At 38.9% G+C, this 138,669-nt stretch overlaps 13 protein-coding genes and 1 pseudogene across 16 annotated transcripts; 6 read left to right on the top strand and 8 right to left on the bottom strand.

Moving 5' to 3' along the window:
* Positions 1-11,356: 11,356 nt before the first annotated feature.
* On the bottom strand, positions 11,357-13,356 carry LOC131302289 (UDP-glycosyltransferase 83A1-like; annotated as a pseudogene).
* A 9,449-nt stretch (positions 13,357-22,805) lies between these two features.
* LOC131302293 (uncharacterized) lies at positions 22,806-27,041 on the top strand. The gene is made up of 6 exons (XM_058328847.1): positions 22,806-23,241; positions 23,787-23,864; positions 24,772-24,870; positions 25,240-25,429; positions 25,841-26,268; positions 26,510-27,041. Exons 1-6 carry the CDS (start codon positions 23,002-23,004, stop codon positions 26,726-26,728), a joined length of 1,254 nt encoding a protein of 417 aa, XP_058184830.1. The 5' UTR covers positions 22,806-23,001; the 3' UTR covers positions 26,729-27,041.
* Positions 27,042-28,364: 1,323 nt separating this feature from the next.
* On the bottom strand, positions 28,365-34,249 carry LOC131302260 (eukaryotic translation initiation factor 3 subunit C-like). Its single transcript, XM_058328798.1, has 4 exons — positions 34,166-34,249; positions 33,206-33,274; positions 31,281-33,080; positions 28,365-29,578 (listed from the first exon to the last, which is right to left on the bottom strand). Exons 2-4 carry the CDS (start codon positions 33,227-33,229, stop codon positions 28,568-28,570), a joined length of 2,835 nt encoding a protein of 944 aa, XP_058184781.1. The 5' UTR covers positions 33,230-33,274; positions 34,166-34,249; the 3' UTR covers positions 28,365-28,567.
* Positions 34,250-41,716: 7,467 nt separating this feature from the next.
* Positions 41,717-64,773, top strand: LOC131302251 (sister chromatid cohesion protein SCC2). Of its 2 annotated transcripts, none has more exons than XM_058328781.1 (28): positions 41,717-42,166; positions 45,363-45,472; positions 47,528-47,664; positions 47,796-47,889; positions 47,967-48,223; positions 48,559-48,666; positions 48,797-48,908; positions 49,012-49,105; positions 49,207-49,393; positions 49,496-49,927; positions 50,008-50,540; positions 50,625-50,835; positions 50,908-50,958; positions 51,080-51,238; positions 51,328-51,495; positions 52,183-52,482; positions 52,567-52,719; positions 54,506-54,675; positions 58,168-58,276; positions 60,059-60,226; positions 60,364-60,468; positions 60,539-60,769; positions 61,147-61,280; positions 61,383-61,673; positions 62,470-62,836; positions 63,147-63,239; positions 63,340-63,465; positions 64,193-64,773. In XM_058328781.1, the coding sequence occupies exons 1-28, from the start codon at positions 41,934-41,936 to the stop codon at positions 64,409-64,411; spliced, it is 5,352 nt and encodes a 1,783-aa protein (XP_058184764.1). In that variant the 5' UTR covers positions 41,717-41,933; the 3' UTR covers positions 64,412-64,773. The 2 variants fall into 2 exon arrangements, with proteins under 2 accessions (XP_058184764.1, XP_058184765.1); XM_058328782.1 differs by having other exon boundaries at positions 42,127-42,166; positions 47,520-47,664.
* A 1,953-nt stretch (positions 64,774-66,726) lies between these two features.
* On the bottom strand, positions 66,727-74,008 carry LOC131302273 (probable mitochondrial-processing peptidase subunit beta, mitochondrial). Its single transcript, XM_058328823.1, has 11 exons — positions 73,322-74,008; positions 73,160-73,217; positions 70,404-70,568; positions 70,104-70,241; positions 69,848-69,999; positions 69,634-69,742; positions 68,296-68,394; positions 67,913-67,978; positions 67,623-67,730; positions 67,213-67,299; positions 66,727-66,971 (listed from the first exon to the last, which is right to left on the bottom strand). Exons 1-10 carry the CDS (start codon positions 73,912-73,914, stop codon positions 67,213-67,215), a joined length of 1,575 nt encoding a protein of 524 aa, XP_058184806.1. The 5' UTR covers positions 73,915-74,008; the 3' UTR covers positions 66,727-66,971.
* A 768-nt stretch (positions 74,009-74,776) lies between these two features.
* LOC131302773 (uncharacterized) lies at positions 74,777-77,578 on the top strand. The gene is made up of 5 exons (XM_058329574.1): positions 74,777-74,926; positions 74,994-75,098; positions 76,485-76,575; positions 76,843-76,998; positions 77,270-77,578. The coding sequence occupies exons 1-5, from the start codon at positions 74,777-74,779 to the stop codon at positions 77,380-77,382; spliced, it is 615 nt and encodes a 204-aa protein (XP_058185557.1). The 3' UTR covers positions 77,383-77,578.
* A 537-nt stretch (positions 77,579-78,115) lies between these two features.
* On the bottom strand, positions 78,116-84,012 carry LOC131302271 (microtubule-destabilizing protein 60). The gene is made up of 8 exons (XM_058328819.1): positions 82,874-84,012; positions 82,711-82,762; positions 82,542-82,634; positions 80,876-80,995; positions 80,337-80,435; positions 79,273-79,332; positions 79,086-79,180; positions 78,116-78,557 (listed from the first exon to the last, which is right to left on the bottom strand). Exons 1-8 carry the CDS (start codon positions 83,980-83,982, stop codon positions 78,443-78,445), a joined length of 1,743 nt encoding a protein of 580 aa, XP_058184802.1. The 5' UTR covers positions 83,983-84,012; the 3' UTR covers positions 78,116-78,442.
* Positions 84,013-92,347: 8,335 nt separating this feature from the next.
* Positions 92,348-93,200, bottom strand: LOC131302772 (uncharacterized). Its single transcript, XM_058329573.1, has 2 exons — positions 92,485-93,200; positions 92,348-92,351 (listed from the first exon to the last, which is right to left on the bottom strand). Exons 1-2 carry the CDS (start codon positions 93,198-93,200, stop codon positions 92,348-92,350), a joined length of 720 nt encoding a protein of 239 aa, XP_058185556.1.
* A 71-nt stretch (positions 93,201-93,271) lies between these two features.
* LOC131302771 (uncharacterized) lies at positions 93,272-94,396 on the bottom strand. Its single transcript, XM_058329572.1, has one exon. It carries the CDS (start codon positions 94,394-94,396, stop codon positions 93,272-93,274), a length of 1,125 nt encoding a protein of 374 aa, XP_058185555.1.
* A 5,223-nt stretch (positions 94,397-99,619) lies between these two features.
* Positions 99,620-102,935, top strand: LOC131302276 (UDP-glucose 6-dehydrogenase 2). Its single transcript, XM_058328826.1, has 2 exons — positions 99,620-99,750; positions 101,207-102,935. Exon 2 carries the CDS (start codon positions 101,228-101,230, stop codon positions 102,668-102,670), a length of 1,443 nt encoding a protein of 480 aa, XP_058184809.1. The 5' UTR covers positions 99,620-99,750; positions 101,207-101,227; the 3' UTR covers positions 102,671-102,935.
* Positions 102,936-109,290: 6,355 nt separating this feature from the next.
* On the top strand, positions 109,291-120,935 carry LOC131302257 (alpha-1,4 glucan phosphorylase L isozyme, chloroplastic/amyloplastic). Of its 2 annotated transcripts, none has more exons than XM_058328795.1 (15): positions 109,291-109,620; positions 111,962-112,200; positions 112,355-112,456; positions 112,913-113,089; positions 113,169-113,444; positions 113,876-114,147; positions 114,660-114,777; positions 114,856-115,296; positions 115,421-115,573; positions 116,550-116,678; positions 117,211-117,447; positions 117,776-117,852; positions 119,467-119,653; positions 119,807-120,007; positions 120,489-120,935. In XM_058328795.1, the coding sequence occupies exons 1-15, from the start codon at positions 109,395-109,397 to the stop codon at positions 120,603-120,605; spliced, it is 2,952 nt and encodes a 983-aa protein (XP_058184778.1). In that variant the 5' UTR covers positions 109,291-109,394; the 3' UTR covers positions 120,606-120,935. The 2 variants fall into 2 exon arrangements, with proteins under 2 accessions (XP_058184778.1, XP_058184779.1); XM_058328796.1 differs by having other exon boundaries at positions 109,329-109,620; positions 112,058-112,200.
* Positions 120,936-121,650: 715 nt separating this feature from the next.
* Positions 121,651-126,100, bottom strand: LOC131302304 (uncharacterized). Its single transcript, XM_058328863.1, has 2 exons — positions 125,618-126,100; positions 121,651-122,428 (listed from the first exon to the last, which is right to left on the bottom strand). Exons 1-2 carry the CDS (start codon positions 126,005-126,007, stop codon positions 121,922-121,924), a joined length of 897 nt encoding a protein of 298 aa, XP_058184846.1. The 5' UTR covers positions 126,008-126,100; the 3' UTR covers positions 121,651-121,921.
* A 2,998-nt stretch (positions 126,101-129,098) lies between these two features.
* On the bottom strand, positions 129,099-131,592 carry LOC131302282 (uncharacterized). Of its 2 annotated transcripts, none has more exons than XM_058328835.1 (2): positions 131,012-131,592; positions 129,099-130,622 (listed from the first exon to the last, which is right to left on the bottom strand). In XM_058328835.1, the coding sequence occupies exons 1-2, from the start codon at positions 131,056-131,058 to the stop codon at positions 129,272-129,274; spliced, it is 1,398 nt and encodes a 465-aa protein (XP_058184818.1). In that variant the 5' UTR covers positions 131,059-131,592; the 3' UTR covers positions 129,099-129,271. The 2 variants fall into 2 exon arrangements, with proteins under 2 accessions (XP_058184818.1, XP_058184819.1); XM_058328836.1 differs by having other exon boundaries at positions 129,099-130,874; positions 131,012-131,551.
* Positions 131,593-132,922: 1,330 nt separating this feature from the next.
* Positions 132,923-135,783, top strand: LOC131302266 (pentatricopeptide repeat-containing protein At5g39350). Its single transcript, XM_058328813.1, has one exon. The coding sequence runs from the start codon at positions 133,021-133,023 to the stop codon at positions 135,058-135,060; it is 2,040 nt and encodes a 679-aa protein (XP_058184796.1). The 5' UTR covers positions 132,923-133,020; the 3' UTR covers positions 135,061-135,783.
* The last annotated feature ends 2,886 nt before the right edge of the window (positions 135,784-138,669 follow it).

Raw genomic sequence — 138,669 nt, 5'->3', positions numbered from 1 at the left:
ATTTTTCAGTGTTGGGTGAGGATACGGCTATCGGCTATCGTGGTGTCCACTCGGCGCATCCGGACCTTCTAAAAGTATTTTGACGATCTGGATTAAAAACAATCTATTAACGATAATAGACCTGACACTGAAAAACTCCTCCATCTTGAGGGATCCATACTTACCTCCAAAATACACGTTAAATCATTGAAAGTATATTCGGTTGATGCCGCATTCTGGTGCCTCAGCGGTTTTAAGGCTTGGACCAGCACTTGAGAGGTGGAAAGTTGTCTTTCTTTCTGAGGACTAGGATTAACCTTGAAAGTTTTTTTTTTTGGTAACTTGAAAGTTGGTAATGTCTACGTTCCGTTTGTGTATATTTAGAGGTGCCAAATGGATTGTGCCGTGCGGACTTGGGGTCCAAGGCACTACAACCCCGTAGTGCCCTCGATTGTGGGTTCTCTATACTCTCTATTTGTGATCTAAATCGTTTATTTTGTCGGGAATGTTTTTTTTGAATGGTGAAGAAAAAAAATTTTAATAAAAAGAAAAAGAGAACAAAGAAGTCCAAAGAAGGAGGCAAGAGAAAATAGCTTCACAACGCAAGAGTAACATCTCAACTATGTTGGCACCCTACCCTGTGACATTCATCCGCTATTCAACCCCCAAGTTGGTAAGGAATTGTCAGAATGTTAAGTAGGAGTAGATCATCCGTGCAAAAAATCAAATTGATTAGATATTTGTAGCTTTGTGGTCAGATATCATTTGTTTTGCAGAAATGAATGACCAATATAATTTAGAGAATGAACTGCAAGACAAATGGGTCAAAATTATGTGTGAAGCAATGTCTCAATTATGTGATGAGTCTCGAACAATTCACGAACAACTCGGTTCATTTGCAACACTATGCGAATCAGAAGCTACACTCCACCAAACAATATTACCCATTCAACTCTAATAACAGGGAAATCTCAAAACCGTTTTCGTAAATGCCAAATCTTTAGTGTATAAATTTTGTATCTTGCACATGGTAAAGTCTTTTATGCACTACATTTTTTGACATTAACAAAAATAATTTCCGCATTAGCAACACCTTTTTAAAATTGACTAAATGTTCTTGACCAATTTAAAAAAGAGGAAAAAATGAACAGTTTCTCTTTCATTCTAGTGAGCGCAGAATAAGGCAAAAAAGCACACAATCATCCAATGGCTTTCTATTCAACCCAATCATCAAAGTTGGGCCGGTCCTTGGGGAAGCCCAAGACACATCTTGTTCAGACTTCAGGCCTTGTAATTTTGGAGAAATTTTACTGTGTTGGGTGGGTACCACGTGGTGCCCGTTTGGGGTATTTGGGCCGTCCATTTCAGTTTTGGACGGTTCGAATTTGGAGATAGAAAGAAGAGAGGGGTGTGGTGAGAGGAGAGAAATGATTTCAATCTGGGCCATCCAACACACTTTTGAACGGCCTAGATGAGATGCTCGGGCACCACGTGGGAACAGCCACGTGGTACCCATCCGGTACTGAAAAATTTCTCGTAATTTTGACCCAAAAAATATAGGACTCCACTTGGAAAAATTCCAGCAGCAATTCAAAATTCAACACCCTACGATAGTGAAGAATATGAGTACATCAAAGTTTCCTTCATAAGTTAAAAGACACTTGTGTTGTTACCTTTCCCCAAGACATTTGAGATCCGTACCTCAATGAACTCGTTTGATTGTCGGACTAGAAAGGTGATGTTAAGATTAGAGGAACATAAGGGCTCACATATTTTTCTTTACTCGCACGGTACTCTTGTGTTTGTGTACTTTTTGGATTCACCACTAGACTGGATAAGGTGAGACTATTTGACCGTATGAGGAGATTATCTAATACCATAGGGAGGGTGCTATTAGCTGGTTCCCCTTCTCTGGATTATCTTTCTCCTCATCTAACGGTCAAAAAAAATCTTCATGGCCTTAACTTATCTCATCTTTAATCCCAGTCTAACCAAATACAACACAAACTAATCCTAATATTCATATAATCTCATTTTTTTATTCCTTGTACTTCACTTGCCCCTCTATCGTCCTCCTTAATCCCATCTTTTTCATTCCTTCTTAAAAGTAATCTGATGATTTATAATGTTTGTGCACTGTAGGGGGCCGAAATATCCGAAGGATCAACGGGTTCACAAAGTTCAAAAGGGGGAATGAAGGTTCACACACTGTTTGACCCGTCATCTAAGCTGTCTCAGTTCACCTGTAAATAAGTTTGCGATTCGGCCCGGTATGCCAATATTTATCCGAAGGATAGACGGAACCACGAGTACTTCACCAAACGTCATAGCTGTATCCGAACGTACGTACACTTGAGTTCGCTCGGGGACCTCACCAAACGCACGGGTGAGAACATCCATTTGTTCGGATAAGTTTCTCTTCGGTAAGGACACCAAACGCTCGGATAATTTCGTATGGCAAAAGTGGGTCCCGCCGAGTACAGGCGATTATGAACCTTCCTTAAATATCTACTGATAAGTAGGTTGTCTTTTCTGATATTCGAAGTGACATCTCTGAACGATGTGACCTTTCTGACATCGACCCATGTAGCTCTGTAAGACTTGGGAAGTGGTGTTCATTAAATGGCCTTGCTACAAGGCGCCAACCGAGCAGAACGTAACACGTGGAAAGTATGACCAACTTGCTCAGCACTCCATCCCCTTTGCCTATAAATAGAAGAGCAACACCACTAAAAAGGGGACTCTGGATTCTTGAACAACAGCATTCTTCCCTCTACCAGCATTTTTTTTCACTAAACTTCTTCTTCTTTTCTCCACCTACTGACTAGTTCGTCGGAGCTTCTTTCCGGAGGAACAACCCCCTCCGGTTCTGCAGGTACATCAAGATCGGTGTTAGCTCTCACCGCTCCACACACGAAGATAGCTACACAGGAAGGTTCACGAAGAAATCACGCTCCCACATGCACTGCTTGATGAATTCCGAGTCCTAAAATACTGGGTTGCCCCAAGCGTAGGGCTGAAATCAACGTAGCACAATATCCGATTCAAATCCAAAAAAACAGTGATGTGTGCTAACTTAAAAACTCGGGTTGTTATAATTTAAATAGGCTCTTAGGTAGCCACCCCTTATAATTTGATGTTGAGATTAACTAAAACTAAGAAATTGTTTGGTTTTTTTTCAAATAATTAAAGAGAAGGTACGGTTGTAGGGTTCATAGCACTCGCAACCAGTTCGGACTTGTCTACTCCATTCATTGTTCTTGAAAACGTTTGACTTTAGAAAGAAGAAGATACCTCAAAAGATGTGAACCATTACGGTCGCCGTTTACCCATGCGCAGCGGGGAATAAGTTTTGGACCCCCATTCCCCCGTTCACATGGGCTCCGACGATGCCCGGGTTCGTCCAACGGATGTTCTTCAGTAACCTAAAATTGCCTTTTCTATATTATTTGAAAACAAGAGCAGTGCCCGAACTAGTCACAGCGTGCTAATCACCCCGCGACCCTACCTATACGATTACTCACTCATTATCAAACTAGAAACGAAAGAAAACCTAGCGTGAAACATGCTTCTAATACTTAGAATTGAAAATAAACATGAAGTATCCACTACACGGATACCAATGAACAACTTTTATTAAGAACAGAAATTGAAACGTGTTACCAGAATATGACTTCTTGAACAAACCCTCAAAAACTTGAAGGGCAAAGCTCTAAAACAAAACAACGTAAAAGAAAGCTACAGAAAATAATGTTCCAACCCTAAAAACGAAATTCAGGGAGGTATTTATATTAATTCTCCGAAGTCTGAAATTGAAAATGAATTAACTAACCGACCATTTTTATGGGTTGTTAGGCCAGATATAACTAAAGAGGCCTCTGATGCTTACCTTACAGAGTTCAAAGAAAGAGTAGCAACTCGCGGCCGAATGGTAGGTTGGGCGCCTTAGGACAAGGTCCTCGGTCATCCATCTGTGGCTTGTTTCTTAAGCCATTGTGGCTGGAACTCCACCATTGAAGGCATAAGCAATGGAATTCCTTTCCTGTGCTGGCCTTATTTTGTTGACCAGTTTTTCAACCAGCGCTACATTTGTGATGTTTGGAAGGTTGGATTGGGTTTTAACAAAGACGAAGGAGGGATCATCAGACATGAAGAAATCAAGGATAAAGTGGAACAACTGCTAGCCGACGAGGCATTGAAATCAAGGGCTTTGCATCTAAAGGAAGTGACTGCAAAAACTGTCGAAAAAGAGGGCACTTCTAGCAAGAATCTCAATAATTTCATCAAGTGGATGAAGGAATAGAAAAACAGTATGCATATTGCTTCCGTTTTCTTCTTCCTGTACATTTCATAGCACAAAAATAAGAAAAGGAGGCTGATATTGAATAAGGAGAAGTATCTGCAAGGCTATCATCAGATTATAAAAACGTGTATCTTGTGCCTTCCAATATACAACACCGAAAAGACAACGATAACGTGTATCCTCAGTCGTTGCAGATTGATTTTGAGAAGGTGCTTATACATGGTATCAAAGATAGGTTTTCGAGCTTTTGACAAATCTCCTCTTGATTGGTTGTCCCGTTTTTGGTGCCTTAATTGAACTTTGTTTCAGTGTGACTTCTGTTATGGATCCTTACTTGCAAGTTAGGTGTCAAAACACATCCTGAGCCGTCATTTTCCCTTGTCTAAATTGAACCAGAAGAAGATCTCCAGTCATTACAAATAAGTTCTCTTTCATTCTCAAGGAGTAATAAATTGAGGAAATGTAAAACCAAGTGGAAAGACTGGATTCTTCAAATTTTATTCAATGCCAACCTCAAAAAATGTTTCATGACTAGGTGCCCAAACAAATTCAAAGCCCCTTATGAATTGACCTTAACACATGAATTGAAAGCAAGCAGGTGGGAAGGCCCCAGTAACCCATATTTCATCCCGAAACTATCACATGTAACACATGTGGTCAAATTGTTAACGCCATCCACCAATATGGATGGAAAATTGGTTAAGTGGGAACCACCTGAGTTTTCCCCCAATGCAAGGGCAAATAAGCCATTCCACACTTAAAACCCATCTGGCGCCAACCTATGATACACGGACACGGGTGCGTGAATCAGGTGCGGGTACATATTTAAGGATCAGACACCTCAAAGTTGAAAATAGAGGATTTGGGGATATGTATCCAAATTCGGATACAGGTGCAAGGATCCGCTGAATATTTATATATATTTATAATATTTATATAAATATATGTGAGTATATAATAATTTAGTATTGTGGTCAACTTGAAAAATCCAAAATAAAAACAAGTTTCTGATAGGAGGGACCCAACAGAGATATAATTGGCACAGTTGAGGTCAATTCCATATTTTTGAGTGTTTTAGGGATAAAGATGACATATTATAATGTTGTAGGGTTGAATTTGTAAATATCACCCCTAAATTTTTGCCCTTATCAAACACAGCTACAGATATTTATGCGCCCCCCCCCCCCCCCCCCCCCCCCCCCCCCCCCCTCTCTCTCTCTCTCTCTCTCTCATCAAGCGATTGTGAATATCTACAACCATCGCCGCCCATACCCAATCTCCGGTGACCATTGCCCAGTCACCGGCGACCCTCGACAGCGACCATCGTCGACTTTCACACATACGAAACAAGATACATCTCTTACCTTTTCTTCTCCTCCCTCATCTTCTTCTTCATGGGCGAACCAAATCTGCAACGTGTCCGATTATTTTTGTACGAATCCCGTACGGATCCTGCACCCACACCCATGTCGTGTCATGTCATGTCGACACAGGTACTTCACCCAAAATCAAGGATCCGTGTCTCATAGGCGCCAACTCCATTTGGTTTCCCTCAATGGCGTAGCTAGGAATCTATATAAACGGGGGCACCTTTTAAACAAATTCATTCAAAAAAAATTCGTACTAAGCAACATTAGAATAATAGAAAAACGTTCGTGGTAAAGATTAAAAAAAACTAACATACTAGTATTTATTAAGAAAGTAACTTAGGTAGAATACAAGACAAACGAATTACTTGGATTGTCTCAACGGATCAAGTTTAAGAGCAATTTACTACGCAATATTTACAACCTTGCTCCTATTGTTATTAGTAATCCTAAAGTATAAAACACATAGCCCATGGTTTAGACACTTTTGAATTTTGAGTAATATGCATTATATAATTTCAAATAGTAAGTGTCGGCTAATTTTCGCATTAGACATCTCATTTCACCAGTGTAATGACGTTGTTCTAATACGTGAAATGAAAAATTGAGAATGAAATGATATTCAAAATGTCTTAGAGTGATTAAAAATATATTTATAAACTACAATTAAAAAGACAAAATGCAAAATATAGATTTTTAAGTTTTTTAGTGGAGGCATGTGCCGCGCTCGTCCCCTACTACCTCTGCCACTGGTTTCCCTCCAATTTGTATGCACCCAGTGCCAGAAAAAAACAGAGTGTACTCCAAAAAAATCTCCTTTTTTCCATTCGGTTAATCAGCACTACATTGTGAGTCCATGAATTGGAAGCCTAGGTTTTAGTGCAATAACCCAAGTAAAATCACCTTTGCTGCACTAATTAAGGATGCAGTGGAGACAATTAGTTGCTTGTATGGTATGCAAAGATTTTACCTTTTGTCTTGCTCTTATGTAAATTTCACTAAATTCCGATTAAATTAGAACATAAAATTCTCAGCGGAAATTATGGTAATAGGCAAATAGTAAATTGTACGTAGTGTAGGGATTTTACCTTTAATCTTGGTGCCAATAGTATACGGACCATACTGTTGAGGCACAGAGAGAGAGAGAGAGAGAGAGAGAGAGAGAGAGAGAGAGAGAGAGAGAGAGAGGAGGAGGAGGAGGAGGAGGAGGAGTGTGGCTAAGGTCGAGAGAAAGGATGAGAAGGGGAAGGAAGCACGACGACGGCAGTGGAGGAACCCACCGGCCTCCTGAAAACCTGAGAGGAGAAGAGTCAGATATAAAACAGAGAGAGTGTGTGTCTGAGTGTGTAGGAAGAAGTATGTGTATGGAAGAAGTAACCCCTTAAAGCAAAAGGAGGTACTTTCCTTTATCAGAGTTAACTGCATATCTCTGTTTAGTTTTGTTGAAGCTAAGATTAGGCCTGAGAATATGGTTTGTACTACTGCTCGATGTTTTCCTGCTGGTTGGCAGTTCGCCCATAATTTGGTAAGCTTCCCAGTGGCTCGTATAATTGTGGGCTGGGACCGTTCTTTGCTTTTTGTTTCCGTTATTTCTTGCTCTGATCAGTTGATTACCTTGTCAGTAGAGGTCATTGCTGAACATAAGAGTTTCTTTGTCTCTGTGGTTTATGGTTTGAACCTAGCTAGAGAGAGGTTTAGTTTCTGGAATGATCTAAGAACCTTGTTCCCAGTGATTGGTTCCTCTGCCTGGACTCTTATGGGGGACTTCAATGTTGTTCGTAGCCCTACTGAGAGACTGGTGGGTTTTGACGAGTTTGCTGCTGCTGACTTTAATAGTTGCTTGGAGGATATTAACATGCAAGATATGTTTACTAAAGGGTACTGGTACACTTGGACAAATAAAAGGGGGGGTACTGGGACTAATAAAAGTCGGCTTGATAGGGTCTTGGTGAATGATATCTGGCTGGATTATTTTCGGGATGCTGAAGTGGTTGGACATTCCCCTGGGATTTCAGACCATTGTGCTCTTGTTCTCTCAGGTGTGCACAAGCGCTTTAAAGCTGTTCCGTTTCATTTTTATAATTTTTGGATGAACAATGGGGGTTTCAAGGATTTGCTTATTCAGTCTTGGAAGTCTGATGTTGTTGGGAATCCTATGGAAAGGCTTAGTCTTAAGCTCAAGGGTTTGAAGCCTTTGCTTAAAGCTTTCCACAAGGAACACTATAGCAACCTTAGTGGAAGGGTAAATGGGGCTGGAGAGAATTTGGCTAAAATTCAAGGCTTGTGTTTTAAATTTCCTGCTGATCTTTTCTTACATGATTTGGAGAAGGATTTAGTTCAACAGTTCTATTCTTTAAGCAATGCTGAGAAGTCTTATAAGCGGCAGAAATCAAGAGTTAACTGGCTAGCGTTAGGGGATAGGAACACGAAATTTTTTCACCAGAAGATGGTTGCCCATAGAATGCGGAATACTATTTTTAGTTTGGTTAATGGCCAAGGGATTAGATTGGAAGATCCTGTTGCTTTTGAAGGTGAGATCCTTGGATATTACCGGGGGTTGTTGGGGACAAAATTCTCTCAAAAAAGGGATGCCACTGGTGTCTTGTCTGAGGCTATTCGAAATAAAGTGCCTCTGGAGTTATATGAGGGCCTTAATGGGCTTGTTTCAGAAAATGAAATCTGGACAACTTTAAAGTCTATTCATAGGGATAAAGCCCCGGGTCCAGATGGCTTTAATCTACTTTTTTCCTTGATAACCGGGATATTGTGAAGGATGATTTTGTCACTAGTGTGATGGCTTTTTTTGCTTCTAGTACAATGCCTCGAGGTTGGAATTCTACTGCAGTAGCTTTGATTCCTAAGGTTCCTGCCCCAAACTCCATTAAGGATTTTATTCCTATAGCCTGCTGCAACATTGTCTATAAAGGCATAACCAAGATTTTGGCTAACAGATTGTGAATTGTTCTACCTATCGTCATTGGGACCTCTCAATTAGATTTCATAAAAGGAAGATCTATTATGGATAAATTTTACTCACGCAAGAACTTGTGAGGGGCTATCATAGGGATCAAAGGGCTCCAAGATGTGCAATTAAACTGGATGTCATGAAGGCTTACAATAGTGTGGATTGAGAATTTCTATTTGGTGTTATGCAGATTATGGAGTTCCCTGTCCAATTCACTAGTTGGGTTAAAGCTTGTGTCACTACCCTACGGTTCTCTATTCTCATCAATGGAGAGTTGAAAGGGTTATTTTTCTGGCAAAAGGGGATTGCGACAAGGGAACCCTATTTCCCCTTACTTGTTTTTGCTTATCATGGAAGCTTTCTCTGCTTTGTTACAATTTAGAATTTCCCAAGGAATTTTCTCTTTCCATCCTAAATGTGTTGCTTTGTCTCTATCTCATTTAGTGTTTGCTGATGATATGTTCATACTATGTGGGGCTAATTCTCCAACATTTGCTACTATTGATGGGTTGTTGAAGGACTTCCATTCATATTCTGCGCTGCAGCCTAATTTTAGTAAGAGTGCTTGTTTTTTTGCTGGTGCCAGCGCTTATTTGAAAGTAGAATTGAGGTCTATCCTGAACATTCCTGAGGACAGTCTCCCTATAAAATATTTAGGGGTTCCTCTAATTTCTTAAAAACTAAGACATTCTGATTGTGTGATTCTTAAGGAAAGATTGTTGAAGAGAATCCAATCCTGGTCCAATAAGCTCTAATTTCTTAAAAACTCTCATTTCTTAAAATATTTAGGGGTTCCTCTAATTTCTTAAAAACTCTCTTCTTTTTTTTCACGACCAAACTCTCTCATTAGTTGTATGGAATTTGGGAGAAAAATAAGTATTAAATTATATATATAACCTTGAAATTTTTTATATTTGCATATAGACCCTACAAAAATTTTAATTATATTTAACTATAGGTCTGCGAGCCTAATCGAGCCAAATACTACAAAGTTCAGGCTCGGCTTATTTATCAAATGAGCCTAACATTGATGTTCATGTTTGGTTCATTTAATCGAGCCAAATACTACAAGGTTCAGGCTCGGCTTATTTATCAAACGAGCCTAACATTGATGTTCAAGTTTGGTTCATTTAATAGACAAATCGAACTCGAACGAATCCTTACTGAGCTGAGCTGACCTGAGCTGAGCACAGTTCACACCTAATCCGAGATGGAGAGAGGAGGAGGGTTGGAACTCGTGTTTTGGTGATGCAAGCTACCATTAAATCGAAACGGTGTCTTTCCAAATAATGCGGCCACTAGCGCAAAGACTGAAGCCACACTCAAGTCTCAAATGTAAACGGGTTTGGGATTCACGCAACCGAACTCAAGACTCGGATATGAATTTATCGGAGTGACCTTTCCACCCAATGTAGAGGAATTCAAGGGTTTCCCCTATCACCGGAAATCCAGTTTTCCCAAGTGGAAGGTTTGCATTTCCGCTCGATTGGTGGTTGTAGAAGAGGTTGATGGCAGGAAGAAGAAGGAAGCCAAGGAGAGAGGCATAGAGAATTTCCATTGTCAATATTTCTTCTTCTGCCTATTGGCAATGTTGTAAGCGAATTGAGGTGTATTAATAGTGCAATATATAATTATAAAGGTCAAACAATGAGAAGAGTTTTGCAATGTATTCTTCAATACGAACGCTTTATTACTGATGTGTACCTGTTTAATTGATAAGTAACGTATACACTACTAGATAAAGCTTCTTCTTTTTTTTGTAATTTGTGCATGTATCGATGTGGGACTCAGTTATACGTTTTTCACACATGTTTCCTATCAGATCAGATCAGATCAGATCAGTCAGCACAACAAACACCTTCGATCATTCCTCATCCATCCAATCCAAAGTATTTCATTTCTCTCATTCAACTTCTTCAAACTATTTCCCTCATTTGTATGTATACACACACACACACGTTTTGCAGCATAATTCCACATGAATATCTGTAGATTTTACTCTGTCGATGAAGATGATTTAGCATTTTAACTACAAATTTATTGTGTTTGAGACCGGAATTATTTAGTGACTACTTGTATAGGAATGCCCGTCTTCAATCCGTTGCTAGGGGTGTTAACGAGCCGAGTTGAGCTTCGTAGTGTTTGAACTCGGCTCATTTACTAAACGACCCTAAAACTCAAGCTCGAGCTATAAACGGGCCGATCCCATAACGAGCCGAGCCTGACTAATTTCCTAAACGAGCCTTTTTAAATGAGCCGAGCCTATACGAACGAGCCAAGCTTTTGCAAGCCGAGCCATAACTCAAGCTCGAGCTCAGCTCGATTACTAAACTAGTCGAGCAGAGCCTTAACGAGCCAAGCCATGAGCTGCTCGTGAGCAACTCAGTTCTATCCATCTTGTACCATTATGAGTGCGCTCCCAAGACGAGAACTCGCTCCCCTCGATACTAGCTCGTAGGTTTTGGTTCAGTTCATTGTTTTGCCTGTTTCTACTGGTTCCATTATTGGGTGCATGGTTGGGGTCTTTTGACTTTGCACTACACAAGTCAGTTCTTGGTGAACCATATCTTGGTTTGTTCAGATATAGCTTCCACTCTACCTATTGGCTACTACGGTACTACCTGGTCTGGATAGCATTTGCTTGAATTATACTTCCTATTTCTGCATTGATGTATGCTTCTAGAACTCACTTGCCCGTCACTTGCACATGAAGAGGTAAGTAAAGGATCCATAACACAAAAATCACATGGAAACAAGGTGTAGTTAAGACACAATAATGAGACAATCAATCAAGAGAGACTTATCAAAAGCCTCCGAACATCCATCCTGTTGCTACATTGAACAACTTGTCTATTCCTTCATCCACCTGATGAAACTATTAAAATTATTGTTAGAACAGCCACCTTCTTTTACAGTTTCTGCAATCACTTCCTTCAGATGCAAAGCCCTTCCTTTCAATGCGTCATTGGCCAACAGTTCTTCCACTTTTTCCTTAATTTCTTTGTGTCTGATGATCCCACTTTCATCTTTGTTGAACCACAACCCAATTTTCCAAACATCACAAATGTAGGTCTGGTTAAAAAACTGATCAGCAAAGAAAGGCCAGCACAGGAAAGGAATCCCATTGCTTACGCCTTCAATGGTGGAGTTCCAACCACAATGGCTTAAGAAACAAGCCACAGATGGATGACCGAGGACCTTATCCTGAGGAGCCCAACCTACCATTCGCCCGCGAGTTGCTACTCTTTCTTTGAACCCTCTAGGGTAAGCATCAGTGACCTTTTCAGTTATATCTGGCCGCACCACCCATAAAAATGGTCGGTTGGTTATTTCAAGCCCCATAGCCAACTCTTGGAATTGGATTTGACTGAAAATTGTGAAGCTCCCAAATGCATGACTGATTGTGCTGGCTGTTGATCAAGCCATTCCAAGCAAGTTGAGTCCTCTGGCCAGAAGTGGCCGATAGACTTTCCCAGCCGGTTACTTGCCAAAAGTGGACCTATTGGTAGGAAATTTGGAAATAAGGCAAACGCTGCTGACTCTAGCTCATGACTTGAATTGGAGATCAGCCGGTCTTCAAATTTCATGGCCTTGTTGTTTCTAGTAAAAAGATCAAAAAAGGATTTATTTGTCTTCTCATCATGAAAGCATAGCCATGGGAAGTTTTCTGTGTTCATTGAAGGCATGGATGGTGAGAGCTGAATCATCTGATTATTCACCGGAGTTCCTGCTGAAGAAAAAGGGGTAATATTCTATCATAATGAATAAATATTGGAAGGATAAACAAATTATTTAACTTGCAACAGGATGCGAACCGCTTCTTTTTTGAAATATGGGATGTTCTTTCTAATGCTTTGTAGATTCTATGAGGCAGAAAACTTCTTCTTTTCCCTACATTTGATCCTTGTCACTATGCTGTTTTTGCATCTCTGTGCTGATTTATCCTGCTGGATTTATACTGATGAATTCTCCATACTTTCTTGTCAGTTATTTGGTGACATTACCTGCATCCATCCACAAGCCAGAGGCAAAGGATAACCACATGGCTACACTGGTGGGATTTATACTTTTCATTACCATTGCTATTTTCTTTGATATTGTTCTCCTTTGATAACAAGAATTCCACTGTATTTTCTCTATTGTCCTATATTTGAAATCAGTTGTAAAATTCTGCACTGTTCTTTTTGTTGTTGGAGACAGATCAAGAGTTAGACTAAAGGTCTTACCATAACTTTCTATAATCCCATCAGCAATTAGTTCCGGAATGCTTAATTGCAAAGCCCATTGGGCAGCTGCAGCAGGCCAGAAGGCTGCTCGCCTGATTCGCATCTTCTCTGCAACTTCCAAGGCCCATCCCTGGCACCCATCTGCTATAACACAAGTGATCTTGTTGTTGTCTGATCCATTAATCTTTTCAATAAGCTCTTCTAGCTTCCCTGGCATGACCTCTGAGGCGGATTCCGTTAGCTTTCCCAAGTCATTCCTGTCCTCCCACGGTTCCAACCCATCCGGAATCGAAACCAAATTTACAAGATTCCTTAGATTGTCGTTGGCTGACAATGTATTCATCACCCTTTTGTGATTGAACTCGGTGTTCACAAAAGTGACTCTGAAACCGTGGTGTACCAGGCATTGCGCAAGCTCTAGCAATGGAATTACATGGCCTTGTGCAGGATACGGTATGGCTAAAACATGTGTTTCCATCTTTGCTCTTTTACTCAATGTTCATACTACTTTTATAGGCTATGGCAGTTATGAAGGTTATAAGTTTGTAAGTAGCTACGTATGAAAAATAAAATAAAAAAGGTTTGTAAGTAGCTCAAAGTTCGGAATGGTTAAAGGATAGGACTGGGGCATTTATTTCGGCTTCAATGATCCCCGTTAGTAGACAGTGGGATTTGTCCGCATGATTTAGTTGAGGTGCGTGTAAACTGATCCAGTACGTCTTTTTCCCTGTTAGGAGAATCTATCTGTCGGCAATTTGTTTCATGTAAAGCAATTCTATTCGAATTTACAGCATGAAGGTAGCTGTCAATCACGTTTTGTTATTGTCGTATTTGGTTGGAAACAGCATCTTGAGGAGGAATTTTTCAGTGCCGGGTGGGGATACGGCTAACGTGGTGCCCGCTCGATGCATTCGGGCCGTCCAAAAAGTGTTTTGACGATCTGGATTATAAACACACGTTAAATCATTGAAAGTATATTCTGTTGATGCCGCATTCTGGTGCCTGAGCGGGGATGATAGTTTAAGGCTTGGGCCAGCACTTGAGAGGTGGAAAGTCGTCTTTCTTTCTGAGGCCTAGGATTAACCTTGAAAGGTTTTTTTTTTTTTTGGTAACTTGAAAGTTAGTAATATCTGCGTTGCGTTTGTGTATATTTAGCGGTGCCAAATGGGTTGTGCCGTGCGGAATTGAGGTCCAAGGCACTACAACCCTGTGGTGCCCTTGATTGTTGGCTCTCTATACTCTCTATTTGTGATCTAAATCGTTTATTTTGTTGGGAATGTTTTTTTGAATGGCGAAGAAAATTTTTATTAATAAAAAAAAGAGATAATAAAGAAGTACAAAGAAGGAGGCAAGAGAAAATAGCATCACAACGCAAGAGAAGCATCTCAACTATGTTGGCACCCTACCATGCGACATTCATCCGCTACTCAGCCTCCAAGTTGATAAGGATTTGTTGGAATGTTAAGTAGGAGTAGATCATCCGTGCAAAAAATCAAATTGATTGGATATTTGTAGCCTTGTGGTCAGATATCGTTTATTTTGTAGAAATGAATGACCAATATAATTTAGAGAATGAACTGCAAGACAAATGTGTCAAAATTATGTGTGAAGCAATGTATCAATTATATGATGAGCCTCGAACAATTTACGAATTGCTCGGTTCATTTGCAACACTGTGCGAATCGGAAGCTACACTCCAGCAAACAATATTACCCCCAATTCAACTCTAATAACAGGGAAATAACAGGAATAAGAGAAATAAAAATCTCAAAACCGTTTTCGTAAATGCCAAAACTTTAGTGTATAAATTTTGTATCTTGCACATGGTAAAATCTTTTATGCACTACATTTTTTGACATTAACAAAAATAATTTCCGAATTAATAACACCTTTTTAAAATTGACTAAATGTTCTTGACCAATTTAAAAAGGAGGAAAAAAATGAACAGTTTCTCTTTCATCCTAGTGAGCGCAGGAAAAGGCAAAAAGCACACAAATAGGCAATCAACATGGTCCAATCTCAAGAAGATCTTTGTTCAAAAAAAAAATCTCAAGAAGATCCCACTACCAAAAAAAATAAAAAAATTCTCTAGAAGATCCAATGGCTTTCTATTCAACCCAATCATCCAAGTTGGGCCGGTCCTTGGGGAAGCCCAGGACACATTTTGTTCAGACTTCAGGCCTTGTAATTTTGGAGAAATTTTACAGTGTCGGATGAGTACCACGTGGTTCCTCGCTCGGTGCATTCGGGCCGTTTATTTCGGTTTTGGATGATCGAATTTGGAGAGAGAAAAAGGAGAGAGAGTGAGAGAGATAGAGGGGAGAGAGTATTGTGGTGAGAGGAGAGAGTTTTAATCTGGGCCATCTAACATACTTTTGAACGGTTCGGATGGGTTGCTCGAGCACCACGTGGACACAGCCACGTGGTACCCATCCGGTACCTGAAAAATTTCTCATAATTTTGACCCAAAAAATATAGGACTCCACTTGGAAAAATTCCAGCAGCAATTCAACACCCTACGATAGTGAAGAATATGAGTAGATCAAAGTTTCCTTCATAAGTTAAAAGACATTTGTGTTGTTACCTTTCCCTGAGACATTTGAGATCTGTACCTCAATGGACTCGTTTGATTGTTGGACTAGAAAGGTGAGGTTAAGATTAGAGGAACATAAGGGCTCACATGTTTTTCTTTACTTACATGGTACCCTTGTGTTCGTGCGATTTTTGGATTCGTCACTGGATTGGATAATATAGGTGAGACTATTTGGCCGTATGAGGAGATTATCTAATACCATGGGGAGGGTGCTATTAGCTGGTTCCCCTTCTCTGGATTATCTTTCTCTTAGTCTAACAGTCAAAAAATAATCTTCATGGCCTCATCTTTAATCCCAGTCTAACCAAATACAACACAAACTAATCCTAAAATTCATATAATCTCATCTTTTTATTCCTTGTACTCCACTTGCCCTTCTATCATCATCCTTAATCCCATCTTTTTCATTCCTTCTTAAAAATAATCTGACGATCGAACGTGCTGACTAATGTTTTTGCACAAATCAAGGGCTTCATCTGTTTAGAAGAGAGAACTCCAATTTGGATCAAGTAAGAATACGACCTCTCGAGTGAAAGGCGGATACTGAGGCAATTGTGGACACAAGAATAGCTAGAAATTGGGCGCTAAGTTAGATAGGCCTTCCACCACCCCCAACAAGTGAAATTTATCATGGTAAATAAACGAAATCAAAATCTTAGAGGGATCTAATATTCTCATTCCTTAACGGATCTAAAAATTGTTGGCGATTATATAATTCTATATTTCCAATAGGAGATTAAGACGTTCCCTTGCCTCATGTTCAGTACTCTTTCGACAAAAATTTGTAAGTAAAAATGAAACCTCTTTTTTTTTCTTCTATAATTAATGTTTGTGCACAAACGAGGGGCTCCGTCAATTTAGGGGAGAGAACACCGATATGGACCAAGAATACGTCGACCTCTCGTGCAAAAGGTAGATCCCGAGGCAAGCATGGACACAAGAATAAGCTAGAAATCGCGTTCCAATTTAGATTAGCCTACATCTAGCTCGCGTTTGCAATTTTGAAGACTATGCTTCTCATACGATTATATAGCTAGCCTACGTATCACCTCTTCCTTTATTTCCTTAACCATGTCCTACCAACTTTTTGCTTTTTTTGATCAGGAAAAAAATTTAATAAATCTTTGAAAATGATTGCAAAAATTTAACGGATTAAGGGCACACCAGCGAAAATGTACGCCACCCAAGAACCAAACCCAAAGGAAAACAAGGAGTCAACCAAAACATCACAAAGAAAGACAAAACTGAAACAACTACTCAAACATGCAACCAGAACAACCTAAAACCAATAGGGAAAAAAAAAAACTTGAAACTCCAGAGAGCAAACCGAAAGGAAAAAACCGAGACCAAAAACACAACCCAAACCCGGCAAACCTAGATATTAAAATTTCAGAGAAAGAGAGGCGCACCACAATTAGGAGCATATATATAGTAGGCTTTCAGAGCTCCATTCCAAAAGGTGAAATTATTTTGGGGTTCAAGAATTAATAACCGTTGTTATATAGTATGGAGGATGGCGATAGTGCGCGCAGTTATGGAGGATGGTGCCTCTCTCTCATTGGAGTTTGTTATGGAGGATGCATGGCGATAGTGCGCTTAGTTATGGAGGATGGTGGTGTCTCTCTCTCGTAACGTTGGAGTTTTAAAATCGCTGTTGCTTGTTCTATAGTTTCGTCCACGGCTTAGAGGGGGTGTTTCAGTTTGTTTTTGGTGGTTGCTTGGTACTTCTGAGATGTTTTTGGCACTTTTTGCTGCTTAATTTGCTTCGCTTTGGTTTGGTTTTCTTTTCAATCCTTAGTCGCGTTTTTGGTAATTGGGTTCTGGTGTTTGTTGATGATTAGGTTTTAGGTTTGGGTGTTTTTTCTTCCTGTTTGTCTTCTTGGCCTATTGGGTCTTGGGTGACGCTTATCGTTTTGTCTATGGTTCGTTTAATTCTTGTTTTCTTCTTTCAAATATTAATAGTTCTTCTTATCAAACGTCCGCGTATAGTTATTAATTAATTGTAATTTTGTGCCTTGTTTTTTTATTCGTCACCTTTAATTTTTTGGTCGGCCATTTTGATACCTTTCAAAAAAAAAAACCCTTGCAATCACATCATTTCTGTTTGTTTACAAAGTATGGAGCTGTCTATTGCTTTGCTGTAATGTTATTTCTAAAAATGAACTCCAGGATCCCATATTAATTATAGGGTTCGATTGAGGACCATCCACAAATACTTTGTTTATACAAGCTAGAGTCTTAATACTAAATTAACACAAATCAAAATCTTAGAGGGATCATGCTGAGAAAAGAAAATAATTCTTTTTTACCAAAAATAATTAAATTTATTCTTCTTCTTTTTTTTTTATCAGGAGAAAATAATCTTATTCCTCCTCCACAAATTTTACTGTTGTTTTTCCCTTATCTTTTCTTTAGCAAATCCCGTCAACAAAAGACGGGAACTAAATTTTATGGGTCCAAGTGTTTGTACGTACCGAATAAAAAAAGAAATAACTACTAAAATACAATCGATGAAAACGCGCGACGTAAAAAGTACCGCATGCATATATAGCAAATACCAACGAAATAGGTCCTCTAGTGAGGAGAACTATGGCAGCGTCACGTCGTCGATGGATCTACCTTTTATTTAGGAAATGCTGATTTTTATATCTATCAACGCAAAAAGGTCCTTTAACTATTGATTAGGAGAACTATGAGAGCGGCACGTTGTTCACCTTTTATTTATGAGAGAAATGCTACAGTATATTCTATTAGCTAATCGTCCAATTACATACGTAATGTTCTATATATTTCGAACCATTCAAAATATTCTTATTCGCTAGCAGATCTATAAATCGTAAGGACCAATTCTATATATATATTACAATAGTATATAGGAGACACAAAGTCCCTTTACCTCATTGTTTTTTAACCCTAATCGATTGAGAGAGAGAGAGAGTAACAAACTGACTTGTTCTACGAAAATACGCGCGCAATGTATCCAACTCTACGTTATCAAAAGCATCTTTGATAACTTGGTGTACGTAACGTTGTTCTTCGGGTGCCTTCTAGTGATTTTCATAGAAAGAAAGAGCGTGCGAATGGCGGCTTGCATATTTTTTTATGTGTTTACAATGTGTTTGTAGATTTCGTAAGATCCACGTTCATTGAATATACTTTTGTCTGTACGTATTACGTGGCATTCATATATGTTTTTGAATCGTTCACATGAATCCCACCATGAAGTAAGAGGGGACCAGTAGAATACATATATGACTGTGTCTGTATCTGTGTGTGCACATAGTACTGTTCTTTCAGAGTCAACTAGGTAGTATATAGTGATATATGGATATCCATTTCACCTCCATTTGTAACCTACCCAGCTATTTCTCTTCTTCAATATATATACCCAAATTGCGCAACATTATTTTTTAATTAGTCTCAAACCTGAAAGGCTGAAACCCATTTTGCCCCATCCATCGCAAGAGCTCTCTCTTCGGCTGTTTGATCTTCGTCTCAGACTTCCTTTGGGTAATCTCTCTCTCTCTCTCTCTCTCTCTCTCTCTCTCTCTCTCTCTCTCTCTGTGACACACACACACACATGTGATCATATTTGTCTCTCTCTCTTTATCCCATGTCATAATTTTTGGATTACTTAGGGGGGGTTTGGCTTCATTGCATGTTTTAGACAGTGTGTTAATTTCAAGCCATGCATAAATCATCGTCTAAGTCATGGTAATTCCATCTGTCGCCAAAAAGAAGTGAAAGTTCTCTCTCTCACTTTACTTTTTCGTCTTTTTTTGCTTTAATTAAGTTTCTTTCTTTTAATGTTTCTCATGATCTAAAGTGGCTTTTAATTCTTACCCAGTTGGATTTTTTTTATTTTTTTTAATCTGCCCAATTGGATATTACTCCCTCCGTCCCTAAATGTTTGGCACTTTTGGGAGTTCTCACTTTTAAGGAAGAAATATTATTGTATTGTGCAAAAATCAAGTGTCCAATCTTACCCGTTTAGTGTACTTTGAATAGTACTTAAAAATTTGAATTTGAAATTTTGTACCCAAAAGAAAAGGGTAACATAGGAAGTTTACTATATTTTGCTTTTGACTTTTCAAAATGGACAAACTATATGAAACAATAAAAAGCATGAAAGTGCCAAACATTTAGGGACGGAGGGAGTACCTATTTTGAGTTTTGAGTCTCTTCCCATACTTACCTGACAAGTAGGAAGGAATTGATCTATCTTTTATGATCTTGCTACCTATGTGTGGGTGTTCTTGGCTTATATTTGTTAGAATTATTTCTCTTCTTGTATTTGTTGAAATTATTTCTCTCCTATGTATCCAACTTTTCATAGTGATCATAACCGGACTTGAAGTCCCTTTTAGGCTCCATTCTTTTTTAATTATTTTTTTGTGTGGTTAACTATCAAAAAAAGTTGTAGGATCCATGCACAATTTCAACTTTCCACTCGGAAACACTTTTCTGCAAAGTAGATCCTGTTGAAAGGAAAGAATTTAATTTTTCTAGCAAGATTCCTTATCAGAAGAGAAAAATAATTTTCATTTTCATTTACTTCACCTCACTTTACTTTTTTTAGGTATTCATTTTCCACGCAATATCCCCGACAACTAAGGTTCTTAGTGCTTCAATGCACTAACAGGATAGTACTGCACCTCGACTTCGTTCAGTTGTCGAGAATGTTATGTGAGAAATTGATTTCCAAGAAAAATAAAGTGAGCTAAGTGAAGCAAAGAAAAATAATTTGTGTGTTCTCTCTTGACAAAAAAATCTTGTAGAAAATTAAGAATTCCTTCCTTTGGCAAGACCTATTTTACAGAAAATGTGTTTTCTAATAAAAAAGTTAGAAGTTGTTGGTCCTATATACAACTTTTCTGGTAACTCATGAACACATATAAAGTAACAGATAAATTAAACGGGCCCCTCAAGATATTATCTTCACAATTCGAACCCTCTAGCCGTCGAGCACTTTATTTGTACAACAAATCAAGTTGATCAAATATCGATCCATAACACATGAGTGAACAACATATGTTGTTAAAAATGAATGGTTAGTATGATTTAGAGAAGAAAAAACCGTTAGACAAATCTACTCAGTCATGTGGTCATAAATTTCAATTAGCCTGATTTTAATTTGTACAAATAACCTGTTCGATCTGCCAACTTTATAAAATGGTTCGTTCAGGTCGCGGTGACGAAGAGACATCACGGAAGGCTTTATTGAGTCGCACTACACTCCCAAGTCTGATCATAACCAAGTCACCATGCTTTAATCGGATCATATATAACCAGCTTAAATGGATTTTGCACCCTCTTTTCCTCTTGTTTTTCTCAAATTTATCCATTTGGCCTACCTAGGTTAGTAAACTGACTGCATGGGTGACTAAAACTATTTACCTTCGTTGATTTTTTCCATGCATATGTATTAATATTGCTTCAATTGCATTCCATCTGAATTTTTTTACTTAAAAAACATTCATTTGCTTTGCTCAATCTTGATAAAAATATATATATATACTTTTTGCTCCTTGTTTGCAATTTGTTTTGTTTAAATACGTCACTTATCTATTTTTTAAAAAGAAAATTCAGATAGAATATTTTTTATGTACTCCAAGTTCAATGCTAGAATTAAAATATGCACAATATCCAACACTTCTAGTGACTTCCATAACTATAAAATATTAGAGTGCGCGAGTTTTTCATTTGTTTGCATTGCGTATATCAATATTGTAGGATCCATGTACATCGAATGTTTCCGAATATACCATTTTTTCCATATTACGTAGCAATATTCATTGCTCTACGTACGAAGATTATGCTGCAATGACCATATCAACGCCATTTGTGTCACATACCGGTCCAATTTTTTCTGTCCCGAAAACTTATGTCTCTATGTTGAGAGGGGTTTTTAGCCGTTGGATTGTGTGATTTTTTTTTTCATATTTTAAATTTAATGGCCAGAAAATCCCTCAGTATTGAAGCGCAGGAATTTTCGGCACAGAGAATCCTGCCTCCTACACATGTGCCATTTGTGTATATATATATTGCAATATTCATGTTTTTTTCCTTCTTTTGACAGTCCCTTCTGGGGCTTCTCTTTTCGATCTTAACTCTCATGATCTAAACCATACCCACTTCTGCTTCTTAAGTCACCTCTGAATCTCATCAATTTTCTTTCTTTCTTAATCTGATTTGAAAACCCATTTGGTCCAATTTGATCGTGATAGATAGCTATCTCTTTGGCTGTTGTATTTTCACAATTTTGATAACTCAGGTGTTCCGGCTAGCTTACACGCATCTCGACTAATTTTAGGGCCAAATCCCCCCACCCCTTGCGAGGAGTCCAATTAAAGAGCTCTGTATAGACAGGTCCTAAAAAAGTTGATTAGCACGTGAAAGGTGTCAAACCTGATACCTTAAGAGGGAGCAAACCCAAAGTCTTACGCCCTAAAAACCAGGCCAACCCCTTGGGGTTCATAAGATTTTATAATTGTCCTCACTTTTTATATTTTTTAGCCAAGTAAAGATTAAACTAGCACATTAATCGTCCACTGATTTTCCTTTTGAGGCAATTTCTGGCAAATTGGTTGGCAAGGATCTTTTTGGAGATACGCTCTTCATATTGCGTCACTATCAATATGACATGATTTTTCAAACGTAATCACGGATTCGAAAGAAGATTGTTCAAGTTAACAAGGCTTCGCTTTGAACAATCTTGAGTGACGTTGCCATCAACAAAAGTTTTCGTATAACGTGAATTTAGCAAACAGAGTTGACTTTTAAAATGAAATTTGTACACAATTTCCTAAACTAAACAAACAAAATAATAAAAGTAGTTAATGGTATGAATGTTGTATAACTGCATCACTATCCATCCCTGAGTGTGCAGTCGCCAGTGTAACTCCAGGTGTCCGTGGCTCTGAGCCAGCGTATGCATACCTCCTCAACTAACTCTTGGAACAAACCCGCCGTCCACTAACAAGGGGCCAGACGCGAGCCCCTCTTTTAGGAGATTCCTCCTTTTGCTCCTCAGCCTACGGTATTAGCAGCCGTTTCCAGCTCATTTGAATCGAGTATTGGAGTGCTTAACATGGTTCTAAAAGGGTCCATATTCCACTTGCTTTTTTTGTTCCACCTAAGCAGACAGCTAGTTTCCTTTTTGCACATAATTGTACCAAGTCTCTTTTTTTTCCATATTCCTATACCAAGACCGCAACTTTGTATGGGGCTAGTAAGTTCAACAGAAATACTAATGATTGCCCTTAGAATCGGTGAATAATGTGCGAAACGTATTGATATTCGTGAGATGTATTGAAGTGATGAAACGTATTGAAAGTCTAAGCTTTTTGGCATGACAAGACTATTATTGGAAGTGATTTGCAAAAGTGCAAAACTGTCGGTTCAAATGGATTTGCTATAGAACTGTAGATTCTATTTATTGAACAATTTTGATTGCTTACATAATGGTAATTTTCAGCTTATTTTTCCACTGAATTACATCATAGGTTTACTGTTGTAGTTTGGGGAAGTCGTCGCAAGAGGGACGAAGTTTCATCAGCCCTGGTGTGATGACAACGGATCTTGAGTCCAGTGGTGCTGATTCTTCTCTGAGAAGGCACTCAAATGCTATGACCCCAATGGATGATGATAGGCATGATGTAATGGAAAAGGGTAGTGTTTTGCCCATTCCTGTGGATGCTTTGGCCACTGCCTCCCCTGTATCGCCATCGACAGTGGATGTTGGGCCTCCTCTGAGTCCTCTTTTGACCAAGGATATCACTCTTTCTGTTGACAAAAACACAAAGCAAGTGAGTCCAGCTAGTATTTTCTTTTTAGTGTTTTCTACCATGATGCAGCTTCTCGCATGCAGTTTTACCTCTGTGGGCATACTCGGATCCCTCCTTTGCTGATCATATTGTAGGGCTCGTTGAATAGAATGTGCATGTGAAAAATTGAAGTTGACCAGACACCCACTACCACTTGATCGAAACACTTTTGTTTTGCAAAAAAAAGGGTCAGACCGTGTATTTTTTTCCTCATCATGTGTTCTGATCAAGTTGTTCCTCAAATTTGATGTGGAGTTCCTATGCGACGAGCTCTATAACATGAGCAGATTGGATCATAATCGACAGATCAGGATTTGCCAGCAGTGAGACTGCAGGGAAGCTGCCTCCTTTCTGTAACTCTTAGAGTGAGACATTGGTGCGGAGCTAACCTGCTAGATAAATGGTCTAATTCTATGGTTCTCAGCTTTGAGTGTAATGTTGCCTGATGATGTGAGATTACTTCTTCAGTGGCCAAATATGTGCTTGTGATCCATGTGGTGATCATGCCTTGCGTATTTCGCGTGCAGGAGAACAAGAAAGAGCTACCATGGCTATTGGATTACGGTTCACACCTTGTCCATCTTGCTGTTTTCGGAATTCTTGGGGTAACGTGTTAAACGTTTGCTTCTTACTTCTGACTGTAATAATATCACATTGTTATCTCATGGTCAAATTCCAATGCGAGTAACATATCACAAGTCCACTGTTGTGTTCTTAGTATCTTACTATCTTTGCGTAAAGAACTTGGTAGTTCCTGATACATACTCAACACAAGATCGCGCTTGGCCTTAAACACAGTAGCGCGTGCTATAGCTCTATGACCTTAAGCGATGACCCTTGCTCAACCTCCATCAAATCCAGTTGGGCCTTAACTCCTCCTCCTCCAGCCAGCCGATCTGTATCATTGACTTCGCCACCCGCGTATCTTGTGATTTCCACTGTGCCCTTCCAGTCTTCACCTGTCGCCGATCCCCTGCGAGTTACTGGCATCCATGGCCTTTGCTTCCACTGTTTGACCATCCGGTCTCCATCAACTTCAGCCCGGCCACTGTTGCCATGTTTTTGCTCTGTGCCTCCTGTCCGTACGATTAGTCATGTTTAATGTGACACATGCCTTTCAAAAAAAAAATTTATGTGACACATGCATTATATTGTAGGATCAAGATTGAGCTAAAGGGTAGAGAGGATGGAGAAGGTTCTGCTTAACTTTGGGTGATCCACTTAGGCAAGGCAGAAGGGAGGAAAATGACATTGTTTTAGCTGTTATCATGAGCCGCTAGCATGTTATAACATAAGTGTCCACTTGTGGGCAGAGACGTTCGGGTTTTCTTCTTTTTGGTCTGGGCCAGCTTACACGCAGAGAAATTTGTAGTATAAAGGGATTTCCCCCCTGCTTTTATTTGTCTACTACTTGCCTTCCCAATAAGTGATGGAAGTTCTTTGTAATCCCCTCTTTTCCTTAGAAGTTCTATGTCCATACAATAGTTTGACCTTTTTCGGCATCGTTCGCAGGTTTTGACAAGGTACGGTCTGGAGAACCTGTTTGGCCCCGGAGTAATTGGCCTGACAAGCGACCAAAGTGTTCTGTACCTTGAACTTGCTCCTAATATGGTCTCTCTCTCTCTCTCTCTCTCTCTCTCTCTCTCTCAGAGCTTAGGTCTACATTGTTTCCATCTGCACTGCACATTTCCAGAGTTGAGTTGTATTTCACAAAGTAAAGGTGATTCCATTTTTGACAACTTTTTTTTGTCTAGTTCATAGATATATATGTCCTTAATCTTGAGATTTGGCAAATCCAAGCCTTCTCAGTGTGTCAATTTTATTGTTGGTTCAAGGCCTTCAAGGTACATAACCCATTGGAGCTCAATAGCTAACTTAGTTTTAGAAACATATTTCTCACTTGTCACTTTCTTCATTGTCATCTCATCGTGTACTTTCATTTGGTTACTAGTCTAACAAAATGTATACTTCCATTCAAAGGTTGGCTCGTTCTTGATGGGGTGGTTAGGTGTTGTTTTCAAAGGAGATATATCCAGAGTTTCCGATCATCTAGCCGTTGGACTGACTACTGGTTACTTGGGAAGTCTCACAACTTTCAGTGGCTGGAACCAGCGAATGCTTGACCTCAGTGTTCAAGGCAAATGGGCTGTTGTGTTTGGGATTCCTTTAGGTAATGTAAGATGTTTTTCCTTATTTGTACCTGTAAATCTAACACTTAACCTGGCCTCGTGAGAAGAAAGACAGTTGAATTCTATTCCCTTCGCAGTCTTATTGGAAAGGGCAACGCGATCCAAAAGTATTTCCTATAAAAACTACATCGATTCTAGCTTTCGCCAGACAAAATACTAGAAAAACTGGTCATGATGCTTCTGCATATATGTCACCTGAATAATTAGACAAAAATACTCCATTATATTGGATGTTCATCTCTTCAAATCACTATAGTCTATACTGTAGTCCACAGATGTAGAAACGTTTTTAGATTGATCCAGAAGAGCTGTCATACAGACGGATGTGGCCATTTGTGCTCCTTCCGATCATTCGACCTAGTAAGATGACCAAGTCTCATTTTGGTATGCAGGCTTCATTCTTGCTGATTACTCCATCATCTATGGGATTAGGACAGCTAAGGTCTTCAAAGGGTTTCTGGAAACATCAAATGTACTCCCCTTAAGTGAGCCTTCGAGCTTTAAAAGCAATGGGAAGGTGGACCACTTCAAGCGCCAGTGTGCAGTCATGTTTGTGCTTCTATTGGCTCTAGGCTTGGTATGGGGTGCCGGTGGAGCTTTCGTGAAGAGAGAGTTTGGCCATGGTGGCAGTGGAGTGCAGCTACTGTTAGGCTGCATTGTTGGGCCTTTCGGTGTGTGGATCCGGTGGCTCTTAGCCCGCCAACTCAATGGACGTGGCTTTGGAAAATCCGGCCGGTGGAAATGGCTTCCCTTTGGTACTCTGATCGCCAATGTTTCTGCGGCTTGTCTCATGGCGGCACTTGCAACACTACAGGAAGCGGTAAGGAAAAACCTTCTTCAGATCTTTGCATTCGGATAGGATCGACATATTGCTTCTTGACTCTTTTATTGCTTCCAGTTCCAAACACAGCGTACATACTGTCGCTGTGTCGATTCACATTAGTATTGTAGAACTGTCGGTTGTTTTCTTCACTTAAATGGCCAGTTCATGCATAGTTACTTGCACGAATGAGCATCATTTGGAATCTTGAAAAAGTTTTTGATTTTTTTTTTTTTTTCAGGTTAAAACAAAGACTTGTGATACAATAGCAACAGGCATACAGTTTGGGCTGTTGGGTTGTCTCAGCACTGTTTCCACTTTCATTGCTGAGGTTCACTTGCTGAGAGAGAGCAACCAGCCTTGGAGAGGAGATGCTTATGCCATAGTCACCATTGGCGTGTCCTTTGGCCTGGGCACCTTGATCTACTCGGTACCTGTTTGGACACGGCGATACAATTAGGATACACTGAGTACAGTGCTTTGATTCTTTCTCGAGGCTGCGTTTGGATCGTAAATTTGTAGAGAGATTTATCTAGAGGAAAGGAAAATGAGGGGGAACCAAGCAATTATCTTTGGCAAACCCAATACAAGACAATAACAGAATAACCATTGCAGAAGACCCATGAGGGTAATTTGGACTAAATAATTCATTCTTTCCAGACAGTTACTATTATTCTTGGTGTTCAGTTAACCCTTTTGTAATGTCAAATTTGTTGTACACAATATTCACGTCTTCTGTATAATGAGAGTACAGTTGTTATTGTTGGTGTTTAGCGAACTCTTTTTCTGTTAAATTTGCTGTACAAATATTCAAGTATTTTGTACAATGGGCAGAAGGGAAGCTTTTTCTTTCTTTCTTTCTTCTTTTGGGAATGGGTTGGTGGGAAAGGTGTAAACGAGCCGAGCTTTTCAGTGTTCAAGCTCGGCTCGTTCACTAAATGAGCAAATAAAACTCGAGCTCAAGCTCAAGCTCAGCTTGTTTATAAATAAACGAGGGGAGTTTCTTTTTTTTTAGTCGAGCAGAGCTTTACAATGTTGAGGTCGGTTCATTTCCTACAGACGATCCTAAAACTCAAGCTCGAGCTCGAGTCAATTACTAAATGAGTTAAGCTGAGCCTCGAGCTGCTCGTGAGCAACCTCGATTTGTTTGCAGCCCTAGCTAGTTGGTGTGGGATGCACTCATTGAGTAAGACAGTCATAAATTGGTGCAGAATTCTAAAGTTGTAAGTTTTTTTTTTTTTTTATAATCGAAAGGGTGGGAGGGGGCGACCAGCGTAGTAACTCTCCCTTGGGCATGACCATAGGGACTCCCTACCTGCCAATGGAATGTCATGTTCAAGCCATAACTGCCGTCCGGGAGAATGGGCCATCACCACAGCACCACCTGGTGCACAGCAGCGAGAAATCCCCCTCTTCGGTCCACATACGAGTTCGAAATAAAGCCTATTAATGGCACCACCAGGTACCAGCCCAAATGTGCCTCCCGAGGCTCAAATCGGCATAGGTGTTAAAGAGAGGTGGTGACTCCCACCAACTAGACTACCACCTAGATGGTAAGTTGTAAGTTCTTTGGGCTTTTTTTTCATGAACAAGATCGGGCTTTTTTTTCATGAACAAGATCAACCTAGTTATGTTAATAGGAAAATAAAGTACAACGAAACACAATATTACTACCACCAAAAAGGTTATTGGGTTGACTACCATGGTAGTAATAGTGCCATTGAAGAAGGTTATTGGGTTTTTTTCTCTCTCTCCACTCATTACTCTAAAAAACCTCTCTCAAAACCCAAACCGAATAGGGTCTTCAAGACTGCCTCGGTCGGCAGTTAGTTTCACACAGTATTGCCAAAGGTGGTTTGCGGAGGCATGTGTAAGCTAATTTGTGATCAATGATATGTTAATGAGTCCCCAAAAAACAAAGAAAACTAGTTGAGTCGAGCATTGCTCAAACAACCGAGGTGAACCAATTCGAGCCACTGATGATCAGCCTGCTGAGATGTTGAATATCAGTATATGAGAGTGAAGCCTTCCGACAAAAGGAAAAGGGCACCAATTACCTAAAACCACGAGCGCGCCTTTGGGATCATTGACAACAATTACCAAAAACCAGTTTCTCATAATCATATAACTGAAATAAAAAACAAAGGAGAAAAACTGAATTCGCAAGAATCCGAAGAACAGTCTTAAATGAGAGTTCAATCAAATAAAACTTCAAAGAGCAACACGAAACAAATCAAATCTCAGTGATTCCTAAAGACAAAAATCTGAATAAACAGGTGACAACGCTTGCGTATCTTCACTAAGCACGAGTGCCCCTATTCAGACTAACCATGCGGGTTGTACCGTCCATCTGGGACCCCCTCCCGGAACCAGTCTGATAAGTTCTTCCACCTCCTCCGTACGCAGTATCCTGATATCGTGTGCTCTGATACCCAGAAGAGTACCCTCCCGTTCCTCCACGAGGCTGCCCCCGCTGGTCCCTACCGTACCCTCCCCCAGAATTCTGACCTCCGCCCAATTGCCTATACCCAGTTCGCCCACTGCTACCTCCTTGCCTTCCCTGTGAGAAAGACCAATTCTCTTGCCACTTATTGCCACCACCGGCAGCAGCAGCAGCATAATCTTGACCGTCCCTCCTCCTCAAAGGAAGGGTGTCCAATCCGCCGCCGCCCCCTGTCCTAGCTTCCATGGCCCTCTCGTTACTTTCTGCAAGGATCGATAGCTTCTCCGTCAGTTGGAATGCCAAAGCCTGCAATCTAGTGTGCTCAACATCATGGAAAACCATAGCCCGCGTGGGTTGGTCCCAACTCGCATGTAGTTCCTCAGTTATCATCATTTTGCTCACAATACTATGGGTTTGGGCGTCGGAAAGATCAAACATCTTCGCGAGTTGGTCAAGGCTTAACGACTCATAAGCAGATGCATAGGTGAAGAGATAGGTCCTAAGGGCCTCTTCCTTAATCCTTGCCCTAAGCATCTCTAGAACCCTCTCTCTGTTCCTTAGGAGCTTCCATGCTTCAAGGGAGTCAATTACATTGAATGCCGTCTCGAAATCTCCCTTGGTAAGGGCCCTGGTAGCCGCCATTACGTGGTCCCGGACGTTTTCAGGTGGGCCTGTGAACGTTTGCCTCTCATTCACCTCAAGCAACCGCCGGAAGTTCTTGCTTATGACCCTGCGCTTGGCGTCATGGACATTGGCGGCCATGTTGGGGACCTCCAGCAGCATGGCACATATCAGGTGGACCGCCTCCAGCAGCTCTAGGTTTATGTGCATGTGGTATGGCATCTGCCGTCTCCTTTCCAACCGTTCCTGACAAAATTCAAACCCCAAAGTCAGACCTACCCATGAACGAAGGGATTAAAAAATCATTCACAATATCAACAGAAATCCTAGCCGTACCGACCCATTCCATACCGAAACCATACCAACGGCCGCGCCAGGCCGTCTTCAGCCACCGGACGGCAGCCGTCCAAAAATTCTATAAAAAAAAAAAACCGAGGGGGCTCCCGCGGGAATCAACGGCATCCGATGTGTGTAGGGTGGTTGGATCGAGTACCCTATTTTTCATGTATACTCATGTTTATATGTATACACGAAAAATAGGATACTCAATCCAACCACCCTGCACACATCGGATGCCGTTGATTCCCGCGCGGACCCCTTCGTTTTTTTTTTTTCAGAATTTTTGGACGGCTTGGATCGGCCTTCTGGTGGCCCGAGGCGGCCCGGTGCCGCCGTCGGTACGGTTTCGGTATGAAATGGGTCGGTACGGCTAGCAGGACTCCAATATCAATGGAAGAAGAAACAGTGTCATACAACACATCTAGGGAAACTCAGGAAATTTTCCTTGTCCACAAATGACATGCCCAAAAATACTAATCTTCTGAGAAAGGAAGGGGAAATATGTGGTAAATGGTAATATGTGAAATTTCATCCGGAAAAGTGTTTCACAATGGATATTGCATTTTCCCTCGTAGTCCATAGGAATTTTTCTGCAGACACTACCATGAAAGATGCTGGACATAAAGATAATTCCTAGCAAGGACCAATGATATTATGATCATCAATTTAATCCCTTGATCTATTCCTAAATGCAACTGTCCTATTCCCTACCATGGGCATATTATAACCAGCATTCCACAACTTTGTTACTATTAGCTTTGTCTCTCCTCAACAAAAACAAGGTTAAAAGTCATCATCCAAGCATCTACGTCACAAAGAACTATCTACTCAGAACAGAGAGAGACCTACTCTAAGACTCCGCATGATGGGTTTCTGAAGAAAGTTATCACTAAATAAAATACTCCAATGTACAATTTTCCACTGATATCAACACGTAATATTTGGACAAAAGGAGATGCTTGCAACAGTTGGATGGACATGTACTCGTTGCAGTTCAGAAAAACCAGAATAAAAGCAACAAATGCTGCTCCAGAAGTAATGTCAACACAATAAGCATGCAACTCCAAATGAAGTAGCATGCATAAGTTATAACATAATCGTAAGTCTAACTCCTCCCACGAGACCCCTGATCATCATAAGAATACAAAAAAAATCAGCCATTACAACTATGTATTAACACATCATTTTACACGATGGAAGGCTATCATGGCCAAACAGCACAACCAATTCCCCATGTTGGACTTCGCGAGAACACGACCATTTCCAAATCGGAATGGACACATTTCCCCATAAGATGCACTCAAACAAAAGCTAATTTGGAGAAAATAAAGCCTTCCAAACTAATGAAGCAAGTGTATGTTACTTCACTATGCACGAAAATTGTGACCATCCTGGCAAGATTATGCATATGTACTAAAAAACTCCATAGGCAGCATCTATTAACTACCATTTAGCCCCAAAATTAAACAAATGAAGTATCCATCTACCCCCGATTCTGGCAGAGACATCCATCAACTCCAAGTATTGCAACCAGAAGAGGAAAAAGTTAGGTGATCATAATTTTGAAATGCAATGTAAATGTAAATAACATCAAACAAGAGATCAAGACCTGTTCAGGAGTCTTCTCATGATAACGGTTTTGGGAGACACCTTGTGCAAGTAATTCCTTCACCCTGCCACCCGAATACAGTTCAGAAAGGCAACTGTGTCCCTCTGCAATGAGTCCCACCCTAAATGCACACAAACCAAGCTGTGCCATGGCTCTGTTATAGAGTATCTGGGTGGAAATATCCATGTGCTGAATATTATCCTGCAAGTGGCTCATCAACAACAAATCGCGTGATATTGAAAATTCATCTAGTATAGCATGGTGGTAGATATCACAAAGCATTGCTCGAGCCTTGGTCCGCTCATCACCAGACTTGTAAATGAGGGAAACTAGGATATCCATCATTGCCCTGCTGCTCTCTGAAAACGTGGGTTTGCGTGGGACAATTTCAGGAGTAACAACAAATGCAGGTGGGCCCCTAATCTCTTCGGCCGCTTTGGGTTCATCACCTGCCTCTGTTTCTCCGTTCTCTCCAGCTTCTGTCATCTCAGCCAATTTCCTCATAGCATCGTAGACTTCCTGTGGCTTATAATAAATAAGTTCAACCCGCTTTAGTGCCACCTTTGCAGCAGCCTTGTAATCCCCAACACGTTCCAGATATTCCTGGACATTCTGGGCAAGAACCAAGAATATCGGTTCATCCCTTAGCCTCTCAACATACTCACGAGTATGAGGATCAATACACTGCAAACTCTTAAAGAACTCAACATCTATTTTCTCAAGAAAGGCCACCAAGTTTCCCCAAACATGAATTGTCCCCTTGAAATCCGTTCCTTTTCGGGTTTCATCCTCTTCAGGCTCCACAGCATCATGAACTACAATGTTTGGATGGTGGACGAGTATATCCAGTATAGCAAGCATATTCTGCACACACTTCTTCCACACATTTATTGGCATGTGCCCGCTTAGACTTGAATTCACATCAAATTGAGCAGAAACAACAGTGAATAGTATCTCAAGCTTCTGAGCAGGGGTCTTAGCCACCTTAGTGAGGAACGTGAGCTGTTCAACCAGCTCGACCCTTCCTGTCCCCTTCCTACCCCGAGCGGCCACAATCTCTTTGAACTTTTTGTTAACTATATCCCATGTGATCTCACTAGGGTCTTTCATAAATTGCTTGTCCATGATCTTATCTTTCCTACTTAACATCTTCTCCCACACACCACCATCACCACCTCTGCCTTCGCCTTCGTCCTCATCTCCGGAATCAGACCCTATGACAATCTTAGTCGGATCATCTTCAATATCTGAAAGCTCCGATTCAGTCTCTTCAGTCGGCACATCACTCCCTTCATCTTCGATCTCAGGATTCTCCCTGAATTTATTAATCAAGTCTTCGTACTGCTTATTGTTCTTCTTCAGTTTTTGTTTCATTGAATTCAAGGCCTTAGCATTGCTACTACTCATCTTCTTCTTAGCTTCCTTATTAGCTAATGCCTGATTCAAGAAGTCCTCCAGCATAACAAGAGTTTTTATGTACAGAGTTGGAACCTTATCTGATTCCATAACCCGCATAACCTTCTCGAGCTGCTTATTAATCTTGTCAAAGCTCTCTTGCAAGCTAACCCAGTCATTAATCTTCATAGCATTCTTCATCTGATCAACGGTAGAAGACATCTCCTCGAATCGTTTATCTTTGGCAGATCGAACAATGCGCTTCTGCGCATCTGAGTCGTCGCTATCACTAGCATTTTCCTTCAAGTACCTGCTACCGGCAGTCGCAGCTGAAGCCTCGACTGGTCCAACATCACTAGTCTCCGAATCATGTTCACTCTCTTCTTCCTCGGAATCACTACCACCCTATAATATACCCAACATAACAAAAATGAGCAGCTGACCATAAAAATACTCACCACCACACGTATGGGGAATGCAAAATTCGCCCGAATGTAAAAATAACACAAGTGGAATCGGGCGTCACGAACCTGAGTCCAAAACCTTGAAGCCATTTTCTGTGCTGAGTTATAATCCAATGAATCAGAAGTCACAAACGCCTACACATGAGAAATAAAGAATTTTACATATGCCTTCGTCAAACTAAAGCAGGAGAATTCAATATGTCCATGATTGCTCTGAGACATGTCTATGTAATACTGCCTAGACAATTGCACAACAAAATTTGTACAGGGATGGTTCCAAATAAACTCAAGCATCCAAAAGAACATTGTAAAAAAGCAGGGTCAGCCCTGGGCAGAAATTTTATACCTTGTGGCTTGTGCATGTATGAACTTTAAAAAATACTTAAGAATTAAATTTTAATATCTTCTGATAATTTTATATTTGTAGTAACTTATTTACGTACAATATAAAATTATATTTGCAATTCTAAACCTGTACAATAGCATAAACATCTAATCCTTACTCGTTAAGGCTCGTGAACAAGTTCTAGTTCGACTCAAACCTAGGCAAGCTCGGCTTGTCAAATTTTCATTGAGTTCGGGTGTGCTTAAAAACTTAGGAACCTGAACATTCAAAAGCCCAAAGCCCGGCTCGTTTGCAGCCCTACAGATTTCTCTGAGACATGTCTGTATATGTCTCATAATACTGCCCAGACAATTGCACATCAAAATTTGTAAACGGATGATTCCAACTCAACTCAAGCCTTAAAAAAAAAAAAAACATTGTAAAGAAGCAGGGACCGGCCCTGGATGGTGCTCTTGCAGCATATGCGCCCAAATTGATTCACTTCTGGCATGAGGATCGGATATTCTCATACCAGGAGTGTTGTTAATTTACTAGATCCCAAAGCTATCATTTTTAAGCATCTAAATTACCGGGGAAAACACGGCAAATCGGAGAGGGAGGCCGTGAGAGAGAGGGGGGGAGACGAACACAGATACGAGAGAGAGAGAGAGAGAGAGAGAGAGAGAGAGAGAGAGAGGTACCTGCTCGATTGAAGATCACGACCGCAGCCGATTACAGAGGAAAACCCTAGATAGTGTTGAAAGAGAATATATATTGCAATAATTTCATTAAGAACCCCTTGAACTTTATCTGTGTCACAAATTACTTCCTGTACTTTTTACTTTTGTCAGTTCAGTTAGGGATTGTTCGGCTAAATAAGTTTTTTTTTTTTTTGTTCTTATTCAATATTTTTCGTATTTGTTAGTTTATCGTCAACTTTTTGTAAATTATTGCTTCATTGTGATAAGAGAAATCTAAAAAGTATAAAATTATGATCGAAAACCAAATTACTTTGAATAAATACGAAAAAATTGGCTTATTGACTTATTTTGTCTTTATTAAAAAAAAATTTAAGTTTCGTTCGTAATTTTTTATTTTTTATATTCTTCTCGTCATGAAGAATCAATAATCCGCCATAAATTGACGAAAAACTAACAAATGCGAAAAAATTTGAATAAAAACAAAAAAATAAGTCATTTGACTTATTTAGCCGAATTACTATGTACACGTGTTTTACATCTTTTTTCTTTTTCTTTTCTTTTTTTTCTTTTTTAGTTTTTTGACAAATTTGTGTGAATTATTGATTTGCTTTGACTAGAGAAATCTATAAAAAATAAAAGATCAAAACCTACCAAAAGTTCACAAAAGGCAAAAGATAATCCAAAACAAATAATTTTTGTCTTTATTTAGAAGGGTTCTGTTTTATTCATTTTTTGGCTTTTTTTATTCCTCTCGATGAATCAATGATCCAAAAAAAATGACGCAAATTTAACAAGGCGAAACAATTGAATGAAGACCAAAAAAAAAGTAACAACGCTTAAACTACTCTAACGATGCCAACTGTGTCTAACACTTTAAACTATGGATGTAAAAAATACCTATCAAACCGCCTTAACCCAACCAAACCGAGGGATGTTGATTGGAGTTTTCACCTTTGATTGGTCTAGACGGTTTTGATTTTGGGAAAACCGAACCAAATCGGTTCGGCAATGGTTCGTACACTTGAAAACCATTTGAAACCGAAATCGACCACTATAACCCTCTGATATAGAACCCTCTTTTATTGCTTAATAAGAGTTTTTTGTTTTTTGTTTACTGGACGATTATTTGGAGTAGAAATCCTTTTTTTAGTTAGTAATCCATTTTGTGGCTGCCATGTAATTTGTTGAGTTGGTTTTTTTTCCCAGCTATGATTTGTACATAGAATTAGTTTCAAATTTGTTGGTTTTGTTTATGATAAGAGAATTTGGCCCACTTATGTAAGCCCAAACCGATAAACCACACCGAACCAAACTGTCATAATACAATGCAGTTCGGTGCGGTTTGTTTGGTGAAATCGGTCGGTTTCGATACAAAACAATTAAACACCGATTAAATTTGTTCGGTTTATTTTTTTCTATCCATACTGCCTGAACTGAACCGCTTACATCCCTACTTAAACTTATTATATAACTATTAAATTGCGACACTCCCCTTTCTTATCCATTGTTTCTCCTCATGTTCTCTCTTCAACTAACACACTTGTGTGATAAACCTTCGGGAACTTTTTCGCTAGTCAATAAGTTATGGATAATTTCTTATCGTCCAAAAACATCAAGTTGTTTCCACTAACCTATAAGTTATAGATAGTATATGGATGGGTAAAAGGACGATTCTTCATTCGTCATTTACAATAGATTTTTTTCTAATCGCGAAATAAATCCTGCTATTGGATTCGATTCGAGGTTGTTTTTTTAACTACTGAGTATTTACCACGGTCTCCCTTGACAATGAGCCATTAGTTAGGCCCCGTTCCAGAAAGGCTCCTTAAAAAATAAGTATTTATTTGTAATTTTCAAGTTTAAAAATAATAGACTTATTGAAATAAAAAAAATATGCAATATGAATCTTGTTTGATACAATAATTCTCATCGAGATCTATCAAACCCTGCAAAATAATTGAAAATTTGTTTTCGTAAGCCTATTATTTTTAAGATTGAAAATAGGTCTTTATTTTTTAAATACTTATTTGGATTTCTAGAACAAATCCTTAATGTTGTTGGTCTCGATATGCTAATTGTTCTTGCTCTCATTGAGGTTGATCGGATATGAGCAAATGTTTTGCCGAATCATAAAAGACATAACAGAAATGACGGTCAGAGGTTACTGCCATTTTTTCTTTGTGATAGATAAATATACTTATTTCAAAGGGATACCGATGTTGGATTATTTGGTTTTTTTTCATGAGATCAATACATATAAAACGCACAAAAATGCTACCGGTACAGAAATTTGTGCACAGAATTTTTGGTGGGGCCCACCACGGGTCCCACACAAATGATCCGAGCCGTTCATTAAATGTAAAATATTTTTTCAAGGGCCTCCTGTAAAAAATCAGATCAATTCAATACCTATAGGTGCTTGATCTAATTATCTAACTTTTCATTACCCGAAAATCTGAATGAAAATTTAGATGATTAAATCGAGTACTTATAGGTATTAGATTGAGCTAATTTTCTACGGGGACTCTTGAAAAAATATTTTACATTTAATAAACGGCTCGGATCATTTGTGTGGGACCCGTGGTGGCCCCACCACAAAATCTGTGCACAGATTTCTGTACCAGTAGCAGGGCTCTAAAACGCAAAACTCACGTAGGTATCATTTTGTAGCAGACGATGGATCCTCCATGATTCATATTCCTTCAGAGGGCATATTCTCTCTCCCATGGACACCGAGATCTATAGTGCCGGAGGTGTACAATAGGGTGTAGTGCGGCATCCGAGCCATCTATTCGGCAATCAAAAGTCTTAATGTAGTGTACCCTTGCATTATAAGATCTCTAAACTCTTTCATGGTTCTTGTGTTCTCTTTCCTCCATATGCCTAATTGTGGAGTGTTTTAATTTGGGTGAAAAATGGAGCGATCATCCCCGACGTTCAAATTATTTATCGGTCCGGCTGACAAGTGGCCCCGGGCACAAGTCAAGGGGCATTAAATATGAAATATTCTTCAACAATAAGATTTCATTATTATTAATGGGAGTTTGTAAAAAGAAAGTCAACAATTAAGAAGAGGCCCCACACAATTCTCATACCAAATCCCCCAACTTTTTACCAAAAAACAAAAACCTATAGTTGGGAATAAGATCGTGAAAGTTTTTTTCTATCACCTTGCCTCCGGGCCTTTTATTCCGATAAAAAAAAAAAGGAGAAGAAAATGTTGGGCAATAGATTTATTTTGAAATCAGGCAATTCATTAATTCATACCCGAAGGCAAAGATTACATTGCAATAACAGGATTGCACCAACCTACCTAATCCGAGACACGAGTATTGTATTAAGCACAAAGGCTATAGACTCAAGGACACCCTGTAAAAGCACCCGGCACATGTCGGCCTAGAAATCCCGTCTGGGACTAGGCAGAAAGATACCAAAATGGGATCCTAGCACAAACCATTAAACACTAAGCACAAATGTAATCACACTAACAACAGAATACAAGCAAAAACAAATATCTGCTCCCAAGGACATGCCTCAAGGGCCGTCGGCCGGAACTGGATCAGGAGACCCAATCCAGAGCTGTGGAGTCCTCAGGGGGATCCGAGGCAAACCTTCACTGACACGCAAGTCTCCGGGCGCGACGGGCGAGGCAACGCCGATGAAGAACTCCGGTAGGCCCAACACGCCCATGGCAGCCAAAGAACAAATACTCCCTCTCGCTGGACCTGTTGTTGACCACCAACCAAAACAGAGAGAAGCAGCCGACCAAACGAACCAGAACAGATCTCGGAAAACCCCAACTCAGCCACCACCTACCACCACTGCCGCTGCCGGGAGAAACCAAAATACAGTCCACAATTGCCGTCGCACCACCGAAACCCTCTACTCCGGCCAGACCACCAAAACCCTAACCAAAATTATTCACCCACCATCCAAAAACAAAAAAAATTATTTACCCACCACCACAACCTCACTAGATCCGGGGGGAGACCCGAATCGGCACACAACCGGATTGGGAAACCAGCCGGTAGAAGAGGCGGAAGACCGCCGGAAAACCAAAACCTAACTCCACAAACCTCACCTTATTGGATCCTTCCATCAACCACTAGCTACCAGATCTGAGCTTCCACTGCAAGGACGGAGCGAAAAGACCAACACGCCATGCCCGGAGTCCCCACTGGACTCAACAACTGGAAAAGCTGAAACCTGAGAAGTGGAAACAACATAAAGGAGAGAAAGGAGGGGGAGGAGGGGGGCGGCAGCCCCTCCCCCCAAACTAAAACCTCGCTGAAGAAAAGTCTAGAGAGAGAGAGGATTAAAAGTAGTATCTTGTTTTGAGGATTAAAAGTAATGTTGGGCAATAGATTGAAGACAGAGAAAAAGGGAAAATATAGAAAATGAAGCTTCATTGTTTTTGTCAAAAGTGAGAAGAAAATGAAGCTACATTGAAGACATAAAAAATGCAGCAACAATTAGGTGGGAAAAAGGGCTCTCACTCCGTTCTGCTTGCAGTATTCAATGTCAGTCCAACACTCTTCATTCTTCACCTTGTCGATCCGCCGGCCAATAAGGGCTGGGTGATGGCTGATATATATGGACGACGTAGGGGCGAGAAGTATAATTTTATTATTTGAAAATGTTGGACAAAAGATGATGCGTTTGTCGGTCAGGAATCGTCCTTCACCTTCTACTTTTTTCCCTCCAAAATCTGCACAAAGAAATGAAGCTGTCAAATTTGTCAAATCTGCACAAAAGAATGGGCTGTACGTGATTCCATTTTCGTTCGTTTTCCATTCCAAATATTCCATCTGGTTAGGAATTGGCTGGACGTGAGATATAAATTAGGAAGGGTTGGGCATGATTTTTTGGAAAGTTTCAGAAATGGAAAATGAGCGAAGGGGACAGATTACAACTTAATTTTTTTAGATGATGATATTAAATGATGGAAAATTATTTCATATTTAATGTCCCTTAACTTGTGCTGAGGCACTTTTTAGCATTTGCCATTATCTATTTCGAACCTTAATTTATTTACAACAGGTATTGACCATGCATGTGATGATGCTCACGAAAACCATGGCCAACATATAGGCCATGGCATAACTACTATGAATCATTTAATTGCATACGGCTCTACCATGCATGCAGTGCTCTCTACCAAAAGTACAAAAAAAGCCACTAAAGTGGCATCAGACACACTAGGATGGCATCAGTCAATCTTTGTGGGAAGCATCGTTAATCGTGTAACTACCGTGACAGCTGGACATCGACAAGTAGCATGTGAGACTTTGGCACATGATCGTCTGATCAATTGATCGCTAGACTAGTATCATTCATTTGATTTTGTGTGTTATGTGTCTCTCTGTGTGTAATAGGTCTTTGTAACAATTGTATTGGCGGTTCACGGTAGCTTATAATCATCGTATTTATCAATAAATTTCTTGCCCTTCTAGAAAAAAAGCCGTCGGCCATCGTAGATACGAATACCAACCATTTCTTGCCCGCTATCGCACACGCACATCACCATCACCGCGGCACTACCTCCGTCATTGGCTCATCATAGTCATATACTATCACACGTCCACGACACCATCAAAACTAGTTGAACTTTTTCTTTCTGAGATAATCACAACCAAATGAATTCAACACTGAAACTGGATGAGCAGGATGCGTTATCGGTTTCAAGAAACATAATCGGAGAGAAGGTGAAGGCCTCCAAAGATGGTGAATTTAAAAGTTTTGGTGGCGTAGTTTCATTTCAAATTGAGCTTTTACTCGATAATAATTGACGCATGTTAATATTCGGTTTTAATGGTTAGGAAAGTGCTACAATATACGATAGACAAGCTTCACTCTTTCTTGAAAAAAGAGTAAAACGTTTGCACAACTAAAATAATTTCATTATCATTATTTAAGAAAGCTAAATAACCAAGCAAAACATTTGCACTAAATATATATGGTAAAAAAAAAACTAGATTAAATAATGAAGTATCGTAAAATTAAGTAAAAAAACTAATTGAAACTTAAAACTTTATTATCTTCTTCGAGATTTTCGATTTCATCTAGTTGCTCTCTAAGAGCATGTTCAAGGGAAGTATCAAATCAATAGTCAAAAAAAAATTGAAGAGCCATGTAAGCAAAATGCACTTGAAGGGAAGTAGCAAATTTGCTCCACTATTTTGGTGCAGCGTTCTCTTTCTATCTCCGAGTTTGAAAGAGAGAAATGACTACTCAAAATGCCAACTCACAAACACAAAGCCTTGTTTTTATGATTGGTTATTAATGGATTCATTTACTTGGCGAAGTGGATAACTTAAAGTTAAAAAGTCATTAAAAAAAAAAACTTCAAATTTGAATAGTTCTTTGGAGTGCACTTGATCCAAATTAAATGACTCTTCAACTTGCCACACATGTTAACAAAGCTAAATATGGTATGTAGATGCTCTAGGAGACACTTGAGATGCGTACTCAACCAAATTTGTGTGCCAATGTATCTCTATCAATATTTGAATTTTCTTTTATGTGTGTATATATAAATCTGGCGTGACACAATTTACTTCGGATTGAAGGATGGGAAACTGAACTGAACCAAACCAAAGTTTGTTGATTTTGCAAAAACACCAAACCGTTTACCTCTGAAACCAAACCAGATCAAATGGCTCGGTCCTATTTCGGTCTTCGATTTGGTTTACCTGCTTTTATTTTCAACCCTAATAAATACTGTTGCCATTGAACTTTATAGTCTATCTGGTAGGTGTGGAGAATTAGATAATCCAACTACGTTGAAAAATTGCGGATCAAAAAAAAAAACTACGTTGAAAAATTGGATTAAAAAAAAAAAACTATTTTGAAAAACTAAAAATAAAATGAAATTTAAACAACAGACAGCGAGTCACAGATGTCTGTTGTTTAAAGTGGCCGTTGTTGATCTGGTTTTGCAGTATGTGTTACTAGTGCTAACCCGTGCCTACGGCACTACGCATTCCGATTGGAAGGGGATAGCAGTTGTGTGGTTTAGGTAAAAACCATGGACACTTAATTAGAAAGTGGAAGGATGCACTACAGCCTTTGGATCAAATGAATCTAAGTCATTTCAACAATTTTCCCCCACACCCTTCTGTTTTATAATAGAGATTAACCTGCTACGCTTTTGTATAGATTTTGGTAGTTTTGGTTAATTACTGAATTTTGCGATGAAATCTTTGTATTATCTTCTAGCTAATTCCCAGAAAGCCAAAACCCCCCCCCCCCCCCAAAAAAAAAAAAAAAAAAAAAACACACCAACAGCTAATCAAGGGCATTTCCATAACTCCACAACTCTGACTCTTTTTCCGCAAGCTAATTCACCTCCCAGATCAGAAAAATAAGAATAAATTCTTTACGCCGCCGCCGGTGTAATATTTATTTATTTTAAATCAATTGCATCGTATTATATCGTTATGTTTTATTAATTGAAATTACTGTTTTAACACATATCGTAATACAATTAATTTGAAATAAATAAATATTTACGCCGTCCGTATAAATAATTTATTCTCCAGAAAAATTCCCCCTCGCAAATTATCCCAAAAATTCCTCCCCGCTTTTCCCCGCCATTCCCCTCTCTCCCCTTTCCTCTCTCTAGGGCTTCCTCCTTCTAAAAAAAACCCCTAAAATCAGCAATCAAACCTTCGAGATTTCCACTCCCCAGCTCTCTCAATGAGTATTTCTCCACTTCTATAGTCTCTGTACCGGCAGTAATCGCCGTATCGTACTCTCTGTTGTTCCAATGTCGAATTCCGGTGGTCCACGTGGCATCAGCCTCCCGAACACAGTCCACTCCGAAGTCGCGCCGTGCTTGCCGCTGCCGTCGCTGCCGGTGTTCTGCGGCGCGTTCGATCAGGAGCTGCGGTTGTTCGACGGAGCCGCGGGGAGTGGTTCGAGGTCGTTGAATCGGAGTGACGTGGTGAATCAGTGCGGGAAGGTTGCTGATCTGCTCAGAGCAACTGATGTCGCGTACTTGTGAGTGTTTTTCTGGTAGTTTTGAGCCTGTTTATTTAGTGTAGGGATTATGTTCTTGCATGTGTTAGTGGAATTGGAGCTTATAGTGGTCAACTTCAATATCATGCTCCAAGTGACATAATTTGCGTTCGTATGCACGAGTGGGAAAGCACGAAAACACTCAAAATTGCTGAATTCTGCGAGAGTGAGGATTAAGAGCGCCAGCCCAGGACGAGGAGCGGAGGGCGTACAGAAGGGTTATGTGACTAAGGTTTTGAGCTCGTTTATTTGTTGTAGGAATCATATTGTTGCATCGGTTAGTGGCTGCTCCGAGCAACTGACGTTTCGTACTTGCAAGTGTTTTTCTGGTGGTTTTGAGCTCGTTTATTTGTTCTAGGAGTCATATTGTTTGCATGCGTGAGTGGAATTGAAACTTGTAGTAGTCAAATCTTATACATGCAGTTGACCTCTTGTTTCCTACTATTTTTTCCTTCTGATTCTATCTATGTACATATTTTTTGAAGTTAGTGTTACATTACCAATAGTCACAAAAACTTTAGCGGTTAGGAAATGGGCCCAACAATACATAGTATCAAGCTATTCAACATGTTTCACCACATGCAATCACATTTTGCAAATGGGAAACAAATGCAAATAGAGAGTCTTGATTCTTGAATCCACGACCATTCACTTAAGCTGCTAGGAAATGTATCCAACAATGTATATCAAGCTGTTCAAAGTCAGGACTTAAGATTATGCTTAGTTAGAACTTAGGTAGTTATTTTCTGTAAATTTAGAAGTAACAAGCTAATGCATCTTATTTGAGCTCGTTTATTAATTTTAGGAATCAAATTGTTGCATGCATTAGCGGAATTAAAACTTATCGTGTTCAACTTCTATATTAATACATATGTTTGACCTTTTCTTTCCTCCTATTTTTTCCCACCTGGCTTTACTTGTGTACGCATTTTTGTAGTTAGAACTTGGTGATTTTGCTGTAAATTTAGAAGAAACAAGCTAATGCCTAATGCATGTAATTTGAGCTCGTTTATTTGTTTTAGGAATCATATTGCTGCTTGCGTTAGTGGAATTAACACTTGAAGTGGCCAACTTCAATGTTATACATACGCTTGACCCTTTTTTTCCCCTTACATTGTTCGCATCTGACTCTATGTGCGTATTTTTTGGAGTTAGAACTTTAAGATTATGTGCAGTCCTCTGAGTTAGTTATTTGCAGTAATTTTAGAAGAAACAAGCTAAAGCATGTTATTTGAGCTCATTTTGTTATTTTAGGAGTTAAATTGTTGCATGCGTTAATGGAATTAACACTTATAGTGGTCAACTTCAATCTTATACCTTACCTTGTCTGTCCTACTATTTCTTCCCATCGTTCTCTATCTTTATCTCTGTACGTAGCTTTTTAAGTTAGAACTTAATATTATGCAGTATTCACCTTAGTTAGTTATTTGCTGCAAACGTAGAAGAAACAAGCTAATGCATGTTATTTAAACGATGAAAACGTATATTCCGCCAGTTGTTTCCACTTTATATTTGGTTGTTTATTTTATTGTCAAGTATGGTCAGCTGTTTGTTTGGAGGCAAGCTGTGTGCAAAAGTTGTGTGTAGATGCAGAGATGAGAATAAGTCATTATTAGCTGCTTGGCTTCACCTTTGAGAGGAAGGGCATCACAAATGAGAATACGATTATGAGAGGTCTCATAAAACCACTACAGAGACCAAAAGCATGAAAAGAAAAGGAGGTTCACATGAGTCTCCTTGAAGAACTAAGAGACTTCGCCTAGCCGCCTGCTACTCGAAGGGCAATTGATGGCATTCCTCTCTGCGGCTGGCACTTGAGGAACCACGGCGACACTGTTTGCTTGCATTCTCTATCGCACGAAGTGAGCATTGCACCCATGAGAAATAAGCCAAAGCACAAGCACACTTCTTGCCTCGGTACCTTTGACCGGAACCCTCGCATGATCCAACTTTGATGTTCAATTCTTTTTAGAATTTGAAAAGCAGAGTTTCTATTGCTTAATCTATATAGAAGCAAGCTCAGAAAGGAGAATTTCCAAATCATTGCTTCTCTTCAGATCAAACATTAACTTAACGGATTTCAGTGCCATCAAAATACTAAGGGGGTGTTCCGGTTTCTTGGAAAAGGAACTTTTAGAAAAGGAAGGTAATTTCAAGCTCAAAAATCATGTGTTTACGCAAATAGTTTTTCTACCAATATGGATCTTGTTTGATAGATTTCATTGAGATCTTTTAAACGGTGCAAAAAAAAAATGAAAAATTATTTTTCATTTTCATTATATTTGAGCTTGAAATTACCTTCTTTTTGAAAAAGAAGGTTTAAAAAGAAAGCGGAACGCCCCCTAATTCACATGGTGAAGTAGCCTAGTAACATGTTCACGATTGCTGTCTTTTTCAGCTTATATATGAGTAGCCGATCTAGATAGTGATTTTGTCTTTTATTGGTTTAAGTATTGTACTAGGTTTGAAGGCTCACTATTTCATGTAGGGATAGGATTTGCGGAATTGTCTTTTAGGATTCATTCGACCATCGCGCGGGGTATGGTTGCAGCAAAGCATTGATAAAATATTATGCGTGGGAAAAGGATTGTGTCTCTTCTTCAAAGGGCAACCAACCAGGAAAGGGGGCGTGGTTCAGCATATGATTTTGAAACATAGGATAGTAAAAGGAAAGGTGTTTGACATACACCCTGCCCACTTTAGGGATGTAGAACTCGTCTTTAGGCAAGAAGCTTTCCCTTGCTTTTTACTGTAACTGCAGAATTATGAAGACAAAAGGTCCGTAGTGCTTCTGGCATTCCAGATTGTCTGATGAAATGCTCATGAAGCAAAGAACCTTGTTTTTCTTCTTTATCTTCTTCTGATGAAGAAAGAACTTGAACATTCCCAGGTAGTGTTCATGATCCAAGAACGATCTGCTTTTTACCCTGGAAATATTACTCAATCAGGCCTACGCCAACCCAAACACGTTGCCCAATGCTGTTGCCTTTTCATCCTCTAGAAAACCACTTTATTCGATATCACCCAGTTTTCTGTAAATCTTGCATCATGAATTTCATAAGTTTGTCTTGGGTACTGACGTACTGTTGGGATGAAGATTACATGGAGATGTAAATTTGAGTATTATTGTTATACGTGCTGGTCCTTTGGTTTCATTGACTTCGTTTTCTTTTTGCAGGAATCTTAGAGCCGAAGCAACTCTGCTTTCTTATGGCATTTTAGAGCCCCCAGATCTGTACAATGAAGTACTTCGATGTGATTCTGAAGCATTTGAATGCAGTACATCAGGTAAATCAAGTATTCGAACTACTTCAATCTTTTCTGATATGTCTCACGATTTTAATTTTTGTGAAAGTAAATGGAATGGGAATTCACGGTTTCACTCTTGGTACTTGTATTGCTGGTTGATGAGATTCAAGAAACTTTTTTATTTTAATTCAATGATTCTGTGTTGTGTTGTATCTTCTTCTCAATGCTACTTCCAATTCTTTGTTTTTCAACTTGGATCATAACGGAGAAAATGAAAAAGTATTCAAAGAACAAGAGTTATTTTAGACTTGCTCTAAGTTAAAGGAGTGCTGGTTGAGTTAATTATTAGTGCAGTTGCGTGATAAAGAATGGTATGTTGTCAGAATGCATGGCCAATATATATAGCTTGTTACGAGGACGTTCACGTGGAGTGGTATTACAAGAATAAGTGTTAGAGTAGCAACAATTGCTTTCTCAATATTTAAAAGTGACTAGGATTGAAGTAAAATGAGTGGAAGTTGTTGAGAGGGGTACACGTTGTAGATTGGTCAAAGGAGTAACTTTTTCTTTTTGGGTGACTATCTGAGGAGTAACTTAGTCCTAGATAAAGTTGCAAAAGGCCAGGAATTGGGCCAATGAAGCTGTTGGCTGAGGCCATGATAAGCACCCAATCATATATGCATTGGTTTAAGCAACGTTTGAAAACTGGACCGGTGAGTGAACAAGAAAAGGGACTGGGTGGATGGGCCACTTGTTGAACCGCAGTTGAACCGGGATGTCACAAGTATGTAGAAAAAATATAATAAAATGAGCATATAAAAAATACACGCATAGAAACATGTAAAAATAAATGTATCCTCTATTATTTGGATTGAAGAGAGGAAGAGTTGGGCTAGAGGTGCATTCTTAACTTTTTTGTTCCAATCCCACATTGGTGGGAAATAGAACTCCTGGATGCTAGAACCTCTCGGATCTATAAAAGGTTCACAATGTTTGACAGCTTAAATGACAGCAAGCCGTGTGCTTGGACCAGTGAGTAGTGGTCCCATGCACCAGTTTGTCATCATGCACATCTATGGCAATAAAGTGTGGCCCTCTTAGTTCATGATTTCTTTCTGGGTCGATTGGCCCGTGCCCGGTTCTTACGGTTTTGCGGTTCAACCTTTAGTTTTGAATGGTTCTCACACTAGAAGCCAATTTTCGATACAAAAACGGCTTTTGGGTGAATCTAGACCGGAGTAAGGGCCGGTTGAGGTTGAACCGGCCTGTTCGGTTTTTAAACATTGGGTTTGGCACATGTTGACTATGGAAAAGATATTTAAGATGCTTAGCCCAAACACTTGTACTATTGTGTAAGTCTCAATCCATTTGGACATTCAGAGGGCTTATGACCATGTTAGTTGGGGTTTCCTATCAAATTTGATAGAAAACATGGGTTGGGAAGAAATGGAAGAATTGTTTTACACAGTGTACATTCACATCTTATAATAGTAATACGTGAGGATTTATGTATGGCCCAACTAGTGCAAGGATGATTTATGAACCATAATTTTCTGGCTTCAGATGGGTATCATTGTTTTGTGCTGTTTATACTTTTTTAAGTTTTTGTGAAACTTCCTTATAAACTCAGTCACTCAACTTCTTATTTGAGTATGATTGGCTGGTTTAATAAGTTATGTACTCATGTAAATTCTAGTTCTTTGTCAGGCAGAACTTTCTTATGGATTTATTCTTTGTAAAATATACCCCTAATAAGGACTGGTTCAGTTTAGACTGCGGTTAGTCTTCCATTACAATCTGGTTTCTGTAATACCAGATATGCCTTTGCTAGACTTATTGTACAATAGGTATTGGGGTTAAACTTTTGGATGAAAGGGGGTCCGATTTGATCATAATTCTATCTCTCTGCTAAGGCCTTTGTCTGCAGAACATCCAGGTTACGTGCAGTAAACATTTTAGTAAGCTTCTGTTGTATTTTTTAGGTGGTGAATTGGATATCTTTTCATGACAAATACTTATCAACGCAAGAATGATTGTTTGAAGACATTTAATGTTGCGGCGCTTATTGTTTATTGCATTGTTCAAGTTTCTCAGGTCCTTTCAAGGAGCAAGTTTCTAGTAGTTCAGTGTCTGAAAAAAAGCCTTTTGAACAGAGTACACCCATTGCTATCCAACTGCAAAGGGACTTTGCAGGAAATCACAATCATCAGCCGGACTACATTCTTGCTAATGTATGTGTATTTCATTGAAGTGATTATTGATTGGATTGGTTGTGTTTCCTGAGTTGTTGTACTTTTTTATTTTCCTTGAAATCAGTTGTTTCTTGTATTTTTTGTGTTCTTAATTTATTTATTAATTTCAGGAGACATTTACATCTTCTAGAAAACCAAAAGTTAAGAAAAAAAGAAGCGAAGATTATCCATCATCAGTTGCTCCTGATCCCATTGAACTTCAAGGTTAGCTTGTTGTTTATGATTCTTCAGTTCTTTATTTTTGGTTTTGTACTTGTGTTGATTCACTTTTGTTGGCTTAGACACTGCTATTCGAGGCTTCTGTGAGTTCTTGGAGGAGTTCTGTGGCAGAGCAGAAATTCCAAGTGATGATCGGGATGATGCAGAATGGTTGCAGTTGCCTGTTGCTGATGTTAGACAGCTTGTGAATGAAATTTTATCGAGCCGGACGAAGAAAGTCCTACATTTGATTCCTGTAGATGTCCTTGTAAGACTTTTGAGGGTTTTAGATCATCAGATTCATCGGTCAGAAGGTTTGTCAGTTAATGAATGTGAACATGTAAGTTGAAAATCTTTGTTTCTGTTCTTCCTGTTGTCTGTCATACAGTTCTCAGTTAAGTAATAAACAAACCGAGCCTAGTGTCCCAATCAATTGAGGTCGGCTACATGAATCCTGTTTTTCCATTGAGCTTTGTGTAGGGCTACCTCTTCACTTAGATTTAGTAAGCCCAAGTCCTTCTGTATCATGGTATCCAAAGTCTCACTTCAGATGGAATACATATTCTGCATTCCTTCTGTGCTTGAATGTGCGAGTATTGTTTCTTGCTCTGTTTTCTCATTTTCGTGGTCATATTGATAATTGTTCTAACTTCTAACATATTCCATAAATTTCAGGCTGATTCAGATGTAGTGTCATCTATTTGTGGTGCTCTGGAGTCTATTCATGCTGCTCTCGCCATAATGGCTTATAATGACATGCCAAAGCAGCTATACAATGAAGAGGTACATGCTTCAGACCAACTTCTGTGTTACATTTAGCAGAAATCTGCTGCAATATTTTATTGCGCTGAACTCCCTTGTAAGCTCATATAGACATACTGCTTCTCGACTCATTGTTGTTTACCCATACCAGCTCATTGAAAGGATTCTGGAGTTCTCTAAGCATCAAATTGCTGACATTATGTCAGCTTGTGATCCTGCATATCGTGCTTTGCACAAACCTGTTGAAACTGGGGTTTTTGAAGGTGGGTGATTAAGGTGGTGCTAGAAAAGGTGCAGCTTACATTCAGTAACTGCTTCATTATTTTATGTAAGGGCTTTTTAATGCTCATTTTGCATCAATTTCAGATGAAGAAGATGACGAGGGTGCTGATTATGGTTCTGCAAGCAAGAGAAAACGTACTGTTAGGAGTGCAAAAGTGAAGAAATCATCAGTGAACAGGTGTGCTTGGTACTATGATTTTCTCTTCTAACAGCATGCTAATTGTTTTGGTTATTCAATTTGAGTTTCCGTCTTACTGTCTGCATGTGTGGCCTTGTTAGGGTCTCTGCTGCTGTGAACACTATACTTCAGAAACTATGCACCATTCTTGGTTTTTTCAAGGATTTGTTGACAATAGAGCACTTATCAGATAGTTGTATTCTACAATTATTGAGGACAAGCTTCACAACACTCTTGGTGGATAATATCCAACTCTTGCAACTGAAAGCCATTAGTTTAATCGGCGGGGTATTAAAAATACTGTGTTGTGTAATTTGCTACTTCTTCAAATTATTTTGTGACTGCCTGTTTGGTCTGATTTGCTTGGTTTCTTTGTTACCATGAGTGCAGATTTTTTACTCATACGCGCAACATCGAACTTACGTGATAGATGAAGTACTTCAACTGCTCTTGAAGTTACCATTCTCCAAAAGAATACCAAGAACTTATCATCTACCTGATGAGGAACAGAGGCAGATCCAGATGATAACGGCTTTGCTGATTCAGTTGGTTCACTCTAGTGCAAATCTTCCTGAGGCCTTAAGGCAAGCAAATGGAAAAAACCTTATTTTTGAGGCCTCAATTGATTCCAGTTCCCCTACTAAATGCCATGAGGCTGTTACCGAATCATGTTGCCTTTTTTGGAGTAAAGTCCTTCAACGATTTGCTAGTACTAAAAGTCAAGATGCATCTGAAGTGAAAACGATGATGGAGAGCCTTGTTGTGGATTTACTTACGACATTGAATCTGCCTGAATTTCCTGCTTCTGCTCCCATTCTGGAGGTATGATTGTATTACACAGAGTCTTACCTTTTCTTGACTCCATTTTATAGTCTTCATGTTAAGGGACAGTTATTTTGTAGGTTCTGTGTGTATTACTACTTCAGAATGCTGGGCTGAAATCCAAAGATATCGCTGCACGTTCCATGGCCATTGATCTCCTTGGGACTATTGCTGCAAGGTTGAAACATGATGCTGTCCTTTACAGGACAGAAAAATTTTGGATAGTGGAGGAGTTGAGTAATATCGAAAATCCTGAACGCAGTTATGCCAATGATGCATGTGCCTTGTGTAGGAATGAAAAGATTGAAAAACCATTGTTTCTATGTCAAGGTTGTCAGAGATTGTTTCATGCAGACTGCATGGGAGTTAGAGAACGTGAAGTTCCCACCCGTGGCTGGTACTGTCAGTTCTGTCAATGTCAGAAACAACTTACTGTTTTGCAATCCTATTGCAAAGCACATTGCAAGGATGATGGCTTAAACAATGGTAGTCTGTCAGAAAAATCTTCCGAAAATGCCAATTCAGTTGCAAAAGTGGAGGTTGTTCAGCAGATGCTTCTGAATTACCTGCAGGATTGTGGTTCTGCTGAGGATGTGCATCTCTTTACCCGCTGGTTTGTACCTCATTCTGGCCTCTTTTGCTTATTAAATTATTGTAGCTTTCTGCTTTGGTGCTATGTTAAGGTCATTTCGTACAGGTTTTATCTTTGCATATGGTACAAGGATGTTGAGATCTCTTCACAGATGTTCTCTTACCACCTGGCGAGACTGAAGTCAAAAGCTATTGTGCGTAACTCTGGGATTGTTTCGTCATTATTGTCAAGGGAGTCAGTCAAGAAGATAGCTTTGGCATTGGGACAAAATAATTCTTTCTCCAGAGGATTTGACAAGATTCTTCACATGCTTCTGGTAAGTTATTTATCGCTTGTATCTGTATAATAAGTTGTGGTAGTGATTGATTTCTAATGTGGTCCGTTTCAGGCAAGTTTAAGGGAGAATTCTCCAGTGATTCGTGCAAAGGCATTACGAGCAGTAAGTGAAATTCCCGTGTCATTCTGAGGCAATGTCTGTTCAGTCATTTTGATGGAGAAATCTTCTTTTTCTTGTTTTGTTGAAGGCGCTCATCCTCCCTCTGATTTGATGATGAGAGCAGGTTAGTATCATTGTAGAAGCTGATCCAGAGGTTTTATGTGACAAATTTGTCCAAATGGCTGTTGAAGGAAGGTTTTGTGACTCTGCTATATCTGTTAGAGAAGCTGCACTGGAACTTGTTGGTCGGCATATTGCGTCTCATCCTGATGTTGGGTTGCAGGTAGTGCAAATTGAACGAACCTATTCTTGTATTTTACGAAGCTGCTTCACTGATTCTATTCACCTTTTTTATCTACGATTTTGTTGTAGTATTTTGAGAAAGTTGCTGAGAGGATGAAGGATACTGGTGTAAGTGTCAGAAAACGGGCTATCAAAATCATAAGAGAGATGTGCACATCAAATACTGATTTTGCAGCATTTACAAGGGCTTGCATTGAGATTATTTCTCGTATTAGTGATGAAGAATCCAGTATTCAGGTAGTTCTGAAACAATGAAATTAATCTAATTATCCACCCAGATCTCCTTTCTAGTTTTGCTTCTTATCGTGTCAATTGTTTATGATAAGGCATTCATCTGGCCTCATTATCCAATGAGTTTATGTTGTCTTGTCTTTGATTGATGACATTATTGAACATCGGGAAAAGATAATCAGAAAGATAGGTAGAAAGAACGATAAATTCGTTTTTAGTTCTTCAGTTGGTTTATTGCGTCACGAAACATTCAAATAGGGGACAAGGTTTAATTGGAATAACTGTTCGTTCTGTCTTGCATTATTTTATGGATAGAATTGGCAAACTTTTTGTCTCAAGATTGTTGGCCAAATTGATGTGTAATTGGGAGGGGCCACCATAGTAGAAAAAAGGATTAGATCTAAGACTATCCCCATTTGTTTCTGTTGGTACATTTTGGGGAAAGGAGCCGGTGGTTCTTTCAAGGAATTAACGCAGAGAAAGAAAACTTTTTGCTGGGAGATTCACCTTGCTTGAGTGAATTTTTTTTTTTTTTACATTTTTTGATTTTTTTGTGGAATACAAGTCTGTTGGCTTTGTACAGAAGTGTTGTACTGCCCCCCTTGAGCACCATTGAACTGACTTAAGAAAAAATCTCGAACATTAATATGTTTATTTGAAGTTGGTTTCCAATTTCCTTTTCTTGCTTGACAGGATCTTGTCTGCAAGACATTTTATGAATTCTGGTTTGAGGAACCTTCGGGTTCACAGGCTCGTCTCTATGGAGGTAGTAGTTCTGTTCCACTGGAAGTCGCTAAGAAAACTGAGCAGATGGTTGAGATGTTAAGGAAGATGCCAAATCATCAAGTTCTTGTCACCGTAATTAAGCGTAACTTAGCGCTTGATTTTTTCCCACAATCAACCAAGGCTGTTGGCATCAATCCGGTTTCTCTTGCATCTGTGCGGAGGCGCTGTGAATTGATGTGCAAGTTCTTGCTCGAGAGGATATTGCAGGTATTCTTTTTCTTCTCAGCCTTTCAAATGTTTTGGTGTTTTTTTCTCATCATACCCACATGTGGGATATTTATTATTGTTCAGGTTGAGGAAATGAACAATGACGAAGTTGAGGCGCGTACACTTCCGTATGTGCTTCTCTTGCATGCTTTTTGTGTTGTGGATCCTACATTATGTGCTCCGGCTACTGATCCTTCCCAGTTTGTGGTCACTCTACAGCCGTACCTAAAGACTCAGGTTATCCACAGCTTCATATTTTATTATGGAACAGCCATTACTGCTGTCATTGAATGTCTGCCTTGCCTAATTGTTTTACTGTTCTCTCCCCTTGGAAGGATTATTGGTTTTCGAATTAGATAGTGACGTAAATTGACTTCGTAAATTTATATAACACACAGCATTGCTGTTTGCGTCATTATTAGTTTGATAACTGGGCCTTGTCTAGAATTTTTTCCCATAATACTGGGGGAGTAATGTTCATCTTCGGCTTTAAGTCTTTTACACTTCATTTTTCCTTTCAACCTTACGCAGTAAGAGTGTGAAAGGCTGGAGCGGGGTCTGAATATCATTTCTATACTTATTTATTTTTGGTAAGTAATAAAGTTTTATTGAAAAGACATCCAGGGGATGCCACCCATTAAGAAAAGAAAGCAAGGGAAAAAAGAAAACGTCAAAGAAAAAAAGGACCTATATACCCCCTCTATACTCGAAAAATATCTAACATATCAAACAATTGACAAAAAGTAGGGTGCACTCCCTCGACTCCCAACTAAACAAAGTAGAAATCAAAAAACTCTTAATTTTGAACAATGGCCTCTCCTCCCGGTCAAAATATCTACGATTCCTATCCCTCAAAATTGTCACATCAAGCACAATTGAGATCATAATCCATAGCTTCTGTCTTCTTCTACCCACTCTAACCCCATACCACTCTTGAATAAGCTCTCTATCACCGTTGCAGAGAATACCCATGACGTGCCCCACGATACAAGAACCGCATTCAAGCAACATGCAACACCGATTCGCCATTACCATTCGACGCTGGAGAAGGTTATCTATAGTAACTAGTGAGAATCTTATCCTTAGCCGCACATCAAGCAAAAAAAAGAAACATTGGTCGGCGCATGAGTACCCCAAATGGCTCTTTAGGGAAAGGAAGTAGTTGCTTCTCCAGCCAAAGCTTGATACTCCCTCCGTTCCAAATTGATGGTCCGGTTCAGTCTCTAATGCAATTTTTAAATTATTAATATCTTTCAATCTACAATGTCTTTAAAAATTTTAAAAACTTTGTATAATAGAACTAATTGAGATCTATCATATAAGATCCATAATGCACATAAAATTCATTGTAGATTGAAAGATATTAACAATTTAAAAATTGCATTAGAGACTGAACCGGACCATTAATTTGGAATGGAGGGAGTAATAACTTTTCAACAGAAGTATTATAGTCCTCAGGAATGGTTTTGTTTTTCTTTGGTTTTCCGTTTACTTTTTAGTTCCTTTTGTCCTTTTTCCATCTAGTTAGTAAGTGGGCTCTGTGCTAGTGTTTGCCTCAACTTTCCTCCCTCAGCCAGACATGGGTGGGGCTATAGAAAAGATGTATTGCTGTACGCAACAAGGCAAAACGAAGGCCTCTGTCCACCATTTAGTGTGATCTTGGACTTTGAGTCACCTCCTGCGCCAAAAGCGTGGTGTCTTCCACTGAGAGGTATCGATTTTCTTATTGGAGTGGATTAACTTTCATATTGCCCTAGAGTGTGCTTGAAGTTATTACCTGGCACAAGGGGCTCTTTAGTTTAGCTAACTTACATGCATATGCCTTTTTCAAGGCATGCATGCACATGCTTCCTTTCTCTAGATTGGTGAGATATCTTGATCTGTGTTTATACTTAAGTTGCTTGTATTGGTGTTTCAACTTCTCATTTCTGTGAACTCTGTTCTTGTGCTCTTGAAAAGGTTTTAAAATAACAGAATGCAGTTGTCTTGCATCAGTTTTGATACTCGGTTTACTTACTTTCAGGCTGACAATCGTGCAGTAGCACAGCTACTGGAGAGCATAATCTTTGTAATTGATTCTGTTCTGCCCTTGCTTCGAAAGCTTCCTCAAAATGTTGTGGAAGAACTTGAACAAGATCTGAAGCAGATGATTGTTCGCCATTCTTTCTTAACCGTTGTCCATGCCTGCATCAAGTAATTTGACATTATGGTTGCTATTTTCTTGTTCCACACGTCTGCTTTGGTTGCTATTTTCTTGTTCCATACGTCTGCTTTGGTTGCTTCTTGCTAGACCTTCAAAGTATTTTAATATTCTAGGTTCTCATTAGCTTATGCATCTTTGCTTTTTGTTTACCTAGTTGTATTCATGTGTTGGATGCAATAGGAAGTGCTTGTTTCGATATCCTATTTAAATAATGAGCAGTGCTATAGACACTAAATAATGTATTATCACATGCACCAGATGTGCATGTCATAAGACTCATAACCACCCCAGTGAAGAGTGGAATACATGAGTGGGCTTATTCATTTAGGTAGTGCAAATGCATATTTAGTATACTTATTTGTGTAAGTTGGCTTGGACGTAAGTTCCTCTGGGGTAATAGTCAAGACTCAAGATGCATTTAAGTTGGCTTGGACACCCCGAGTTATGACAAAATAAATTAAATGTTGTCTCTATTATTATTCTTAAAGAATTATGGTGCACGTGTTGATGATTTTAGCAAGTATGAAATGGCTCCATAAGGTGTTTATAGCATGTTAGCTACATGTCATCTGCATATTTTTGTGTTCTTTTATTTTTCAGAATTAGTTTCTTGCATGGCAATAGTCTACTAAGCTTTGTTCTGTAGGTTACATGGGTATAGTTGTCTTTGGATTTTTAAGTATGGGCTTATTTAGGTTTAAACTGTTTGCACAGGTTTTTGGAAGGTTAAAAACCTAGTTTCTAAATAGGAATCCAAGCCGGGTTTAGGATTCCTTGGGGCTTTGTACTGTCAAAACCTTTAATTTGAGAATGAATAAGTTTCAGGGAATCCCCCAGCTTATGAAACTTCTTTCGGTTATTGTGATGCGCTTCTAACCCTAGCTTGGTGCCCACGGGAACTAGGTGCTGTACTCACACTTTTCTTCGCCGTCGTCATCTTTATTTTTGCTTTTTTTATATCTCAGATCTGTATTAGTCCCTCATGAAACCTAGTTCCCCTTAATCAACCTAGCACCCTAGCTTGAGAAAGAAGACAAACACAACAGGTATAATTTAGTGTCCAGAACAGCTGCGGAATAGCCTTCCGATACATTCTAAACACCTATATATTCTGAATACTCTTTCAGCCAAAAATCCATCCCCCCCAAGGACAAATTTTTCTGCTACAAAACATTAGTTTTGGGCTCATAACTAGCAGAAGCATGGAGTGTTCATCACACTTGTCTTACATCAATTAAGTGCTGTCCTTGCCAATTATGAGAAAAACCTGCCATAAAACTAAAGCATCTTACATGTGCCATTTTGTTAACTAAACAATAATAAATCTCAATTTCGAAGGGACCGACTATACTACGAAATTTTTGGACTTTGAATCCCAAGGGATGAAATCTTTGAAGTTGATAACTAAGGAACAAAAGTACACTGGTAGAATCTCAAGCGAGCTTGGAGATGTGTGAACTGTGAATACTTAAGGATGTGTAATACGATAAATTATTATGTGGAGGTCAAAGAGAGATGAGAAAGACGAGAAATAGACCCAAGGCAGAGGCACGCGGCCACTCAAGACCCGACTCTTATACCGTGTAAGAGTTTCGGTAAATCTACCACAATCAATTGGCAGTCGGTGGAGTGGCCTCTAGACTACGATTAATGCGATGATGACTCATTTGTGCACCACATTTGGGTACCATCTGATGTGGTGGGCACCTGATGAGCCTCATGTAAAACCTGCACTTGGGCCCTTTAAGGTGCCACATCAGATTTTATCCAAGTACGGTGTACAAGTATGGTAACACATGTGCTATTCTTGGACTTGTTTGATGGCTTGGTGTATATTGTTGGGCCCATTCCTAACAACTTAAGCTTTTGGAACAATGGTAACTTAACAAGACTTATTAACCAAGTTTGGGTGGTTTATAGAAGCGATGTGTGACAAAGTCCTTAGAATATCATAATGTGAATGCTATGTAGCACCGACACGGACATGGACACGACACCAACACAACGACATCGCGAATTTTAAAAAAATGGACATGACCCTTAGGGACATGTTTTAAAAAGTATATATGTATACCATCATATGAAGAAAAAGTAAAAAAATAAAGTAAAGGTTCTCATCGTAAATATGCAACACTACATATACATTAAATTATAACCATAATCATATCATTCATAAAAGTATTTCAACTAAAAGCATTTGATCATTTGTGTGCCTTTCTAACCAATAAACCATCATTTGTCACACAAAAAATATGACTTTTCTAAGTTTTAATTAGATCCTACTCTTTTTTTTTATCAACCCCGACTTGTTTTCCAAGTGTCCAGAGCATTTTTTAAAGTGTCCCCAGAGTGTCCAAATGGAAAACATTGATAAAAAATGGGGCCCTTTGAATATGAGTGTCAGACACATGTCCGGGGAGTGTCCAGAGAGTCTTGGTGTCAGACAAGTGTTTGACACTGGTACGTGACCTCCGACGAATGTCTGTGCTACAGAGTGTGATTGTTATTCTTGTTTATGTCAGGTTTATGGACTAGATATCTATATGGGTTTTATTTAGTGGCCTCCATTGTGACTCCTTATCTGGTCATTGAAGTTGGCCAATGAGGAAAATCTTGTCGTATATGTTTGAAGAGTTTTGATTTGATTAGTTGTGGCCCTTGTGGGTGCCTTGAATTCTTCCCACTATAGGATTGCTTCGTTTTACATAGGTTATTAGGGGAGCTGAAAGGTATGTATGACTCAATGTTGGAAGGCCAACTAGCTGCTAACCTCCTAACTCGAAGAGCAGGTTGAGGAAACTGAGGCCATGCATGAGAGGTGCGAAGGGGTTAAAGCATCATAGCTCTTACTATTTACCCTAGGGAAAACTGTATATGAGGCTCTTGTTTCCACTATTGTTTTGGATCTGATAGGTAGTAGGCAACCTTGCTTCCTTTGTGGTTGATAGAGAGACTAATTCATGTGACTCAAGACCATGCCATGACGGTAGGACAGAAAACACTTGTCATTGTTAAGTTACCAATGGTCCTAAAAGCTTAAGCTGTTAGAACATGGGCCCAACAATATATATCAAGCTATCTAACAGTCATCATGCCAAAAAGCTACATCATGTTTTTCAGAGTTTGAATATCATTGTTCGTAGGAGAATCCTTATGGACAAGATAGTGATATATTTAGCAAGTGGTGTGTGGATTAGGGATCAAAATTAGTGCTGTTTTTCCTCCATTTTAGCAACTTGTAGGCCACATTTATGTGGTACAAAAAGATGGTGGGCATAATGTACCTGGAAAAAAAAATGGCGGGCATAGCTGTAGTTAGAGTCGATTTGTGGATATAAATTTGTTCTAACTACTGAATATCGAGATATTGCTTTCTTGGTTCAGTCAAGTTTTAGACTTTTATGCACAACTTTAGTTATGTGGTGGTACATGATTGATGCTTTGCTTTGATATTATTTACACAGTTGATTTTCTTCTCTCAGGTGCCTGTGCTCTCTGAGTAGAGTGGCAGGGAAAGGTTCAGCTGTCGTTGAGTATCTCATCCAGGTGTTTTTCAAGCATTTGGATGCCTTAGGGTTTGACAACAAACAGGTTTGTTGTGGTTATTTTGAAATAACTAGCTGCATCTTCATTTTTGTTAGTCGTCACTCGTCAGAGCATTGCTCTGATTGATTCCAATGATTCTAGGTAACCTGAGAATGATTCTAGTCACCTTCATTGAATGAGGGTGAACAATACCCTCCCTTTTATTGGTGGAGAAAATGTGGTTCCCACCAAAAAGTAAGTCCATCTATACCAAAAAAGTGTATTGATCCCATTGGACCCACACATCTTCACCCTCTCTTAGTGAGGGTGAACAAAATCGAACTCAGGTAACCAAGGTGAATTATCCATTATTTAAAAACACTCTCCTGACTGAGCGTTTGCTTTTTGTTTATTTTACTGTATTAATTTCCCTGTAAGTGTGGTTGTCGGGAAGTAGGTCTTTATGAATTTCTCTCATAAGCTTTCGAAGTGCTTTAGAATCATGTTGTGTAATGTGCCCTTTTGGGTAGCCCAACTCAGAAGTCAGAAAAAGTTCAAGTACATTGTCTATCTATAGACTGGCAGACTACTGGTGAGTGCTTGATTATAGGTCGGAACTTGGATTCTTTGTACTGCCTCTAAGTTTGAATTCCAACTCGTGAGCTTATTTTTCATGCAGTTAAACTTCGCCCTCGTCTGGCCAATACTGCAAAGAATGCGTACCATTTTTGTTGGCATTCTCTTTGTTAATTCTACTAAATATGCAATGCAATGGAGAAACTAAGTGTGAATGAGCAATCACTAAATCTAGTGTTCTGGAGAAAATGTTTGATTTAGATGCTTGCATTCATGGTAACATCTTGCACGGCTTCTAGTCGTTATTACATACTTTTGTGATTTTGTCCCCACACAAGGTTCTCACAAGTCACAACTGACTTGGCCTTAGCATCTCTCATGTTGATGATGCCTTTAAGCTGGAGTCTACATTCTTCCAACTACGTGGTTTCTCATAAAATAGTGGTGAGTTCTTATTTGAAGAATTCAAGGGCTTAAAGGCAACCTTATGGTTCATGCTTCATATGAATGATTAAGACCTTGCACAATCTCCTCTTTGGAATATTCAGGGTATTCCTATCACAGATATATAAAAATGAAAACATTAGGGTGTAAGTCAGAACATGTAAGGATTGTTATTCAAGGGGAGAGGGAAGAGTTGCTTTGTACACTATTTTCGTACGAAAATTTTAAAACAATGTTTCCTCCATTGTCTTTATATGTAATGGACTATTATAACAGTACTGCCATATCGGGAGTCGCTCCTTCAATTGTGCTGCGAGATATTCATAGTTTCTGGCTTGTATACAAAGTTCAATTTGTGCTCCAAGACACTTGAACTTTTAGGTAGAATTGGTCATCGTGAGTCGTATGGCCTGGCGTTGGGGCTTACAGCCTGGCGTTGGGGCTTACATTTCTATGCGTCAGTATTGCCATTGGTGACAGTCTTGTTACTACGGTATCTGTATTGCATTTGAGAAGGATCGGGTAATCCATTGCGCTATCGTTCTATCTGTTTGGAGACATCCCCAGGACCTCCGTAGAACATACTTGATGGATATCGGTTTCTATTGTGTTTTGGGAATGAACGATTTTTAAGAACTCCGTTTTTCCAAATCATTCTGAAATATGGCTGATGGACTGCTTTAATAAGTTTTGTGTGATATTTTGAACCATCTTTTCGGTTGATTTTGTTTTTTTCCAATGCTTTTTTTTTTTTTTTTTGCAGTGGTTATCTGACATAACATTTTCTTTCACTAGATAAACTTAAAAATGATCATTTTGTAATTACAGCAAGTTGGGCGATCTCTTTTCTGTCTTGGGTTGCTTATTCGATATGGTAACTCTTTGCTGAGCACATCCTGCAGCATTGACCAAAATATCGACGTCAAGAACAGCCTCAAGTTGTTTAAAAAATATCTTCATGCAGAGGATTTTATAATAAAGGCCAGATCTTTGCAGGTATGCTCTTTCACCATTTGTCCATGAACCTGCACCCCTCGTGTACGGACCACACACACACACAATGTAGAAGAGAGGGAGAGAGATCCTGTATTGTCTAATTTGAGTTGTACTCATGTAGTTTTGGATTTCTGTAGGCATTAGGTTATGTTTTAATCGCTAGGCCAGAATATATGTTGGAAAAGGATGTTGGGAAAATTTTAGAGGCAACACTCTCCTCCGGTACTGACGTACGTCTCAAGGTAATAGTTTCCCTTCTGTTTTGTGCTTTTTTTTCCCCCCATCCATGTACTGAGTTAATTTGTTCCACAGATGCAAGCGTTGCAAAACATCTACGAGTATCTTCTTGATGCAGAAAGTCAAATGGGAACAGAAAAAACCAGCAATGTTGCCGGTCATCCCATGGATGCTGGCCATAGTGTTCCTGTTGCTGCTGGTGAAGGTGATACCAATATCTGTGGCGGAATAATTCAACTGTATTGGGATAACATCTTGGGAAGATGTTTAGATGAAAATGAACAGGTTCGCCAATCTGCTGTGAAGGTAAGAACATTGTCGTCTGAAGGTTTCCGTTAAAGTGGTTGAACTAGTTTGTCCAACCAGTAGAATCGCATAAAACCTGTACAGAACTACAAACACTTCATCAAAACTGATAATGATACTAAAATATGAATTGTTTTCTTACACATGAAACAAATTCTTAGGCTAATATCTCTATTATCGTGGATTTATTGGTCATTTGGTTGTTCTGGAAACAAGGACCACAGATTCTGAAAGTTGAAGAGGGTGATTTCTGTCAATCTATGCCTGTATACTGCTCTGAAACACTTGATGGGGCCTAGTTGTTTTGTTTTAGTGATTTTCAGGATCTTAATGTTGCCAGTAGCAAATTTATTTAATTTTTACACTACCTGATGCAGATTGTCGAAATTGTGCTGCGGCAAGGTCTAGTTCATCCAATTACCTGTGTTCCATTCCTTATAGCTCTTGAAACAGATCCTCAGGAGGGAAACTCAAAGCTGGCTCATCATCTGTTGATGAATATGAATGAAAAGTATGGCCCTATATAGACTTATAGCTTCTTTGAAATCCTGATAAGCTTCTTTGAAATCCTGATAATCTGGTTATTCCAACTGGTGAAAACATCTTTTTTCAGGTATCCAGCATTTTTTGAAAGCCGTTTGGGAGATGGCCTTCAGATGTCCTTTATTTTCATTAGATCCATGTCTGGAAGTTCTGAAAATCCAAACCCTAGAGTCCAACTCAAGGTACCTGAGAGTATGAAAGGGACATTCGAGAGTGGCTCTTTCACTTATGCAAGACTTGGTGTTTCTCGAATCTACAAGCTGATCCGTGGGAATCGCATCTCAAGGAACAAATTTATGTCTTCAGTTGTTCGTAAATTTGACACTCCAATTTGGAATAATTCAGTCATCCCATTTCTGATGTGAGTTCTTACTTAGGTGTTCATCCTAATATTCTGCGGTTCTGCTCCATGTATTAAGTGTTGTCCATGTCTTAGGGTAAAAGCGACACATATCTTATGCTATCGGTATCGTGTGATAACCATGATACATCATGCTATATTCTGATAAGCAGTACATGATTCAAGACATACTATACATGAATATGTTAACTTTTCTGGAGAAAAGAAAGTATTTGCGCTTTGTTTTATGGTATTTGATCTTGTTGGGAAGTTTCATATTACCACTTACGTCACATGCATTTTTTTTTATTTATGGGTAAATTGTTTGAGAACTTAAAACTTGTACTTTAGTCAAACATTTATTTTTGGAAAGAATAAATTCTTTCAATGAATATTAAAAACCTAACTGATGTACCAAGACTATACAAATTATCAAAAACCAAATTATAGCATATTAAGAATGGGGATCATTTTGATGCATGTTTGATTCCAAATAGAAACACTCATTGACATGTAGAATTCATGGACATGGTCATCTTTGTTCTATTTTTCAGGTGTATGAAGTCTTGATTCATGCATATCTTTAATCTTAAGAACTTTACTTTGATGTTGTAAATGATTAACAGAGATTAATGTTTTATTCTTGCAAGATATTTGCAATTTTGTATGGAATATTTTTATATTCCACCTATTTGTTTGAATATATGTTTAGATATCTTGCGATATGATACACGATTCAGAAAATTGAAAACTATGCGTGATTCGTATCCCATTTGGACAACTATGTAGGTATTGACTTAAAAACTGCTTTTTCCAGGTACTGCACTGAGATCCTTGCTTTACTTCCTTTCACATTGCCTGATGAGCCTCTTTACTTGATATATGCCATAAATCGAGTTATACAAGTTAGAGCTGGGACACTGGAGGCAAATATGAAAGCGTTTCTGCATTTGTGGCAAGAAGATGCAAAGAAACTTAATGGTAATGGGACAACTCAGCCCCAGGGGCCATCCTGTCAACCTGTGTGCGATCAAACAATACCCATGGATCTTAATGGGACACTTGAAGTAGAATTCGGTGATCAGCCTGTGTCTAATCACTCTGAGCCTATGTATCAAAATTTGCGTCCTAGGAATTCGTACAACAATTACCACATATCTGAAGATGATATGCAGAAAATCCAGGTAGTCAATTCCCATTCACAAATTGTTCAGACATTTTCAGTAAATTGTGCCTAGGATTTTGAAACATTTCCAAATGTTTCAGAGAGATTTCAGAAACAACATACCAAAACAAAATTTTGGTCCTTGTATGTTACCCTGGAATTCTAGTTGAGTTTTCTTCCCTTGTTATTGTGACCAGAAGTTGAGGGCTTTTGTTCTGCTTTTCAAGTTCAAGTGGCATTCTATATGAAATTCTTGGGTTTTTTTAACTCCTTTCTGATAGCTTAATATGATGGGCTCTGATATTAAAAAAATTGTGGTGTTTATACAGGCAGATTGTCTTTCAGCCACGGCATTACAACTTCTTTTGAAACTAAAGAGGCATCTGAAAATATTGTACTCTCTAAATGATGCACGATGTCAGGTACAAATCTTTTGGAGTGGTTTCTGGGCCTTCTTCCATGTTTTCCAGAGTATGGCATTTGATCCTAATTTCCGGCTAATATCCACTTCTTTATAACCAGGAGTTCTCTCCAACTGAACCCATAAAACCGGGGGAGGTTCTCTCAAGGCAGAACATTTCCTTCAACATAACTGAAACACGCACCGAGCTGCCTACGACTCATGAAGAAGTGTTGCAAAGATATCAGGTAGTGTGATCAACTGACAATGACAAATTTTGAATCATAGTTGTGCATTATGTGCTGAGTGTTGAGATTGTGAAGGCAATGACAGTTTTTGACCCCAACGGTGCTAGGAGCACCCCCACTTTTACCTCGTGCAACAGGTTTAAAAGTGGTGGTTAGTGTTTTTTACGTTTCCCTTTTTACATATCGACTAGTCTAGTGGACCAGCCCCACCAAATTAGTTAGTTACACCCTTCACATCGACTAGTCTTATCTCTCTGACCAAGAATCAAAATTTCACTTTGACGAGTTGCTTCGGCAAGAATTGGGATGGAAATAGCTCGGAAACATTCCGAAAGAGACAAAAACAAAAAATGAGAGTTCACAAAATTGACCTAAAACATACCCAAGTGCATAAAAGTACTGATTAAGCAGAATCAAAGATGTTTAAACTTTTGTGAAATGAATATTTTCAAATAGTGTAAAAAAATTTCAAAACTGCGTTGTCACTTGACACTAATATATATATATTTTATTCTGTGCACTGTGTGTTTCACTTCATTGTGGTGCCTTTCATTTGAAACACTGGAATTTCGTTGTCCCGTAAGTGGAAAAGTTTTGGCTGTTTAGATTGAAACAACAGAAATTTGGTTCCTTGAGAGTTGCACGGTTTCTTGTTGACCGTTATCCTGTCTGAGCTGAAACTTATATTCTTCTCTGAACATTCTATAACTGCTTTAACACTTTGCAGGAATTCAAAACTGCTTTGAAGGAAGACACTGTTGACTATTCAACATACACGGCAAACATCAAGAGGAAGCGCCCTCCTCCTTCCAGGAGAGGGGGAAGGTCTGGCCGCATGGCCGGAAGGGACGATGAAGATTACGATGACGATGAGGATTGGGGAAGTGGGGTCCGGAGGCCAAATAACAGCGGGAGGAAAAGCAGTAGAGGCAGGCAGTGGTCGTAGTTGTAAATACGTTACAGTTAAAGCTAACATGTAGATTATGTAGGAGGGGAAGATGGAAAAAAGAAGGTAGAAACGAGAAGGTTGGAGGGAAAGAATTCCCGATAGAAAAAGATTGAAGCAAACTCAACGTCGCATTCATGTTGTCAACGAAGAGAATCGATTGTAATTGATTCCTTTGTGTATATTCTTTGGTTTAGGAAATCATGTAATTCGGTCTGGTCAATAGATGAGCCTATTTTTTGTACATGAATGCACATTTTAGAAATATGTTCTTTGCTTTCTATTACTGCTACTACAGTAAATTACTACTGAATATCCGAGGGAATGAAGAAGACATGGGTAATCAGGTCTTATTCCGCTAAGGTTCTTATTTAAGTATTTATTTTCTGTTTTGCAAGACAAGTCATTTTCTTACAATACATCGCCTTTAATTCAAAAAATAAGTACGTGCTTATTTTAGATAGTAAACACAATCAGAATAATGAATATATAGATTTTCTGACCCACTCCAACCCCAAAGCACGGGCCCACAAACAGTCTCTACCACTGACCTGGACACCTTCCGTTACTTCATTGCAATTCTGTGGGCGATACGGAAAACGAGAAAAGAGCAAGTCTTTCCGTTAGGCCTTTTGCTTGCAGTTCTGCCTTAGTCGTGGCTCATGACAGCTCTCTTTGGTTTAAGCGAGCATCTCTATGGAACACTCAAAACGTTCATACCTACCGGAACCACATTACTCAAAACATTCTTACCAACCGGAACCACATTCCGTCTCCCGCACAGCCACCACCAACCTTTGTTCTCAACCCCTATCCTCACATCATGTTTGAACGAGTGGTTAACTTGCATATTGATGGGGCTTGGAAAGCCAGCAACCCACAGAGTGGACTGGGCTTCTATGCCACCCGTCATGATGGGACTATCTTCCAACAGTGTTCTGTAGCATGCCACGGTGCCTCGCCCTTACAAACTGAACTCATGGCTATTATTTTGGGTGTCGCATGGTCTATACTTCACAATTTCAATGTTGTTTTCATTTATTCTAATTGTTTAAATGCTGTCATGCAATTAGCAGGGCGATCTGAGCCACATTTCGCCAACACCTTTTTGTTGCGCAACCTTGGTTTGGAAATTTCAAAGTTAACTTTTTGGAGGATTACCAAGGTTGACCGCCAAGACGTTCGTCTCGCCCATAGCCTGGCCAAGCAGGCAACACTAGCGTCTTCTTCCTCAGCAGTTGCCAGAGGCACACCGTTTTGGACAAGCGCTACTGCGGAACTGCATGCTTTATGTTTATGTCTGTAGCTTATGTTGCTTGTTGTATTTTGTTTCAGTTATGGACTCAGTATCTGTACTCTTTTATATTTTTTGAAGATTACTCTTTTATATCATCAATGCATTTTTTGCTCACTAAAAAAAAAAGAAAAAAAAAAGTAGGCATTATATGTGGGAGATATTGTGGTGATATTAAATTACACTAGTGCCTACTGCTATCACTCTCCAATTTCTTCCAAACATGTAACCGATCAAAATCATCCAACTTGGAGGCGTATGAAAGATCATAATGGGCAAATTTGGTTTGAGTGGTTAAAATAGCTTCTAGGTAATTCCTTTTGGGGCCTGATTGTTTGATATATACCCATATTCTTATAGGCTGGAGCAAACAAGGATCTGATATAAACTGAATGTGATACTCTCTCCGTTCCTAAATGATAATCCACAGATTGGTGTTTGATATACCCAAATTCTTATAGGCTGGAGTAAACATGTATCAATATAAACCAATGTAATACTAAGATGTGCAATTTCCTAATGAAAAGAAAAAGTATTATTGTGCAAAATATTTTAAATTTAAAAAATTATGCATGAAGGTACTATATATTTGTTCGAACATTGCATGTCTTTTCACTTTGAACTATGGAGTGTTAAGTATTCAAAATTGCATGTCTTTTACTCATCACTGTTCATCCAACGGGAAGATAATACGTTCTCTTTACTAATGGTCTCCCCAAACAAACGGGACCTAAATGGCCCAATTAAGTCAAATTTCATTTCAACATGACGAGAATACCTGACTATGGCCACATTTTGATTCCAACAAATCTTCCCCCACCGCCCTCAATTTCACTGTCCAAAAGTGTTATGAATGATTCGGATTTTAAAAGAACTCTTCTACTCTTCCAAAAAAAGTTTGAAAATCCGGATCATTAATTGCCAAGACGGACAGTAAAATTGAGCGCTACAGTGGGAGAGTGGTGAAACAGAACAGGGGTAGACCTTCATTAGTCACTACCGCCCGGAGAAAAAGATAATATGAAATGCAAACGGCAACAATTAATAAAGAGATGTCCTAGTCCAAACTCCATACCGTAAGCCACGAACAACATGACACTATGCCGGTTCATTTTGAATACAAACTAGGCATGTTCGTTATAAAGAATTGTCAAAAGCTAAAAGTCGACGATCAAAATGGCTCTATCCTCATCCCCAGGGAGTCGCGGTGGGTAAAAAAGCCAGGGATAGAGAAAATAACAAGTGAAACATTCACTGCCCGCCCAGCTGCAAAGAGTTCATGGTATCGGATTAGATCTAGTTTCTTATTAAACACTGGTTACAGCATAATTATTCACGACTGATGGAAAATACAGCAAAATCTGGGAGCAGAAAATAAATAACGCCACCACAAGGGAGTTCATTCCTGGTTGTTTTAACAAACAACAAAATGTTTTGATGCCACAGAGCAGGAGAGAAGATGAGGAATGCAAAAAAAAAAAGAAGTAAAATCAAATGGGAAAAGAACCTAGTAACGGAGCCAGTAGGTCCTGCGCCTGAACCAGTTGTAGTCAGGTAAACTCTGGATAGGCCCCATGGCAGCGATGGCAACATCCTTCAATTCCAAACAAAGACCAAACATGATTCAGAAACAAATGTCGAATCAAAGGAGAAACACTAAAAAGGATTTTACTCCCTTCGTTCCTTAGTACTGATCCAATTTGGAGACCCAACTATTGAGGAGACAATGATTGTAAATTAAACATTGTAGCTTTCCACAAATCCTCTTTAGTTAGCAATTGAAGTTTGAAATTCAAATGAGAATGAGAGCAATTTTGTCCCTTGACTGCACATCTGTTTCGAGACATCCCAAAATGGAATAACAGATTAACATTGAAGGGAGAGGGAGTAATATCAGTGGGATGAATCCTTCCTTACCTGGTCAAAAATAAAACGGTTTGCAACGCGTTTGATAGTGCTGGCATCTACAGCATCAATCCTGGCAAACAATTCAGTGAATGGGATTCTTCTGCCGTATGTAAGTAGCTGCAACAGTAAGGGTAAAGCCAAAAACAGTAAGCTCTCTACTCGAATTGTTTAACGACCAAAAGTTTCAGTTCTCTTAAATTTTATATAACCAAAGCCACCACATTTTTAAAACCAAACTAAGCATTCAATTTCACATCCACGTTCCAATCCAGAAACAAACAATGCAACAACTATTTTACCTGACGCCCAATATCTTCAGCAACAGGACTGGTTCCATCTATGTGAAGCATCAGAGAAGATTTCAACTGCAGTACAACAGAACTGCAAATGAGTGTCGATATAATGGAGATAAATGCACATCTTGCTCAGAAAAAAAATGATTTTTCCTCTTGTTATCCTAAGCATGTTGCAGGACGATTCATAAGCAAATTGTCAGAAAGAGACTATAATGGGATTAGAAGTGACTCTGATTCAACGCATGAATACCCAAAGATAAAGTGGTGCGACATAATCCTGGATACTATCAAGCAGATACAACCAAGGGCAAATGCAAAAACCACTCCACAACATTAGCATAACCAAAAACATACTATCAAGAGTAAGCACAAGAACTGGTAGCTACCTGGTTACGAGCACGAGTGACATCAGCTTCAGAAACTCGATAAGATAACTTGCTTATCTCGTACATAATTGCATAAGCCAAATCATCCAAGCAGTCCGGCTAAAAACAAATTTTCAAAACAAGAATCAGTAACCAGAATTGCTGAGGCCTAAATTGCTTCATCAGATTTCAATTCTGGTAAATTAACAAAGTTTAGCAAGACCAGCACACTTGAAAACCCACGAAGAAGGGAAACTTAACACGCAATATCCCTGTTAAAAATCTCAAAGAACCTTCTTTCTCATCTCATAGGACAAATAGTCTGTAAAAAGGAGCTAGCGTACTGGAATAGACTACGCGACTAGAAATGTATGATAAGTTTGTGCCCCTCTTGATGTGTGTGTCCCAGTGCAGGACTTCACACTGCGAGCCTTTACCATCACACAAGTTCAAGATAAAACAAAGTCCAACAAATTTTTTTGATTCAACCATCTTCAGGTATTATTCAGATGCAGGGAGGCTGATGCCCTTCCTAGAAATTTGCCCATATCTATTTTAGCACAGTTGTACAAAATCCATTTTTCCCTTTCTGACGAGACTGAGTCACCACGGATTCAAGTCGAGTATTTTGTTTTACTCAAATTATTATCTCCGATCTAAACTCACAAAGATTTGTTGTACTTGGATATGATTCCAAGTCCAAACTCACTCAGCAAGAAATCAATCTCAGTTGTACAAAATCCAATTTTCCCTTTCTGACAAGACTGAGTCACCGCGGATTCAAGTAGAGTATTTTGTTTCACTCGAATTATTATCACCGATCTAAACTCACACAGAATTGTTGTACTTGGATATGATTCCAAGTCCGAATTCACTCAGCATGAAATCAATCTCAGTGTATCATCCTTACTATTCACTATTCAGTAACTATGTTTAACTTATGAGGCCTCATTTGGTGGTGTGGTGGCATCTAATGAAGAAACTTATAGTTAAGAGGTTTAGAGATAAGAGGTGGTTGTAAAGAGGTTGGCTAATGCTTGGTAGTTGCATTTCAAAAGCACTTTCATGTACTCTTTTATCTTTAGGCACCATAGTGCTTCATTAAAAAGTGCCTTCAGGCGAACAACCTCTACACATTACAGTATTTTTAAAATGAAGTCAAGCAGGGGAAAAAATATAACAAAAGGGATAAACCTCAATCATTTCAGCCTTTTAAGGGAAAGTCTTAAAGATGTCATCCGTGAATGGACAAAATCTGGAGTTGGACAACAATATATCACAAAATAGAGAGACCCCTCCTATTAAGCTGGGCGAAAGACCCTGGAATTACGAAATCAAAATAAAGGGATGCAATCTCACCTTAGCAATGGCATAAACTCCAAAAAGTCCAGTGTCTTTATAGTTGGTGTTAAATGCCATCATACTTTCAGCAATCTCATTAATGCCAACCCTCTGTGCAAGCTCGGAGCTGTTTACAGACGACAATAAAAGCCAACACATGTTCTCCAAGTTATGCCCTAGGAAAATATCCGTTTTAGGTTGATGAAATACAAAAAATAGTTCAGCAGCATACCCCATGTGCTTTCCACCACCTGCATTCTTATTCCATGATCCCAACATAGATTGCATAACCATCAAAGCAATTGAATCTGGATCTGTCCAAGAAGCCCCATTGAAAGCAACCGCAAATTGTGCCAAAGGCATATCGTCATCTACTATCCTAACCTGATTAACACCAAAGGAAACCAATTAATATATTTGCTGCAAAGAGCAGGAGCAGAATGCTGCCCTGAAGCAGATCATGAAGAATTCGTGTGATATAAGCCCACCTCAGAACCTGTAAAAATCGCTGGTTCTTTAGCAACTAATTCAGAAGCTATAGTTGGATCTGTTGACAGCTTGGTAAACAATTTCTTCACTTGCTCAACAATGTCCTCATGCTTCACAGCTCCTGAAGCAGCAATTACCTAAAAAGGTAGTCCCAAGTAGAAAACCAAAGCTTAAGACTCCGATAAGTCCACAGTAAAGAATAATGATGGAATGAAGGCAAAGCAAACATGCAAACTATCTAAGTAGACTCGACAATTAGCACAAACACGTAAATGTAACTTGGTTACTGTAACACCTACCATTCTACTTGCAGTGTAGTGTGTCGATATATAATTCTTAAGATCCTCTTTGGTGATTGTCTTGATATTTTGAGCAGGTCCAAGAATGGTTCTTCCCAAAGGCGTGTACTGGAAAGCAGTTGCATGCAAATGGTCGAAAATAACTTCCTCGGTTTGCCCTTCAACCTATGAAAATATAAGCATCACAATAAGCAAAAATCAAATAACTAATGGAAAAGCAATTTGAATTGATTAAGCACAAAATAGAGATTGTTTAGCAGATTAATCTATGAGAGCACCAAAGAATGTACGCACAAATACTTGTCCATTGATGCAAGTAGAAGAAAGTAAGTACGATGAGATCAACCAACACTAAGGCTCATTCTTTTTCAAAGTTAATCTTTTCAGGAGATTAAATATTGATTACACATTTAGAAAAAACTAAAGATGAGTAACAGCACAACAGTTGCAAGGTAGTATTACACCATACAGATCAACATGATCCCACAAAACATCCAATAATATGCTTACAGACTAATGTCAAGCAAATATGGATAACGGGATCACCATTCTATAACATGTTTACAGACCAATGTCCAGCAAATATGGATAACGCTAACTTTCATTATAGGAAACAACTCTTCACCTACATTTGTTGGTGCTTGGAAATGGTAGGGGAAAAACAAAGACAAGGAAAAAAGAAAGGAAAGAAGTAATTTTACTTCGTCCATTAATCTCCAACTCAAACAACTGTTAAATCAAAGAAGACTCTGAAATACTAACAAATAACAAAAAAGAAATATGAGCAAAATTGGCAGCGGAAAAAATTCTCATGTCATAGTCATACCCGTAGTAGCACAAAGTGGGGGTGGGAGCGGGGGAGCAGAGGCACCTAGAAGCTCCTAAGTTGGGAGCGCCTACGGAGCGTATATAGGTTATATATGAATATGTATACAAAATACCTATAAATACTTAAACATTGCAGGATAATGATACTTATTGAGAATTTTCCCGATCTTTAAGGATAATTATTGGAAGTTAGATATTTTCAATTTGCAAAACTTTTTGACTGATATGCTCCCTTAAAAGTAAGAAAATAATTGCCTTAATGGCCTGATAAGTTCCCATCTTAGTTAGCAGCGAACTCCCGTCTCGAGGGGAGCGAGCTCCTGTATTGGGAGCACACCCATTTTAGAAGGATTCTGCTACTACAATTTTCACATAATGTCAAATCATGGATAGGGATAAATATAATACAAAATAACGAATTTTTTCCGTGCTTGCGTACATAATACGGGTACCACGCTTTTTTTTAATAAAATAGAAGCACCATAATCAATACCATCTCCAATAGAATCACATCACGCTCCCGAGTAATCTGATTCTCATCGAACCTCAAACGATACTACTCCCGTCTCAAATTATTGGTCCTCCTTTCCTTTTTTGGATGTCCCAAAATGTTAAGTCCCTTTGAAAAGTCAAATCAAAAAAGCTTTTAGTTTTCCAAAATTGTCCCTATAAAATAGTCATCATTGTGTTGAAAAGATAGAATACAAAGACAAAGTAGTAAAGTCATGCCTCACAATTTGAATTTGGTGCAATCATTGCTTGTCCTCTTAGTATTTAGGGCTAGTTCCAAAATACTTTCTTAAAAAATAAGTACTTATTCCACATTTTCAAACTCAAAAATAATGTAAATGAAAATAATTTTTCAAAATTTTTTTTTTTGTTTCAAACAAGATCCACATTGCATATTTTTAGATTTTAGTAAACCCATTATTTTTTAGCTTGAAATTGCCTTCCTAAAAAATACGTACTTATTATGAGTTCGGGGAACACACCCATAGCTTCCCCAAAAGGGGTAAGCAATTTGGGACGGAGGGATTATAAAGTTTGGAACTTCAATACCTTTTTATGCACATTTTAATGCACTCCTACTGTCCTACCTATTTCTTTACACCTTATACATATTCTAGCACACCGGTTTTACCTTAACTGGGGCAATGCATAGTTGTCAAAAATGCGCCTAGCGGCAAGGCGAGGCGGGCGACTTGAAAAAGGCGAGCAAAAAGCGCAAAAAAGCGACTAGGCGAAAAAAAGCGCGCTTCTTTCAAATTGATCAAAAAAGTTTCAGAAATAAATATTTTTTCGCATAGCTGCGCCCTTAGTTGCACGAAGCGGGAGCGGGGAGCGAGGGAATATAGAAGCACCCAAGGTTGGGAGTGTGAGAGTAGCGTGTACATATATTATATTATAAAAATAATGTAGCATAGAGTATTCACTTTGAAAGTACAATCATAAAGTACAATCATTTTAAGAAGTAAAAATATGGGCCATGTCCACCCACCATAAATGTAAGAAATGGGCTAGTGTTATAATATATGATTTTCTTTTCAAGATATCATGACTTGGGCAAGATATCATGACTTGGGCTAGATATCATGTGTTCATTGAAGATCAATGAATAAAGCCAAGTGACAAATCCTTGTTTTCCTATACAAGATCATACAAAAGCTCCCATCTTTGTAAAGAGCAAGCTCCTATCTCAATGGGAGCGAGTTCCCGTCAAGCTCCTTAGTTGGGAGCGCAAAAGCGAGCGGCTCTATTTTAGGAGTTTCCTGCAACTAAGGCTGCGCCTCTCGCCTCAGGCCCAACAGAACCGTGCGCCTCGGTGCATCTTTCACCCTTGACAACTATGGGGCAGTGATTAGCTATCTAAAAATAACAACTTCAACGAAATGGAAGCATAACATGACTACAATCAACAATTATTATACCTCCTCCATCTCCCTGAGAATCACATCACGCTCCCGATTAATCCGATTGTCATCAAACCTGAAAAATCACGACACAATCATCACAGTTGAGATCAATCTAAATAAACCATCCCACTACACACAATCCAACAAAAGCCACCGATTAAACCAACTCATTATCACCTCGAATTCTGCAGTATATCCGCCAGTATATCCAGCGCTTTAGGAACATCCTTATCCATCACCTTGGCGTAGAACGTGGTCTGCTCCCTCGACGTGTATGCGTTGAGGTGGCCCCCCATGTTCTCCACCTCCTCCTCGAGCTCCCTCGCGCTCCTCCTCTCGGTCCCCTTGAATATCATGTGCTCTAAAAAGTGTGCGGTGCCGTTGGTCTGGTCTGTCTCGAAGCGGGATCCCGCATCGATCCAGACGCCGACGGTGGCAGTCTTGGAGGCGAGGTCGGACTCTGTGGCAACGCGGAGGCCGGAGGGGAGGATGGTGATGCGGGTGAGGGGGGAGGAGAGGATGGGGGTGTGGTCGGCTAGGGTTGGGTGGGGGGAGTTGTGGGTTAAGAAGCGGGGGTCGGGGTTGTCGAGGAGCTTGAGCTTTTGGTTGACGGAAAGGGCGAGGCGGTCGTAGGTCATGGCGTCCGGTGGCGGAGGGGAGGGGAGCGGTTTTGATGCGGTGGCGGTGGCGACGACGGAGGCGGTGGAGAGGGATCGGAGGGAGCGGGTGGCGGAGCGGCGGGACAGGGATAGGAGGTGCCGGATCGCCATTTTTGTGTGTGTGGTGATCTCTCTAGGGTTTGGTGAGAGAGACTTGACTGTGTGATACAGGAGAGTTGTGATGAGAGAGAGAGAGAGAGAGAGAGAGAGAGGGAGCAGCTTGTTGGGGTGGGTGGGGTAAACAACTTGGGCCGGGCCTGACCCACGTTAAATTACAAAATATTATCAAATTCTCTCCGCCGTTTAAGCCTCGTCACTCTACACTATTTTGTCCTTTTTTTCGATGTATTTTTTAAGTGTCAACCAAACACCAAAAAATAAAAGTATGAAATTTTTTTTTTGAAAAAATATTTAACATAAAAAAATATTTTACGTTTTGTAAAACATTTTACATCGAAACAAACGGAGCCTTATATGTTTTTGAAACAGAAGTGCCTGTACAACCCAAAAACCCAAAACCCAAAATGTGATTTTCTTTGGTTCCACGTACTATTTTCACGGAAACCAAACAGAGTGGTGAATAAATGAGGGTTTATACCTTGCCCGCCTTGACGAACTCGTGTGGCAACACGTCGTTCACACTTTTCGCAGTCGCCATGGCTGGATATGGAAGCTCGTGTAGCGGAGCACAGACGATGCAGACGACTCGTTCCTGTTATTAGGGTTAGGGTTTCTTCAGCAGTAGTAGGTTATACTACTGATTCACGGCTACAACTCCAGACCCGTGGGTCGATCCGAACTTCGAAAGCTTGTTGGGCTTCGGAAGCAAAGCCTCTCTCCTAAAACCCGAAACTTTTGCCCGGCCCAGCCCGGCCCAAGTTGTCACCTTCAGTTGCGCACAAACCTTATACGAAGTCTCTTCATTTCCCCCCTTGTTGGGCATCTCTTCATTTTCCCCTTGTTGGGCAGGTAAATGAATGAAGAGACGGCGTCGTATAAGGTTTGTGCGCAACTGAAGGTGACAACTTGGGCCGGGCTGGGCCGGGCAAAAGTTTCGGGTTTTAGGAGAGAGGCTTTGCTTCCCAAAGCCCAACAATCTTTTGGAGTTCGGATCGACCCACGGGTCTGGAGTTGCAGTCTTGAATCAGTAGTATAACCTACTGCTGAAGAAACCCTAATCCTAATAACAGGAACGAGCTTCCATATCCGGCCATGGCGACTACGAAAAGTGTGAAGGACGTGTCGCCGCACGAGTTCGTCAAGGCTTACTCGGCCATCTCAAGCGATCGGGCAAGGTATAAACCCTCATTTATTCACCACTCTGTTTGGTTTCCGTGAAAGTAGTATGCGGAACTTGAGAAAATCACATTTTGGGTTTTTGAGTTGTATGCCACTTCTGTTTCAAAAACATTAAGGCTCCGTTTGTTTCGATGTAAAATGTTTTACACAATGTTAAATATTTTTTCAAAAAACAAACTTCATACTTTTATTTTCCAGTGGTTGACACTTAAAAAATACATCCAAAAAAAGGACAAAATAGTGTAGAGAGAGATGGGGCTTAAACGGTGGAGAGATTTGATAATATTGGAATTGAACGTGGGAGATTTGATAATATTGGAATTGAACGTGGGTTAGGACTGACGATTGGAATTGAACGACGTGGGTCAGGACTAACGAAGAGGAAATTGAGAAGTGAGAATGGCAGTAGCAGCGGGTTCATTTCAGAAAATAACTGAAGGAAGATTTGAAGGTGAGTCATTTTCATCCAATTGATGGAAAATGTTTTACGGAGTACATGTTAAATATTTTCCTCATTTTTTACACAACCAAATACCGGAAAATAGGTAAAACATTTTACCGGAAAATATTTTACCTCCCAAACAAACAAACGGAGCCTAAAATTACTAATAGGCTAAATGGTTATGTAAGATTTAGACTTTAATGCCAGTTTTAGTGGGCCTAATCCATGCCTGAATTTACCATGGTTTGTATACCAGCTTCCATATTATGATATTTTCCCATATGTTAGTACTTTAGTGTTGGATTTTGAGGCTCTTGGTTAAGTGAGTGGATCTTAATTGGGAAGAAAAATGGGATTACAATTGAGAGCTGTTAGTAATGATGTGCAGATATTTGGTTGCTGGAGGTAGTCATGATATCCCTATGCTTGTTGTCTAATAACTGATCACTGTCTTTTCCTTGCTCTAAACCTTGGGTTTATAGTGGCCAGGTACTGCTTGTGCATTATAATCCGGTGGAAAATGTACAATTGCTCCGTTGTATAAGGTGGTTGGATGGTGGAATAAACATAAAATTCTGATAAGCATGGTATGAGTTGTGTGTGCGTGTATATATTTTGCTGTGAAGTATTGTGACGTGTTATTTCTTCAAGAGAAGCTCACCTCTTGCCTGTGTCTGTGGTTGATCTGGCAAAACAGTTTGTGCAATGCACAAACACAGATATGATTTCCCTAATAGAGAGTGTATCGTTGAGAAATGCTCGTTATAATTAGATGCTTTGCTTTCACTTAGTTGAGGTTGGGTATTCTGTCGGTGAGCGCGTTAGTATACATGAAAAATCATGCTTTTCCATGGTAATATTGCAGCGTAGGGGTCATTATGGATAGAATTACAGATCTATGCTGTTTTGCTTTGTCTTTATGGTCACCAATTTTGAGCAGATGGAGCTACCTCACTGGACTGACATAGTGAAGACTGGTACATTCAAGGAGCTTGCTCCGTATGACCCAGATTGGTATTATATCAGAGCTGGTACTCTCTCTCTCTCTCTCTCTCTCTCTCTCTCTCTCTCTCTCTCACACACACACACACACACACACACACACACGTCTATATACCTCCAAAAGGCTGTATGTATGTTTATGCACAAATGCCCACATGCACTCTGGACCACTTCAAGGTAAGGTTGGTAATTGTGTGGCACGAGCATTCACAAGCATGTTTTCATTGCTGGCATGATTTGACATGGGTTGATCATGGCTATGCTTTGAGGGTTCATACTTCTCCATATTATGGCAGCTTCTATGGCAAGGAAGATATACCTGAGGCAGGGTCTTGGTGTTGGTTCATTCCAGAGGATTTATGGCGAACGTAAGAGGAATGGAAGCCTCCATCTCATTTCTGCAAAAGCAGTGGGGCTGTTGCTCGTCACATCCTTCAACAATTGCAAAAGGAGTAATTAGCGATTTGCATTATTGATGTTGAGGCGAAGGGGTAATTAGCGATTTAACCTTCACTTATTTATACCATGATTGTGCAAGATACCCTTCACTTGTCTGATCTTCATTGGACATAGACACCGTCTCACCTTCATGGGACATAGACACCGTCTCCCCCCCCCCCCCCCCCCCCCCCCCGAAACAGTAAAATCATGATTAGTTGACACATGCTTCTCATTCCTAGGTCATGATTTACATTTCTAAGAACCCTTTTTTTCGGTTGTCAGTGGGAGAAGAATCACATCAAGTGGCCAACGTGATCTTGATCAAGTTGCAGGGCGGATTGTGGTTGCCTCTTGATCGTCATATCAGTTATCTCTGCAGAACCTGTTTTCATTAATCTTTTGGTTCTAGAATTAGCTGGCCAAAGAAATGGTGCTGTGTACTGTATTTTTGGAACAATTATCGGTTATGAACACCGCCATCTAGTTTTTTTTTGGCCATTGATGTTTTGTGTTATGAGATACTCCGTATCTGTTACTTGAGATGCGCAATCAACACTATTGCGGAATTTTTTTATGTATTGCTAAGTTTCCTTCGTGGTTTGGAATTGGTCGGAAGGGTCCACTACTCTGAGTCTCTCTATTCATCCACTACTCTCAGTCTCTATTCATCCCTTTTAACCATCGTCACTGGAAAGAGCAAAATCACAACTACCATGGCACTTAATTTAATGAGCATTCCGTGATTGGAACGTTTTTCTCACCTCGGTCTCCTTTCCAAAATATTACACTGAATCCAGATCACAAAAATGACCATCCATTTTGTCGGAGGTGGCAACTTTTTGTTCTTGTTTTTTGATAATGTGGGATATGCTCCAATTGACAGACTAATTCAGGATATAGCTAAGACCACTCGGCTAGATGTGAGGGATGTCGACAATCTTGCTCGGAGTCGTCTTTGTAATAGCCACTTGTATTCCTGAATGGGAGCTGAAGTTTGGTGCATTAGTAATAGGAGGAACAAACTTGATGAAATTTGTATTGCACGAATAGAAGGAGGAAAAAAGAGAAGAAAAAAAAAAACAGATGAAGTTGAGAACAAAACATCAAACGGAGCTTATTAAAACTTGGTATGTTTCCATTTGAATCAATTCCACACCTAAGATCTTAATTGAAAAAATGAATACAAGTAACATGAGAGGACTGATGAACACAAGATACTCATTGAGAAAAAGCACACAAAATGTGCCTGCAACATTACCATAACTGGTTCCACCAAAATTGCAACGAAATAGATTGCTTCATATACACGAGAGAGAGAGAGAGAGAGAGAGAGAGAGAGAGAGAGAGAGAGAGAGAGAGAGAGAGAGAGAGCAAAAAAGGTTCAGCATTAGTATGCTTTCGACAGAAAGAATTCCTATTTAGAAGAACTTTCATCTCTTCTTCCCTCAGAAGATCTCAATGTTGGAGTTCATCATACATATCATTCCAAGAAGACAGGCAACACTTGATCTTCTTATGCTGTGGTATATGGAACCTTGGATCTCTGGGTATGGTCGGATGCTTCTCTGATCTGAAAACAAAACCGGAACAAACAAGAGACTTAGTTATTTCTACCACTTTTCCGGTCATAGAATCATGTTAGAACATGGATAACACTTGATTAGGAAAAAAATAAGAGGGCAACAATGATTATAGCCATCGAGAAAAATGCATATGAAAAGAGAGAAAAAGAAGGTAAGCTAGTGTGAAGTACATTCTGCATGATTCCTAATGGACACCGGTCATACAGATTTGACACTCAAAGTTCCGTTTATACTTTCAGAATTGATTTGAGATGAGCAGATGGCATGGTTCAAGTCTTAAATATGTTTGCGAGTTTCCGAAATCAAAGGATAAAGGAAAATAACTATGGTGGTACTAAGATTTGTGGATGTGAGATGAACCATTTCGCAGAGCTGCTACAAATGGGTATATGTACATGGTACAACTTTTATGAGTTATCCAAACTCAAGTGGAAAATCCATAGGTAGCACAAAAGGTTTTAGAAATGCTTGATCTGTATGATCATGGATGGCGATAAGAAAGCGGTAAACTCTACCTTCTAGGAATGAAAGGCCTGTCAAAATAGGGCATGGGTTGAGCTCTTGGAACGAGCTCCTTTCTTAGTCTCTTGATTTCCTCTTCTTCTGCTAACTATAGGAGCAAAATCCAAAATGAACATATGAGCAAAAAAGTCCAAAGTAACATCACCCCAAGACACCAATAGGTTTTCGGCTATCATGTACCTTCTGCTGTCTTTCCCTTTCCTCCTGGAACTGCTCAATAAGGCTCATCTTCTCCGTAATCTGTATGGCAACACAGAAACAAGTCATGATGATTGGTATTGTCTTGTAAAGCAAGAACTAGAGGAAGCATGTAATTCTAAAGACATGTATCAAGTAATGACGCAGAGCCCATACTTTTCTCAAAATAACATCATAGCTGATTGAAAGGCATCCAAAACATCTACCAAGCCCCATTTGGTACAAATGTGGATCAGTTGGTCATGTAGAATAGGTTGTTACTCTTGCTAGGCATTGTCCTTGTACAAACAAATGAACCGTCTAGTTACCACAAACAAGAATCTGGTTTGCTTCTAGTGGACAATGTAAGGAACCTAGAATAATGGCGCCAGATGCAAGATACACACAGGGAGATGAAAACACCACAATTACAGGGCGTTCTAAAGCAACTTAACCAGAATGACGATTTCACATTAAGAGAACTAGGATAGTGAGATAAAGTATCTGATTTACCACTATTTAGTTTTGAAGTAACTTTCAGTATGAGAACAAAATTTATTATAAGTGAAATCAGCGTAGTTTTGCTCACAAGAGGCCTAGAACCGTTCCTCAAACCAAATAGAGGCCAAGAACTGATCCTTAAACAAAGTAAAGAGAACTGATCCTTCCCAGTAGCCACAAGGAAGGCATGAGTAAATTAAACTTTTAGTTAAGGATCTTTGGCTAAGAATAACTAAACCATATGACTTTTGCTTTTGGCAGAACTATGAATAAAAATTGTTTCTGGATACTTCACCGAAGCAACTGTACTTGAGTTCAAGAACTTAGCCCCCTCTAAAATATCCGAATTGAGTATAAGTTTTCCTCTAGTTTAGTTATGGATCGACTCTGTCGAGTCCTGCTTACACCATTTCTTTAATTGGTCTGTAACCAGAATGGAGCTTAGACACTTCCCAGTTTAGCTCCAACAGTCTTATCTCTTTCTTTTGGGAAGGGTGTTTGGCTAGTTTATGGAAGGGGAGTCTTATACTGGAAACTCACATGAAAAACATGAGTAAGAATTCTACCTGTTGATCAAACTCAGCACGCTCCACAGCCCTGACATCGCTATGCAGCACCAAATCAATTGGCCTTGTAATTTCTTTGACGGGAGGTTTTACCAAACACTGTGATGCCACAAGGCAATGTTATTTCAAGTGAAACTTGAGAAAGGACAAACATGGAATGTAAGGTTCTTACTTAAACTCCCCAAGTACAAGATATGCCGAAGACATACATACAGAAAATGATGGTTTACTGAAATTTAAGTAGGCAATTGAACATTACAAATACTACCATTTCAGTTATTTGGACTATTCATGCCATAGAAAATGAGCTTTTTTTCCTTCCATAATTCAAATAGGGCACTGGATTTTCAACTTATTGTCATTCTTTGGGAAAGAGATGGCATAGTGAAGTTATACTATTTGATATGCTTTTACCAGGCAAATCAACTGACAATATTCCTTTATGCTACAACATTTCACCAAGGTTTGAAATGTGAAATTTGAGATTGTAACCTATGCGCAAGAAAGGAAAGTTGTTTTTGATTGGACTGTGGGTTTACCTCTGGCTCGTCTGTTGTCCATGGGAGACCTTGTGCAATTGGTATACGTTGCTTCTCCTCCTCCATCATCATTTGTTGTATTTTCTTGACGAATTCTTCCTCCTTTGACCTTCCTCTTTGCTGTCAATTAACAAAAACATTGCCCCACATCAACTGAGATCAGGCAAAGGCAGAAGTATCTAACAAACCAATTTCACAAGACAAATATTATGGTGAGGCATTTTGTAATTTCCCCACATTTGATTCCTTGAACCATCATTTGTCGAAGTAGGGTGAATGCAGGGTGTTCATGGAGTTCTAGTTTTTGATGCATGGAGAATTGAAGATAAGTATGTTATGTCCATGACACAAGGTACTAACACAAAACTCAACTTAATGGATGCCAAAACTACACAACAGTAATGATCAGATCCAAAAGTACGAAAAGAGAGTGCAATTAGCTTGGTGGAACTTCTTCGCTGCCCTTTGTTGCCTTTATTTGATATCATTGCAGGATTTCAACTTAATTTTGTGATTCAATATGTTCAGACCTGTTTCCTTGTCCACCAAATTACAATCTCAACCTGGTGCTACACGGCTACAACCCGCCGAACACTTTCCACACTTTACCAACCAAGACTTAAGAGCTTATCTTATCCTCGACATGCCTTAGTGAAGTTAAGTTAAACGGTAAGATTCAAAACCTCAGAGCGAACTTTCAGGTGATATTAGAGAAGGAAAAAAAGAAGATTTAATTAGTTGGAGTAGAGAAGATCCTTAGCACATTCACCCAATTGAAGTTCATAGGTACATGTACATTTAGCACAAGTGGTCACTGCCAATGGTATTTTTCTCAAAAGGTCTTGATTTGTTAAGAAACTGGACAGTTTCCGAATTAAGGAAAAGATGAATGTATTGTGGAGTGTGTATTGGTTTGCTCAAATCCTTCTAGAAGCTGCACAGCCCGCAGGGATCAGGTATGAGGGTGAGGCTGTCAATGCTTTGTATTGTATCTCTATTTTTAAATCCTAGCGAATCTGCTGCCTCTATGAATGTACCCGATTTTGGAGAACCACCTAAAATTGTTTGTGTCTCTCTGTGTTTGATTGGTTTGTTTTTGTGTGCTTGGTTTGGATACGTAGTAGCTTGACAGCATGTTAATTGATAGGTACATAAACCCATTGGGGGTTAGGATTCGACATTCAAATGTCACAATACCACAAATGCCACCTTAAGTAAGAGCATGATTCAACCCCATGGGGTTTGGCCAAGTGGGCATGAGAAAGCAATAAAAAGAAGTCGCAAACTCAAATCCCATGAAGGCCAAGTCCAAACCTTGGGGCCACTTTGTTGAGGTGCGTGCAAGCTGCTTCTTCCTTATTCGAAGTCGCCGAAGCTAGTCTAAAGGCTAAAATTGCTTCCATCCCATGAAAACTAAGAACCTGGACAATCCTCATTTGTTGTTAAGATATACTCAATCTCCTATCGGCAGCATCGTTGTGGTAAAGGTCGTAATGCCAGAGGAATCATCACCGCAGGTCATAGAGGGAGAGGTCATAAGCGTCTCCACCGTAAAATCGATTTTCGCCGTAATGAAGAAAACATAGTATATGGTAAAATCATAACCGGACATTTAGTTATCTAAGAGCATGATTGAAAAAGGTATGATTACTGAATAAACAAACACCTCTGTTCGAAGCTTGAAGGGCATTTGGGAAGTTGCTTTGAGCTGCCTCTTCTTCCAACGACTTCCGCCAAAGTTCCCAGATGATTCAGAGCTCTGCACACAACATCAAATTTATCAATAAATAAACATTTTAAAAGAAGCAAATCATCGTTGCAAAGGGAGTACTCACTTTTCGTCGGCTTCTACGACCACCACCAGAGGTCCTGCTTGAAATAGTGAAGCTAGGAAACAATACAAAACAACCAAATTAGAATCCAAGTCAAGGGTACTAGCAGGAATAGAACAAAAAGCATGTCAACTATGCAAGATCGATCAAATATATTATCACCAACCTTCCATGGTTACTATCTAAAGAAGACGAAACACGTGCATCCAAACCTAAACTCTCCGATGTCACAAAAAAGTCTGATGGACAGAACGAAGATGAAGAGCTCCGTGTCTCAGGCGCCCTCGGTTGCAGCCCTGGTAATGCCCACTTCAATACCTTCTTCTTATCATCATCCTCTGATTCCCTCTCATCACTCTGATCAGGCTCCTTTGGTATGGTAAGAAGCTTCTCAAATGCCTTGACCAAATGCATCACTTTCCCAAACCCAGCTTCAGGCACACTCTGCCTTGCTTCTTCCAACAACTTGTCCCTCGTCCTCTTCATTTTAGAACTACCCATTTCGCCCGGTTGTGTATCCTCATTCGGGTCACTCTCATTTAATCCATTCATCCCCAAATCATCAAATTCCTCTGATTTCCCTTCATACCCATTTGCAATTTCAAGGGTTTGACTCACCGAGTTCATCTCTTCCTCTATTTCTCCATACCGATTTGGAATTTCAAGGGTTTGACTCACTGAGTTCATCTCCTCCTCTACTTCTCCATACCGATTTGGAACTTCAAGGGTTTGACTCACCGAGTTATTTTCCTCAACACCATAGTCAGCTATAGCACTGCCACGATTCTTGAAAAACTCTTCTTGAGAAGCCCTTAGGCTGTCATAAGCAACACATAGACACTTGTGCGAAGTACCAAAACCCTTGTCTTTACACTTACATAGGACCGTCGAAGAATTCTCTTTCTCTTTCTTGGAATTCCTTTTCGCCACCACGAACTTCCTTTCGCGGATCTTGTTCCGCGGGGAGGGGTGGTTAGGGTTTTTGGCGGCTGACTTCTGCGTCTTCTTAGCAGATTTAATCGCGGGTGATTTCGATAATCTTGAACTAGGGCTTGTGATATTAGGGTTGGTATTCTCAGAATCTTTTGGGATTTTCTCTGATGTTTTTGATCGATTGGCTTGTGGGTTTTTCAGCGGGGTCACTGCTCCGGCGTTCTTGCCGGTTGAATCCATCACCGGGGAAAGGGTTAGAGAGAGAGAGAGAGAGAGAGAGAGAGAGAGAGAGAGAGAGAGGGTTTCGTTGAATCTTCGTGAGTTGAGACGATCTTGAAGCATTGAATGGGAAGCGGAATGGAAGGGGCCAAGGGGAAAAAGAACGTTGGAGCGGTGGAACGCTCTTGTAACGGCTAGTTTCTGTTGGCCTATTTTCACGGCGTTCGACTGTGGAATTTTAAATTTGTGTTTGATTATGGGCCGTTGGATTTGAGTTGATTGAGAAGGTGCGGTGTGGATGAAGTTAATTAACGACCATTATGCTGATTAAAACTAGTTTTTTTTTTTTCCCTGTTTGTGCCTTGTGGGAGTTTTCAAGCCATTTTGGTGTCAGAAATGTTACACACAGCAAAAGTGCACAGATTTTGTGCACAGATTTTTTGTAGGGTCCACTACGGATCCCACACAAATAATTCAAGCCGTTCATTAAATGTAAAATATTTTTTCAAAGGCCTTCGCAAAAAATCACCTTAATCCAACACCTATAAGTACTCGATTCAATCATCTAACTTTTCATTATCCTGAAATTCGAATGAAAAGTTAAATGATTGAATCGAGCACCTATGAGTATTGGATTGAGCTGATTTTTCTCGAGGGCCCTTGAAAAAATATTTTACATTTAATGAACGGCTCGGATTATTTGTGTGGGACCCGTAGTGGGCCCCACAAAAAATCTGTGCACAAAATTTGTGCACTTTTGCTGTGTGTGTAGCATTGCTGTTTTGGTGTTGTCTAAATCATGAATAATGAAAATCAATGGAGAAAAAATTCATTATCATAGTGGCGTCTCATACACGTGTTGCGTCTTTCCAGCGTGAAAGCGAAACCCGTTGTCAGACAGGCCGTTTGTTTACTATTGACTCATTCCCAACCCGAGCAAACCATCATTTGTAAAGAAACAAAGCTTAAACCAGGTCTCGGATAGTGCCGTACATATTGATATCTTCCTAAGCTAAAAAGCTTTTAATTATAATCAAATGGGTTGCAAAGTTTTTTCTTCTTCTTCTTGTTGTGGTATTTGACCCCAAAGTTAATTTGGGTTGCTTTGCAGTTCAATTTGTTAATGTAGATTTACAATAATCCTCATTAAGCATATACTTGTAATTAGGGTAGTATAATGCATTGCGATGAACCCATTAATGATACACAATCGACATTCTCAACTCTGCGAGTTATTTATCAAATTATTTGGGGTCATATCTGTTTCGTCCAATATATTTACTTGTTATTGATGATAGGCTTGTATAAGAGAAACGAAATAAATTACAAAGGACTTTGCTTCAGGGGACTGCAGCCTCATGTTGGGCTCATTTTCGGTCGGGCTCTTCTCGAGCACGGAAAAATGAGCAGAACCGTTCGCTTTATAAGTCATGTCAAGAACATCGATACATAAGAAAAATTATGTTGATCAGATATTGGTGCATATGATTTCGGGATCTATTTATCTTGAAAAAAGTCACTTCGACACACAAAATTCGAACCCATTTATTCCATTTGGCTCAAGATAAATGGACCTCAAAATCATATCTACATATATTTGACCGACATTAGTTTTTGCACGTACTGATACTCTTGATATATCATCATCTAAATGATGAACGGTTTCGATTATCTTTGCGTGCTCAATAAGAGCCCAAGAAGCGGCCAACTTGAGGGGACCGAAGGAAAGCCAAGTCCATTTGACGGCCCACGACGTGTTTTGATAATTAATACTCGTTAAGGACAAGCTAAGAACATTTGTTAATACTGAAAATATCCTTAGCGGGTATTAATTATCAAAATACGTCATTGGCCGTCATTTCCCATTACAAAAACAGTAATGATAAGCCTGCAGATTGAGGTTTGAGTTGGGAACCCGAAGCTAGGCTCAAATTATCAACCCAATCCGAGCCCTATGATTACCGAAAGTCCAAATTAACGGAAATGTTTATTGGACGGTTTAGTTTCGATTTTTGAAAACTTAACGGGCCGGGTTTTTAAAAAAAAAAATATTCGGGAAATGATAGGCCGGTCCCATTTTTTGATTGGAGTTCCATGCCAACTCTTTTTTGTCATGCTATCCTCTCAAGACCATTTTTAAAGATGCTTTTATTATTTTACCCTTGTTACTTTTTCCACCTACAGAATTCACGCCCCAAAGAATTCACACTCTTATGCAGAATTCACACCATTTTGTAGAATTCACACCCCAAAATAGATCTACAAATTAACACATTTGCGGAATTCCCCTCCCAAAATTCATATATCTTTTCAGAATTCACATCCCTTTGCATAATTTACACTCCTTTTTAGAATTCACACCCTTTGCAAAATTCACACCCCCATAATTCACACCACTTTGCTAAATTTATACCCCATCTGGACAATTCACACCCCCAAATTTCACACCAAAAAATGTAAAAAACCTACACACATGCAAAATTCACACCCACCTGCACAATTTACATCTTTAAATAAAGAATTCACACCCAAAACAAAAAACTAATGTGAATACAGAGTTTCAAAGCTTAGAAATTGTGTTTATTTTGAATAAAACCTATGCATGCTTACAAACAGATCGGAGAACGTGGGATAAAAAGAAATACAACAAAAATAGAGAGAGAGAGAGAGAGAGAGGTGATCTCCTTTGAACTCTTGCAATAATTTTGCTCCTCAAATGACATCATCGTCTCGGAGCAAGGAGAGAAGTGATCTTCACCATGTCTGCACTACTCTTAAGCCTACCTCGCAACGATTCTACACCCGAACGACTCTTTCCAGATCTAATCGAGCTTGAAAACTCTACCTCGCAGAAAGAGGCTTAAAAGGCGGCGCTCTTTGACCGGTAGAGGTCCCACTGACGCAGAAGGCCGTGGAGAGTTCTATGTCTACGACGGTGACAACGGCGCTGGTTCGTTTGGCTAGGGTGGCAGGGCCGGCGGCGGGCAGTGGAATTTAGAAGATCGGAATATGTAGATCGACGACCCGACAAAGCAAAGGATGAGGCAAGATTGAGTGGAGGAGACGATGTGGTGGAGGTTGATTGTGGGGGTGATCGAAGGTGGAGGTGGGGTTGTGAGAAGAAGACGACAAAAAGCGGCGAGTTTGTACTAAACTGAACCAATCAACCCTATTTTAGTCTAAATGAGGGTATTTTTGGTAGTTTACATAAAACGGGGCTTATGCGGAACAGGTTTGACACGTGGTGGGGTTGGACAGATAGAATGTGACGAAATAGAGCTAGCCAGTAAGAACCCCAAAAATATTCAAACTTGACTTGTTTATCAACCGACAGACTCAAAATGATCTCACAAGACTTGAAAACCAAGTCTATCACACATTATAAGCTCGCCGAAAAGAGTATAGAAGTTGTCCAATATTTGTATTTGAACTCTTAACAAGCTAGCTTCAAAAGTATGTTCGGATTTAGTCTGTTTACCTAAGAAGCTCATCTCAATCAAATTTAGGTCATCCACAGCGGTATAATCAAAAGTCAATTGTTGTTAAAGTTAACAATATTGGTGTAAAAGATGGCTCACAATGGTATAATCAAACTTAGCAACATCCTTAGAAATAATCAAATTTTCGGCTTTGGATAACCAAAACTAGCAACCTTTTTCAATAATCAAAATTTGTGAACCCCACACCACATAAGTTAATTGGTTCCAAAATTTGTATACACGGGTGTCTTAACTAGTATTTTCTTCTTATCTTATTCGCTTGCTCTATATCTTCTTCACTTCACCACAAACTGCTTCTCTTTCTTTCCCTCCAAAAGTGAAGCTCATATGTCTCGATCATCTACAATCCAACCCATCATTGCCGGATTAAGGTATTTCACTCTTCTTTCCCGTTTCTATTTTGTTCTTTTTTCATTCCTCCCTCTATAGTTGAGTACATGAAGAACTTTGCATTCTTTTCCAAATTCAAGAACACATCTGAATTTTTATTTTTTTTTGGGAAGATTAAGAGAGTGATAAATTTGTGATATTAGTTTGGTTAGATAAGCTACAGGAATAGGAAGAAAAAAAAAGTTTCGGTGTTGTTTTGATAAATAACACCATATATTCGATATATTTTTGCCCAAAAAAAACGTAATGGAGGAAAGAGAATTGCGAGAGAGAGAGAGAGAGAGAGAGAGAGAGATTGTAATGGACCCCTTATTTTGGTTATAAACTAGAAGTGACCATTGTGAACCTCATTATTGTTAAGCTTAACAATCTCTTAAGTGAATAATCAAAAGCTGATGTGTCAATTTTTGGTTATCCATTTTTTATAATACCACTGTGGATGACCAAACAAGTCAAATATGAGTTGAGGTTTTTTTTTTCACTGAATATGAGTTGAGTTCAAGCAGTCATTTTAAAGGTACTAGTAAAATTGCACGTACTACGCACGTGAATGATTTTGAGAATTTTAATATTAAAGGTGAAGTGAACAACGTAAGTTTTTCCTTTATATGCTTCATTCTTCTTTTATTATTTTTTGCAGGGACGCTTTCGTAATTTTTAACTCCAAACATTCTCATTTAACTTGTGTACAATGACTTGCACTGTGCCAAAACCTTCTTCTTGGTATTCATTATCTAAAAGATGACAAAGAAAACAATGCGTCATTCTTTTTCTTTGTGGGTGTATTGGAATGAAATAAGATAAACTCAAAGAAGTTCTCTAAAATTTCTTTAAAGGAATGACAATCCTTTTCAAAAGTGTATCTTAGTAGACTGTGCCCATCTTTCTCTCCCGCAGAATATAGCTGATAGTGCAATTCCTTTTTCTATTTTTTCTTTGTTTTCTATTGATCTTGAAAGTGTTACAGAGGGTTTGAAAGGATAGAACAATGGAAGCATTCAAGCATTGCTAAGAAAGGTGCATCCAAACTATATTAGCATCCACTCTCCTGCCAATCATATGCCTTTCTATCACAAAGAAAGGTTGGCAAGAAGCTAACAGAGGGTGGAAAGAAAGCTACAAATGTACCAAGTCATTGAGAATGGCAAATAGAAGAAAAAATAGGCAAATCCCAAATTACAATGCATAGAATCAAGTTCCCTCAATACTTTGCAACCTGTGAATCATGTCTTCCATCGAGTAGAGTAGAATTTTTCTTGACCCAGTTTACCACTCTAAGATCACCCCATATCAGTTGAGTCACCTCAAACAAGAGCTCCTTCCTAGTTTTCCAAACAAACCAAATGATAGCAAGAGGAATGGCATCCCAAATTGCCTTTATAAGTGTGCTTGACCTTCTATTGAGTTCCCCTCCTCTCCAACATCCAAACAAAACTGAAATTGAATCAGGAGAAGCCCATGAGCATCCCCACTATTTCAACCAATCTGTCCACAAAATCCTTCATCTTCCGATTGTTACCACAGAGTCTGCAAAATGAGTCATGATTGTCTTCAATAATACCCATTCTAGATAATAGTTACAGAGGAAAGATCATCTGTAGTTGTTCTCCATACCATTGCATCTCTGCTACAAGTTGAGTACATGGCCCATTAGTCAAAAGATGGTTTAGCCTTTGGAGTTCTTCTTCTTCCCATGCAAACAAACATGTTCCAAAAAGGAAGTTCCAAATTCCATCATCACCTCTCCTTTTATATGTGACATAGATTTTCATCTTCGGTTAGGACCAAAGTATATAATCTTGGGACATTTGATTTGAGACTTTCATTTTCAAACCAAACGTTTTGCCAAGAAGAAATTTCCTTTCCTTTTCCCACCTTTAAGCTCGCATTTCTAACAAAAATTGCTAAAATGAGTAGGATTTTTTTTCCACGTGTACAATATCCTTCCATGTCTTTGGCATGGTTTCTTTACATTCTTCCTCCAGCGACTTATGAGGGGAATTCGCAAGAGCTCTACACTTTATCAAGTTAGCTGCTACTTCTGAATAAGCTTCAATCTGCAGATGAGGAAATAATTGAACGTCTAGCAGCCTCTCTCGTTCCTAAAGACATCTCCAAGCCTAGGCAGCCTCAGGTTACCTTGCAAACTGCTACAAGTGTTTTATCTCAACTTGCCTTGCCTAGAAATTTCCAACAAACATGTAAATAGATAAGGTTTTGTCTGGATTTTCTTTGTTTAAGTCTTAGTTTTGTGCTTAGAGCTCAAGTCACTATCTAGATTGTCAAAAACTTTTATTTTCTACTCAACCATAACTTTCATAAAATATTAACACAAAACATTCCAAGGCTTCCCTCCAATTAGGAGGTGTGTGTAACTTCTTGTGATTGAAAAGAAACAAATCCCTCCAATTCTGGTTTAATATCCCATGCACCAGAGACGGAGAAAAGTTAGTCCAAATGTCACTACTCAAAGCACCAATCAAAAAATAAATGGTGCCCATCCTCTACATGCATATGGCATCTAGAACACGAACTATCCTGATTCCTGACACATATTTCTAACGGCATGCTGAAGCTAAGTGAGGATTTTACCACGTAAACAAGTCTAAACAAGCCCTTATACTTTCGAGGATATTTGAGCTCCCATAAACAACTCCAATTCTGGAGTAGATCCGTGATCAATAGCTCTGCTGAGAATCAATAAAGAAAACAAAAAGAAGGAACCAAGAAAAGAAAGGAATTATATTGTATGCTATTCTCAGTCACTATGAATAAACTGTAGGGGAAATCAACGAAAAAAAGGCGCTGAATGAGAGAGGTATAGAACTCCAGGGCCTCTTGCATCCAAGTGATGAGGGAATCAACGAACAAAAGGCAGTTTATTTTAACCAAAAGGCACGTTTCAAAAATTTTAATAATTACAAAGTGCCCAACATAGGCCCCTTGATGTCTATATCCAACAATTGTAACATTCAAAAAGGGGACTAAACAAATAGAAAGATATCATCCAGGGTGAGATTTTCCAACGTAGCTAACGCATCAGTAGCAATGTTAATCTCACTTGTAACCAAAAAACTTCACTCTGTGGAACTTAAATTCAGCAGATGAAGGCTATATATCCTCCCAGAGGTCAAGCGATTCGGTAATCTCTTGCTGGTGCTGGTGAATTTGTAACTACTGAGTTGTTTTAATCGTGGTTTTGTTCGTATTGAGTTCTATGTTGAGATATTAGGAAATCATTATTTTCTAATCAGGTAGGAACTTCTTGATTAATTTGTTTAGTGAGTAGTTAAGGAATTTGTCAACTCTATCTTTCTTCTCAATATTAAAAAGTTTCTAACAATGACAATAAACCTAGTATTTATACGCTAACCACAATGCCCATTTTTTATTTATTTTGCCACATGTGAGAAGAGCTTACATTGCATTACCTCAATTCGAACCCAATCCATAACGAATGGTCTCAATCTCCACTCCATAGAAGTTGAACCCACAATCTTACCGCACTAAGTGCAACTATGCAACCATTGGGCCAACTGTCTCGGTTCAACAAAACACACAAATTTCCTTCGGTGATGGTGTATAAGAGAAACGAAATTTGCAATTTGTTATATATATAAGATAAGAAATCCAGAATGATCGCAATTTAGAAGTCAAAAATAAGAATATGAAATACCTGTTTGGGATCTCGTAGAAGATTGAAGACAACCAAGTTTCAATCGTCCACGATTACTCCCGTCCCTCTCTTACGATATACAGAGAGCCAAATCCTATTGTGGCGGCCGAGTTGTTGGACCAAGCGATAGAGGAATCGAAATTTGAGTCATGCCGATCTATTTCTCTTAAGCAACATTGGCTCCTACCGAACCCACGCAATTGTTAGAAGCTGTGTTCAGCCCATTTGGTGGCCGAAGCCTCAACCGCAAAGATGGATAAGATGTCCATCATGATTCATGACGGGCAAGAAGAAGGTGGCAAGGGAGAGAGAATGCCACAAAGATACTGGAGACGAAGAGATGAAGAGGCGAAGAGGCGGAGGATTTGCATAGGAGAGATGATGATGAAACCCTAGAGAGAGGGATTGAGGGACTACTCGCGAGTTCAAGATCGAAATCACCAAGCGGTTTCTTTCCCAGTCAACAGCGACATAGAGAATGGGAGGAAACGCTTAACGACAATTCGAAAGAATAAGTAAGAGAAAGAGTCTTTGCAAACAGTCGTTTCTGTTGGAGCCATTGTGTTGTGTCGGTTGGTAAGAGGCAGAGGATGGGACAGGTATTAGTTGTAAGCGTTCGGGTCATTTTAGGAAAGCAAAAAATAGAAAACATCTTTGTACATTTAAAAGAAGTAGTATAGATAGTTACAACCACTCTGTTTGGTTTAACATTCAGAGAGTTACTTTTAACTCTCGGCACAATTTTCAATAAATCTTTCTCTCTATATCTTTCCACTCATTACCAGTGCCGGCCCCGACATTTGGGTTGCCTAAACCCGACCTCAAGCTTGGTTGCCCACTTAGTATTAAGTATAAAAAAAATATTCATACAAGGAAAAAAAAACTTACAATAACAATAACAAAACAAGATTATATTGTGCCTTTAGCTTCAATTACATCAAAAATTCAAAATCAAAATGAAACCCGATTATTGTGCTTTATGATTAGCACAATCTGATTCAAAGAAAACAACTTCTCCTTGCATTTTTTAAAGCAAATTCTTCAATTAAATCATCGTACTCTAATTTATCCAAGTACTCATTTTCAATTGAGATCATAGCTAATCCACTTAATCTCTCTTGTGCCATGGTAGTCCGAAGATATGTTTTTATCAACTTCAACTTTGAAAAGCTCCTCTCCGCAGAAGCAACTGTGACCGGAATAGTCAACAAAATTCGATAAGCAACCCAAACCATTTGGAAACCGCCATCTTTCCAATAAGACTTTATAAAATCAAGGATGTCGATCGATTTTGTTACTTCTCTCGGCAATATTATTTTCAAATGTCTAAGCTCTTGGAATAACTCCTTCCCATAAATATCACCACGTTGTTTGTATTCCAAGAAACTTTCTAGTTTAGTACAATGCTCCATCAATTGGTCTTCACTAACACTCTTGAATTTTGCGTTAAACAAAAATCCAAAGATTGAGTCATAAAGTTCAAATTGCTTAAACCGGTCATTAAGTGATGCAAGAGCTTGATCTATGATGAGGAGGAAATAAGAAGTTCTAAAACGCTCTTCCGGAGATTGACTTCCATGGGCATCATCTACGACATCCTCATCAAATTGCTTCTTTCTTTGAACAACTCTTTTTTTTGCAAAAACCGGTTCAAAACCAACATCATGAGCAAGTTCTTTGGCTTCCTTCATCAAGTCTTCAAAACCATCTTCTCTAAGCTCTTCAAAGAATAAAATCAACTCTTTTATCCTTGTAATTGCATCTTCAATATCCATCTCTTCTCGTTGAAGAATTTTGCTAACTTGATTAACTTTGTCTAAGATTTTGTACCAAATACATAAGCTAATCAAGAACTCAAATCCTCCAAAGCATTCTTGCACAAGCCTTTAGCTTCCGAAAACACAATATCTTCTTTAGAAACATTTGCAATTTTGATCAATGCATCTCTTAATTCCGGTGCTTGATTTCTTATTGCTCTAACACTCTCAACATGACTTTCCCAACGAGTAACTGACAATGCCTTTGGTGTCAAACCCTTCACATATGCTCTAAGAATATCCCACCGTTGTGGTGAACCCGAAAACAAAGTATAAACTTTTTGCACATATCCAAAAAAGTCTCTTGCTTTCGCACTAGATTTTGCCATATCACATAGTGCAAGGTTTAAGCTATGACAACCACATGGAATATAGAATGCTTTGGAATTTACATCAAGTAGCCTTTTTTGTACATCTTGATTTTTACCTTTCATATTTGAGCCATTGTCATAACCTTGTCCTCTTATATCATCAATGTTGAGTTTGAGATCAACCAAAGCTCCTTCAAGTCGCTTGAAAAGCCCAAGCCCCGACGTGTCTTGAACCTTAATAAACCCAAGAAAGAATTCCTCCACCTTGACTTTACTTTCATCCTCAACATTCACACATCTTATAACAATCGACATTTGTTCATCATGACTAAGATCCGGAGTACAATCAAGGATAACCGAAAAGTACTTTGCTTTAAAAATCTTCTTCAAGATTTTATCTTTAATCTCTTTTGCCAACAAGCTTATCAATTCATTTTGAATTTTGTGGCTAAAATAATGATTTTGAATCTCTTTATCTACCACACGTCGAAGGTGCTCTTGCATAATAGGATCAAATTCCGCAACAAATTCAATAAGTTGACAAAAAAGTCCATTATTCTTCTCATAAATCTTCTCATTAGTTCCACGGAATGGCAAACTATTTCGAGAAAGAGTCTTCACAACCCCAATTATTCGAACTAGTATCATCTTCCAACGAACTCTCTCTTTGTCGATTAGATCTTCCATTTTCTTGTCAATTGTTGCTTTTTGTTGAAGCCCCTTTTGCAAGTCCACCCACCTCACGACATTGGAGATATGTTCTACATTCCTTTCATGGTCTCTAAGCTTTGTAGGAAGGTTATGCCAATCACTAGTTCCCTCTCCGGCCAAACTAGTTGTCATTGTTTTATGCTTGAATAACTTGCAACAAAAACAAAAGACCTTGTTCAACTCATTTGAATACACAAGCCACTTCCTTTCTTGCTTCTCACCATTTGGAAGATCACAAATGTACAGATGGGAAGAAAAGTGTCTCCCACGAGTACCTTCTTTTGGAAATGCATCATTCTCTCTTACAATCTTAATAGGACCTCATAGAACTAACATTATCCTCTTCGAATCATTAATGCTTCCCCACAATCCCGGATCATAGTTCACATCAACATCTTTCTCAAGGTCAAGGATACTTTCATGTTCTTCATTCCCTACATTTTCATTCATAGGAGTAGGGCCTTCATTATGCCCCTCTCTAGATTCTTCATGTGGTACATCAACATCTTCACTCATAGGTTCCTCATGAACGTCCCCCGTATTTGCGCCACTAGCTTCTTCATTAACACCTTTATCTCTAAGATTATCATTCACATCATCCTCCCCAAATTCTTCATCACTTTCTTCTTCAACTTGACTTGAAAGAAGAGATTTTTGTTTTTTCGCATTAAATAGGCTAGATATTGAACCCACTAGTGATTTTTCCATTACATCTTTTCGCTGCCTCACTTTTCTATTTTGAGACCCAGATTTTTGTTTGCGCACTCTTACTCTATTCTTGTCATTCTCAATCTTCGTCATAGTACCTACTACCTATATTAGTACACGTCACCAATAAAAACCCAACACAAGTAATCTATCTTTACAAATCCTACTAATTACTAAATCAATCAACTATAAGATAATAAAAAAAAAAAAAGCAGTCACATTTCATATTTATGCTCTGAATTTATTGTGCATAAATAGGTATGAAAAAAAAAAACAGTCACAATCCCCTATGAATTTATTATACATTTATGCTCTACTACCACTTTTATATTAATTTATTATGCATTTATGCTCCACTCCTCCTCCACTAACCAATTCAATCGAATAAAGAAAAGATTCAAATGAAGAAAGAAGTGCACTCACTAATTACTATTGTCTATTGTCGTTACTACCAAGGCGAGAAAGAGAAACAAAAATCCCAGTCCCTTGCATCTGTTCTTGCCTCTTGCAATTTGCAAACGAAGACTTCGATCAGCGTCGGCAACTCGGCGTTGAACTGTTGGAAAAGATCAGGAATTGAAGGACAATAGATTCAATGGAAGACTTATTTGATCTTTTCAGGGTATTTCTTTCTTCTTCAAAGTTAGGTTTTCTTTTTTCTTCAAAGTTAGGTTTAGACACATATGGAAAATTTGGGGGCAAATGCCCTTCTGATTCCTGTTCCGTTTCCTTCTCTCTTTTTTCTTTTTATCTGTTATATGCCCTTCTAATTTGACTTATTAATTTTTTCCCTCCTAATTTTTTTTTTATCTCCTATTTACCCCAGGCATAGAAAACCTTTTGTTTGCCCTCATAATTTTCCCAAGTATCATAATTTTTTTGAAGTGGGTGGAAACTATACATCTTTACAATTTTTTTTTGAATTTGTAAATTTTTTTTGGATTATGCCCCTAAATTTTTTTCCGTTGGATTTCAAATTTATATATATATATATATATATATATATACAATTTTTTTTTTTTTGGTTGCCCCTTGCCGGGGGGTTGCCCGAGCCGGCGGGCTTGCGGGGCTTACCCCCGGCCGGCCCTGCTCATTACCATTCCAACTCTCAAAAATAACTTTCTAAATTGTTAACCAAACAAAACAGATCGTTAAGAGTAAGTAACTAAGTCGAGGACAAGTCTTCGTATAGTTATTGTAAAAGTATAGTTACAACATCGTCAAGAATTAGGTAACTAAGTCGAGGACAAGTCTTTGTAGTGGTGACACTTGACTCGGGATTGGCCCTATATATGAGAGCATCTCAAATTGTATGCACATTTCTGTCGAAACTCACATCATCATTGTTTGACGTATTTTTTATGGAAGCGAATGTTTGTGAACTTGTATGCACTAGCTTAGTTTCGTGATCTTCTTGTTGTACTAACTGCACACGGTATGTGTGTTTATTACTAAAATTTTATAAATTATAATGCATTTCTTGCCATTCTTCCTCTCAAAAAAGGTCCAATATATTTAATTTCATGAGGTCAATTATTCACAGGTGCTAAACTGCATGTGTACTTTTTCAGCTGTTGAACTTGTGGGCATACTTATGAAGACATCATTCCACAGGCCCTTTTCGATTGCCCTTTTTTCAGTCTTCCAAACATGGCTTGGATCTTACTCAACAAGCTTTTTGAGCACTAAGCAAGTCATTCTTTGTTTTGAAGTTTCCATCCGTACTCAATAGAAATGTTTACCACTATAATCTCCAACTAATATTTTCTTATGAAATGCTTGTCATTGACTTAAATAGCACATGGCCTGGTCACACCTAGAGTAGCTTTGTTGTAATTGCAAGTTTTTAATCATGTCAACTAATAATTAGTCGCAAGTGGAGTGGAGTTAATTAGTCGCAAATGGAGTGGAGTGAAGTGCAGTTTATACCTTCCTTATACTCTCATGCACATGGGCAGGGTTCTATTCCCGTAAGCACTTATCCCCCTCCCTAAGTTCCCTAGGACTAAGATAGAGTAAATTAGGTTTAACGAATGACAAAAAAAAAAACCTACTCCATAATAATTAGTCACTATATGGCCAAGAAGATGATTAAGTGAATTACAATGGCAAATTAGTCCTTATGAAACTTTGCTTAAAATTTTAATGGCGTTCTTGGCTAATGAACAATGAGATTGGTTCCCGAATTCGATTGTCCATAGGGCCAGATACCAAGTTATCAAATAATTTAGTTTATTAGATGAACAATAAGACTAGCACTTATAGGCAACTACTAAAACATTTTCAACACAACAACAACAACAACAAAAAAAGGGTAACCACGTAAAGAAAAAGTCTAAATTTTTGGTTGTGGTAATTTATCTTTGACTTACTTATTGCGATTTAGAAAAAAAACATACAGTCTCTTATGGTAACATTCATAGATCTTAATTTGAATTTAACGTGAAATCATACTAGTTCAATTTTGGATGGACATAATTTTAGAGGAGGAATTCAATTCCCAAGTCTATTACTAGATTTATGAGATTTGCAACTCTGTGCATATGAAGATCTAATTATATCTCCAGTCTTTCCCGTTTATATTTCCATCGATCGGGAATTTCATGAGCATTGCTACGGTGGTTGTTTGACCCTATATTTGCACTAATTTTTATTTTCCTACATACGTAACATGATGTGACTCATTCGATTTTTTTTTTTTATTCATGGTCATTTGTTTGTTATACCATCAATCAACACCATCCAACTAAAGATGTGAAATGTGACATAACACAGCACTTAAAAATCCGCTGACCTAAAAGCATTTTTGTATTAAAATGAAAACTAAAAGAAGTGGGTGAGATCATCTGATGAGGTTTTACATCTCTTTTTTGATGAGATTTTACACAAAAAGATAAAAAAAAAAAAAAATCATTTGATGCGATGAACTCTTATGTGGTGCAAAATAGGATCCACTATATAAGATAACCTGAGTCGTGTTGTTAATCATCCTGAAGCTCAATGAATCATCTATTCAACAACTCAGTCCAATGAACAACGCACATTTATGAAAAGGGGTTGCGTGTTCACATGAGGGATTTTCACCAGAACTTAAGGATTTACTCTGTTTTAAATTTCCAGGTTTGAAACCTTCCAAGCGCAACAAAGCATTTGGAATAAGTCTATATAGGACTTTAGCCTGTTTTTAATTTGGCTCCACGCTAGTAAATGGTGGAATTTGATTGAAAGATCGAAGTGAGCATAAGGTGACTAAAATCCTGAGTTAAAAAAGAAGGGAATTAATTCTTCACAATATTTCAGCCTCATTTGGCTTTATAAGCCACTTAGGGTTTTTTTTTTTTTTTTTTTGTCTTTATTAAACTTTTTTTTTTGCATTTGTTAGTTTCACTTCAAATTTTTGTGTATTATTAGTTCGTCTTGACGAGAAGAATCGAAAAAGTAAAAATTATGATCCAAACTCAATTTTTTTTTTTAAAAAAAAGAGACAAGATTAAGCAAAGAAGATAGATTTTTTTTGCTTATTTTTGTATTGATTCAATTTTTTTTTCCGAGTCCTATCATCGAAACAAATCAATGATCTTAAAAAAATTTGATGCGAAATTAATAATTCATGTGAAAAAATACTACTCTCTCCGTCCCAATTTAACAGCTTTTTTGAGATTCGTGTCACTTTTTAATTGATTATATTTTTTTAACTTACAATATTTTATGTAATTTTAAAAATATTGTATTATAAAACTAATCGAGATTTATCAAATACTAAGATTTATATCATATATAAAATTTATTACCAATTTAAAATATAACTAATTTTTTAATCGATTAGAATAGAACGAGAAATTATTAAATTGAGAGGAAGTAGTAATAAACAAGTGAAGCCAAACCAGGCTGATTCGCACCACAAACAATGGGTGGACCACGATATCCCGCCGGTCGTCACGTTTAGGCACCGTCAACGAAGGGACCGAGATCGTGCATACGTCTCAAACATTAAAAACGCGTAGAATATATACCCTCAATACGGCCCATGCCTAGAATTCTAGGAGAATTTTTTGTGCTGAGAGGCTATTACGTGGACCCGGGGACCCTGCCGAGCGGCACCCCTGCCAAGCAGGTGCCGAGCGGCCAATCCAGCCATTCATCTCGGAATCAACGGCCCGGATCGAAACATCTTTTTCCTTTTCCTTTCTTTTTTTTTAAATCCGTTCGGTACCTTTACATCTGGACCGTCCAAAACACTTTTGGACGGCCGAGATGTGCTCGGCACCCCTGCCAAGCACCCCTGCTTGGCAGGGTCTCCAGGTCGCTATTTTTTACGTGGTGGTATTCATTGGCGGTTTTAGTTGTTCAAATGCGTTTTGGACGATTCAAATTTATGCCCTCTCTTTTTCTCCCTTCACACGATCATTCTCTCTTTTAAAATTAAATTATCTAAAACACATTTGGACAGTTGGAATCGTCGACGGGGTACATGTGCCCGCCTGGCGCCCAAAAACTTCTCGAGTTCTACACTTTCTTTTTTCACTATTTTTTACGTTTTCCTCAATTTACCCTTGCTGTTGGCCCGCCAATTATAGGTGCCGGTGGTGCGTTGAGCTTTCCACATCCAGATAACTCCTGGGGTAAAAACGTCTTTCGCGGGGTAGATCTAGGACGCACAACGGGTATATAAACACTTTTCCTGCCCTTTTTATTCCATAGTTAGTTGGTCTCCCCTCTCTCTCTCACACACGAGCTCATAAGCATACTCTCTCTCTCTTGATCTTCCAAAGGAGGAGGTAAGTTTCCATTTCCATTTTCCAACTTCGATCTGCAATTTATTCCACAGAATCGTAATGGTCGTTTACGGACATCAATCCTTATACACGCACGCACTTATTTATGTATCTTCTGATTCGAAGATTCAAACACGTTATTAGTACGTATTTGGTGAATTACGGAGATGGTTTTGATTCGATCATTTTTACATTGACGTATTGGTTTTTTTAAGTTTCGAGGAGTTGTGTGCGATTGGGAAAACGACGGATCGTTTGTGTATGTGTGTTATTTTTTCAGTTAGGATCTTCTTCAGATCTGTTGACATTTCTGTAGTTTAGTGCTTGATCTGCAATTCTGTAGGTGTCCTGAAGATTTTAGCCCCATTTAAAGTGTTAGTGTTCGTCAATCACAAAACAGCCTTGGATCAAGTGTTGTCTTGTTAGCTTGTTCAAGAAAATAAAGCGTTGCCTTGTTAGATCTGATCGAATGAGAGAATTCGTTGGGAGTTTTGGGAAAGGTTGTGTCTTTTGGTCCAATTCTGGTATTGTGAAATCTTTACACCAAAATTTGTGTCGATCTGAGTACTAGGACCAAGGTGTTATAACGGTATTGTGACATGTCACGGTAGCATTTGCGGTGTAACGGTATCGGAAGTATCAGATGATACATCACAGATATCTTTAGTGAATTTGCAAAATCATTTTTGCCGGAAAAAAAATTTGAGTGCTTACTTGGCCGTAACGGCTATAAACCTGTCTGTGAATCGGAAAAGGACCACTACGTAATGGGAATTGGCCGACATGCATGTGATTTTTTCCATTTCACCGGTATATGTATATCGTGGTGTAACAGCATTGGAATGCTCAAAAACTGTTACATATTGTAGCGGTTGATACTTAAAACCTTGGCTAGGACTCAAAACAGAAGCTGTATTGTTTTGTAGTGGAACTAATAGGACTATTGTTAGTTATCCAAAAAGCCTCACGTTTTTTGTTGTGTGTTTCATTATTCTTATGTGAAGTGGATCCTAATTTAACAAGTACATGTTTCATTGTGATCAACAAGTTATATGCAAATTTTGTGAATGCATTTCATGCCTTTGTCCATTTCATTCCCTGCCCTTGTATGTCAGTCGTCAATGAGTATATTAGTAATTAATATGAGCATGCTTTCAGAGTACATAAACATTATATGTATGGGGAAAGGCTTTGCCATGCTCAACGAACGAGCTAGTGATTTATAGGACGTTAGGATTGACCCTACTATTATCTACAAATAGTGGAGATAAATATGTGAATAAGTAAAAGAAGGTAATTTCAGAAGTCAATGAGAAAAAAATATTCTTACAGATGGATTAGTCGTTTGTCTCCAACACGTGATTTGTGATCTGACTATGTCCTCATGGAGTGAATTTGTTATATGTTGTTGTAACTGTAGTTGGGCTTGAACTATACTTATTTTAATTTCTTTGTTCAGGTTCTATACTAGAGAAGGAAAATGGTGAAGATTTGCTGCATTGGAGCTGGTTATGTTGGGGGCCCTACCATGGCAGTCATAGCGCTCAAGTGCCCAGACATTGAAGTGGCCGTAGTTGACATTTCTGTGCCTCGGATCACAGCCTGGAACAGTGATCAGCTCCCCATATACGAGCCAGGTCTTGATGATGTGGTGAAGCAGTGTCGAGGGAAGAACCTCTTCTTCAGCACTGATGTTGAGAAACATGTATGCGAAGCTGACATAGTATTCGTTTCTGTCAATACGCCAACCAAGACCAGGGGCCTTGGAGCAGGCAAAGCTGCAGATCTCACATACTGGGAGAGCGCGGCTCGCATGATTGCTGACGTGTCGAAATCCGATAAGATTGTTGTTGAGAAATCGACAGTCCCTGTCAAAACAGCTGAGGCAATAGAGAAAATTCTGACCCACAACAGCAAGGGAATTAAGTTTCAGATCCTCTCGAACCCAGAGTTCCTTGCTGAGGGTACTGCAATTGAAGATCTTTTTGGACCTGACCGTGTTCTCATTGGAGGAAGGGAAACCCCAGATGGCCAAAAGGCAATCCAAGCATTGAAGGCTGTTTATGCTCACTGGGTCCCAGAGGACCGCATCATCTGCACCAATCTATGGTCTGCAGAGCTATCTAAGCTCGCTGCCAATGCTTTCTTGGCCCAGAGGATCTCATCCGTTAATGCCATGTCAGCTCTTTGTGAGGCAACCGGAGCGGATGTGACAGAGGTGTCATATGCTGTGGGTAAGGACACTAGGATCGGGCCCAAGTTCTTGAATTCTAGTGTCGGTTTCGGTGGCTCTTGCTTCCAAAAGGATATCTTGAACCTTGTTTATATTTGCGAGTGCAACGGCCTTCCGGAAGTCGCGGAATATTGGAAACAAGTGATCAAGATCAACGACTATCAGAAAAGCCGCTTTGTGAACCGTGTTGTTGCCTCTATGTTCAACACTGTCTCAAACAAGAAGATTGCCATTATGGGTTTCGCATTCAAGAAGGATACAGGTGACACCAGAGAGACCCCTGCCATAGATGTGTGCAAGGGGCTATTGGGTGACAAGGCCCGACTGAGCATATATGATCCTCAAGTCACAGAGGATCAAATCCAGAGGGATCTCACAATGAACAAGTTCGACTGGGACCACCCTCTTCACCTTCAACCGATGAGCCCCACCACCGTGAAGCAAGTCAGCGTGGTTTGGGACGCCTATGAGGCAACAAAGGATGCTCATGGAATTTGCATTCTCACAGAGTGGGACGAGTTCAAGACTCTTGATTATCAGAAGATATACGATAACATGCAGAAACCTGCTTTTGTTTTCGATGGGAGGAACATCGTGAACGCAGAGAAGCTGAGAGAAATCGGGTTCATCGTGTACGCGATCGGTAAGCCTTTGGATGCTTGGCTCAAGGACATGCCAGCTGTGGCCTAGAGGAAAATACGCTCTCTGATCAAATGGGTTTGTGTCAAATCAATAACTATAGTCTCAATTCAAGCAGTATGATTCTTTACTAGTATTTTTTTTTCGCCCCGAGTTCTCCTTTTCCCTGTTGGAGATTTATTGGTACTTCCATTTATCCTGTGTTGTTTTTTCCTCCTTACAACGCATTCAGAGATACTGGTTGCTGTCTGTTACCTGTTTTGTAATAGAACCTGATTTGTTCTTCATCTTATTTTATTTGCTACAAAATTTCACACATAGCATTGTTTCCTCTCTCTCTCTTTTCTGTTTATGAGATGATTGAGAACCTGAGGGCTGAGGTTGATGGAATGCAGGAAAAAGTGGGGTATAGTGGGCTGTAAATGCTATTTTGTTTCTGAAATCAGTAAGGGAAATGGAAGAGATTGGCAATATGAGATTTTTATTTTTATTTTTTGAACTTGAACTCAAGTTCCAGCTAGGACCATTGATGGAAAAATCGAGTTTAGACAAGGTTCCACAAATACAGTACGAGCTAGCTTGAGCCCAAGCAATCTTCATTCATGTTAGTTGGCTCGTTTGCAGCCCTAGGATGCCTTTGGTCTTGGTGAGGAAGGGAAGTTGCACCAAGTTGTCCTTGGTGACTGCATGATCATAGAGGTAAAATTTGCAGCTAGAACATAGATGTGTTTGGACCCATCCGATATGCATGGCTGCATCTTGTGGAGTCCATGCAGTACATGCGCATCGACTATGTTGCAGGTCTATGTCCGTAATTGAGAAACAAATGTCTAGATACAAATGTGTTCGGAGTCATGCGATGCGTGTGTTCAAATCTGTCACCATAACATTGTTCTTCGCAGTTATTTTTTGTCTTTGTAAAAGGTTGGGACAAGGCATCATCAAGGTTGGGACAAAGTACGATCACAAGTGCTATTTTTACAACACGTATCTGAGTTATCAAGTCATTTACGGACTTCAAAAAAGTTAAATTTGGTTAACTGTTAGTTAAATTTTTGACCACATAAGTACAAAATAATATTTAAAACATATTATATTATAGCATTAATAAAGCTGGTTTCGTGGAACCTAAGACAATAAATAATGCAACATTACATACTACATCTTTATTTGTGTATTACAAAAAAAGTTAATTTAGTTAATTGTTAGTTGAATTTTGATCGTCTCACATGAAGTGAAACTTGTGGGATCCACAATAATGAATAATGTTGGAGTATTACATATCAGAGAACACGAACACGACCGCAAGATATAATTAGCATTTAAAGAATAGGGGTCCGTGGGAACCACGATATCAAAAAGTAATAACAGGTTTAATATATAAAACAATACTAGAATCCAAAATACTTTTCATTTAATCGAATGAACTTGAAAAAGTATAGTAATCCAATTACTGATGGATGAAATTGGCAGCGCAAATTGAATTTAAATATTACTATATATGTGAGCTAATTTGATGGGAATTTGATGGGAAAAAAGGTAAAAATGTGATCACGGAGGCGACCGACGATGCTGAGTGAGAATAGTAATTGTTTTGCTATGAAAGATGATATTATTGACGGTATTGATTTTGAAGGAATGGCTATGGTGTTATTGGCAATGTTGGTGGTGGTTGCAGGGTCTAATTTCTTTTGTTCCGAAAATTTCTGTGCCTCTGTGCTAAGGGATTTTTCAATCGTTGGATTGTGTAACTTTTTGTTTTTTTTTTTATGTTTTAAATCCAACAACCGAAAAACCTCTTAGCATAGAGGATCCTGTCTCGGTGATTGCACGTGATGTAAGAGAGATCTTTAAACCCGTTTTCACTAATAAAAAATACTAAAAACTTAACGCATTTTACCATATCATTTTCACTAACAAAAAAGTTTCAACATTTTACCATCTTGTTTCCACTAAGAAAAAAGTTTCTGTCAACGAAAAAAAAAAATTGCTACAGTAACTCTACTCACAAACCTATCAATTTATTCACTATCGGAAACAACTTGACATTATTTAACAATTTATTCACTACCGGAAACACGTAACAACTTCTCTACCACAAATAAAAATCTACAAAATTTTCACTACCGAAAACACCCCCTGAGTCTGTTGACACAGACTTATTTCACACAGATTTTTGTGTGGGGCTCACTCCGGGTTTCACACAAATAATTCGATCCGTTCATTAAATATAAAACATTTTTTAAGGGCTCCCGCAAAAAATCAGCTCAATCCGATACCTATAGTTACTTGATCTAATTATCTAATTTTTCATTATCTTGAATTCCGAATGAAAAGTTAGATAATTAAATCGAGCACCTATAATAAGTATTGGATTTAGCTGATTTTTCGCAGGACATCTTAAAAAAATGTTTTACATTTAATGAACAACTCGAATTTTTGTGTGGGATCCGAGGTGGGCCCCAAACAAAAAATTGTGCACGATCTGTGCAATTATCTGTGTGAATAACACAGTTGTTTAAAAAAATTATCTTTTCCTCTTGATCTCTTAATAGAGCGACCGATCGATGGAGATGAAAAAGAAAACACATACTACAATAATTAGTAGTCCAAATCAGTAAATTTTAAAGTAATGTTCTACCAATTTTGTAGGCATTATAATAATTCGTCGATGATCCAAATTCTGATTGATATTTGCGTAGCACGTGTCCCACTCTAATTTTCTACAGTACTAAAATATCGGAGCTAGATTTTTTACCAGACACTTCTTTGACATTAGTACCTTAGCAACAAATTGAATAGCTCGTATAATTTGTATAGAACTCGAGGTGGGTCCTACATAATTTAGTGTACACATTTTGATATATCCATAGAATGCTTCAATTAATCGGAACTAATCCCAAGTTTTACCTTTACAAATATGGTCAAATTTTGGATATGATCCCTCACTCTTTTTTTAATCTGTTGGAGTTAGCACAGTTGGCTACCATTGTACACTTGCTCGCGGGAGATCGAGGGACACCCATTGTCAAAAGCAAAAGATTAATTATTTATCGTCTGCGAGGTTAGTTGTTTTCGTAATAGGCTATACTTTCTATAATTGTATGTTTATATCCCGTTTGATGTAATTCTATTTGTACTACTTTATCGTTTCTAATTATAAAAAAAAACTCGGTTATCAAAAAATAAAAATAAAAAATCTCACTTTTTCCCTCAATGCCCTTTAAAATATGCACATTTTTCACCCTGCATATTATTGCATTTGCTCCCAATTGGAAAATTGACGGTCCAAAGGGAATGGAGTGGCACTTTGAGTTGAAATAATTAGTTGTCCAAATCAGTTTTAGCACGTGTCCGAAGCTAATGATCCAAATTCTGATTGATATTTAGCACTTGCGTAGCACGTGTCGCAAGCTAATTTTTTGCAGCATTAAAATACCGAGGTTAGATTTTTTACCAGACACTTCTTTGACATTAGTGCCTTAGCAGCAAATTGAACAGCTCGTATAATTTGTATACAACTTGGGGTGGGTGGTGGATCCTACACAATTTGGTGTACACATTCTCGTGTACTCATAAAATGCTTCAATAAATCGGAACTAATACTTTTTTTTTTTAATCGGCTGGAGTTAGCATAGTTTGCCACCATTGTACACTTGCTTGTGGGAGATCGAGGGACACCCCTTGTCAAAAGCAAAAGATTAATTGTTTTTTGTTTGCGAGGTTATTTGTTTTTAGGGGTGTTTACGGTAGTGATTAACTTATGTAGAATAATTTAAAACGGATGTACAAACCATTACACAATAAAACAGATGTACTCAAATAACGAACAAAAACAAGCGTAGAGGAAGACTGCTCCCATGGACAAACCACCATGACCGGAGCGACCGCCCCGACAGGCCCAATGCCGAGACTAGACCTCCCTTCACCCTCGATCTGCCGTTGACGGCCCAGAGAAAAGAGAAACGCGGGCGAGACCAACTGGAGCTGATACGAAGACCCCCAACAGAGACCACACTATTGCCACTGCCCAAAAATCGCCATAACACCACCGCAATAGCTGCCGACCACAGCCACCCTCAAAACTGGCCAACATTGGAACCTAAAAAGCTTATTGTGCCCACCACCCAACCGTCAGACCTGGGGGAAACGCAGACCAGCACAGGCCAAATCTAGGAGGACCTAGATCGAAAGACCATCGGACTGACAATCGGGAAAAAAAACGAAAACAAACAAATGGAAAATCCCACCCCGAACTGTACACCTTATTACCTCGACGCTGGCCCCGAGCAGAACAGATCTAGAATCGCCGAGTGGGACATCGGACTGTGGAGCACCACCGGTCGCCGGACAGAGCTGCCAGAAGGGGGAACCACGCCGGCCCAACACCACAAGCGCCCCAAACTGGGAGCACAGGAAGCCCAACACAATTTGGAATACACATTTTCGTGTACCCATAAAATGCTTCAATAAATCAGAACTAATACTTCTTCTTTTTAAAATCGGTTGGAGTTAGTATAGTTTGCCACCATTGTACACTTGCTTATGGGAGATCGAGGGACAACCATTGTCAAAAGCAAAAGATTAATTGTTTCTTGTGTGCGAGGTTATTTGTTTTCGGGGGTATTTACGTTAGTGATTAACTTATGCAGAATAATTTTTTGGTTCAAACTTGTTCAATTTTTTTTTGGCATTTGTTAGTTTTACGCCAATTTTTGGGAAATATGAGTGAGTAAGGATGAGAAGAATCGAAAAAATAAAAAATTATGACTTTTATACAAGTATTTTGGGAAATATCCAAAGAAAAACTTAAAAAGTCAATTTTTGGATTTTTTCTGGGATATTTCTCAAAATATTTGTGTAAAAGTCAATTTTTTACTTTTCCGATTCCTCTCGACCTTACTCAACATCCTATACTTTCAAGTATAATTGTATGCTTATATCCCGTTTGATGTAATTTTACTTGTACTATTCTACCATTTCTAATTAAAAAATTTTGGTTTTTAAAAAATAAAAATAAAAAATCTCACTTTTTCCCTCAATGCCCTTTAAAATATGCACATTTTTCACCCTGCATATTATTGCATTTGCTCCCAATTGGAAAATTGACGGTCCAAAGGGAATGGAGTGGCACTTTGAGTTGAATACAAGCCTATATACTCATTTTTCTCTATTTAGTTTGTCGTTTACCTTAAATATCTTGTGAGTTTTGCTTGTCTACATACAAATCGCTACCGGTAAGTTAACGCTCCATTCTTTCTCACTTTTTTGTTTTTGTTTTTTTTTGGTATTTTTTTTGATTTTTTCGTCGTAATTTTTGAGACTAATCATTTGTCTCGACGAGAAGAATCAAAAAAGTATAAAAATATGGATCAATATTGACAAAGTTCATTTAAGTCGACACTTTAGGGAAAAATAAAATAGTTATTTGGTATTTTTTCTGTCTTTAGGAATTTTTTTTTTTTTTTTGCTTTCGGTCATAGTTTTAGTATTTTTTTACTTTTCGTAACTTTTTGTTGAACTTTTCGTCGTAATTTTTGGGGCTTATCATTTGTCTCTGCGAAGTAATTTGTTTTCTTAATAGGCTGTACTTTCTATAATTGTATGCTTATATCCCGTTTGATGTAATTCTACTTGTACTATTCTACCGTTTCTAATTAAAAAAAAAAAAAATCGGTTTTCAAAAAAAAAAAAAAAACTCACTTTTTCCCTCAATGCCCTTTTAAATATGCACGTTTTTCACCCTGCATATTATTGCATTTGCTCCCACTTGGAAAATTTGACGGTCCAAAGGGAATGGAGTGGCACTTTGAGTTGAATACAAGCATTACCCATTTTTCTCTATTTAGTTTGTCGTTTACATTAAATATCTTGTGAGTTTTGCTTGTCTACATACAAATCGCTACCGGTAAGGCTCCATTCTTCCGGCTTTTTTTGTTAAAATTTATTTATTTATTGTATTTTTTGTTGAGTTTTTCGTCGTCATTTTTGGAGCTAATCATTTGTCTCGACGAGAAGAATCATAAAAGTATAAAATATGGACCAATGTTAACAAAGTTCATTTAAGTCTAGGGAAAAAAAAAAGCTGTTTGGTATTTTTTTGTCTTTAGGAATTTTTTTTTGGCTTTTGGTCATAATTTTAGTATTTTTTTTGTTTTTCGTAACTTTTTGTTAAATTTTTCGTTATAACTTTTGGGGCTTATCATTTGTCTCAACGAGAAAAATCAGAAAAATATAAAAATATGGATCAATGTTGAAAAAAGTTCATATAAGACGACACTTTAAGAAAAAAATTTGTTTGGTATTTTTTTCGTCTTTAGTAAATTTTTTTATTTTTGATTATAATTTTTTATTTTTCAGAATCTCATCGAGATAGATAATTGATCCAAAAAATATGACGTAAACCTAATAAAAATTTAAAAAAGACCAACAAACACCCAAAACCAAAAAGATGAAAAATTACTACTAGGAAAGAATGGAGCCTAAAGTCAACACCTCCACGTGGACTTCAGTTGGGAGTATTCAAGTCAATTGCTCTGACTCTTTGATTGGCCATCTGCCCAGGTGGATTCAATAGCAAGACCGCTCACCGCAGACGATCAAAACCAGTGACAGTTTTTTATGGCACCAAAACCATCTCGTGATTTGATATTTATCATTGAAGATGGCAACAGACTCCATCTCTTCCTCCATAGATATCCACATACCATCAGAGTGAGAGAAAAGGAACTTTTGAGAGAGAGAGAGAGAGAGAGAGAGAGAGAGAGAGAGAGAAATGGCGGCTTCACCATTCACTCCGACTTGGACTCGTCCAGAGGCTGCGTTCTCCCATTGCAGTTCAATCTCAAGGTTTATTATGGATTTCAGCTCCAGGCGTAGAGATTCCAAGATTTTATTCATCCGATCAGCCTCGAGTTTTCAGGGGATGAAACGGTCTTTTGCGGTGAGGAGCGCCTCGAGCGAGCCGAAGCAGAAGTTGAGAGATCAAATCAATGACCAAGGTTTGTGTCGCTGTTACTGGTAGTACTCAACACTGTGTGTCATGATTTCTCTCGTCTGTCTTTGTAATTGAGTATTGATGTTACTGAGATGGCTGTCATTAAGGTCTAAAACTATAGAAATGTGTGAAAAGTGTATAAAATGTCTTGAAAAGTGTAAAAGTTGCTGGATTCTGTGTTTTTTTTTATTTGTTGTTGTCTTTTTTCTTAGCTTATTGGGCTGTCAAAAGAAGGAGCCGACTGAGATTAGTTGTCGGGTGGGCGAACAACATTATCACATATGAAAGATGGTATCGATTATTATTCTTATTATTATTGTCAATCGATAGGATGATATTCATTTATAACAAAGGAATAACAACTGGACAGTCATCCCAAAAGAGGGAATATAGCTACCACAATGGAGGCTAAACACCACGTAGAACATTCAGGACCTCACACAACCTAATGCACAAAACAGATGGAGAACATCTCCGATCAACGCAACAATAGCCAAACAACCAACAAAAAACCCACGTAGGGTTAGGAAAGCCCCCTCAACGGGGGAGAAAACAAAAAGAACCGAAAAAACATCAACAAAACAAAAAACCTACGGCAGATCATCACACCTAAATCTAGCTGCCCATAAACGCCGACAGAACGGAACCACAATCACCACAGTAACCACACCCCACCGTACAACATCACCAACTGCTATCTCCGTCCCAAGAAACTACGCCCCTGTTAGGGCTCGAACCTATGCGACGCCCATAATGACAAGAACGGGGCCAGCCTGATAACGTCAATGGAACTGCAGGACGATCGAAAAGAAGAGCACACAGTGAGGAAGATCAGACAAAGGAGCACACAAGCGGACTGCTCTACAGCTCCTTCGACATCAGAACTCACAGAATTAGGGGGATAGATCTGAAGAGGAGAGAGAGAGAGAGAGAGAGAGAGAGAGAGGTGGTATTGATTTCTGCCTATGCATATAATAAAAATAGAGTGCCAAAATAAGTATCGCGATCAACCTATATATTGCACAGTAAAGAAAAATAGTCATGTATAGAGTTAATTTGGTCCATCCATATCCATTCCAAATGGTAAAATATTGAACCTAGTATTAAATTTTTTTCTTTTGTAGATGCCTTCAATCATAGGAAGACGATATTGAGTTTTTTCAAATAAAAAGTCTTGGCTGGACGGGTATTAAATATTTTTAAAGCATAGTGGGCGGACGATTTCATAGAATTTTGACATTTTTGAGTAATAAATAGCTAACTACTACGATTCTAAAGAAAATTTAGGACTTGGATAGGACAGTCTCCAAGGCTCGTTAGCCACTAGGTCTGTCCTTGGTCGTCGCCATAAAATGTTAATTTGGAGAAATTCGGAGCAGTACAATTCGAATGCGATGCAAATTCCGATGCTGATAGGAATTAGGTTGAAGATTATAGTTCGTGCAGAGTAGGGAACATATTTGAATGGGCTTTAATTCCATAGAGTTCTTTCTTCCTTTAATTTCAGGCTGCGAAAGCATGGAGACAAGTATCCCCATCTGAGCCTCTGAGGGTCTCATTTGGTGTTGAAGGAGAAAATAATACAACTAATTTATATAATTCTCAGCAGTCTTGACAACAAAAAGGTCATTGTCTGGGTCTTGGCAGCTGGGTGGGATTTTTGAAAATCCAGTTGAAGTTTGCTACATTTGAAATACTAAATGGGATTGATGAGATCATGTGTCCCAAATCATTGTCTTTCGGTCCATCTAATTCATATCAATACAATCAAGCTGACTACGATTGAAACACAATTGAATAATGGAGTGTCACGTGAAATTCTGCAAGGAAAACTTGTTATTTGAGATATAATTACTAATTACAGGTAAGGATTGGAAAACATTTATTTCTGCAAATGAGTTTAGTCTTTTATACTTAAAATTCATACTACCATCTTAACAAGAAGGAACTGGGACCCGCCATCTGATTCAAATTAGCAAATTTGGTAGGATTAGCATTTTATTCCCAATTAATGCCATTCATTGGATGGTGAAGAATCCTCTGACTTGCGACCAACAGCTTTGATAGGAATTTTGTTTTTAATCCAGGTTGTATTCCGCCTGGGCTAGAGATAGGCCCCCTTAGTTTCTTGTTATGGTTCTCTTATCTATGTTTTTCATTTTTAGAAAAAAGAAGAAGAAGAAGAAGAAGAATCCTCTGACAATTCAAGTGTTTGATGTAGATTGTTTCATTATGTAAACTATCTCTGATGTAATAAATACAAGTCCAAAATACAAAATTACAAATATGCCATTCATTGGACTTGATAGTGAATTTAATTGCAAGTCCTTTACCACGTGATATAGGGGCTGCAATTGATAGGATATCTTTCACTCCTGATGCTGCGTCCATTGCATCGAGTATCAAATACCATGCAGAGTTCACACCACTATTTTCTCCAGAGCGATTTGAGCTCCCCAAGGCTTTCTTTGCGACTGCACAAAGTGTTCGTGATGCGCTTATCATTAATTGGAATGCAACATATGATTACTACGAAAAGACGAACGTAAAGCAGGCATATTATTTGTCAATGGAATTTCTGCAGGTTTGACTTAAGCCTCCTGGTTGCAAACTGCCAGTGACTCTTCGGCAATCCATCTCTATTGCACAACGATCACATTGTTGTCCATTACTGTTTCATATTGATTGTGCCTTTTTCCCGCAGTCTACTTACACTGCTATATGATATATGTTTGTAGGGAAGAGCATTGTTAAATGCCATCGGTAATTTGGAGCTGACAGATGCTTATGGAGAAGCGTTGAGTAAGCTTGGGCACAATCTAGAGAATGTAGCTTGCCAGGTCAGATTGTCTTGACTCGTGAGATAGTTTCATTTTGTTAGACATTGTTCTGCGGCTTGGGCTTTTACATTTTTCATCTCTCCCTGGAATAAAATAATAGGCATTGGCCATTTATACATACCTTTGTTGTGTCCCCCCGGACCACTACTTTTTTCCCCCGGCATTTATACATACCTATGTTGGAATTTAGGAAGACAATTCTGATTCTTCTCTGTTGTAAATTACAGATAGGAAGGTAGTAATCATGTGCGTGAACATTTGGTCATGATTGCGAAGAATAGTTGAAATCCGTACTGCATATTTTTGCTACAGTTGTGTTGAAGGTCTATTGTTCGTAGTCTTTAGACTCAACGAAGTTTGCTTAAATTTAGAACTTTTCTTTTCCGCGCACTTAAATAGGATATTAGGCTCTCGTGTCTTGGATATTATGCTAAACTTGTTGGTTTTCCACAACAGGAGTCCGATGCTGCACTTGGAAATGGGGGTCTTGGGCGGCTTGCTTCCTGTTTTCTGGATTCGTTGGCAACATTAAATTACCCAGCATGGGGTTATGGACTTAGATACAAGTACGGATTATTTAAACAGAGGATTACAAAAGATGGTCAGGAAGAAGTTGCTGAAGATTGGCTTGAGGTACAATGTCTTCAGGCCTAAGTTTTATCTTTGTATGCTGAAGATTTGCTTGTCAGTTAACTTCAGTTTCTCCTTGTAGATGGGTAGTCCCTGGGAGATTGTGAGAAATGATGTCTCATATCCGGTCAAATTTCACGGCAAAGTTGTGGAAGGGTCCGATGGAAAGAGATACTGGATTGGTGGAGAAGATATAAAGGCAGTTGCTTATGATGTCCCAATACCAGGATATAAAACTAGAACCACAATTAACCTTCGTCTTTGGTCCACTAAAGTTCTGTCGGAGGATTTTGATTTGTATGCTTTCAACTCTGGAGAGCACACCAAAGCTTGTGAAGCCCAAGCTAATGCTGAAAAGGTTTGGATAGCAATTGGGGACATGTATTCTTCTTTTGCATCATTTGTGCTACTATCTGGAGACTGACTGTCACATATAACTGGTAGGATGTTATTTGGGACCCCATATACTTTGAAACCCCTTGGAAGTTGGGTGTTGGCCTTTGGAACTGAAGATTTGATCTCTCTTTCTATGCCAATGCACCATTGTAAATATACATTAGGCCATCTTCAATACGTATTTATAGTTAGAGATACTACATCAGATACAAGTGAAGAACAAATATGTTTTTTTCCCTGGAGCGTGTAATGGTGGCTTAATAGTTCCATGTATGTCTCTGGTTGTGACTTTTTCATTTCATGTTTCACATGCTGATTTGTTGATTTGTGACTGAAAACTCTAACTGGATACTAGACGAAGAATTTCCTGGTGATACGATATTGTGTTTTCAGATTTGTTATGTATTATACCCTGGGGATGAATCAATGGAGGGAAAGATCCTTCGTCTGAAACAACAATATACGTTATGCTCTGCTTCCCTGCAAGATATTATTGCACGTTTTAAGAGGAGATCTGGAGGGCAAGTGAATTGGGAAGACTTTCCTGAAAAGGTAGCAGTGCAAATGAATGATACTCACCCAACTCTCTGCATTCCAGAGCTGATGAGAATATTGATGGATCTGGAGGGCATCAGCTGGAAGGAAGCTTGGGGTATTACCCAAAGGTATTTCTATCCCTGCAGTTCCATCTGCACCCATGAAAGTGTTGCTTTTTTTCGTTTTTCTTTGTATAATGGAATTATGTCATATGTAGTGTAGAATCTCTGGATGATGAGAATTTTATGGAAGTAGCTTGAGCTTAGTTAAAGAAGTAGCATTATTGGTGGTATTCATCAGTTAAATACCATCAATGATGCTAATTATAGTATTATATCAGATTGTGATTGTTCAGCGTGTTCTCAAATCAACTTTATACGATTTTATCTTATTGTCTCAATCCTTATGGGTTCAAAGTTAATTTCCGAACTCTTTCTGCTGTTTGAGAGTCATTTGGGGGCTAGTGTTTATTTTCTGCATTCTGCATTTCGTGTATAGTTCTCAAAACATCTCTAGAAAACAGAACGTGAACACCATATGATTTGTTGAAGTTTAACTCATTATGATACGTAGCTTTTTTGCTGTATTTGCTAGTTATGGTTACATAGAAATGCCTCACATTTTGTTCTATGCTTGCCAGAACAGTGGCGTATACAAATCATACTGTTTTACCTGAGGCATTGGAGAAATGGAGTTTAGAACTTATGGAGAAACTCCTTCCCCGACATGTTGAGATTATCCAAATGATTGATGAAGAGGTAATGAACGTGGATCTTAGTCCACTGGAAGCTCTTATTGAATACTACTAATTTCTGCTATGTGTTTTTTTTTTTCAGCTGATAGAGGAAATTATATCAGAGTATGGTACTTCAAATGCTGACCTATTGGAGAAAAAATTGACTGCGATGAGAATTCTAGAAAATGTTGATTTACCAGCTTCCATTGCGGATTTGTTTGTTAAACCAAAAGAAATTCCTGCTGTCAATCTGAGCGAAGAACCTGAAAGTTCTGATGAAGAACCTGAAAGTTCTGATGAAGAACCTGAAAGTTCTGATGAAGAACCTGAAAGTTCTGATGAAGAACTTGTACCTACCGATCTAGATGAGCCAAAAGAAGGCTTGCAGAAAAAGAAAAAGGTGGATATGGAACCAATTCCAAAACCTCCAAAGATGGTCCGCATGGCTAATCTTTGTGTTGTGGGTGGTCATGCCGTAAATGGAGTTGCTGAGATTCATAGTGAAATTGTAAAGGAGGATGTGTTCAATGAGTTTTATAAGGTATAATGCAATAGGATTGAATATTTCCTACTGTATTTCATTTTCTGGATATACACCAAACTTCCTTTTTTGCATTATAGTCAGAAGTTCTGATATTGCTAGTTTTTGTGCTATTTTTTGGCAGCTGTGGCCTGAGAAATTTCAAAACAAAACAAATGGGGTCACACCAAGAAGATGGATCAAGTTCTGTAATCCATATCTAAGTGATATAATAACCAAATGGACTGGTACAGAAGACTGGGTCCTTCACACTGAGAAATTGGCAGAACTGCGAAAGGTAATTTTGGGGCAAATCTGAGTCTTCCTTTAACTTTCAAATTATAATATGATAGTTGGATCACCCAATTCCACAATCGATACAGTTGTAGATTGTATCTTTTCTCAATGAAATCTCGCCCTCTCTTGGCGCAATGCCCCTGGTCCCCATGCAGGGATGGCAGGGCGGGTGGGCGGGCCAGTTCTATGTATGAACACTCCTCGACTGCTGCTATCTAGTAGCATTAGCTAATCTTTCCCTTCGTCTGGACTCTGCTGATTTGGTTGCTCAAGGAAAGAGACAACTAGGGGCTAGAACAACTGAGCTTTAGCGACTGATGACTTTAGGTGGAAATGTGAGCCCTGCATTGGCTGATATTGCAAGAAGAAGAGGGTCAGTGGATTTTTACTTATCAAAAGACAAAATAAAAAAGGGTTAATGGAGTTCAATCTTGATAGTGTCCTTGAACTTGCTGAAATTATGATTTGTGTGCAATTCTCAGTTGATTCATTACTTTCCGTACTTGGTCTGCACACTTTCACATATGCTGACAGGAAATGGGATTTAAATCCTGCCAATGCTATATCATGTATTCTCATCATCGGAGTCATGCATTTGATACGCACCAAACTCGCCCATTGATAAGTCAAACTCGTCGTAAACTTTTGGGTTTATTGTATAGCTACTTCTATGGATCATTCAGAAGCTAAGAGAAAAAAAATTGCAAGACTATTTTTCACGTTGTGCAATGCTTGGATCCAGCCAGAGATTGGTGAATTCAAGTGGCATGAACGAATAACGTGCTGCAAGCATAGGGATGTAATTGAAAGGAGGGATTTGGTCTTAACGAGTTCAATATAAGAGCAATTTATTAACAACTTCAGTACTTCATTTATTGCTCCTCTTTTGTTTGTGCTACATTCTTCTGTAGAGAAGTTACGATATCCAGTTTCTCATTTTCATATACCCTAACCAGACTATTTGAAATTATCCATAGTTTGCTGATAACAAGGATCTCCAAATTGAGTGGAGGGCAGCAAAAAGAAGCAACAAGATGAAGGTCGTGTCCTTCCTCAAAGAAAAAACAGGATATTCCATCAGCCCTGATGCAATGTTTGATGTCCAGGTCTTTTCCATTCCTAAATAATCTCATTTTCTTTCATACTGCTTTATAACAAAGTTTGTGTCCACTTTGGCCTCTGTTAATCTCTCCTGCAATGTCAAAGTACCTTTTTCCAGTTTTTGGAGGAGAAGACTTTGAATGATTAATATCATGTATTCATGCCTAATAGTAGCAACCCAGCGGACTTATTGCTCATGTCCGTAGATTTTCCACTATGAGATGCATAGAGTTTTAGGTAGTACCACTATTGTTATTAGTTGTTTGAAAAGGAAATTTTTTGTTCTTCAAATTTGGTGACATGTCAAGAAATGGAAAACCTGGAGTTCGATAAACTGCACATTGACTTTTGACTGTTGGTTATAAGCTTGAGACATCTCGAAAGGAAAACTATAGACTAATATTTGTGACCGAGTATTACTTAACGTTGCATCTAATTTTATTAGGATCACTCGAAGATAATGGGTTCCACACTTTCTTTAAATTCCTTCTGAAAAATTTGTTGTGATAGATTGACTGGACTTTTACATGTTCCCAGGTGAAGCGCATCCATGAATACAAGCGACAACTTTTAAATATATTGGGGATTGTTTACCGCTACAAAAAGATGAAAGAAATGAGCGCGTCAAAGAGGAAAGCAAAGTTTGTTCCACGAGTTTGCATATTTGGGGGAAAAGCATTTGCAACATATGTGCAAGCGAAGAGAATAGTGAAATTTATCACAGATGTTGGGTCTACAGTGAATCATGACCCTGAAATTGGTGATTTACTAAAGGTACAGTTTTCTTGGTTGGTGATATTTCTTAATCTTTCCTAGTCCACACGTTAGTTCCAGTGAACTAAGGAGTGTACGATAAGAAATCGAATTCTAGGCAACTTAATGACAATCATGTGGAACTCTTGATTTATTGGCCAGTACTTTCCTGGACAGTCCATATTTGTTGGTATTTGATTCTGGTGGTGAAATTTCCTTGACTGCCCTATGAGAATATTTAATATTGTTCCAGTAGCACAATCCATATCACTGTTCTTGATTTCTTGCTGCAGCCTCATCTATATTTTGGATCTTTGACATTCCTCATTCCTATGTTTTTTTATTTCAGGTTGTATTTGTTCCTGATTACAATGTGACTGTTGCTGAATTGCTAATTCCGGCAAGTGAGCTCTCGCAGCACATCAGGTACTGAAAACTCAGATTATTTTAATAACACTGTGCCCCCTTCCGGTTTCTTCTGCCATGCAGGGAGCAGGAAGGTGCATGGATTTAACTTTAGTTCACTATATAAAAGTGGTTCGTGAAATGGCTTGCAACTTCTGTTTTGAGCTAAAACTTGTGGATATTTATAGGGTTGTATGCTGAATTCATTATATTCATCTTCATTTTTGAGCATCTCATCCTTAGAAAGGCTGGTAAAAGTATCCTTCGCTCAAAGCTTCATGTGAAGCGTGATGCTACAACTTCTGATATTTGGGTATGAATATAGATTAGGTAATCGGGAGAACTAAGGATCATGGATTGCAGCTGACCTTATTTGCAAGCAATATTTAGCATACTGTTAAGTTTTCGAGACTTTAGTTTAAAGTCCTTGATAGCTTATTGAGCTCACGCGGTGGGTTCCCTCAGCTTAAATTATTATGGGAGGGGATTAATGTAGGAGTTTGTGCTTGGGATTAAATTTGGAGATACTGAGCTTGACTTGCATAGTTTCTGAAATACTGTTTTTAGAAAGGGGAGAAGCCTAATTTAGCATACAGGCAGATTTGAACCCAAAATCTCTTAGAACCAAGACTCTGATAGTCTGATTCCATGTTACTATGTTATTAACTATCCCAAAAGCTCCAGCAGTTAGGAGATCGGCTCAACAATGTGTATCAAGCCATCCAACAGTATGATGGTCAAAGTGATTCAATAACCTGATCTCATCCCGTACTGGAATGTTGGTTGGTTTCATCCATAACTATTGAAGCCGTAATAGCAGCAATGCAAATCGAAGATCTGTGGCAATCATTTCGACATTCCTTGATCCACTTGTTCCTCCTTGTGAAGCATAGCAGTTGACTCCCTTGGTACAAGATAGGAGAGAAATCCTAATTGTGCTCCCTGAACCAAACTTTTACTGATATAGTGTTACACCGAAACCAGGTTCTCTAAGTCTTGAGCTCAATATTTATGTTCCTTGGGAAATTGGGGACATTTGTTTGGGGAGCTTTCTGGTTTTTGGTCTATAATAACTTACTCTCTCTTTTTTTAATCCACTAATAGCTTAATTAATGCATTACATGTCATTTTTTCCAGTGATAAATTTATTTCTTGTTACGCTGGTAGCCTAGTATTGACTTGTGTTAATAATCCAACTCAAAACCAATTGGCAATGAGTGGATAGGCTGCACAGACTCATATACTAGGTTTGGAGGTTATATTTAACCAATGTGGGACAAGCTCTAACACTCCCCTGCACGTGCGAGTGTGCGACCCCTGACTCGCACGTGGTGAGGTAAACAAACGATTCAACACTTACGACAACAATCAACTATCTACGACAAACAAAGGGGGAACCAACCATCAAAGACAAAGAGTCTTGTCCAAAAACCTTCGAAAACCTAGCTCTGATACCATGTTAAAGTATCCAACTCAAAACCAATTGGCAATGAGTGGAGAGGCCGCCCAGGCTCATATACTAGGTTTGGAGGTTATATTTAACCAATGTGGGATAAGCTCTGACAACTAGTATACAAATGCATCTCTCTCTCTCTCTCTCTCTCTCTCTCTCTCTCTCCCCAAATGTGTGCGCAGTACTGCTGGGATGGAGGCCAGTGGAACCAGCAACATGAAGTTTGCCATGAACGGTTGCATCTTGATTGGGACCCTGGATGGGGCCAATGTGGAAATAAGGCAAGAGGTTGGAAACGAGAACTTTTTTCTCTTTGGTGCTAGAGCTCCTGAGATCGCGGGACTGAGGAAAGAAAGGGCTGAAGGAAAGGTATAAAATATCAATTTGCTCTTATTTGGTTGAACCTTCTCTCATTTCTTACCAGGGAAGGTGCCCTAATGAGATTGTGTATGTATAAATACTGTCCTCCGTTGAGTTTTGTTTTGGATACACCTACTGATATCTTTTTATCACTTAATGTAGTTTGTCCCAGACCCACGTTTTGAGGAAGTCAAGAAATTTGTTAGAAGTGGTGTTTTTGGACCTTATAACTATGCTGAACTTATGGGATCATTAGAAGGAAACGAAGGCTATGGCCTTGCAGACTATTTCCTGGTGGGAAAAGACTTCCCAAGTTACTTAGAATGCCAAGAGAAGGTCGATGAGGCATATCAAGACCAAAGGGTGAGTGATCAAAGCATTTCTGTTTGCTACATGTTTTGTCACTTGTATGCTCTCTCTTCAGCATTACTTATATTATCAGCTCGGATTTGTCCTCGTCTGTTTTGTGTATGCCATGATTTAACTAGACTGTCTTTTATAAAACCCCAATTCACACTAGTAATTCAGCATTTGATCGTCACCTGTTAATTACGTTTGTTATGCTGTTTAAATGGAAATTGTGACCTTTTTTTGCTGCATTTTAGATATGCTCTGAGCATGAGCTGCTAAGTGGCGGCCTAAGTCTTTTACCAGGAAATATATCCTTGTGCTCTATAAAAGTATGCATATGCATAGTTTCGCATATAGTCTCCATAGCCATGACGGTCATATAACAGGGAAAACTCAACCCGACCTAAGGTTGCAGTTGGTGGGATCGGTCCGAAGTTATTTTCTTTTTCGTGTTAGTTGTTGCCTAACATATCTTTGATTGGTGATGAAGCAGAGATGGACAAGAATGTCGATCTTAAATACAGCAGGCTCGTACAAATTCAGCAGTGACAGAACGATTCGCGAATATGCTAGGGATATATGGAACATCGAACCAGTCAAATTACTTTAGAAAAGGGGATCTAAAATGCTTGAAGAGGAAAGTTCTACCAAGGCAGCCCATAATCCCCTTTGTCTTCGTTTTAAGAAATGTATTTTTCTCCCAACTGAATCGCTCGGAAATGACTTTATGTGGATGCAATGCAAATAAGGTCACTGGGTAATAAATTTGAGTCTTAGCTTGATAAGCTCCGAGCCGAAATTTTGCCGGGCCTCATGAATTCAATTGATCCTCATATATATTTGAGCAGAGTGGCAGAGTTTTCTGCTTGTGGTTTATGAACTACTATTGGTTATGGTGCAATGATGATATGTGATGTATCGTATCTTTTGATGAAACAAATAAGTGTTCTTTTCTTTTCTGTTATTGATGTTCGGTAATTATTCGTTTTTCATCCCTTTTTTTCAATTTTTTTTACTGAAAATTTGTTCAGGAATTTATCTTTGTACTTGTTAAAAAGTGTGCCCTTGGGGTTTCAAGGATAAAGCAAATCCAATTGTTTTGGCGGGAAGCATTCTTTTCCGCTTTTTTTGTGTGTGGATATACTGTTTTTCTCAAGGTTGTGAATACCGTACTGGCGTACGCATACCGGTTTTTTTACAAAATCGAAACCTCAACCCTCTAGTTCCGTTCCGGTTCAAAAATATCAATCGTACCCGGCCATTCCGAAAATACCGGTATGGTACATACCATACCGATACAGGAAACCGTAACGTTACCGGTACGGGATTCTAAAACTTGGTTTTCCAAGTAAAACTTCCAATATATTCCCTTCAAATTTTCCTGGAAATTTTGTAGGTCCAATTGATGAATTTTTCCATAGGTCCGGAACACTATGGTATCAATGTGCCCATCTAATAGCAAGAGTCCACGTGCATACATGGCCATAAAATAAGGAACGAAGTGTGCATACATGGCCATAAGATAAGGAACGAAGTATGCGCGTTTCAAAACACTATTGGATGGGCACATCGCTGCATGGCCTTCCCGACCTACTAAATAATTTTCTCAATTCGGCCGTTGAAGGAAAATAATTGCACACGTCTTAAACGGGAAATGAAAGAAATAAAGTTGCTACTGCATTCTCATCCTTTGTGGGGCAGCACCTAAATAGGAAAGGATTCTTTACTACATACTGTACTCTTTTAACTTTAAGTAAAGAACCACTTCAACATGCAAATATGGACCTTCATCCCAGAACTCCTTGCAAATACCACCTAAAAGAGAACACAGAGAGAACTTGTGTATGCTTCTGAACTATTCCTACAAAGGAAAATCAAAACCAAAAGAAATTCATGGTCGTACACCAGAAAGTGTTTCCACAATCTTTAGGTGGCGGTAGCCACACCTGTGCCACTTACGCTCTGCTTAGTCATCATGGCAGCATGCTTCTTTCCTGCATTATGATAAGCGAAAACCAATTCGCTATTACAGACCACATTGCAAATTGTGCAGACCCGAACGGCATCTGATGCTGCCCCTTCGTTCATAATTTTCCTCCTCTTTGTCTCCAAATCCTCCTCGGGTTCGGCTGCCTTCTTTCTTGTTTTTTGCACAGAAGAAGCAGCAGGGTTTTCTTGCGGCCCAATCACTGGGTTATCGGACACTCCCGAAGCAGCAGGAGGATGAGGGGCAGTTGACTCTTTTAGTTTATCCTCATTCTTCTTGTGCTTCTTTCCCATCTTGTGCTTGTCGAGAACTTCCTTGGTGTTGCATTCAACCCTGCAAACTTCACACCACACAGATTGCACAACTTTGGTTTTCTTGGCACTCTCCTTTCGAGTGCTATTTCCATGCGGCTGAAATGTCGCATTAATTGGAGGCATTGTCAGACCCTGCAAAGGAGTTGAAAGAACAGTTAGGAAAAAGTAACAGTACAAAAATGCGAAGATAAGAGCTAACAGCGAAACGAAAATTAATTTACTTATCTTCAGTGAAAAGGTTAAAGCTAAAAGCTCAAAGAAGAGATGATACATGTATCCTAGCACATAGCCTAAGCACTGCATTTGGAGGAAAAGCTGAGCACCCAGAAAAAGGGTTGCCCAGCTCCAAAACTAATCTTCACTTTCAACGAGCACGTCAGCAACTCATGATATTGTATGCATCTCTTTGATAAGAACAATAATAGTGCGGACTTCTAATCGATGATGTTCTAATACAGAAACTAAATGAGCAGATTTCAGAATATGGTGTATATAACAAAAGCACTGAATATGATGGATTGTTAGCAGTGAGATACAATGAATGCCATGCCCTGGTCAGGCACCTCATGTTTCATGTCCATTTAGTAGGTGTTTAAGATAATCTATGGAACAGGAAAATAGCTGTCAATATATAATTGTAAGAACAGTAATGCAGCTACAACCATGTGAACCCAATAGACAAATCAATCCACAAGTGTGAACTACAAAGGACTTTTTCTTGATCAGCTTTTTGGCTGAATGAGGGATTTCTTTACGGGCATGTAGGTGCTTGGATGGAGGGATGCAATTAGGCAGAAACTGTAAATGTTTGGATATGTACTGTGCACAGTGCATAATCAAGTACTCAGTTGTCGTACACTCAATGGCAACTGAAACATCAAGAGTACATTTCTCAAATGATGACGCCAAGGCACTTATTCACCCCCTACCACTTGAATGAGCTAGGAACAGTACCATAATCAAAACTTTCGTGGTCCTCGTGTATATTTGAGTTCTGACCATAACAAAACTTCATCAGGAATTTCTAAATCACATGAGTCATGACAATACTAGAAGAATCAAAAGTATGCATTAGCTTGGAATTAAAAGGACAGATTCAATTGTTATCACAAGGAAGCTTCAGGTTAGCTTCTTAACTACACCATATTATCAGCAATTAGCACACATGAAACCATGTATTTACAGCCATGTGAACCTTGGCACTACATGGCAGAACGAGTGAAAGTGCATTAAAAGACCGGGAAAGTATTGTAAAATAACAAAACCAAGCCTTGTATCCCAATCATCATCAATCAATTGGCATCAGCTACGTGAATCTCTGCCACCATTCCAACTCTCTCAAGCCCTATATGCCCAGTTAAATGATTTACAACTAATATTTCTCACAAAAGCATCATATTTCATCTTAGGTCCTCCCCTCCCCCAGTACTTCCACTAAAAGTGATCATATCATTCTTCCTTACCATTATATCTACAATCTTCAATGTTGTTGACTTGATGACCAAATTTTCTTGGTATGGCATGTATCAAATTAGTAACTAACATTTCACAAATCTAAAGCATGTTATAGAACAACAAAAATCAACAGCCTTGCTGACCACCTGTTTCAGCTGTGACTGTTGGCTGGAAGCCCCTGTGCTCTTTCGACTGAACTAGATACCTCTGAGCTCTATTTGGTCAGAACCTGATTTGAGAACCTTCTTTCATACAGAATAAAGCAAACAACTAAATGACAGTAGACGAGAAACAGCTGAGTTGACCGAATTCTACTCAAAAAGCCTTTTGCCATTTATAACTTCAGAATCTTGTTAACCTTGAAACACTCCGGCATAAAACAGGTGGTCATCTAATCTGCTTCTGAAGCAAAAGTAAGCCAACTAAGAGCATCCCCAATAAACAGCTGAAAGTGTTGCCAAAGATATCCTTTACCTTGGACAGTTGCCAAAGATATCCTTTGCCTCATACACACTCTATATATATATATATATATATATATATATATATATATATATATATATATATATATATACACAGTCCCCTTCAGGTAAGGGCTTCCCTTTTTCTCCCTTTTCCCGATCGAATTTCGATGATCCGAGCCGCTCAATGTGTTCAGAACGTGATTTTAAGGGTACCCGCGAGAAATCAGCAAAAAAAAATGTTAGGAAGGGCTTCATTCGAACAGTTTTTATTTGAACCGTTCGATAAAAAACAAACAAAAACTACTCGGATAAAGCCCTTCCCGGTCATTTTTTTTGCCGATTTCTTGCGAGTACCCTTAAAATCACGTTCTAAACACATTGAGCGGCTCGGATCATCGAAATTTGATCGGAAAATGGGAGGTCCTTACCTTAACAAGGTAAGGGCGCCCTTACTTGATTGAATCTGTATATATATATATATTCCATTTATGTGCCAAAACCCTAGCAAAAATCTGGCCTTGCTGAATCTTATGCCCAATTTGGCACGAGATTTGGCAAACCCAAAACACATCCCTAAATGCAGGCACAGAGGCTTTTACAAGGTCATTTAGTGCCTAATTATATCAAAATAATCCTCAACAAAATACAAACACAGACCATGTCACCAAACGACCTCCCTGTGATAATTCATTCTTTGGCTAAATTCAGAACACTAACTCTGCCTATCTCATGCTTAGAGTCCTAATATCCACGTGGCTAGTCCCCAGCCCCGATAAAGGAGGGTTGGGCAATAGGTAGCTTACTAGCTTGCAGCCAGTTCGTAAAAGACCTCGTAGGATCCTAATCATATGAGTCCGGTTATGAATATGAGGCAGCTCAATAAAGAAAACAAATTCATACAGCCGATCCCAATTGATGGTGATTAAGGCTCAGTTTGGTTTGATTTGGCATTTTTCATGACACTGAACGAACCATTAACACTTTAAAAACCCAAACAATACCAATCCCAATTTATACATTTCTAATCCTTTTTACACTATTTGCTGATCAAAATGAGCAAATACTGGCACTAATAACTCTATCCAAACAACAAGCAAACACCAAAGAATTTGCGACATTTGCTCTTCGGCTAAATTCAAAACACCGAAACAAGACAATTAAATTGTTGAAACCCAAATTCGTACAAACCACAATTTTTCCCCACTTTCTACTCCTTTTCATGAAAATGATTAAAAAAAAAAAATGGCACAAACAACTCAATCCAAATGCAAATGGAGTGGTAGGCACTACACACTCCCATGCATTTGACGGGGTTCAAGCCTCACTAGCTACAACGAACACTGTTATTTCGCCGAGCAAAAAAATCACAACAACTCCATCCAAACGAAAACAAAGCACTCACAGTAGCATTCGGATTCGACCCGTAATACCGGAGCACATCCAACGCCCAATTCTTCAAAGAGTTGGCCACATTGGGGTCCTGAAAATACGCAGATTGATCACAGAGCGCGCTGGGATCGTACGCCTCGTGAACACCACCGGCAGAAGAGCAAGTGGGGTCCATCCCGGGAGGGGTAAGGGCGGCAATGGGATCATGGGTCTTGTTGAGAGGGTCGAGTTGTGATGGGTGCGAGTTGGGTTGTTCTGGGTTAGGGTTTTGAGAGTGCTGGTGAGGGAGGTAGTAAGGGGAGGGGTATTGGGACGGGGCGGCGGGGGTGTAGATTTGGTGGTGAGGGAGTTGCGGTGGTGGTGGGTTTGGGTTTTGAGGGGGTGGGGGTGTGTTGTCCGCCATGGATGGTCAAGAGAGAGAGAGAGAGGGAGGGAGAGAGGTTTCTATACCAGACAGAAAAAGAGGGTTCTACCCTGGAAAAAGAAAACTACTTCTGTTGGGCTCCGTTTCGAAACTGAAAATAAGTTCTTATTTTTTAAAAAGATAATTTTAAGTTCAAAAATTATGAATTTATTAAAATTTAAAAATATGCAATATAGATCTTATTTGGAAGATCTCGATGAGATCTTTTATACGATACAAAAAAAATTGAAAAATTATTTTTTATTTACTTTATTTTTGAATTTAAAAATGTGAAATAAGTTGTTTATTTTTTAAGAAAATTTCTGGAACGGGGCCTTGAACAAATACTCCTCCATAGGGTGCACACAGATCCGGATTAATCCAGTTCTCTAGGAAATCCAAAAAAAGAACCACTCCAAACGGTTCTAAAATATTAACCAGTATATGTGTGAAACTTGATCAAAACCAAACTATAATTAAGAATTTAAAGCATCAACTACAATGAGAAAAACCTATGTATGGAGATTTCGTAAATAAGTGTTTAATGAGCTCAATTTTTGCGCGTTCAAAAGTGTTTTGGACAGTCTAGATTGAAAACCAATTTTAATCGGTAAAATAAAAATGTATCATAACCATTGATTGCCGAAACGAATGGATGTAATTACACTGTTAACGACTTATTCACAGCTTCATCGTGAACAAGTCATTCTCAACCAGTACAATATTATAAAAGACTTGCCTCACAAATGAGATATCTCCTCTAAATATATTAACTTACCAATAAAAAAATTAACTTACCCAATCAAAATACGAAATTATATATGGATATATTTTCAAAATACCAAATTATATACATTAATACTAAACGGTCCAGTTCGATTTTAACCATGACCTTAAATTGATAACTAGTAATTGAACCAAAATTATTGGTTCTTATTTTGTCGGAACCATTACTTGACCAATGAACCACGAACCAAACCAAATAGGATGGTCGATCTGGATTAGCTTGATTTTACGGTTAGGACAGTTTTCGCGAACACTCGTACTCCTAGAAGTGTTACTATCACAAATAACAAATGAATCATACTTGGTAAGGGCCAAGCTCGTTAAATCAAGCTCAAGCTCAAGGCATGTGAGATAATTGAGCCAAACTCAATACTTTAAAGCTCGGATAGTTCAAAAAAGTTTGACTCACGTGTTTGGCGGGACTAGTTTAATGAATGAGAAAAGTGAAATATTGACGTAGAGAGAAAGTGTAAAATCAATTGATTTATACTACCAAAAAGTGAGAATTTGAGACCAATTTTTACTAATGTTTCCCCTTTGATCTCTGTTCGTCACCGGAAGTTAACTGGAAACCTAAGTTAAGAATAATTTGTAGATTCCATTGTTTATTTTATTTGGTAAATACTAAACAATATCAGGGGTTTGGATGGTTCAGAAAGGGAAAATCTTTTTTAATGCCAGAGCCGTGAATAGTTGTTTACGTAGCCAATCACTACTATCCAAAAGTGTTTCGAACGATCCGAATGTTAATGAAACTTTTCCGGGGAAGAGTTTAACTTTTTTCCTGGAAAAGTTTTATTAAAATCCGGACCGTCCAAAATACTTTTAGACGGTCGCCATTGATTGCTGCTGTAAAAAACTTGTTTCCGGCATAGCTGTGAATAAATTTCTCTCGATTCACAAAACCCTTGGGATGTAATCACAGGTCTCAAGTTCAACTCCCTACAAAAAAAAATACGAGGCTCTCTTCTTTGCCAATTGATGGGGATTGTAGGTTTCTTTTTTCCTTTTTTGGAATAGTCGTGTATTCTCTTTCGTAGAATTTTTTCTCCCCGGTCTGATCTAAAGCAGACCATCAATGCAGGATTGTAAGTTTTGTGACTATATATAAGGGTGAGCAAAAAAATTGTCAAACTGAGAATCCAATTTTAATTGATCCAAATAGGGAAATTTGGTTCAATGTTTATATAGTGTAGTTTGGTTTCAGTTCAGAAAGTAAAAACCTAGTCAAATGATTTGGTATGTAGATTTATACTAATGGTTTTGGTTCCAAACCGATCTGAACTGCTATTAGATATGTAGATATAGATTTGGTATGTAAGTTTATGCTAATAGTTTTGGTTTCAAACCGATCTGAACTACTATTAGATATGTAGATACACAATTATATGCAACTGTTTACGGCTTTAGGAATAGACTCATGCATAAATGGTGTGTTCTGAATTTTAGTGCCTTTTTGTGACTTTTAATGGGATTCATTGCAAAATAGGATAGTATTTGATTATTTTATACAATTTGGGATCGCTATAAATAGTTTGTAAACATGATATTATAACTTGAATTAGACCAAGGTTTGAAACAAGAACCGAACCGTAATGAAGAGTTCGAATTGGTTCGATTCCATAAGTTGTACGAATCATTTTGGTTCTCGAAACTTTTTATCCTGTACAAATGTGTTTGCTTCGTAGTTTAGCACAAAACGAATCAATCCGGTACATGCTTATCGTAGTGTACTCTAGTGACAGTCGGGTGTTGAACCACTTGGACTTTTGAAAGTCCAATTCGGTTGGTAAAGGATGGTGTCCTAGATTGTCCAAAAAGCAAAAGATGGTTGCCATACTTGTGGAAGCACAAGTAAAAAACTTTGGGAGACCTCAGCACACAGCATTGTTTCCTTCCAACCTGAGAAAAAGCATTAAAATGATTTATCTATTGCACAAAGCTCCCGTATATGCGGGGCTTGGAGAAGAGTTGATGCACGCAGTTTTACCTTTGCAAACAAAGAGATTGTGTTCCGAGAGTCGAACTCGTGACATCCAGGTCATAATGGGGCAGCTTTACCGCTGTACTAGGTCTGCCCTTGAATTTAGAGGGAAAAAAAAAACTGCTCTCAACTAATCTTCCAAACAGCAGTTGTTCAAGGATAAACATTTTCGAATATTGTTCAAAATTGGGAATGAAAATTTTGAGAATGTCAAAAAAAAAATCAACCAACCAACCAAGCCTATGTAGCAGTAATATATTTCGAAATAAACCTAGAATTTCAACATTTACTAATGGGCTCCTTTTTTGAAACATATATGAATTCCAGGTCAGAAAGAGAAACACAAGCAGATTTGAAAGGAAGTAAAACAAGGAGGAATTAAGAGGAAAAGGGAAATACTTGCTACTTGCCTACTTGCATTCTTTGCAGCAGAAGAAAATGAAAATTCTACCTGTATCTCTGTGTGTGTCATGATCCTAAACCTGTACATTTTCCTAGAAAGAGTCAGTTTGATCAAAACTAGAGATCACCAGCGGCTCACGCCCGCAATCAATCCCAGCCCAACATGGCTCAAAACCAACACTATCACCTTCATCGTCGTCCTCGTTGTCCTCATTTGCCTCTTTTTCAGGAGTTACAGGGACGTTAAGATCGGAAATACCATGAATACCAGAAGGAAGTTCTTGCTTTGTCAGCACACATTCTTTGGTTTTATCTTCAGGAAATGCATTGTAGTGAGCCCTTTTGTGACCTCCCAAGGCTTGGCCTGATGGGAAAACCTTGAAGCAAGTTGGGCACTCATGACTTTTCATAGCTTTCCCACCATTTTCCTGCTCAAGCAATTTCTCATTGGACTCAAGCCTGGAATTTGATTCACTATCTTCATCACTAGTATTTTCCCCAAATTCTGGATCCTGATCATCAAAACCGGCCTCTTCGCTCAAGTTGGTTACCATCATTTCTGAGTCAGCCTGCTCCTTTTCCAGTTCATCTTCAATATGGTCACTCTCCCAGTTCTCAATTTCAACATCAGAAGAAACTATTCCAGGCTTCTTGAATTCATCAACCTCGTGAAACCCGTTCATGGTAATCCCCAATGCTACATTCCTTTCATTTTTGCTCATGAACCCAGAACCTAAATCACCAGATTCAGTGTCATTCTTTCCAAGCAAAGAGTACCTAGAACATGAGACACTAGAATCTAATCTCCCACTCAGTTTCATCTCCTTAGTCCCATCAGCTTTACTTGCTAATTTTCCACCCTTACTTTTGTCCAGTGCTTTAGCTTCAAACATATCAGAGTAACTAAAATCGACGCGATTTCTCACACCCCTAGAAAGCATCATCAAACATACAGCAGCCTCCTCTTCTTCATCAATCTCGGAAACATGAAAAGATTCGTTCGAATCAGATAAACAGAATTTGCGATTCGTTTTGTACCTCATCCTTGATCGCTTTCTCTGAATCGAACACAGAGTCTCAGATTCATTGATCTCCCTGGATCTTTTGGAGTGATGTCTCATGTGACCAAACAAAGCCCTCATTGAAACAAAACCTTTGCCGCATTCTTTGCATTTACAATCCTCTTCTATTGCCTTGGTTGAGTGACATCTCATATGACCAGATAGAGCTCTCAATGAGGGAAACTCTTTGCCACATTCTTTGCATTGATTTTCTTTCCTTGGAATTCTTTCTTTAGCACTTGAGACCCTCCAAGAGATTATAGGGTTTTCTTTAAGCCTCAAACCCTTTTGATTGCCATGATTTTTAGCTGGTTTTTTGGGCAAATGACCCCTCATATGACCTCCCATGCACTTCCCATTAGGGAAGCCCTTGTTACAAATCCTGCACACAAACTTGTGTTCTTGAACTTCTTCCATCATTTTGATCAAGAAACAAAAATGCAGCGAAACGCGATCAAGTGATCCAGATCAGAAAACCAAAGGAAACCCTAATTTTCCTGCTGAATCTGTTGTCTTATCACTTTTGAAAGAAAAACGTAGACACTAAGGAAGCAAGGGAAATGAATGGAATCTTGATCCGAATCTTGCACACATACTTGTGTTCTTGAACTTCCTCCATCAATCGACCAACAAACTTAAAGAAATTACAGAAATGAATCAAGAACAAGAAACCCAGATCAGCCGCCCAAAGAAAATCCAAAATCTTCCCGGAAAATGCTGAACCAAGGAAAAGACATAGCTACTAATAAGGAGGCAGGGGAATGAACTTACTTTTGCTGCAAATCACACGCGAACTTGTGATCTTGAACCTTCTCCATCGATTGATCAAGAAACTTATACCCACTGAGTCAACAGCAAGAAAACCCAGATCAGTTCAACAAACCAAAGCCCCCAATTTTCCTGGAAAATGCTGAATATCTGTGACCCATTTGAATGGGGACATGAAAATGATAAGCAAGCAGGGGAGTGATTGACGGACTGAATGAATGAACACCCAGGTTTAGAAGCTAGTAGAAATTTTGATTGAGATTGTGGTATGAGAAGAACCCATGTTTGATGTTGTGGGGGATCGTGAGCAAAATCAAGATCTGGAGCCCACAAAAAGCCTACTGAAAGTGGACTCCTTTTCACACTTTTTGGTCATTGGATGTACTTGATTCGAAGGTATATCTGGAAGTACCGGAGAGATTGGTTCTGTGAGGACTTTTTCGCCAGTGATGCACACCAATAGGCACAAAAGGAAACGAATCGATCGCTCTCTCTCTAAAATCTCTCTCTCTCTCTCTCTCTCTCTCTCTCTGTATGTTGTTGATGGTTGGTTAGTTTTAGGAGGGAAGCATGGCATGGGAATCAAGGGCTGTCCCTACAGGCTGATGCATGTATAAAGTATAAGGACCCGATGACGTGTCACACCTTGATTGGTCCGAATCAGAGTTTGACCCTAATATATCTCTACGATTTTTTTTTTCCTTTTTTAAAAAAATTTCTATATTTTCTTGAGGGGAAAAAGGATTTTGTAATCACGTTTTAAAATTTTTTGCACCAATTAAAAGATGTGGTTGTATATTTTCGTTGGTGTAAAAATTACTATTATGTGAAAAAATAACAACGAAGTACACTTTTTTCAAAAAATAGCAGGCAAAGAGAATAATACGTATTCAATTACTGTTTAAAATTAATAATAGAGTCGCCTATACAAAATCTACAAGTAGATACACACATACGGAGAGAGCGCACACGCGTTGAACCGTGCATGTTGATATCAAAACAGGTTTGTCTTGTAAACATGAATGGTGAACACGATCTTAAAAATACACTTCTAACACGTATTTCTCTCATGCGGATAGCTATGTCTGATCAAACGAAACTTTTTACACACGCAGCATCAATCAAAAATTTATCATGTTATAAACTTGTGATGATCCAGTCAAGGAGAAAAACATGAACCAAGGAAAACAGATAGTAATTACTTGATGTAGACCGAATTTACACTTTAGAAGAGAGGGAAAGTCTACGATACACATCCCTTAAAAATGCATATATACCATATGCACCTATTGTATGGTTTAGTATGTTTCGTAACTTTTGTTCTAAAACTCATAACTTTTCAACAATGCGATTCGTAATATTTTCATTATGATTCATAATATTTTTGTGCATTCGTAACTTTTATACTAAGATCGTAACTTTTTAGCAATATCATTCGTAACGTTTTCTCTATAAATTATAACATTTTGGGAATACAAATGATACACACCAAAAAAAGGAATGTGTATAGTAGCATTTCCCAGAGAAGGATTTATAGTTATCTACTTCATAGTATATTTGCAATCTCCAGGTAGTCTTGTGCTATATATTTCCAGGGTAAAAATGCACTGGATGCAAAGTAGACAGTATTATTCCTCTATAAGATCGCATATTAAAAATTCTGTAGAGGCCAAACATTCCAAATTTAGGGGCCATCGAAGGGTTTGGTGGGTCGCTAGTTTTAGGCCTTGAATTAGTCGAGACGCGTACAAACTGATCCAGACATCGAAAAAAGTAATGGTGTTATTTCCAAGCTCAAATCTTCTCTACCCAAATTCGTATGTACTAATATTCCTATGCATTTCCGGCCGTTGGATCAATTTAAAAATTTTATATCCCTAAAAAGTTTCAAATGCTAATTCAAGGGTCAAAAAATACTCCAGAACATGGGTACACCAATTAATTTCTTCTATATCTACAAAGATTGATTTTTTTGTAAGTGTACCAATACAAGCGTACCGTAGAGTAAATTGATGAATGGGACATCAAAGGCCGTATCCAAAACGAAGCACCTCATCACCACCCCCACCCCCACCACCACCAGCGCCGCCAAATACGGCTTCCTCTTGCACCACTACGCCACCACCAAGTCCCTCGCCCCCACCACTCACCTCCACGCCCACCTCATCACCTCCGGCCACCTCTCCGCCCGCCTCCTCCCTCTCCTCACTTCCTCCTACGCGGCGAGCGGCCACCTCTCCTACGCACGCAAACTGTTCGATAAAATGCCCGAACCGCCTTTACTCGCATTTAACACCATGATAAGAGTGTACACATTGAACGGCTCATCGCGCGAGGCGATCCAACTGTTTGTTGAAATGCTCGCGGCGGGTTACCCCAGGCCCGATAAATTTACGTTCCCTTTTGTTGTCAAGGCGTGTGGGGATTTGAAGTTGCTTGGTTTGGGTGTCTCGGTGCACGGTTTGGCTGTAACGGGAGGTGTTAAACTGGAGACGTTTCTGGGTAATTGTCTGTTGGCAATGTACATGAATTGTGGAGAGAAGGAGGTGGCTAGGAGGGTATTTGACGCGATGATGGAGCGTAGTGAGGTGACTTGGAACACTATGATAAGCGGGTATTGTCGGAATGGGTTTGCTGAGGATGCTTTGAAAATGTTTAAAGAAATGGTGGGAGAAGAGGTGAAGCCAAACAGTGCTACTTTGGTTTCGGTGTTGCCGGCTTGTGGGTATCTGAAGGACTTGAAGTGTGGAATGGAGATTCTTGAATTGGTGCAAGAGAGTGGTTTAGGGAGCTGTTTACCGGTGAGTAATGCATTGGTGGACATGTTTGCGAAGTGTGGTTGTATGACTGAAGCGCGGTTGGTTTTTGATAAGATGGACAAGAGGGATGTGGTGACGTGGACTACCCTGATCAATGGGTACAATTGGAACGGTGATGGAAAAAAAGCTTTGATGCTCTGTCCACTAATGCTGTTAGAAGGTATAAGGCCCAATGCAGTGACTGTGCCTTCTCTTCTTTCAACTTGTGCTGATTTGGGGCTTTTGAAGCAAGGCAGGTGCTTGCATGGGTGGGTTTTGAGGCAAAAACTAGAATCTGATGTTTCCGTGGAAACTGCACTAATTGACATGTATGCAAAATGCAGTTGCATAATAGGAAGCTTCCGAGTGTTCGTAAAAACTTCAAGAAAAAGAACAGTTCCATGGAACGCAATTCTCTCCGGTTGTATTCATAATGGACTGGCAACAGAAGCAATTGCCTGTTTCAAAAAGATGCTATCGGAATCAGTAGCCCCTAATGCTGCATCCTTGAACAGCCTGCTTCCTGCTTATGCCAAGCTAGCAGATTTGCAGCAAGCAATGAACATACATGGTTACCTAATAAGATCAGGTTTTGTATCTAAAGTAGAGGCTTCCACTGCTTTGATTGATATATACTCGAAATGCGGAAGCTTACACTTTGCTCATGAGATCTTTAATGGGATTCCTGAGAAGGACAAGGATATCTTTTGTTGGAGTGCAATTATAGCCAGTTATGGAATGCATGGGAATGGTGAGATTGCTGTTTCGCTTTTCAATCAAATGGTTCAATTGGGAGTGGTACCAAATGAAGTCACTTTTACTTCCATTCTGCATGCTTGTAGTCATGGTGGTTTGGTGGACGAGGGTTTAGATCTGTTCAATTTCATGGTTGGAGTTCACCAAATGAGGCCTCGTTCGAATCACTACACTTGTATGGTTGATCTTCTTGGTCGTGCAGGTCGGCTAGAGGAAGCTTATGCACTAATTACAACAATGCCATTTGAACCTAATAATGCTGTCTGGGGTGCATTGCTTGGTGCTTGTGTGATACATGAGAATGTGGAACTAGGAGAGTTGGCTTCAGAGTGGCTTTTTAAGTTGGAGCCCGAGAACACTGGAAATTACGTGTTAATGGCTAAACTTTATGCTGCTGCAGGAAGATGGAAAGATGCAGAGAAAACGAGAAACATGTTGGATGGAATCGGAATAAGGAAAAACCCAGCTCACAGTTTGATTGAGGTGAGAAATATGTAAAGTGGGTCAGTATCTGTGGTGCTCATCGTGGAAGGCTCTCGTTCAAGGAGTCAACTTGAATATGGCTTAAACGAGAAAATTAGCACAATGAGAAATGTAGAAAGTTCCTACTGTATCAAACATCTTTCACCAACTAGAAGAGTAATTGAGGGCATATGTTAATGGTTGGAGTTGGTGCTTGGATTGTTCCTTATTTCTCTTTGCTCTATTTGCACCTCGTTCATTAGAGCCTTGTCAAAAGAGGATACGGCCTATCTGAGAAAGACTGCTTTGATGCAGCAGAGGCAAGTATACGAGAGTATACTAATTGCACAAATTCAGCTTGAGCAGCTGAGACCCATATATGGATGGATCATGCAGTCATGGTTGATCAAATCAAAGGTGAAGCGGCTTCAATGCATGTAAGTCCAGAATAAATTGATGAGAAATTTAGAAGAGACTGTGAAATCAAGACTTTTCATTACTTTTTGCTCTATTCGGGTGCTTGCTTCCGGAAGATGTTGTTCAGGAAAGGTATATTTTGACATGTTTTTGTTCAGTTTTTATTTCGATGGAAATCCAGTGCTATCTCCCATGTACTCATACTATAGGGAGTAGAATGGAACAAAATGTCTATTTGCATTCACTGATCAGCTCATAATAGCAAATTAGAGACATTCCACTGCGTTTTGTATTCACCGATCATTTCCTCCTCTGGAAATTATCTACGTTTTTTGGTTATCACCTAACACGATATTGTTGATAGACTTCAATAGAGAAAATGGACTCATATAGCGACCCCAATTGGTTACTTGAATAACGGATGAAATTGATATGACTCTGGTTTTTATGGCATGTTTGGTACTGATATATGCTTTGTTTTACCACATGCATGCCCCTGTCATTGACTCATAAAAAACACCATGTGGTTAGTATCTTTACTAGATTTGACACCTTTCAGAAGTATTTTGTAATTGGATGCCTCTTCTGGATGTTCACCTGGAATTACTTGTAAAAAATTGATCAACTTGAGATTTGTTTGTGTAAAACAAAAGATCTTAACAAAGTAGTTGGGATAGTCCATTTGTTGCTTGATGGTTATGTGACCAGATTTAAAAGAAGGAATCTATGGATCACCTATATCTTTCAAGCCATTGCCTCCAATTCGATGGTACAAGCCATGTGCCATTATTGCCCCTTTCATCTTATGATATGCTTTGGATGGGTCCACATAGTGCTCTCTGTGTGTGTTTTTGAGAGAGAGAGAGAGAGAGAGAGAGAGAGAGAGAGAGAGAGAGAGAGAGAGAGAGAGATTCCCTGAAGTGAAGGTTTAGGTCATCTCGTAAGTCTCCTGCCTATTCAAAACTCCATGTTCAACACATAGTTAAGAGCCGATGGCACCTAATCAGAGATTTGTCAACAGCCAGTTGGCCTAGTACTAGTCGGGAACTTTTGCCTACCTCTTTAATATTTGGTTTAATTGTAAGATATGCATAACATGCAAGAAAAGAAAATGAAAGCAATAATTCTAAGTACAAAGAAAATGTACCCCGAAAAGGTATATCTGTATCGTTGATTAACCTTTTCGGGGGGTATATTTTCTTTAGGAAAATGATATTAACACTCCGAAAATCGAAGGAGGCACTCTAAAAAATAAAGGAAAGTGGCTTTGGAATTACACTTATTTTAGAGTGTCTCCATCAATTTTGGAGTGCCAATATCAGTTTCCTTTCTTTATACCTAGCATTGCTGGTCTCAAGCAAGTGACAAATAAAATTATGTTAGATATTTTTCTCAATATGTATCTAAAAATATACTTTAAAATCTTATTACTTTCATAATATATATATATATATATATATATAGGATGCATTAAATATGGGTGTTCTATGCTTTCAATTATCATTCTTTCTTGCCTTTTCTCAGCTAATGTGATATTCAAACATGAACGAGTCGTATTTTTCCTTGGTGTCATTTCTCTCTTCTTCTTTTTTAATGTAGGGTGTTCCGGGTCAGTTTGCGCGCACTTCTGACTATTTCCCACGGCTCTTTCACACGCTTATAACAAAAGGAATTGAACCTGAGATTTCAAGAGAGAAAAAACTCCTAAGTTCCATACCAAGAGTTTGTGAAGTCACCCACATAAATCTGGGCGTAATTTATTACTTAGGTCCTCCTACTTAAGTGGCCCTTTTTCTTTTTCTTTTTTCTTTTTTTTCAATTTTGCTAAAACCACACACAAACACATACTCTCACAAGGTGAGTGGGGCCGGTACACATTGCGCTTTAGAATTCTTATTTGTTATTGTTCCTTAAGAAAGGATTTTCTAATTTTCTAATGCTCCAAAGCATACTAAAATAAGTGTGACAGCCTTGTGCCAAAAGATTTTGCCAGATCGAGCAAGGTACGCCAAGAATCAGCTATCCTCTAATCTCAATGGGTCTGGTCAAGTAGATGTGAAAAAGTAATAAGTGTTTCTTCATGAGGTCACAAGCGGAGGTCAAATATTTCAAATCTTAGAGCCTCTGGGGGTTGACCGGTCGTTACCTTCAATGCCCCGAAATTAGTCGAGGTGTACGCAAACTGGCCCGGACATCCGATTATATAAGAAAACAAAACAAACAGCTATACCTTGACGGCTTGGCCTCACCTAACAACAACCAGATTTATCTCACGAATGGGGCGACCAGACCAGGCCCACGAAAGATAAGTGAGTTCTGTTTTCCAAATTTAGGAGTAATTCAATATTGGAGGGGGGAAAAATAAAAAAATTCCAAGTACAGGGTTATCCGATCAGGGGGAAAAAAAAGTACTGGGTTCGGTTTTTAGGAGATCTTTTTTTGAACTCGTCAATACCATATGATCAAATCCAAAGTTTGAAGGTATTACAAAAATCATCAAAAGATAAGGAGTGAACCAAAACTGTCAAAACCTAGATATAGCCACCTACTGCAAATGCAGACCGGCGAAATGTCAGGACATAAGAACCAATCGTAGCTGACGTAACAGAGAATCCTACAAGGATCTCGGGTTCAAACTCTAAAAAGCACACATGATATCTGGGTCAACTTCAAGACCGTGATACCCACAGGCTAGATGCCGGCATGCTCATTACTCCTATTTGATTAGTATCCATCATTTTTCGATTGTTTTTATAGCATCATAAATTGATTTTTCATGTAGTGAATTGGCAGTTTTTAATACTTTTTATGTTTCTCCCTAGAGGATGCTTGAGGAACCAAACAGTTGGAGCCCGACTTGAGTTTTGGCTCATTCAAACTAGTTCAATAAAAATATAAGCCAAGCTCAAATATTTTTCAAATTCAAACTAAATATAAGCTGCTGAGCATATGGGTGTTTGATTCGGAAAGCTTGTGAACAAGAGGTTATTCTGTAAATACTACTGAAGATAGGGATAAATCAATAAATAAAACATAACCTTCCATTCTATAGATCTTTTTCATCCAGTATGTTTAATCTACTCTTGTGTATTTTGGGTTGAGAACCTTCTTGATGACTGACATGGGAAAATTTAGGGCTTCATCGAATCCTATAAAAAAAAATCCTAACTTTTGCTATTTTGGAACTTCACGAGACACGAGCTTAAGCTTAAATTTGAAAGTTCGAGA

The sequence above is a fragment of the Rhododendron vialii genome, chromosome 10a, assembly GCF_030253575.1.
Source record: "Rhododendron vialii isolate Sample 1 chromosome 10a, ASM3025357v1".
NCBI lineage: Eukaryota > Viridiplantae > Streptophyta > Magnoliopsida > Ericales > Ericaceae > Rhododendron > Rhododendron vialii.
The sequence above is the reverse complement of the archived record's forward strand: the minus strand, read 5'-3'. Positions and strand labels throughout refer to the sequence as shown.

Excerpts from the sequence above, each read along its gene's own strand:
- LOC131302257 (XM_058328795.1), top strand. The coding sequence starts at position 109,395 with ATGGCGGCTTCACCATTCACTCCGACTTGGACTCGTCCAGAGGCTGCG. Across the intron at positions 114,778-114,855 it reads TCCAAATGATTGATGAAGAG|CTGATAGAGGAAATTATATC; the intron begins GTAATGAACGTG and ends TTTTTTTTTCAG. Across the intron at positions 119,654-119,806 it reads AAGAAAGGGCTGAAGGAAAG|TTTGTCCCAGACCCACGTTT; the intron begins GTATAAAATATC and ends CACTTAATGTAG.
- LOC131302266 (XM_058328813.1), top strand. The coding sequence starts at position 133,021 with ATGAATGGGACATCAAAGGCCGTATCCAAAACGAAGCACCTCATCACC.
- LOC131302772 (XM_058329573.1), bottom strand. The coding sequence starts at position 93,200 with ATGGATATTGAAGATGCAATTACAAGGATAAAAGAGTTGATTTTATTC.
- LOC131302260 (XM_058328798.1), bottom strand. The coding sequence starts at position 33,229 with ATGGCTTCAAGGTTTTGGACTCAG. Across the intron at positions 33,081-33,205 it reads CTTCAAGGTTTTGGACTCAG|GGTGGTAGTGATTCCGAGGA; the intron begins GTTCGTGACGCC and ends GGTATATTATAG. Across the intron at positions 29,579-31,280 it reads ATGAGAAGACTCCTGAACAG|GAACGGTTGGAAAGGAGACG; the intron begins GTCTTGATCTCT and ends GAATTTTGTCAG.
- LOC131302293 (XM_058328847.1), top strand. The coding sequence starts at position 23,002 with ATGACAACGGATCTTGAGTCCAGTGGTGCTGATTCTTCTCTGAGAAGG. Across the intron at positions 23,865-24,771 it reads CTGTTTTCGGAATTCTTGGG|GTTTTGACAAGGTACGGTCT; the intron begins GTAACGTGTTAA and ends CATCGTTCGCAG. Across the intron at positions 25,430-25,840 it reads TGTGTTTGGGATTCCTTTAG|GCTTCATTCTTGCTGATTAC; the intron begins GTAATGTAAGAT and ends TTTGGTATGCAG.
- LOC131302304 (XM_058328863.1), bottom strand. The coding sequence starts at position 126,007 with ATGGCGGACAACACACCCCCACCCCCTCAAAACCCAAACCCACCACCA. Across the intron at positions 122,429-125,617 it reads GGTCGAATCCGAATGCTACT|GGTCTGACAATGCCTCCAAT; the intron begins GTGAGTGCTTTG and ends ACTCCTTTGCAG.
- LOC131302271 (XM_058328819.1), bottom strand. The coding sequence starts at position 83,982 with ATGCTTCAAGATCGTCTCAACTCACGAAGATTCAACGAAACCCTCTCT. Across the intron at positions 82,763-82,873 it reads TTAGATAGTAACCATGGAAG|CTTCACTATTTCAAGCAGGA; the intron begins GTTGGTGATAAT and ends ATTGTTTCCTAG. Across the intron at positions 78,558-79,085 it reads AGGCCTTTCATTCCTAGAAG|ATCAGAGAAGCATCCGACCA; the intron begins GTAGAGTTTACC and ends TTTTGTTTTCAG.
- LOC131302251 (XM_058328781.1), top strand. The coding sequence starts at position 41,934 with ATGTCGAATTCCGGTGGTCCACGTGGCATCAGCCTCCCGAACACAGTC. Across the intron at positions 61,281-61,382 it reads TTGATGAATATGAATGAAAA|GTATCCAGCATTTTTTGAAA; the intron begins GTATGGCCCTAT and ends ATCTTTTTTCAG. Across the intron at positions 63,240-63,339 it reads TAAATGATGCACGATGTCAG|GAGTTCTCTCCAACTGAACC; the intron begins GTACAAATCTTT and ends CTTTATAACCAG.
- LOC131302282 (XM_058328835.1), bottom strand. The coding sequence starts at position 131,058 with ATGGAGAAGGTTCAAGATCACAAGTTCGCGTGTGATTTGCAGCAAAA. Across the intron at positions 130,623-131,011 it reads GCGTGTGATTTGCAGCAAAA|GATTTGTAACAAGGGCTTCC; the intron begins GTAAGTTCATTC and ends GTTTGTGTGCAG.
- LOC131302273 (XM_058328823.1), bottom strand. The coding sequence starts at position 73,914 with ATGGCGATCCGGCACCTCCTATCCCTGTCCCGCCGCTCCGCCACCCGC. Across the intron at positions 67,979-68,295 it reads TCACTCGTGCTCGTAACCAG|TTGAAATCTTCTCTGATGCT; the intron begins GTAGCTACCAGT and ends GTTGTACTGCAG. Across the intron at positions 67,731-67,912 it reads CTGAAGATATTGGGCGTCAG|CTACTTACATACGGCAGAAG; the intron begins GTAAAATAGTTG and ends TTACTGTTGCAG.
- LOC131302276 (XM_058328826.1), top strand. The coding sequence starts at position 101,228 with ATGGTGAAGATTTGCTGCATTGGAGCTGGTTATGTTGGGGGCCCTACC.
- LOC131302773 (XM_058329574.1), top strand. The coding sequence starts at position 74,777 with ATGAATGAAGAGACGGCGTCGTATAAGGTTTGTGCGCAACTGAAGGTG. Across the intron at positions 74,927-74,993 it reads GAGTTCGGATCGACCCACGG|GAACGAGCTTCCATATCCGG; the intron begins GTCTGGAGTTGC and ends TCCTAATAACAG. Across the intron at positions 76,999-77,269 it reads CTTCAACAATTGCAAAAGGA|TGGGAGAAGAATCACATCAA; the intron begins GTAATTAGCGAT and ends TTCGGTTGTCAG.
- LOC131302771 (XM_058329572.1), bottom strand. The coding sequence starts at position 94,396 with ATGACAACTAGTTTGGCCGGAGAGGGAACTAGTGATTGGCATAACCTT.